The following is a 117231-nucleotide window of genomic DNA, read 5'->3' on the forward strand; positions in this document are numbered from 1 at the left end:
GACCAAAAATAATCCGGATTGGGATCATTTGTTTCTCTCTTCTTTCTTTTCTTGTCTAATAAAAACCCTTCATTCAAACATTCTCGTTTTCTGGTATGTCTATTTTTGTTTGTACAAACGGTATGTGACGTTGCTAACCATACCTTCGCGATCAAACGCACTTTTGCGGAAAAATTCACTTTAACGTATTAAGGCATCAAACTTTAACGTATTCGATTGAATAACCCAGACCATCGCACTTTAGTGTATCAAACCATCGCACTTTAGCGTATCAAACCATCGCACTCTAGCATAGACCATCGCATTTTAGCATGACCATCGCGTTTTAGCGTCCCTGTCGCACTTTAGAGTACTACATGAGTATATCAGAATGTTTTCAATTGAAATTCTGTCGCAAAAGTATATTTCAGTTTATGAACAAATGTTTTACATCTTCCCTCCGCTCCCCTAGTGGATTCATCACGTATATTTCTTTTCTTTTCGCAAAGCATATGACATAAAAGTTTTAAAGTAATATGTGGTTTAGGAAAATATAGATACATGTCTTTGTATTGAAACAATATGTATTCATAACAATCATAAGCCAGACGAAACAAGTTTTTAATAAAGTAACACGCCTTGCGTCACTGAAGGAATAGGAACGTTCAACAATTCCGGAGCATCTGGGTTTACTCCCGCTTTTTTGGTGTGGTTAGTTTTGTGGAATCTTTAATTGTTTCTATAGTATTTTGTTGACTTGTGGATTCTGTTGTCTTTCCATCGTTTCTTCCATGGTATTGTCTTTTTTCTTCGACCTTTGGTTATTGTTTACCTCATTGGTATCTTCTCTCTTTTTTCAATCTCACAAAAAATTTAAATGTTATCCATCGTAAATGTTATATTAAACTGTTGTAATACAGTAATGCTCAACGAAAATGGAAAAAAGACGCCTGATCTATGATAAACAAACCTTGTACGATAATAAACACCGTTTACGTTCTTGGGGATTGCTTTTTAAATGACAGCTTCTAAATTCTCAAAGAATAATGTATTTAAAAGTTGCTTGCTTTATTCCATTTTTTAAAACTGAACTAAGTATAATGTAAAAAATGAAAAACTATGTATTGAAATTATGAAAAATGACTTCTTTATATTTTGTTGGCATGAGTAATATATAAAACCTGTTCTTTGTTCAATTTAATTTCATGTCTCGTGAGCCAATTTAATACTACTAACGTGAATCGGTACATCAATTTCTGGCCATGTTAGTTTTTTAGACAAATCATTAGGGTTATTCCATATTATAATAACTTTGCTCAAGAATGGGAGACTTTTAAAACTTGCGATATTTTCCAACATGATATCCATTCTGTCATACACAAGCATTACAACTGAAATTTAAAAAAAATGTATAAATAAATGAATGAATAAATAAATTAATTAATTATTTTTAATTAATTAATAAACAAGCTCTAGCTATTACTGAAAGAAGTCGTAACTTGAAATACTAAGAACATAACTGTTTTTTAAATCAAATTGTCTGTACAATGATCTATAAACATTCAGTTCTCAAATGGCTTTTTGTTTTCACTTAAGACAATTATTTTCATTCATCTGCATTTATTTTTCAGGTTGAAATACTTATCAACCAGATGTATGGGCAACTTAAGGAAATATTATATTTAGTTATTACTTTTTACTAGTCTTTAAGTGGACATATTTTGATAATAGAAAACTATCTACTCTTAGGGCGGTGTGAATCAGATGTGGATGTTACACAGTTCCGACCTATTAGATTACATACAATCTAAGTGGCTTTCCCCTCTCAATAATATAAAAACATTTGTCATCTATACCTTTACCCTAGTGTTCATCATTTTAAAAATATAGACAGATTGAAGGAATAAGACCAACTGTGTTTCATAAAAAAAAGAATGGGTAACGTAAGATACACATATCTTGTTTAGGATTGGATAAATCCTACTTTGTAAAAACAATCTATGGACAGCATATATGTTATGTTTGGAGGACGCGTTTTTCCACAAACAATCTGCATTTCTATAAGAACCAACTGTGCTCCTCTTCTTGTCGATTTGTTCCTTTATTTCAGCTGCAAAGATAAGTCCTGTCACTAAATAATTCAAATAAAATTTGGTGACTTTGTTGAACTTACTCATCTAATTGAATTTGAAATAAAGGATACAGATACAGTTAAATCGGGAAACTGACAATGGGGGTCTGTTGAGAACAAAAGAGATAGCTTCAGCTTTCCACTTGTGAACTATCCATTTCTATATTAAACATTCTAGCAGCGCCTACAAATGGAGTATATATTTTTAAATTCCTACGATATTCCAGAACGTGCGTTTCCTATCATGATGCCCTTGAAAGAGGGTTGCTGCTTCCAAGGAAGCTTTTGAAACAAGGGTTCTTAGATGCAAAATTAAAGTCATCCCTTCGAAGGTTTGTCATCATGAGTTGGTTGACCAGTATAATATATATGTGTCAGACATGAACACGGATACGACCTAGTTGTCTTGTCTAAGCCATTCTTCCTTCCTATTTTCCTCCATCGCAGTAGCAGGTTATGTTTACCCTTTCGGATAATCTGGAATTTATGCCATGTTTTTGGTTTTGTTCCTGTTGAAAACTTGGCTATTTCAATCCTGCAGGATGGTCAAGTTCACATAGACACAAAAGCCATAATGGATAATCCTCCCCTTTTCAAAGTATTCGTATTTCCCCTAATCTAGTAAAAATACATCAAATTGTTAGTAATATAGATTAGTTTGTTAAATACTGCTTTCAACAATAGTAACATCTTACTTGTAAACTGTTCATAAGATCGGTCTTCTGCATACTGTGTAATATTGTAAAGTCCAGATTCTTTGTCTGTAAAAATGAAGACTGATTATTAACAGACTATGATTTTCAAATAATCATCAAAGAGAGGTTGATAAAACCATGTAAGACTAGCATTACTGAAGAAAAAAAGAAAGTGTAGGAAATCAATTACGAAGGTGAAGTGACTTGCAAATAAAAACATTTTAAAATAGTTTTGCAAAATCTAGGCCTATTGTTTAGAATTATTTTAACATTTTATGAATATCAAATTTTAAGAAAGGGATTCTTATTTCAGAATAACAGTTTAAAGGATTTTTATGAAGAACCCTTTGAAATTGACGCACATCTGATTTATTAAAAAAAGGAAATATGTATAGTATATAAGAATGGATACCTCAAGGACTTTCATAATTTTTCCCGTTCCCCAAAAATCTTAAAAATTTTTGACTTCCATAAATATCTATTGTTATGATCTGGATCGTACTTCAAGTACATACGAAGTTCGGGGTCGTAAGTTTCTGAAGAACTAATTTACCAATTCAAATAATCATATAAGGTATTTTTCCCGAAATGCAAAATCTACTTACATAGATGCTTCCGATATGAGTATAATCTATGAAGAGTTTATTCCCACTTACAACTTTCCTAATCTTGAATTTACCTTGGGGTTTGTTATTTTAGTAAATACTCTTTTACAAACAACATTGCTCCTTCCCCCGTCTATAATTTCCAAAGACCAGCATATTGATGTTCGTATGCCTGGCCTGACAGCTGTTTCCCTCTTCAGGTTTACCGTGGGATGGTTATCTTACCTATTACTAGAGGGTATGCCGTATAACCACAAGTAATAATACAAGGCAAACTGAATAACATTACTTGAAAAAAGTATTACCTTATTATGTAAGAAATATTTGGTGTCAAAACTGTGTTTTTGTTATTGCTTAAGATTGCTTCATGTAGCATATCTGTGACTCAAATTTACAGTGTCGAGATCACGGACTGTTTTTTAGATATCATTTTTTATTCGCGTATACTTTGCTTGTTTTTTATATGATTTGATTCTGGCTTTGGTGGTTCCGTTTCCGATGGTGTAAGAATTCTTGCCGCGATTCACTTGCCTTCAAGGTTTAATGACAAATAATGGCGACAGCAGTATACCGCTGTACAAACCTGGTATCATGCAAATAAGTTCCCACAAGATAAATAAAGAGTTAAAATAAAAAAAAAAAAAAACACGATAAGAACAGAATGAAATAAATAAGTTGAATTGATCTTCAAGTCTGTATTTAGCACAAAAAAATAAAAATAAAAGACACTTAGTATCGATCTTAGAATACTCTGAAATACTGAACGCTATTTCAAAGCCCAATTTCAACTTATCAGTCATGCATGTGCTTCCTGATTTCCTGATATAGCAATGGAACATAATTTACATTAGAGGTATGTTAGGGATTGTTCCGGTGAACGTGATTTTCAAATTTGAATCATATTGTATCGGACATGATAAATGCATTATACTTTTAACGTCAAAGTTAAATATAAATATGTATAAGTCTATTACTAGTATATAAGTTACTGATATATTTGCACAACTGACAAATTAACATGAACCCTTTGATAAAAGCATAAAAAGGAAGCGAGTAGAGACCGACACAATCATGACAAAAAAGAATACACGACGAGAAGACAGAAGCCAAAAACGAAAAACGAATGTAAAAGACAAACAACAGTCTGTATAACGCTACAAAAAAACAAGAAACTGAGCAACGCAAACCACATTAAAACTTGTTTGATTGCAGATGTTTCGGAAGTGTGCGCAGATTCTGCTTCACCAGTGTCACCTTGCGTTTGTATGCGTTTGTATGGTTAATACAAATTCGGTGATGAGACTCATTAATTGATGTCCCAATTTGAGGATAAAGAATATTTTGTCAATTTATATTGTCAAAGTTTTACCTACTGCCCCTTTAAGATGAACGTCCTGTTTTTGTATCTAAATTGGAATACTATTTATATATGCATAAATCATTCTAAGTTTATAGATTAAGATTATCATGCATAGTACATGAAAAGAAATACATAAACCAGGAATTTCCAAAAAAAAAAAAAAGAGAAGAAAATTATAGGAAATTTCAATGAAAAAAAACAGGAATCATTTTAGTGTAGCTTTTAACTATGAAAGAACTATTTGAAGATTATTTCAATATGAAGACACAGGTTTGTTTTTACATAATGACAGTATCATTATAACTTATCGTAAATAAAGGGTTGAAAATCCTAAACACCTGAGTTTTGTACATAATATTAAAATTAAAATTATGTTGCGAATTTCAACTTTTAACGAAATTCATGCACAATCAAACTCTATATGTAGAAAAAAATGTAAATATTCCAAAGAAGCACGAACATATCGAAACGAATGAAAAATGTGCCTTTCCCAACATTGCCCAACAAGGAACCAAAAGAACAAACATGGAAAAGACAACAATAATAATAAAGGAACAGTGCTCCCAACAGTGCTCTCCTTTTTTTTTCTAGTTTCGTTTTCAATAAACTCGCGAAATATTCCATATTATTAAACTTTTGTATATTTTCTTCCATATCTTATCTTAAATTCTAATCTCAAAATTTACCTTTCTTTTTCGGATCGATGTTTTCCAATGGTGTAAAAAAGTGGTTCATTAACGGGTTTCCAAATAAATTCAATTTCTGATCGAGAAATTCAAAATTGTTAGTACTAATAAGCTTCGAAATATTAATGTTCTCTCCTTGATTGTTGTTTATAATTACACTATTTGACTTCACATCAATTGAAGAAGGCGGAAAACTGAGTCTGTGTTTAAGAACCTTAAATATGAGACTTAAGGTATAAGTCTTATCAGAAAATGCTTGATACAAAAGCCTTCCTGCATGTTGCATTGCAACTATTGTGTTAACTGTGTATTTCTTGAGTATAAGATGAATGTCCTGTATCTGAGGCATTGGTATAACAATAGCAGCATTTCTCCAGTCAAATATCTCTATAAAAGGAAGTACTAAATCATCACCAAAAATAACTGGAATTGCACCAAATTTTAATGCTTCGGTAATTCGAAATTGCATGATTTCTGTAGATTTACGACTTATGTTAAAAGATGGAAGTATGAGAGAAAACGATGAACGTTTCAACACGTCCATTCTCTCACTATCATTCATACAAACGAGAAACTCATCATGAATGGCACCTGAATTGAAAAATTTGCAAGTAGTTTTTATGTATATGTTGTTGCCTAATTTTAATTGAATATTGTTAAAATATTTAACAACATCGTTCACATTGAAAAGGTCATGGTTGTGCAGGTTTCCAGAGAAAAATCCTAAAAACGAAAATAAAAAAAATCGTTTAATAGGCTTGATCGTTTTTATTCTCCTCCATGTTTCTTCCGTTTGTATTTTTGACATTTCAGGAATAACTATGTCATATCCCGGTCGAAATTTTGTTTCTACAAAATTTGATTGTGCTAAAATTGTCCGTGCAGCAGTGAAGTGTCGAAACTTATCGACATTTCCGTCTTTAGCTTCTAAATTAATCAATATGTGATTCGTGCCATTCATATTCCATGTAGACATATTCAAAATTTGTGCATTGATGTTTTTGTTGTTATTACAATCAACCAATGTCGACGTGTCGATGACAAATAAACAAGCGTCTGATGGATCAGATGTTATATAGATATTTCCTGTGTGAAATAGGTTCAAGGCAGTAAATGTGCTGCTAAACGCACTATCCAAGCAATAAAAATATACACCCAGTCCTTTTGCTACAGAACATTTGGTAAAATTAAAACAATCAATCATTGTACATTCAGTTGCATCACTATTTAAATCCAGGACTGCCATCTAAAATACGAGAAAAATTAATCACAATAACCTCATTATCCTCCCTTTGAACAGAAAATCAAATGACAATACAAATCAAAATCTGAATGAATAATAATCAAATAACAATAAAGCCTATTAAAACAGACAAAAAACATCCGCACGGACAAAGTATGGTGGCGTACAGTTGATAATATCTACGTCATTTGGTCTCTGGTGTATAGTAGTCTCATTAACAATCAAAACCGCCTCAGTTGATTCGTGGTAGCGGATTCGCCTCGAGTGCGGGAGGTCGTGGGTTTGAAACCCGGCCGGGTCAAACCAAAGACTTTAAAATTAGTATTTGCTGCTTCTCCGCTAAGCACGCGGCATTAAGGAGTAAGAGCAAAGGTTGGTCGGCTAGGAGTCAGAATGATGTGTTCGGGTGAGGTGACATGTCTTCCTGATGACTGTTACCTTGTGAACTAGCACGTTAAAAATCCGGCTCAGCTTGTCGATCTAGTACAAAGCAGGGTTTATATTCATATTACATCAACATGTTCTCGTCCTGAATATGCATATTTATTTGCCGCTGGACGTTAAGCAGCCATCCATTATCATCATCATCATTTGCAATCATACCAGATCTTCTTGGTTTTATATAGCGATGTACCTCCGTATTAGGCATTATAATTAGAAACAGCCTCGGCCTATTTTAAGTATATTTTGGTGAAAACAATTTCAAAGCGAAATCATTGCCCCATTAAATTTTGACAATTTACAACAAACCCGTGCATTTCAAACTGCATCAAAAGATCGAGGAAATCAACTATCATTGCCAAGGGACAGAAAGACAAAAGGAAAGGAAAAGCAGTCCTGTTTGGTTTTAAATTTGTTTTCAAAATTACCAAGAAAATTAGATAACCAGGGTATAAATAAACTCATCAAATATACTAGACATAATTTTGTACACTAGACGCGTCATTTCGTCTCCAAAAGACGCGTCAGTGTGGCTTTAATTAGAATAGTTGGTAGGCCAAGTCAGTGAGGAAGATGAAAAGCATTTAAACAAGGAAATGTAAGAGATTTCACAGAATCTGGCTTAGCTCTCTATTCTTTGAGACAGAAAAACCTTAATATTTCGAATTGTTTTAAAGTTTAAAATGAACATCAAACTAACAAAAAATAACAGCCTCACTAGTGCTGTTAAATAAAGGCAACAGTAGTATACCGCTGTCCAATAGTCATAAATCGATTAAGCAAAAACAAATTCGGGTAACAAACTCAAACCGAGGGAAACATATCAACTATAAGAGGAAAACAACGGAACAACAGAAACGCTAAACTAAAACAAAGGCTAACGCCCACATACATAGAAACGGACTGTCTGATAACAACTGCCATATTCCTGATTTGGAACAGGACATTTTAAAAAAAAATGGTGGGTTGAACCTGTTTTTATGGCTAGCCAAACCTCCAGCCTATATAACAATGTTAAAAATACCGCTAAAATAACAACACTACTTGACAGGAATACAGTACACACAAACGCAAGAACACACAGCTCAGAGAAATACATAAATAAATAATGTAATAGTACATTACAACATGTAAACCGCAGAATAACAACGGACACCTCCCATGAATTTAAGACAGCACACCATGACACCACAAACGAAATATAAACTGCGCGTCACATGAATGGATCAACGTCACAAAAAGTGACGTAAGAGACATTGATTGTCGATATGTGCATCTGGTGCAGAAAAATTGGTACCGTTTATGTAATTACTACCACTGGATCGATGCCTCTGTTGGTTGACTGATAGTCCCCGAAGGCATCACCAGCCCAGTAGCCAGTACTTCGGTACTGGCATGAAAATACGGATTTTGTGTTATTAAAATTTGCTGTTACAACATTTTTGAAATTATTTAAAATTAAGGAATGTATCTCCCTCATGCAAAGCTCTGATTCCTTGTCCGGCTTTGGCTATACCTTTTTGTCCTTTTTAGTTTATAGCTCTTCGTCTTTTTAATAAGCTTTGGATTTTCAAATAGTTTGGCCTCGAGCATCACTGAAGAGACATTGATTGTCGAAATGCGCATCTGGTGCAGAAAAATGGGTACCGTTTATGTTATTATATTATCACAGGTAAATTTCTTAAAATAAAAAAGATTTGTTTTATTTATAAACACGTACAAGAATATTAAATTGGGATTGTGTTTGTAATGTTGTTATTATTTGTATTTTCTAACCATGTTGGTTTTTCTTCTGAATCAAAGTTGTGTATAAACAAAAAAATCCTGTGCATATAGTTGCTCTTCGTATAGCAATGCGAATTCACACTGAGTGTGGGCAAAACAGTCATATTCGGGAACAGGTCAAGTTCGGTACTAAGCAGACCAGACGGCGTAGATGGTAAACCACAATCTAATACGTGGTAAAAATGTCGTTGATATTTTAGACACAGTCACATCGTATAGATCAACCAATTCGAGATGGTGTATATAAAATTTACGGAGTGTCATTTTTAATCTTTCCTCCTCATAACTCTGTTGGAGCAGTTTCTGCATAAGGTGCACACTCCTGTATATGAAGTCCATATAGTGTGAACATGCACAAACATAACGTATCAATTGAGATATGTAAACATCATACGACGGGGCAGAGGTTGATAATTAGGAAGCTGAAATAATCCAGTGTGTCATAGATTTTAGTCTGAAGTCGTCCATCTGTGTCAATATTGAGGAAAAGATCAAGGTATCCTCCTAGTATCAGTAGTATCCTTAAGACATAAGGGGTGATTTTTTTAAAGAGAGTTTCACAAAAAATAAATTTGATTTGTATATTAAGAATATAGTATATTGTTAAGATAGAAATATGGTCTACATGGCGAAAAAAAAAACAGTTATCAATACTTACTTAAGGGGTTGACATTGAGATCAAATACAATGTTAATTTATAAATATCCAGTTTATATTCCAGGTTTTAAACAGAACGTTAAGACTAAAGGCTGTAACGGTTTGTGTATTTGATCTTTATAATGGTAAGTGAACACACAAAAACAAAACAATCACCGCTTAAATCAGTAAAGAATATTAATTTGTAAGTTGTCAATATTCATCAGTTTCAGGAAAAGTCGAAAATTTAAAAAATATACATACGTGTGTCCATATAAGATAAACCGCCTTGTGTATGCAGTGAAGTATTAGATACAAACACAAAAGATATTAATGATTGAATTGACGTCATGAATAAATCGCAAAAAATGTTTAGCGTAAGATATTGTTTTGACATCAAATGTTGATTTCAAGATGATGGATTGTTGTTTGTGTAACATCTATGGCAGATTTTCATGCATATTCAATACGAGATTGAATTACCAATTTACAGTATGTATGATCTGTATATTTTATACATTCGTACAGGCTTTAGTTTAACTTAAATATGTTTACATAATCGTTGAGGAATATTTGTGTTACGTTTAAACTTAATATACACTAAACAACTGAAAATCATCTGAACATTTTCCTGGTGGTCAGCTAAAACATTTCATAGTTGTTAAGATCCAAATGGCCGTTTTAGTACTAAATGAACTTACATTTAATTTGACCTGTTGATACAATTTGTAATGTATTTGTGTTATTTAATGTTTACTTTTTCAGTGTTATATCTAGTCTCACTATTTTTAATACATACCACATTTGATAAGTGTTTAGTGCGACGATAAATTTTCTCGTACTAGGAACAACAAAATTATTCGTTTTGTGAGGATTATTTCCGTGCTCCATGTGTACCTTACGACAAAACTAATTTTGTTTGCCTGTGTGCGTTGTTTTATTTGGCGGCATTTTGTCCGGGGTTGTGGTTGTCTTTCTGATATTGTTAAACACCTGATTCCCTTGTTTTATTAATTTTGTTTTTACATTGTGTCATAAATCAAATTTGTTCGTTCGGTGTATGTTCACTGTTTCTGTTGGTGTGTCTTTTGATTGAGTTAAGCCATTTAAATTGATTTCAATTGATATTTTATAGTGTGTCTTTCTCTGTTGTGATTTTGCACTATTGTTTCAGGTAGGGTGAAGGTTGGTGCCTATTAAAACGTTTAAACCCGATGCATTTGTTTACACCTGTCCTAAGTCAGGAACATGATGTTCAGTGGTTGTCCTTTGTTGATGTGGTTCATAAGTGTTTCTCGTTTCTCGTTTTTTATATAGATTAGACCGTTGGTTTTCCTATTTGAATGGTTTTACACTAGTCATTTTTGGGGCCCTTTATAGCTTGCTGTTCGGTGTGAGCCAAGGCTCCGTGTTGAAGGCCGTACTTTGACCTATGATGGTTTACTTTGACAAATTATTACTTGGATGGAGAGTTGTCTCATTGGCACTCATACCACATCTTCTTATATCTATTTACAAGTGAAAGAAACTAGCATTTAACTATAATTTCTCTTTAAGCCACATTGTATAAAGCTAGTGTCATCTCGCTGAATAATTCAATGTTTGGTGTCAGTTGAGATAACATCTATCACATCGAAATATTATAAAAGGTTACAGCACATTGACTTGACTGTGTAGGTAAAGATAGTATCTTTGGTTAGTTTGCTTGCTAGCTGCCCATGAAATCATTATTAGCTAAGGTCCGACCTTCATTTGGGCGGAGTCAACAGTTAAGCAGAGAACCAATCAAAAGTAGGGACAGTATATAAAATCAGTTTAAAAAAAAATTGTTTTTCAATCTAAATTTAAAATCATGTTGTAGGTGTGTTTCATTTCAATTCATTACCTTTGGTAAACAGGAAAACACGGATATGTTGCACTTGTCGAAGACACAATACCGTCTTAATTATCGTTTATTTCAATATCAAATACCAGATTTACCATGATCAATATTACTAGTACTGATAGTTCAGCAGGAACAAGTTTCCATTCCGAAAGTTTTTGAACATTATATGTTTGTTTGCTCGTCTTTTTTCCATGGTGTTGTTTGTATACTCTTATTGCTTTTTATTTCCCCCTTGTCATCTTCTCCCTTTTTTAGCTCACCTGGCCCAAAGGGCCAAGTGAGCTTTTCTCATCACTTGGCGTCCGTCGTCCGTCGTCGTCCGTCGTCGTCCGTCGTCGTTAACTTTTACAAAAATCTTCTCCTCTGAAACTACTTGGCTAAATTAAACCAAACTTGGCCACAATCATCATTGGGGTATCTAGTTTAAAAATGTGTCCGGTGACCCGGCCAACCAACCAAGATGGCCGCCATGGCTAAAAATAGAACAATGGGGTAAAATGTAGATTTTGGCTTATATCTCTGAAACCAACATTTAGAGCAAATCTGACGGGATAAAATTGTTTATCAGGTCAAGATCTATCTGCCCTGAAATTTTCAGATGAATCGGACAACCCGTTGTTGGGTTGCTGCCCCTGAATTTATAATTTTAAGGACATTTTGCCGTTTTTGTTTATTATCTTGAATATGATAATAGATAGAGATAAACTGTAAACAGCAATAATATTCAGCAAAGTAAGATCTACAAATAAGTCAACTTGACCAAAATGGTCAGTTGACCCCTTAAGGAGTTATTGCCCTTTATGGTCAATTTTTAACCATTTTTCGTAAATTTTTGTAATCTTTTACAAAAATCTTTTCCTCTGAAACTACTAAGACAAATTTAACCAAACTTGTCCACAATCATCATTGGGGTATCTTGTTTAAAAAATGTGTCCGATGACTCCGCCCGCGAACCAAGATGGCCGACATGGCTAAAAAATAGTACATAGGGTAAAATACAGTTTTTGGCTCATATCTCTGAAACCAAAGCATTTAGAGCAAATCTGACAGGGATAAAATTGTTCATTATGTCAAGATCTATCTGCCCTGAAATTTTCAGATCAATCAGGCAACACGTTGTTGGGTTGCTGCCCCTGAATTGGTAATTTTAAGAAAATTTTGCAGCTTTTGGTTATAATCTTGAATATTATTATAGATAGAGATAAACTGTAAACAGCAATAATGTACAGCAAAGTAAGATCTACAAATAAGTCAAAATGACCAAAATTGTCAATTGACCCCTTAAGGAGTTATTGCCCTTTATAGTCAATTTTTTACAATTTTCATAAATTTTGTAAATTTTTGTAAATTTTTACAAAATATTTTCCACTGTAACTACTGGGCCAAGTTCATTATAGATAGAGATAATTGTAAGCAGCAAGAATGTTCAGTAAAGTAAGATCTACAAACACATCACCATCACCAAAACACAATTTTGTCATGAATCCATCTGTGTCCTTTGTTTAATATGCACATAGACCAAGGTGAGCGACACAGGCTCTTTAGAGCCTCTAGTTTACCAAACTGGCCTTTAAACGACTAATCATTATCGAACAACTTTAGTATGGTCTTCTTACCACATTTTAGTCTGTTTTTTATATTATGCAATATATGTGTATGGTGTATGTATCACGTTACGCTCGTGCATTTTAACACTATACAGACTTAACAGGGTGTGCTTCTTTAATAAAAACTGTTCCAAAATAGTTATCAAGATGAAAGACTGAAGTCGACACTACGTAAATTTCATGGTTACCATCACGAATTATTTGATTGATACGATGTGTCAGTCTGTGTTTAAACCTACAACCGACATGTTTTCGGGGTCTTATATCATTAGATACAAGAAAAGTAATCTGATCTGTAAATCTACCGATTGTGTCATATCCCTGATTGTGACATTTTAGAATGTGGATTTGTATGGCGACCGATACATATGCATAGCAGAAGACGCTTACCATGAGACGCTACATGTCGTGTTCTAGTTGAAGTGCATGCGATTCTCCTAGCTTTTTGTTTTTACCTGGATATGCATCTTATGAATTAATGAAATTTGAACACCGGTGAACAATTTCAGCCTCGGAATTTATCACCTTTGATAAAGTATACGTTATAATTTTACCTTCTTTGTCTTGGCCTGAAACATTCCTGGTTGCAATTTTATCAAAACAGTTCCAGGATATAATAAAAATAATAGCATATGTAGAAGGCATACACTAAAAACTATTATTATCCATTTTCGATTTATGCTTTTCAGAAAATCTATGAAAGGTTTACTTCGAAATAAAGACATTTTCTATTAGTAAAAGAATCGCAGTGTATTTACTTCTGCTGTACAGTTTAACAAAAACATTATGCCTTCTAACACCTCGAAAGATTTGATTGATATATCTACTTTTCAACTAAACATTTTTTCAACTTTAACAAATCATGTAGCAAATGGTTATCTAATGGCACATTATCCTTTTTACTTTTAAATTTCATTTTGATAATTGATCATAAAACATCAAAGCGAACATATGAAACAGCTTTCTGCTACTGAAAATATATCAAAATGATGAAAGCAAAAGATCTGTATTATTTCTTTGATAGTTAGAGTCAAAACATTTTATAGAAAATATATATTATAATATGTAAATATAAATAAGAAGATGTGGTATGAGTGCCAATGAGACAACTCTCCCATCCCACAATGTATAAAAAGTTAACAATTATAGGTCAAAGTACGGTCTTCAGCACGGAGCCTTGGCTCACACCGAACAGCAAGTTATAAAGTGCCTCAAAACGACTAGTGTAAAACAGGAAAATCAACGGTCTAATCTACATGAAAAAAGAGAAACGAGAAACACCTATGGACCACACCAACAAACGACAACCACTGAACAACAGGCTCCTGAATTAGGACAGGTGCATAAAAATGCACATTGATTATGAGCTATGAACATTAAGTAGTTCATGCATTTTCTGAGTAGGTTTGGAATTTTGTTTAATACTTTACTGTTGGTTAGCTTTCTTTAGCAGCAACCTTTCCTATAAATGTAGAACTGTTGTTTGTATTAGTTAGTGTCATAGCAGGTGGGTCTTGAATGCAGTGTTAATTTATTCGTAACCCGGCTTTGGCTATACTTTTTGTCCATGTAGGTTTATATGCTCTTTATATTTTTTAATAAGATTTGGATTTTCAAATATTTCGGTCACGAGCATCACTAAATAGACATTTATTGTCGACATGCTCATCTGGTGCAGAAAAATTGGTACCGTTTATGTTATTAATGTGTCATTTTTAATTAAGAGTGACATCCCTTTGAACTATGTTGCAATACTTACAAGTCTGACAAAAAGATCAATTAGTGTCTCACTTGAACAATATAAAGATAAAGAGATTTGGTATGATTTCCAATGACACAACTATCCACCAAAGTTCAAATGAAGTGGATGTAAGCATTTATTGGCAACCGTACGTCTTTCAACAGTTGAATTGATCCTGCTACTAATACATACATTTTTTCTGAATTGTGTATACAACAGTGTCAGAATTCATGCAAATGCAGCAGAAAGAGTGTCTTAAATGACTTGCCTAACATGTATGTTATGTGTCCCCATCCCCACATCCTTCCCGACACACAAACACATACACACATAGACATGTAAAAAAAGAAGATCACTTTCTTCCAGAAACTTTAACTTCATGTCCAATGTTATAGTGAGAAATTTGGAATAAATCCTACATTAAGCATTTGAATTTTTTTAAACAAGAATATATATGAAAGCCAAATTTGATTATCTCGCCATAGTTATAAAATGTTGAAAAAATGATAAGAGTTATCTTACATTAATCACAAACAGTGGCTAAAACACAGTTTTTATCATGGGGCAAAATTGCCACATGTGGAGCAGGATATAATAACGTTTCCGGAGCACCTGGGATCACACCCGGGTTTAAGTGGGGTTTGTGTTGCTCATTCTTTGTGATGTGTTTTGTGTCATTAACTTTTTACCCTAAGTATTAGTTAAATATGAAGAAAAAAATCCAATTTAAACAGTTTGACCTCATGTCAACAGTTCGACAAATTTAGACAGAATGGTCCCAAAACGCCAGTATACAGAACACAACATAGAAAATTAAAGACTGAGCAACGTTAACACGAACCCAACCAAAAAAACGGGGTAATATCCTCCAATGCTCCAGAAGGGTAACCAGATCCTGTTCCATATGTGGCACCCGTTGTGTTGCTCATGTAAGTACATACTCGGTAATAAGTCTAATTTGGTTATGTCACGAGGATAAGAGGACGGCATTGTGATTACGAAATTGGAACATATCCGTCGTCATCTGTGAAACAGATATTCCAAAATGCTCAACCAACTCGTGATGGCGTCCATATGGAATGTTTCTACACAGAAATGGATAATTCATAATTAGGAAGCTGAAATCATATCTTTTGTCGTAAAGGTTTGTTCTAAACCGCTCAACATTGTTAATTTTTAATTATAAGTCAAGATATGAGGCAGATTTAACTGTATCTATTGTAGCCTTATTTAAAAATTGATGGGATAGATACGTTCAACATAGTCACAAAACTTTGAATTATTAAGAGAGAGGACATCAACTATAGCGGGTAATGAAGTTAAAGGATAATACTAGCTTCGTTTTATTCTTCAAGCTTCTATATGAAGTCTGCTACATACAAATAAAGGAATAAAGCGGCAAAAAGGGGTGGACAGTTGGTTTCGAAATACAATTTTAGAGTTTCAATAATTTTGATTTAAAATAGAAGTCAATTTCTAAAATTGTTATAGCTTTGTCCGACTCAGAATTTCTATGTTTGTAAACTATAATAATTTATAGTATTTTCTTAACTTTTATTTTATTCACACAATTCCTTACTCTTGAACATGTTTGATAATTTTATCAATATCATAAAGCAATGCTCTCGAGAGTATTTGAAAGTTTTACATACAACTGATTTTATATGCCCTCTTTTTCTATTTGAAATTATTTCTGGAAGACATTAGGTTATAAAAATACCAGTATCTTAGATTATTATTAAATGAATCTTTCCGGCTTATTTGACTGGGAAGGGAGTTAAGAACTTTCTTTTATTTATGAAAATAATCGTTTTACCATATTTGTTTTATCATTTTCCTTTTGTTTTGTTTTGGTTTTTTTTTTAATTTCTGTTAGTTTTTATCGTTTTACAAGACTCGTCCGCTATATCATAAAACAATAAATTTAGATCTTTTTTAGCTCGTTTGCTCTTCTTTGATTTAAATAAAAAGACTTATTTTCAAAATCAATACTTTTGTTTGCACTTTTTCACTAGAGTGTGCATCAATAATTCTGAAGTGTCATTTTTTTTTTTTTTTTTTTGTGTTTTTAAAAACCATTACGACTGTCTGAATTCATGTCCGTTCATGTGATTGGTGACGTCATATCCGGGTTCAGGGGTGGCCTCTTATGACGTGGTGGATGACGTCACTTCCTCTAAAAGGTCATATGGTTGCTATGACGTCACTTACTGTTATTATAAAAATTCGTAAAAACAAAGTTAACTCCCTTTGCAGATGTCTGCAGGTCGAAAATATCTCTGGAGCAGTCATGAGCATATCGAAAAAAAAATATGGATCATGCGTGAGCAGGTCCACTGTAAGATGTCTTGGAATCATGGAAATGTGCCGTTTTGAAAAACGAAGTTTCCTTCTTGGTGAAGTGCTGAAGGGATTCGCACCAATACATGAAAATTAAGATGAAGACAACTAAGACAATATTCCTTTTTTTTCCAATAAATTATATAATCGTAAGAATTCGAACTTTTTATTTGTTTATTCCAGGTTGACTATTACCTGATGAACCCTCATACCCCTTCCTATTAATTCCCGACCAAACCCCAACCTCACTGCCACTTCACACTACTTATTGTTTCACGTAAAAAAACAAAAAACAAACAACAACACATAAGAAGCAGCAGCAATACCAAACCCTCGAGCATACGCAGCTGCAAAAAGACAAACCATTAGTGTAAAATGAGCATGGTTATAGCTACAAGAACAACAATACCAAATCCTCAAGCAGTAGCAGCAGCAATACCCCACCTATAAGTAGCAGCAGCAGCAAAACACCCTCAAAACATAACAAACTATTTTAAAAACGAATTAAAAAAATCAAATGCTCCGAGGGGTACTCAAGTCCTACAACACAGTAGTACCTGCCGGTGTGTGTTTTAAAAATTGAAGTTATTTTGCCTTTGATTTTATTGTAATATACCAGTTAGGACAGCCTAATCTTATTTTGATATTATTTAAGGTGTATTTTGATATAACCCACACTGTCCTAAAAGATCAAAGTCAAGAAGAATTTCAATTATTAATAAGTATTTTATCTTTATGAATTAAGTTATCTTGCTAACGTGACATAATTTTATCATTAGATTAATAAGAATTAAGGATGATTAAGTTCTTGGAAAGATAGTATTGTCATGCGATCTTGACTATGTTATCTTCTAATGTATTTGCTAAGGCAAACATATATAAACTAGTTTCTTGCAAAAAAAATAGGGTCGGTAGGTATAGGTAAAATGCTTTTATCTTTTTATATTTTACATGGAGTCTAACAGGGATATGTTTTGGACGGTGTATTGCCAAAAATAAAATGTCGATCGAATGTCTAACGGTAGATATAAAAATAGAGGTTAATTAGGGAGGCATGAAATACAACAATAATTTCGGCCTAAGCTGATTTTAAGTTTATAACTATAGATGTAGTTGTTCAAAAGTTTCAGATATTAACGATGAAATGATTGAAAATACATGGAAGAAGTTTATGAATAACACTTTCCTTATGAAATAATATCCAATTATTATAGAATCTGCGTTCTTAATGTGAGATTTTTAGGCTTTTTCAAACATTGTATAACAAGGCATACACTCTAAATGACTGCTTGTTGGCGACAGAAATTCATATGCAAGATAAGATGCTCCAAAACTACTATCGTACTTCTCGTTAACCGGATAGCCTAAACGTTGAGCAAATAAAAACGAACACGTATGCCTATTAAGCAATAAACCCTTGGCTATTGTTCTTAAAAGGCATATATTTTAATATCATCATTTCAACTTCTAATACTAAGTTGGAGTCCGAAACCATCATTTGCCTCATATATTTATCAACATAAAAAATTTTAGTTTTTCCTTTGTTTGTTCATTTATATTCTGTTAAAATATACGTAAGAATGAATTTATTTCATATTATTTATATTCTAAGAAAATGAATTACGGTAATTTAACAAAAAAGAAGAATCTGAAAGGGGAAACAACAAAAAATAAAAAGTCAAGGAGACACCAACAATTAATCAAATGATGGAAAGACAAACACACAAAGCATGTGATTGATTTCAATACCGGAACCTCAACAAAGGGTGAACTCATGTGATCAGGAAGAGTAACCAGTTAAAATGTAACATTTCTAAAACACATATGTGTAAGACTTTCATTTAAACATGGAAACAAGAAAAGCTAAAGAGAGTGTTAAATTGCATGAAAATCAAGTCTGCTAAGTGAATTAATTTATTACAAAACTAAAAAACCGCCTCATTTACATTAATATGTAGCTGTAGAACAGTTGCAAAATGCAGATTTTTTTTTTATAAATCGGAGGGGTAACCATTAAACTTATGACTTATCGCTTGTACTGCTATTTCAACCAAAAGGAGAGGCGAGAGATACCAATGGGGACATTCAGACTCATGAGTCGAAAATTAACTGTCAACGCCATGGGAAAAAAAAGAAAAGGAACAAACGACAAACAACAGTATACAAAACACAACATAGAAAACTAAAGACCGAGCAACAGGAACCCAACCAAAAACCGGGAGTGATTTCAGGTGTCAAATTGTAATTGCGGTAATGTCCTTGATATGAGTCAAAAGTCCTAGTAATTTGCAGCAACAGACACGATAGTACGTGATGTCTGCTTTTCTTTCCAATAATAGGTTATATATTCAGACTTTGAGCAATGTTTATCAGGAAATAAGGTATATATAAACATTCACTATCATATCATATATTCCCACAGAAACTTTCTTCACGTAAGTACAATGTTAATATGACTTTTAAGATTTAAGCATTTGTTTTGTTTTATGAAAACCAGAAACGATACTAGGATTTCGTACCGGTAACTAGTGCTTTCACATCTTAATTAACATTTATAAAATGGAAACATCACAATGATGGTGAAGGATTTAAGGCATTATAAATCCAAGACCGAAGAAACAGAATTAAAAAGAAAATTTGGTTTTGAAAAATTTCCGAAATGTAGAAGTTTCAAAGTATTCCGTAAATTTAGTTGATCGAGGCATTCCAAAAGATGTATTTTATTTCCGTATTAAATGTAACATATAGGTGTCAGACCACCAATTCAAAATCCCTATATATTCATCCATTTTTGTCTATTTTCACAGCTTTCAAAATATTTTACCTAAAGTTTAACTTCATAGAAACCAGGTGTATCCTGAATTGTAAATGTATCACCTTTTCGTTCCAATTTTCAATCAATGTTTATGGTCTTGTAGTGAAGTACAACCGTTCGGAAGGCAACGAAAAACTGTGGTTTAATGCAAACTCATGGACACGTAAATTTTAACTCAAAATGGTTGAAATCTATTTATCTTTCATCAAAAGTTTCATTTCTGCAAATGTGTTGGTTAGTTATAATAAAAATGACATCAAAATCACTATTTTTTGTCAGGGAAGGGCTACTTTTATATAAATTATGTTCTAAATTGGAGTGAGTGCATTGGTGGTCTGACACCTATATGACTGCACGTTCCATTCTTTATACTAAAAATTTTCGTTCGCTCAACGCTTTTACAAACTATAAAATTACAAAAAGAAACATTCAATTCTTTATTGAAATGGAGACAACTGATCGCATGATAACTTTTTCGAAACGTAAATCTTAGTTTTATTATTGCGACATACCAGTTAAGTAAATCGTGCCTTGCTGCAATACACCAAGAGAATTTCTTTAAATGAGAAAAAAAAACAATGCTTTTAAAAAATTCTCTAGCCGATAATTATTTTGTTCACAATTATCCCAATATATTTTTTTTATACCCCCGCTTTCTAAAGCTAGTGTTTTTAGTGATAGAGGAGTCTGTCTGTTCGTCCTCTTTTCCGACTTTTGTTTCTGCAGCTACTCCTGAACTGTTTGACACAATTTTGTGAAACTTTCACAGAATCTTAGTCACATGATGTTATTTTGCACCTCCTATTTTATTTTTATCTGAATGACTTTTGGGCTTTACTTTTAGGTGACATTTTCTTCGTCAAATCTGCACACTATAGTTCACATTTGTATAATTTCTCCTCCTAAACCCTTAATCGTAATTTGATGAACAATTTTCAGAATCTTTACCATATAATGCCATTGTGTTCTTCCAACTTTGGTTTTCGTCCGAATTATTCTGAAGGTTTCCCTCAGCAAATCAGCTTTTGCAAGGGGCTTGGGTATCAGTTTGTGTCACAGAAAAATTTACAATGAAATGCATGCATATATATATATATTGGTAAAGCTATAGTAAGACATATCTTTCATTACTGCCAGATATACTTTAGATATGAAGGCCGTATACCAATCTGAGTGCATTGTGTGTTAAGGTATATAGACAAAAGTTGCAGTTAGAAAAGTCAAAATGTTCTTTCTCATAAAACAGTTAGTACAGCAATGGGAACTACAGGCGATCAAAAGGATAGTTTCTGTAATCTCATCATCAACGTATCGGTTCGAAGTCATTGCTAAATTCTGTAAATTCCATCTTCTATACCCCGATAAAAGAAAAATCGTGTGTACTCTCGATACCATAAGTAATGTTTGCTGCTTAAGGAGTCATCCAATTGTTTGGTCATATTGGCATTTGTGTATGGTTGGTCATTTCTGCTTTCAAAGTCTCTACCTTTCTAATATAGTTTTCCAACTAGTTGACAATTATAAAAATTAGTCAATAAATGTTTTTAAGATTAGTAACTCATACAAGGAATCATCCAAGGTTTCACTTATATGGCATTTTTGTATATCTTGTATAGCTGATCATTGTTGTAGTTTATAGCTTCTACCTATCTACGTCTGATATCTGAAGTTTACATAAGAACCAATTCGGAATTTGATCATTTGGTCCACAAGTGGATGTTAATAATACATCTTATTCCAGTATAACAACCATGCTTAACCCTGCCACATTAATTCTGTATGTGCCTGTCCAAAATCAGGAGCCTGCAATTTTGTAATTGTTGTTGGTTTTAACTTCTGCTCCAACGATTGGCGTTTACACATCTCAGTTAATACGTTACGCTCGTGCATGTTCACACTATAAGGACCTCTGTGTATGGGAAGTACTCCACAAAAATTGCTCCTTTAGAGTTGTGAGGAAAAACAACTGAAATCGACATTACATAAATTTTTTCAGTCACCATCACAAATTGGTTGACCGATAAGGTGTGTCAGAGTATCAACTCACTAGCGACATGTTTTCGTAGTCTTAGATCTTTAGAATCCAGTATAGTGGTCTGACCTTTAATTGTACAGATTGTGACATTTTCAATTAATAAGAATTCGTATGACGGGTGATGCAAGCATAGCAGGGGACGCTGTCTTGTTTGACGCAACCGCTCAAATTGAAGTTTTTGTGAATCCCTTATTTCTTGCCTGTTGCCTTGATTTGTTTCTTGTTAGTCGATCGATTTACGAGAATGGAACATTGGTTTACAATTGTTGCCTTAATTTGTTCAGGTTTAACATAAGGTAAGTTTTTAATGTGTAATTGTCTTAATGTTGTCTATATGTGTTTAGCTTGTAATCCTGAAATGTTTTACTATCACGAAAACCATTATTTATCCAATAATTCAAATATCTCTCATTAAATTTGGTATGAATTGCATACAATAAGCGCCTTTGCGAAAAAAAAATTGATTTTCCCAAACATTATAAAAATTAAATATAGCAAGTAAATAATCAATCTTTCTTGCAAACCCATTGGGTAATGGTAGTCTTGAATTATAAACATCTCAAAAGTAAACAATTATCGGATTATATCACTTGCAACAATAAAACAATCGACAATTTTCTGAAACAATGTATAAACTTATTTTTGTAAGTTTCTTATCCGACTACTTAAAAATTATAAAATTGCGAATGGAAATGAGGAATATGTCAAAGAGACAACAACCCGGCCAAAGAGCAGATAACAGCCGAAGGCATAACATGGCTTTGTCAAGGTTTAACTACTGCAATACAATTAAACTTATGCAGGCATATGTATAAGCTATTGCCAGTTTCAGAAACCAGAAGTAAATGTTAGCTTATAAAATACAAGCTATATCAGTAACATTTAGCTTGATGGTACAAAGTCTACAAAAAAAGAATTATGACCACACCAATTAGAGTTATTGCCCTTAATATATTTGTATTATCTGATGTCACTCTGAGGAGAGGGTTTCACAAAGGTATTTATAACTGAATTATAGAGCATGTACATGAAATATCACAAATGAATTCAACAATGATTCCAATGATATCACTCTCACCTCAATTTAATTTTTTTTAAATAGCTTACAAAAGAAGAAACTATTTCACTAATTTCAGAAAGTAATTGTTCTCTAACTGCGTTTTAGTCTTGTACATTTCATTGTGAAATGAAATTAATCTTTTTCTCTTGAAAGAGGCAGTATCAATGATAACATTTATTTTACAGATATTACAATGTCTTTCAAGAAATATTTTATGTGTCTGTATCTCTTGTTGTCTCTTCACACAAGTCATTCATTTCCCGTGGAGGATAGCCCTAAAAACTCGTCGTCAAAGGGGTATGAACCGGTTAGTTTAGCATTGGCCAAACGCAAAGTAGATACTGCGACTTCACAACAGCAAACTCATCTGTTAGATAATGAGTTTAAACAAAAATACTTGAGCTGGAAACAACAAAAGCTCAAACAAAGAGAGCGTGTGTTGCTTAATTCCGATGAGTGTCATTTTAACTTTAACCTATCAGATACTCAAAGTGCCGAGAGATATGTTGCAACTGAGCTCTTAAAACCAGATGATGTCTTCGCTTTTTACATTTATTTAAACGCAAAGAATTCAAATAAAAGATCGAAAGAATATTTTGACGATATAAATAAGCTTAATAGCCTTCAAGAGTGGATCTGGCTGGAAAGTTCGATGACATTTAATGTTTTGAAATCGCCTATCGATATCGGTGCAATCACGTTCACTATTTCAAAATATGGCACTCGGAATGTGTGGCTCGAATGGACACTACCAGACACGTGTGGTCCTAACAATCCAATCGGTTATTACAACGAATCACACAGGCTTATATTATATATCTTGGAAAACCTTATTGAAAACAATACGTTGAAAGACTCTTATCTTTGTCATCGAAATTTCGATTGCGACACTTCATTTATAGAATGGTGTTGGTGGATTACAACTGTGTGGATTGGCTATGATTATAATTGTTATCCAATAAACACCTTGCATACAGGCAATTTTGGTTCAATTTTGATTTCAAAAACCGATTTATCAAAACTTTTAACTTTTGTTGTTGGATTGATAGGATATATGCATCCATTTCTATGGCATATTCTGGAATCCGTCCAGTTACCATGGTTACCGAAAACTAAGAAAAGAAGAGAATTAAGAAAATATTACAAAGATACTTACAAAATAGAAAAGCCTTACGGATATGTGAGGGTACTCCAAAAAATATTTTTCCGTTACAATAAAGAACTCTGTCCAATAATATCCTTTTTTGCTTTTTCAACTGTTGTGTTATTTGTATTTAACCTGTACAAGTTGTTAAACATTCGTAACGAAATGTTCAAAGAGGACGGTTACGATAATTTTCCAAATGTTTACCGGTTTGGAGTGCCAGAATATACATCAATGAATCGTTCGTATACATTTCCTATTTCAATTGTTGCATACTTTGTATGCAATATTTGGATTTATGTAAGATATAATGAAAACAACATGAACAAGGAGTTTATCATATGTATACCAAACACTATTCTGGGAAGAAGCTGGCGTGTGGTACCAGGATTTCCTGAAAGTACTAAAACATTAATTGCGAGTGAAAAACTGGTTTACCGATTCAAATTCCTCTTCAGCAAGAAATTCTGGCTTTTAATTTGGTGTAGAAGCTTTGAAACACCAATGTGTATGAAAAATTCATTGAAACTATCAAATTTAAAAATTCTCTACGTATTTGTATTCTTTCCAATGATAATTTTGATATTTATCATTAACATCATACTAAATATTGTACTTTGTACTCTACCGGCTCTTTGGTTTGTCTTTTTAATGCCATACATTTTATATGACAAATACATCTCTAGAACAGATTCACATGACGATAAGCAACCAGCAATCGAACAATCAAGATCAGATTCTCGAAGTTCGCCAAACAGTAATACACATACAAATGAGAATACCACTGTAAACTCGAACTCACAAAGCATACAATCAAATAGCATAAACAGTACTCAAAATGAGGAAACGCCTCTACCTCAAATTTCAGCAAAAATACTACTAACCAGCATAGGTGAACTGTTTCTGTTTTTACTTTACCTTTTAACTCTGAGAGAACAAATAGGTCTCTGTATATTTATATTAAGATCATTGTGTTATACAATAATCTTCGGATTTATAGCACCTGGTTTTGTAATGCGTTGCTTTATCCTTGTAATTGCATCACTTGGATACTTTTTATCATATTTTTTAAGTTATATTGATTTATACAGCACTTTGTTGAAGTTAGTTTTTACCGTTCAGGAAGAAACCAAAAAAAAGAAAAATAAAGGAAATGAGAAAGTTGAGAGCGGAACCAACGCAATCGAACATATTTGTGCGGCAAATCGTAATGCTGAGAGCGGTAGAAACAAAAACGAACAAAATGTAGACGAAATAACCGAAGACTTATTCAACTATGTTGTTGATAATTGTAGTACTGTTAAGAGAAGTTCATTCCTTTTGATAGTGAAAACATTTATGACTATTATTTTCCTAACTGTCACTTTACTGATACTTAGAGACACCGGCAAACTTCAGGACCTAAACTTAAATGAAATCGTACCATTTCTATTGGTCTTAATTTCTCCGAAAGTAGTTTCTATCTTTACAGCATACAAGACGGAAGACGAAATTAAACGGCACAAAGGAGATATTGAAAAGTTGATTAAGGATTTTAATACAAACGGAAAAACGAACAAAGTGCATGATATACACGTCTTAAATGCATATGTTTTTTGTATCTAAATGAATTATGAATGGAATTAATACCCGTGAAAGAATTCAGATTTTGAAATGTCATACAGAATAATGTACATGTGATTTAGAATAAATAATATTTTAGATTGTGCAAGTTATATTAATTCAACGCTAGTTTTAAAAAATTGTGTATAAAGTATATTGCTAAAAGAAGATACAAACGGGAAATTATGATCCATTAGTTGAAGAAATACAAACAACACTGTGTCAAACATAACAGATGAAAAGAGAATTAAACAACTTACTCTTAAAAAGGTTATCAATTTAACACTGTAGTAAGATATATAAATATTGTCTTTATCGATACTTAATTCAACACTGTAGTAAGATATATAAATATTGTCTTTATCGATACTTAATTCAACACTGTAGTAAGATATATAAATATCGTCTTTATCGATACTTATATTGATTTTGTTATTAATAAATTAAAACATAGCTAAATATAGATTGCATTTTAGATCCTAGTTCGAGACTTACATTTTGGCACTGTATAAGGTCAGGCTTTTCTCGGACTGCATGCGTTCTATAAATAGCAAGTTTAGTCTGCGAATACATAATTTATTTATTAGATGTCATTAGCTTTTAGTGATAACTGTCCACAAATGTGAGTCCTCTGCGGCTTTTGCCTTTTTGTAAGTTAGTGTGTGTGCTTTGTGCAGATCTGATGAGTCAAGCCAATTTCGTCTGATGTTTACAGTTTGTTCGCATTTTGTGCTGTTACACCACTGTACTATGTAATGGGAGGATTGAGCGCTCACAGACATGTTTAATCCCGCCACACTAGTTCTGTATGAACCTGTCCCAAAGTCAGAAGCGTGTACTACAATAGTTTTGTTGCTGTATGACATATTTGATTTCCAGTTATTGTTTTAGCTAGAAAACGCCGGTTTTTTTTGTCTTTTGAATACATGTTGTTTCAAATTTTGTAATGTTGGGGCCTTTCATATAGGTCATGGAACGACCGTTCATCTCTGAGGGGAGGTAAAGTTTTAGGTTGCAATCAACTAAGTCACCAAACCATTAATTAATTGAGAGGATATATATATAAGTTCGTATAGTTATATAAAATCTCACCGTCCATAGAGTATGTAGTTTCTCAGTATATCAAAATTAAACCGTCATTAGTTTCTGATAATGAAGATATTACATCTTAATTTGTATTTGATGTGAAAATTGATCAAAATTTCGTTTGATGTGTTTGAGGTTTTGATTTTGCCAATTGTAAAAGAACTTTCCGTTTTGAATTTTATTTGGAGTTCGGTATTTTTGTTGTTTTACTTTTTTGTATAAGGTTTCGTGGATCATTTTAGAAGATTCGGCAGTATATAGTATTAAAGTGTAGAGTGTAAGTAGATTCAATTGTCATACTTTGGATGAAATTTCAAGCACAGATCAGTACATAGACAGACCTATGAATGTTTAGAGCATCGTCTTTAATGATTGCCGTTTTAGGTACATTTTTGGGTTAATTAATTAAGTTAATTACCAATTTCCAATTCACTTTTTAAGAAGTTTAGTATGCATTGTAATAGATTGTTTCTTCCCGTTGTTGTATGAAGTCTACTATGTAAGTACTGTGGTTTATGCATTGAGACTTTTAAAAAGAATTCACCAACGCAATATACTGTTAAACCTTTGTTTGAGCATTAATACATGTAAGAGCCCACTAGTGAATGTTGTTGCAACTTGTATGGTTCGTGGCAACTTTTGTTCATCAAATATAACAAGCGTCTCTAAAGAAACACTATCACCTCTAACTGTGTGTCATTGTAATGCTCCTCAGAAAGAACACATAATAAACGTTGTCATTTAGTGAAATGTTCCTCTGGAGAACACACAGCTCAATGTGCCTTTGGGGAACGGTTTATCAAAAATTACAATTAAGTGGGATTTCCCTCTAGGGAACACATAATTAAAGTTACAAATTTATGAAACGTTTCTCCGGGGAACACATAATAAAAGTTACCATTTTGTGTAATGTTCCTCTGGAAGAACTCAAGATAAACGTTTGGTGAAATGTTCCTCTGGGGAACAGTCATATCAAATAGTACCATTTAGTGAATTGTTCCTCTGGGGAACACATAATAAAAGTTACCATTCAGTCGAAAGTTATAAATGACTCAATTATTTTTCTTCTGCAGCATTCTCCCTAGAAATTAATAAGTTTTGAGTTAGGACTACTAGGAGTGATATAATCTTTATCATTTAGTATTTAATAACTTTCGACTAAATAATAATTCTTATATGTGTTCCTCAGAATGAGGGACATTTCCACTGGTAACTTTTGATGTGTGTTTCCAAGAGAATCTTTGCACTTAAAGGTAAATTTTTATTTGTGTTCCCCGGCGGCACATTGAGCTGTGTGTTCCCCACGTGAATATTTCCCTAAATGCTAACTTTTAATATTTAATACCCAGAGGAACATTACAATGTTCCCCGGGGAACAATTCACTACATGGTTATCTATCATTTGGCATGACAATGCACTTCTTTCCGGTCTCTGATTTTCACCTAGGATGTCAACGTGCACAAATTCCTTCATAGGCCTTTACCAAATGCAACTTGTTATGGTAATACTGACCACCAAACTTTCTAAGAAGTGTTATCTTGACAATCAAAATTGTTTAATCCTTATATAACTAATCCTTCTGACCTAGAAAGAATCTCTTATCAGAATAGCTACCACTACATGGCTAAATTTGATTCGTCAAACATGAAAACCGATTAGTTTGCCCTTTAATGTGGCAAACAAGAAAAAACACCACCTCAAATTTCACAACTTAAAACTGTCTATCATAGTTTTCAAAATACAAGGTAAAAACGCTATCGGTCATAATATCTATTGCCATATCTCAATTTGCTGATATTTTTTTTTAACTATTTACAGTTTCTCTTTATCTCCATACGTTTTTATCAATTTTTAATGGAAACTGAAAAGAAAGCTTTATGGATTCAACTAAAGCTTTTGGTGATGCTTATCTTGTCTAGCTGACCATTTTTGCTGTTAAAAGTGTGTTAATAAGTCTTTAATAGTTTTAAATAAATAGCTATTGTAAACAAGAGTGCACACGCTGAAATGTCTCGACTTCTTTCCTAATCATTGATATTATGTTGATAGTTCGAAATATAAAGCTTTACTCTAACTATCACATAAACTTTACATGATCCAAGAAAATGAGGTCAAGGTCATATAAACCAAACAAGAAATACATGTACACCTTACAATCATTCAATGCATTAAATATAGTTGACCTATTGCTTTTAGTTTCTAAGATACAGACTTAACCAAGAAAACTAAACATTGACTAATGAACCATGAAAATCAGGTCAAGGTCAGATGAACCATGCCAGGCATGTACAGCTTACAATCCTTCCTTACAACAAATATAGTTGACCTATTGCTTATAGTAATAGAAAAACAGACCAAAAAACAAAAACTTAACACTGAGCTATGAACCGTGAAATGAGGTCAAGGTCAAATAAAACAGGCCAGACTGACATGTACATCATAAAATATTTCCATACACCAAATATAGTTGACCTATTGCATATAGTATTAGAAAAAAAGACCAAAACTCAAAAATTTAACATTGACCACTAAACCATGAAAATGAGTTCAAGATCAGAAGACACCTGCCATCTAGACATGTACACCTTACAATCATTCCATACACCAAAAATAGTAGACCATAAGAAAAACAGACCAAAACACAAAAACTTAACTATAACCACTGAACCATGAAAATGAGGTCAAGGTCAGATGACACCTGCTCGACAAAAATCGAAAAAAAAATGGTAAAAATCGTCTTTTAAGAGCAAAAACTCCTGACAATTTTGGTACAGATTAACAGTTAGTAGGTTGCTTTGACCTGTAATTGTTAACTTTTTATACATTGTGACTTGGATGGAGAGTTGTCTCATTGGCACTCGTACTACATCTTCTTATTTATTTTGACATTCTGATAACTTTTTTGTTATAGTTAATGAACAACAGATGCAAATGTGCAAATGTAATTGTACTCACATACTAGTAACATGGATAAAGTGTCAAATATACTTAACATTGTTTCACACCACTCAAGAACCAATATCTGACTATAAATAGATTTATAGCTGCAGCAATTTCAGTCAAATTGCTGGTAGGATCAAACAAATGATTTGCATTCTTAAATTAGTTTTACATTCTAAAAAGAAAGCAGTAAAAATATGAAGAAGCATTGTGTGATTAGAACCTTTTCATCTAAGCAATATTCTTGGTTTAATAGCAACTGGAGTATTTCACTAAGACTCTTTACTTATTGTGATTCATCACTGTGACTTACACTATGGGTGCAACTAATGGACCAGAAACTCATTATCCCTCATGAGGTCTTATCTGGCCATTAGTAGAAGAATGTTGCTTTTGCTATAGTTTAATGTGTTGCTTTATTTATGTTTTTCAATTTTCGATGTCTGTCATTTTAATTTCTCATGAACGCGTCTATACTTTGACAGTTTTTATACTTATGGTTTGCTCTTTCATTTAAAATTTAAAGTTTTACACCCACAAACAAAATATAAGTTTGACATTGTCAAAAGGATTACATAAAAGAAACAAGAGACTCCTGAGAGTCAGACTCGCTCACCTGGAATTTCTGTGTGTAGATTTTGCATCAATGATTATGCTGCTGTTTAATGTATACTAATGCATGTTTTTAAAGATTCTCACTATCTATCATAGTTTCTGAAACAACTAAAATGATTGGTAAACATCATCTTAATAGATATCAATTGATGATTTCAATCATGGTGAATCATTTGCAAGCCAATACTTTGCTGAACATTTTTGCCAAAGTTTCTCTCTATAATCTATCATAGTTTCTGCGAAAAACTAATAAATTCATAAAAATCATCTTTCAAGGGCAATAACTCCTTCAAGGTTTTAATTGACAATTTTGGTCACGATGACTTATTTGTAAGTCTTACTTTGCTGAACATCTTTGCCTTCAAAGTTTCTGTTTATCTTAACAACTTAATAAAAATAGGCTTTTAAGGGCAATTACTCCTATAGGGATCAATTGAAGAAATCAGTCCTACATCTGGTAGATCTTACTTTGCTGAACATTTTTGCTGTTTAAAATTTCTTATTATCTATACTAGTTTTCAAGATAATAACAAAAAACTGAGACATTTCATAATAAATTGCTTCGCCAAGCGCAGCTGGATACGACAGCAGAGGTCCAACCCTGAACAGTTGGGGCAAAAATGGACACAATATTCGTGCTTGATACAGCTCTGAATTTGGATTGTAATTCAATATTTGACACATAATAGGTTTCTGACACAGAATAACTGTAGTCAAAGAACTTAGAATTGGTTATATGATTTGAATTTATAGTCAATTTTTTGCTTTTGTGCAATACACTATGCTGTTGCGAATTGACTCCCCCCCCCCCCCCTTTTTTTCTCAAAAAAAAAAAATGAAGGATTATCTTTTTGATTTCTGAAATCTTGAGGAGAAAAATTGTCCCCCACCACCAATTTTTTTTTACCCCCCCCCCCCTCCAATTTTTTTAACCTCCCCCCCCCCCCCCCTTTTTCCAAGAAAAATTCTTTACCTCAGTCATGGTCATGATTTCAATTCAAATTTCCAATGGAGTTTGCAACCATATTAACCCATTTAAATACATCATAAAAGTCTTAAAATAGAAAATGGCATACATAATCATATCTAAAATTAATTTACCTTAATCAGCATTTTTTAAATTATTAAAATAGTAACTTCATTAATTGACAGCTAATCACCTCAAGACAATACAAAAATTCTTTATACATAATTTAAAAGCAGTGTAAGGGAGGTAATTCAAAGTTGTGTTTGAATTACCTCCCTTACACTGTAATTTGTACTTTTAAAAGTAATTGTCCATTAACCAGGATACCCTTGTTTTTCTCACTTTTTTGCCCCTAATTCCTAAACGGTCAGAGCCATAATCCCCCAAAGCCAATCCTAACCATCCCTTTGTGGTATGGAAACTTGTGGTATAATTTCAGAGAGATCCATACACTGTTCCACAAGTTATTGTCATGAAACTAGAAAAATGCTTATTTGGGCCCCTTTTTGGCCCCTAATTCCTAAACTGTTGGGACCATAACCCCCAAAATCAATCCCAACCTTCCTTTTGTGGTTATAAACCTTATGTTTAAATTTCATAGATTTCTATTAACTAATACTAAAGTTATTGTCCGGAAACCAAATTCTTCGGACGACGACGTGATACCAATATACGACCGCAAAATTATTTGCGGTCGTATAAAAATAAGTATTTAAGGGGCATAAACTCCATATTGGGATGTCTGATTTGTCTGCACATTTTCTAATAAATAGATCCTCAACTGCTGATCACTTTAAACTATGTCAGTTTTGCTCTAACTGCTTTACTTTTTGAGATATAAACCAAAAACTGCATTTTACCCCTATGTTCTAGTTTTAGCTATTGCTACCATGTTTGTTGGAAGACTGGAATTAATATTCATACTAGATACCAAAAGGGTCATTCACCCCAAGTTTGGTTGAAATTGGTTCAAGTTTCAATGGAGAAGATCTTTGAAAAAGTTTGTGACAACGACAGATTACTGATGACAACAAAGGATGCCAATAGCTCACATGGACCTTTGGGCCAGGTGAGCTAAAAAGGAAGAAGATACCAAGAGAGCATGCCAAAATACACAATTTTAGAAAGACAGACAACACCACTTAACACCATGAAAAAGAACAAGAGAAAAAAAGATTAAAAAACTTAACTAAAGTCCACAAAACACTGTTGAAGTTCAAAACATTACCTAAGTTCAGTAATTAATAAGAAATTGCAACATAAATAATCAATATAACAGGTAGAATTTATTTTAACAATAATTATATAACAAACAGGATTAATCACAGTTTTGCTCCTCCTTTACACCAACTACCCTCTCTTTAACATCTAGTTTGTCCTCTTTCACATTAATTTTCTCTTGCTTAATATCCATTCCATTTTCTATTGTAGCAATATTTTCCTCTTTTATATCAATGTCCTCCTCTTTGATATCGATGTCCTCCTCTTCAATATCAACTTCCTCCTCCAAAAGATCAACATCTTCATCAGAACTTTCATACTCCGAGTCCTCATCCTCTTCGTGAGTTTCCATATGCGCTTCTAGACCATATTTCCTAGTATATCCACGTTTACATATAGGACACACATGTGATTTAGATTTACTGTGTGTTCTCATATGTCTAGTTAGGTGTTCTTTACGTCCAAAATTTTTGTCACACACAGAACATGTAAATCTTATATCACCTGTATGAATTTGAATATGTCTCCTCAGGTGGTCATACCGTACAAATTCCTTGTCACATACTTGACATTTGTAATCACGTTCTTTCTCTGTAATGTACATATTGTCATCATCCATTTTAACCACTTTTTGCACATGTGTATCTAGATGACGTTTTAGATTAGAACTAGAAATAAATGCCTTCTCACACACTTCACATTTGTATGGTCTTTCACCTGATGAAAAAATAGACATAAAAGTTATTTATTTCTTTTAAATATATTTTTTTAAATGTTAGTAAATATGAAATAAATTTATATCAAACATTGAATAAAAAATGATATAACTACATATGTATATGCAGTTGTCTGTTAAACATAAAGTGTCAAATCAAATAATCTTTCCATTAATGTTAAACGATAGCTTTGAGATTCGGTATGATTGCCAATGAGACGGCTATCCACCAAAGATCAAATGAAGTGGATGTAAGCAATAAATAATTACCTGTGTGTACTCTGATGTGTTGTTGTAAGTGATGACTCAAGGTGAATTTTTTATGACATTTAACACAACTAAAAGATTTCTCAGGTATATGAACTTTCATGTGGGTCTGAAATAGACATACATACAAAATAAGACAGCACCTGCATATATAAAGACTATAGCATGCAAGGGCAATAACTTTTTCATAGTGAATAGAATGCCTCAACAGTATTGAATTTTAAATATCTTTTGATTATCGCAAGATTGTGAGGAAACAACCAATTATTTTTTATTTCATTTTTTAGGGAGGGATGAGATCAACTTTTGTTTCACTTAACTTGAAAACTACTTTTCATTTATGTCTGAAACCAAAATAATGAATGTCCTATTACTTATAGAAACTAAAAGGAAATCTAATCAATAGAACTCAATATAGCTCAATAATCCTTGAACACACTGTTGAAAATAAGGTCATGGTCAACCAAACCTTGCAACACAAACCTAACAATGATTGTATAGACTTAAATATATTTGACCTATTTACTAAAAGTAACTGACAAGATTAAGATTGCACAATCATAACAATTACAAAAGCTTAATTAACATTCATTTTTTGTGTGTTTTGGAAACATCAAAAGGAGGTCAAGGTTAACATAAACCTTACAAGACAGAAAACATCAAACCATCTTTATGTTTCATCTATCCCTTAAAAGTGAAAATTTGGCTCAAGGTGTCATACATATGCCTCATTATCATTTGATTCATTAACCAATTTGCTTTTTACCTGTAAATGGTGTTTCATCTGGAAAATTTTCCCACATTCTCCACATTTAAATATTGGCTTTTCTGTTGGTTGTCTCCCCTTTTTAGTGTAATCTATTAAAGTGGTGACATCAATAAATGATGCTAAGTTTTCTTCTAATGTCTGTGTGAACTGACTGATACAGATTTCTATATCTTTACTTATTGCATCATCTGTATTCTCTGAAAAATAAAGAGTACTACATTATACACTTGTGAGAAAAATATGTGCCTCAACTAACAATGACTAATGGTCTTAAATGTAATTGCAAATATAAATGTAAAAAAGCTTCATATTAGTCAACCAAACTTTTAAGAGGATCCATATGTTCCAGAATTATATGGTGCAATATAATTGTATATTTACAAATGCACCAAACTATTTATAAATATTTACCTTTTCAAATTTGAGATACATGTATCTGTTATGATATTATAAAACTGCATTCTTGTAAATGTGGAAAACTCAAAGTTACTTAGTATAGACAAGCCAAATACTGTTGATTGGTTTGTACATTATAAAATACAACACTCAATGAGAATTAAACAAGCATCCATTCTAATCACTGTAAAGTTTGATAATATTTTTGACAAACCAGATAATATTGAACAGGTAGGGGGTTATCTCCAAAATGGTTTATAATATCCTTTTTTTGGATATAATACCCTAAATGGGATTTTAGTTTACTGTGCAAAAAAATATTGCAAAGTGTAAATAATTACATAAAAGGCAACAACTTTTTGTAAGCAAATTTTCTGAATACTGGATTGTTTCTGAGTTTTATCCCTTGAAAGAAGCTGATTTTCAGAGGGATCAATCTAACAACTTATCTATTTTTTGGAAAAGGCACTAACCAAAAGTTGCTACTACTGACCTAAATATGCTAAACAAACGCTCTTACTTTGCTGAACATTTTTGCTGTTTACAGTTGATCTTTATCTTCAATAATATTCAAGATAATAACCAAAAACTGCAAAATTTCCTTAAAACAACCAATTTAGTGGCAGCAAACCAACAACAGGTTGTTCCGTGTGTCTGAAAATTTCAGGGCTGATAGATCTTGACCTTTTGAACAATTTCACCTCATGTCAGATTTGCTCTAAATGCTTTAGTTTCTGAGATATAAGCCAAAAACTGCATTTCACCCCTATGTTCTATTTTTAGCCATGGCGGCCATGTTTGTTGATGGATCAAAATTTGGGATACAATTCATAAACTAGATTCCTAAAGGAACATTCATTCAAAGTTAAGAAGTATTAGGCACAATAGTTTCAGAAGAGAAGATTTTTAAATGTTAGCAAACTTGATGAACACATTGCATAAAATTGTCTTTAAAGGGCAATAACTCCTTAAGGGGTCAATTGACAAATTTGGTCATTTAACTTTTATGTAGATCTTACTTTGCTGAACATTATTGCTGTTTACAGTTTATATCTATCTATAATAATATTCAAGACAATAACAAAAAACTGCAAAATTTCCTCAAAACTACCAATTCAGTGGCAGCAACCCAACAATGGATTGTTCGATTTGTCTGAAAATTTCAGGGCTGATAGATCTTGACCAATTGAACAATTTTACCCCATGTCAGATTTGCTCTAAAAGCTTTACATGTTTGTCGATGGATTAAAACTTCGGATATAATTTATAAACTAGATATCCTAAGGAACATTTAGATGAAGTTTGAAGGTATTTAGCCCAGTAGTTTCAGAGGAGAAGATTTTTAAATGTTAGCAAACTTGATGAACAAATTGTGTAAAATTGTCTTTAAAGGGCTATAACTCCTTAAGGGGTCAATTGACTAACCAAAAGTTGCTACTACTGACCTAAATATGCTAAACAAACGCTCTTTTCAATATTTCAGGGAAATACAAAAATTAAGATATTTTACATTGAAAATTTATATCCAATTTGGCCTATAATATCCTTTCTGGGGTGCCTATAAACTACAAAATGAAATAGAAACAAAACAAAAATTAAAAAAACAAAAATGAAACTAACAGAAACAAAACGAAAACAAACAAAATCAATCAAAAAAACATAACCAATCGAAAAGAAATACAAGAGGCTCTCAAGAGCCTGAATCGCTCACCTGTTATTTTTTTTGCTTAAATCTTTCATCAATGATTATTTTTGCTTTTTACCCATATGTTCCATTTTAGCCATAGTGTCTATGTTTCTTGACGTACAAGGAAATGAAATACAAAATTTATACTAGATTCATTTGAGAAGATTTTAAAAGTTAAAAAACATAAAACAACTTGTGTAAAATTGTCCTTAAAGGGCAATAACTCCTTAAGGGGTAAATTGACAATTTTGGTCATATAAACTTTTTTGTAGATCTTACTTTGCTGAACATTATTGCTGTTTACAGTTTATATCTATCTGTAATAATATTCAAGATAATAACAAAAAACTGCAAAATTTCCTTAAAACTACCAATTTAGTGGCAGCAACCCAACAATGAGTTGTTCGATTCGTCTGAAAATTTCAGGGCTGATAGATCTTGACCAATTGAACAATTTTACCCCATGTCAGATTTGCTCTAAAAGCTTTAGTTTTTGGGATATAAGCAAAAAACTGCATTTGACCCCTATGTTCTATTTTTAGCCATGGCGGCCATGTTTGTCGATGGATCAAAACTTCGGATACAATTTATAAACTAGATACCCTAAGGAACATTTAGTTAAAGTTTGAAAGTATTTGGCCCAGTAGTTTTAGAGGAGAAGATTTTTTAAATAGTTTACGACGACAGACGACGACGACGGACGCCAAGTGATGGCATAAGCTCACATGTGGCCCTTCGTGCCCCTGGTGAGCTATAAAGGAAACAAACTAAAAATTATTGAATATATCATAACAACTTCTCTCATATTTGCATTTATAGCCTTAGAATGTATTGTTAATAAGCATGATTAAAAGCATTTGGATGATAGTGATGAATTAGACTTTAACATCCAGTGACAAATTTTACATAAATATCGGAACAAGTACACGGTATGGTGTTTATGGTGTAAAATTAATTTTATTCATATTTCATACATAAGGGTTCAATGGTACCCTTCCAAATTTTATCAGCTTATCTGGCCATAAGGGCCATTTGAGCTTTTGCCAAATGTTTTTCATCCATTCAGATAAATTTTACACATTTTCATCTCTGGAAACTTGGACCAAAATATAGCCAAACTCACAAGAATTCCTTATCATGCTTATCGTTCATGGAATGCCCTTAACAAACATTTTTCAATTACAATGTATCTAAGAACTTTTAAAACATGGCCTTGTTGACAGATGCATTCTTTGATTCTAATTGACAAATCACCCTCTGAAACTACACAGCCGATTTTTATTGAACCGAATTTCATCGAAATTAATAACAGACTTTTACTAAACAGCATACTTTTTTATCTTAATAAGACAGCAAGAAGGAATACATTTAATTAAAGTTATTTGTTATGGAATATCTCTTTCACAGATGACAACAGATATGTTCAAATTATCTTTACCATAATTCCGTTCTCTTTCCCTTGAACATGACATCACCAAATGAGTCTTATCACTCACAGAATTTGTACTTGCATAAGCAACACGAAGGGTGCCACATGTTGAGCGAGATCTGCTTATCCTTCCAGAGTCTTTGAGATTACCCATGTTTTGGTACATTGGTTCACATCAAGTTTAAATTGCTCAGTGTTGAGTTTTGAATTTTGTGTTTTAAAGACTGCTGTTGTCTTTTCATCATCTTGCATTTGCATTTTTTGCCATGGCGTTGTCAGTTTGTCTTCCGTGACTTATGAGTTTTAACATTCCTTTGGTGTCTTCCGCCTCTCTTAATAAGATAATAATTTGCCATCAAACTATGGTTCTAACTGCTTGAGTGGTCACATGGTGGTGTGCTCGCCTCCATTGCAGGATTGATGTCACCATTTCAATTTCTGGACATGCCGTAGTCAAACATGTCAAACCGGAACTTAAAACTCGTTATTTTCTGCTTCCCACTATAAGATAAGCAGTATTAAGGACATGAACATGATGAAGAAGAAAGAGCAACAACGTTGTCTGCTCTGACTGGGAATAATGTGTCCTGGTTAGATGAAGTTTCATCTTGCAGGCTGTTTCCTGGTGCAGTAACACGTGTTAAAAACGATCTAGACACCTATTTAGAAAACTAGTGAAAAATTACTTTTGTCGTTGGGTTGCTGTCTCATATATCATATTCCGACGATTACGTTGTATTTGGACATCATGGGAAGATTAGGCTAAAGTCAAACTTTGAGGTCAAATATTATTGGGTCTTACCTTTGATGTCTGACTGATTTATTTCTTCAAGACTGACAATGTCCATTTTTTGGACCTGCCAAATTTAAAACCGGAAGTCCAAAAATATTATAAAATAGAACTAGTGTGGAGAGATCCTGTTGATATTACGGAAAAGATATTTTATCGAAAATTTTCGCAATTTCAAAATTTATCTAATTTTTGAAAAATATCGGTTTTACCATTTTTGTAAATTTAAGTATTAATGATTTTTTATTTTACAGAAATTTCTATTAATTGTTGTCAAATTAGTCCGTTGTAGTGGATCATATTTCTCAACTTTTAATTGGTATGCAGATGTTACATTATTTTTACCAATGAAAATCTAGCAAATATTCCACTCCTGACCAATTGTCAACTTCCTTTTCACGTGTGTGCCAGATTTTGCAACAGCACTCAAAATGTCACACTACAATTTTAAGAAAATCACTGTGGTTCCACCATCAAAAGTAATATCAATTGACATAGTATTTGAAAGAAACACTAGCTTCTTATTCAGACTTCATGTTCTATTGTAGAAATTGTATGACATAATTTATAACCATACCTTCAAGTTCATATGATATCAAACATAATAAATGGTGTTAGATTGGTTGATCGTTGTTGGCTATACATTTTATCAACTAACAAAGTTGCACATACAATTTTATTATGAGTAAGATGAAAAGTATAACCATGATAAACAATAGAAACATGCACAAATTTTCTTCGGGAGCTCATCAGGTAGCACCTGCAGGTGCGAGGCAACTTGGACCATCAATAAGTTAACTTGGACGATCTATAATTACAACTCAGCATATTAGTATAAAATTATTGTTTTGACGAAATAAATGATATAATGAAAAAGACTGTCTGAAGACAAATCTTTGATAAAGTTTTTATGTGATTTTGAGGCCTTAATTACTTTTTTAACAAACTATAATGAGCTTGTGTAATTTGATTATCATTTTCTTGGTCATTTAATTAGAATAATTGAATTTACATTATTGATTGTTGATTTAATTTAATCTTTATGACGAAAGAACGAATTTAATATAAAGATTAATTTTAAAAGTTGGTTTAATGAATTATGAAGATTTTATTCTAAATATATAATCATCATGATGAAGTAGAAATATAAATCTACACTATAGGATACTTTGATGCAAAATATAACATGTTATCATTTAAATAGCACACGATGTTTATATTCTGTTGGCACTATAGACAGGGAGTTGATCATGTTGATTTTAAATAATAAATAATTCAACATATTAATAAAACCAATTTAACCCATTAAAATAAGAATATGTGGTATAATTGCCAATGAGACAACTCTCCACTTATGTTTTGTTTGCCCCAATTAGATTTTATAATAAGTTGATAATTAAAGATAAGTAAAAATTTGAATTCACATAATACAATTTTTTTTTTTTTTTTTGCAAATTCAGCAAAATGCAAACGATATTGTCAAGTAAAACTTAACATTTATTAATTTATTATCATTTATATAGTTCAAATCCTCTATTGTCTTGAGTTGTCTTTATAGACAGTTCGAGTTGTCTTTATAGACAGTCCGAGTTGTCTTCATAGACACCAAGACAGTCTGAGTTGACTTATTAGTCAGTATGATTTGACTAGGTCTGACTTGTCTCTGGGCTGAGTTGTCCCACATTAGCACCTGCCTATATTGATTTGTTTTGGATATAATATCCTAAACAGGTTGGGCAGTGTTTCCCCTGGATCAATTTTCTTTTTCGCCACCTCTTTCACGAAAACAATATATTTCTCACCACTCTCAATTTTTTTTCACAAACTAACAACTGACGTTAACATATTTTCTTTAAAATTTTCCTTATTTCCAACAAATAAAAATCAGTTTGCCCCATTATTGTCTGATAATTCTACTTATCTTTTTTTTTTTTAATCTACTTTGTAATGAATAAACACTAAACATTTACTGTTCAAAAGATACTGTAAAATTGCAATATAGATCATGAAATCATAATTTCTGACTTTGGGGAACACATGATTCATCTTCAATAAGTTTATCTGATATATATTTTAATCCTTTAGGTGACATGTGACACCATTTAACCACATCATTTCAAATAACCTTTCAAATACATTTGTTTCAAGGATCCTTTGAGATTTCATTTTCAGGGTTAAGTCCTTTGTAACTATTGATTTGAAGACAGTAGGTTGACCTACAGATGACTTTTGCATTTATTTTTTATGTGTTTAGTTTCTGTATCATATACACTGGTGAATTTTTCAAATGACAGTTGATCTAACGTTATTTTGACATAAGGGAGGATTTACATCTGTTAGATATACAGTGATATATGTCATGTGGCATTAAACTCATATTCATCTGCAGCGGTCTAGTTAGTTGAAGTTCTTTATTACATGTATATCCAAAATTATACATGTCGGACACTTAAGCAATCATTCTATTCTAAATAAGAAGATGTGGTATGAGTGCCAATGAGACAACTCTCCATCCAAGTCACAATGTATAAAAAAGTTAACAATTATAGGTCGGCCTTCAACACGGAGCCTTGGCTCATACTGAACAGAAAGCTGTAAACGCTCCTAAAAGATTAGTGTTAACCAATTCAAACAGGAAAACCAACGGTCTAATCTATATGAAAAACGAGAAACACCTATGAACTACACCAATAAACGACAACCACTGCACAACAGGCTCCTGACTATATTGGGGTGGGTTGGGGTGAGGAATCTCATTATAAAGACGATGTAGGTATCTTAATGGTTTAATTGGACCTTTAGGAATTCATGTATTGCAGCAGGCAATAATTTCTAGTACAAAATGTAGTATGTCAAATCTGGAAAATAAAGAAAAAACTTGTGCTTTGTCTCACAAATTGTATGTAAAAATTGTATGAAAGAAAACTGGAAGTCAAGTTTGAAATAATGAAAGTAAAAAAAAATTAGAGGCAATCATAATCTAATGTTTTTTTTAATAATTTACAGGATTTTATTGACATAGTGCTGTCCAAAACACAGAGGAAGACACCAACTGTAGTACACAAACAATATCGTATTGGCAGAATCCGTCATTTTTACATGCGTAAAGTCAAGTTTGCCCAACAAACATTTCATGATAAACTGACACAGATCTTAACAGATTTTCCCAAACTTGAGGTAGGTATTTGTGATATGTGTATGTCTCAGAGTTATCATTAGAACTACATTTGTATCTGTATTTTGTCAAATTGTTAATGAATTATACATTTGTTTTGAAAACGACTTCATTTAAAAAACTTTTGTCACTATGACTTTGAGCAATAAACTTCATTCTAGGAGGCTAATGTAGATTTTAATTTAAGGCAAAATTACTTGAATGAAGGTATGAATCTTTGATTTTTTAAACATTTTTGATATATTTCAGGAAGTTCATCCATTTTATGCAGATTTGATGAATGTATTGTACGATAAAGACCATTATAAGTTAGCTCTTGGTCAGATTAATACTGCCAGGCATTTAGTTGACAAGTAAGTTTTAGCAGACCATTAATAGTATAGTAAAGCCCAAGCCAGCTTTAGTAGAACAACATATAGGTTAATTCATGGTCTGATTGATATTGCCTGGCTTTCATGTCATTGCACATTTCAATTATGAATCAAACAAATGTTGAGTTAGTCTTATTGAGGTTAGAGTTAACCGTTTTGCTTCAATGAAAACAGGAGGACTCGAGTGGTCTAAGTAGCCCAATTACTGTTTCACTAGTCTGTCAATGCTGAGGTTATGAGATCGAATCCCACATGGGGCAGGTGCACTGGACTCCCAATCTTTATTGACTAGGATTGTCAGTTTTCCTGCCAAAGGTCAGTTGTTCTCTCTGGGCACTCCAGCTCCCTCCACCAATAAAAACTGACCGCCATGAAATAGCCAAGATTGCTGAAAGTGGCATTAAACACCAATGCAATCAATCAATGAAAACATGACAAATTTTGCCCAAAATTAACAGAGGTAATGAAAAATACCCCAAAACATTATTGAACTGTAATATATTGTAACTGCTAAGACATATCGACAATGTTAACATACATGTACTGTAGCATAACGCTGAAATTTGACTTAACTTGTATGAAAAGGACTGAATATTTTATGTTGGTTTTTTATCAGTGTTGCTAAAGACTATTCCAGACTCTTGAAGTATGGAGATTCATTATACAGGTGTAAACAGCTGAAAAAAGCAGCTCTTGGAAGGTAAGATAAACAAATTACTTACAAAAATTAAAGTGATATATTTATATGTATACATACACACACACTCTGACAGCATTTGCTGATCTTAAGTTGACATTAATATAAATTGTCACAAAAAAAGATGATGGATGGTTGTACAACATCAAGTTTCAAATGTAATGCATATTCAGGATGAGAACATTCTTAATTTGATATCAATATGAATCCTGCTTTGTACTAGACTGACAAGCTGAACAGGATTTGCTAATGTGCTAGATGACAATTATGACTTAGTAAGGAAACATGGTCAAAGCAGTTAAAGACCAGCCCTAATTTATTTGTACAATTAAATAGATGAACATGATATCAGCTTGGGTGTCAAAAACACTGTAAATTAACTTCTTCCACTTCACTATAATCAAATATATTGAAATAAATTTTGTGTACTGACAATTATTGTTATAGTTCAATTATAAATTTTTATTTAGCTGTAAAACATTTTTGCCCATGGTTTAATGAACACATTAATCATGTTAATAAACAAAGGAATAAATTTTTATAAATTGACATTATAGAATATGTACCATTTTGATATGACATTATATGTATGTTATAGAATATGTACCATTTTGATATGACATTATATGTATGTTTTAGAATGTGTACTATTTTAATGTGACATTATATGTATGTTTTAGAATGTGTACCATTTTGATATGACATTATGTGTATGTTGTAGAATGTGTACCATTTTGATGTGACATTATGTGTATGTTGTAGAATGTGTACCATTTTGATATGACATTATGTGTATGTTGTAGAATGTGTACCATTTTGATATGACATTATATGTATGTTTTAGAATATGTACCATTTTGATATGACATTATATGTATGTTTTAGAATGTGTACTATTTTGATATGACATTATATGTATGTTTTAGAATGTGTACTATTTTAATGTGACATTATGTGTATGTTGTAGAATGTGTACCATTTTGATATGACATTATGTGTATGTTGTAGAATGTGTACCATTTTGATATGACATTATGTGTATGTTGTAGAATGTGTACCATTTTGATATGACATTATGTGTATGTTGTAGAATGTGTACTATTATGAAGAGACAGAAACAGAGCTTGGAATACCTTGAACAAGTCAGACAACATTTATCAAGGTTACCATCGATAGATCCAAATACCAGAACATTACTCATATGTGGATTCCCTAATGTCGGCAAATCTAGTTTTATAAATAAGGTATTAAGTACTGGGTAATAGTAAATTTCTGTAAAGGTGATCCTGTGAATTCAGTCATTAATAGTAATAAAAAGATAAAGATAAAAAAAAAAATGAATTTGTGTATAGATTCATTTAAAATTTAAGTAAATTATTTTTATTCCCAGAGCAAACTTAACATTTCCTACTATCTTATGAAAAAGAAAGGATATGGTATATGAATACATCTAAAATTTACAGTGACTCATGCTTTTACTTGGAACAAATGCTCATCTGCTTTTCACGTACACCCTTTGCATATAAAATTATTTAAGGGCTATTCCATTAAAATGTATGTCGGAGGGTGGGAAGGGACTTTCAAAATATCCCTACAACCAAGAACCATTTTTGAGATAATTTTGCATAATGGTAATAGATGCATACTGAAAAAAGACCCATGACCCACATTCAATAATTATACTTCCCTTCCTACCCTCCCACATACATTTTAATGGAATGGCCCTAAGGAGATTTTGGAAGGATTGCCAACGAGACAAATATCAACCAAAGGCAAAAAGATGAGGATATAAACATCTACAGGTTACTGTATGGTCTTCAACAATGGGCAAAAACCATATCCTATAGTTAGTGTTAAAAGCCAGGGATTGCAAAATATTTATCAATTCAAAAGAGAAAACCAATGTATATATATTTCATTTTATACTTATGTTATTCAATTAATGTGATATATGAGTATTTTTAATTTTCAGATTACCAGAGCTGATGTAGAAGTACAACCGTATGCCTTTACAACAAAGTCATTATATGTAGGACACACAGACTATAAATATCTCAGGTGGCAGGTCTGTCTTATTACCAACTTCTTTATTCAGTACATACATCATTCCAATTAACTATTTTCATTACTTTTTGCTCTGGAGTATATCATTTTTCGACAGGTCACCAACATTGTGGTAAGATATTCTGGTAACTCAGTCAAACCTGTAAGAGCAACAAAAAGAAGTAGAATCAAGCTAACAATAGTTCAATTTGAGAATAAAATTAACTGTTTTCAAATTATTGTGTATATTTCATGTATAGAAAACAAATAACAGTTATTTTTATACCCCCGCCGAAGTGGAGGGGGCTTTAAGGTTTACCCTTGTCCATCCGTACGTCCCACAATTGGTTTCCGTTCTCTAACTTAAGTTTGCCTCATCCAAATGTTATGAAACTTATACACAATGCTTATTACCACAATACACAGATCATGTATGAATTTTGGGGGCGTCACTTTTACTGTTCTAGAGTTATACCCCTTTACAAATGGAAGAATTGCTAAATTTTCCTATTTTTTTCCAAAAATATCAATGTCATTATTCAAGTAATTTTTAAAATTGGAGTTATCTTCCTTTGTCCATGATTATAGTTAAATCAACTACAATCAATGCTTTATACAATGCAATGTTTAATTTTGCCTTCCACTGATAAAACACAGATCAAGTTGAATTTGGGTAGTGTCACCTTAACCATTTTTGAGTTATGCCCCTTTATAAATAAAAAAATTGCAAAATGTTTTGTTTCCATTCTGTAACTTGAGTTTGCCCCAACCAAACATTATGAAACCTATACACAATACTCATTACCACAAAACTAAGATCAAGTACAAATATTGTTTCCGTTCTCTAACTTTAGTTTGCCTCAACCAAATGTTATGAAACTTATACACAATGCTTATTACTACATAATACAGATTAAGTACGAAATTCGGTGGCGTCACTTTTACCATTCTTGAGTTATGTCCCTTTATAAACATAAAAAATTGCTGAATTTTTCGTTTCCGTTCTCTAACTTTAGTTTGTCTCAACCAAATGTTATAAAACTTATACACAACCATTCTAGAGTTATGCGTGTTTACAAATATAAAAATTGCTGAATTTTTAGTTTCTGTTCTGTTCTCTTCTTAAGTTAACCTCAACCAAATGTTATGAGACTTACACAGAATGCTTATTACCACAAAACTCAGCTCAAGTTCAAATTTGGGTAGCGTCACTTTTACCGTTCTTTATTTATGTCCCTTTATAACTATATGATATGCAAGCGGGGCATCATCTGTGTCCACATGTGGACACAATCCACAATTATTTCCCTTAAATTGCACCATTTGTAAACTTGATTTTACTTCTTTTAGTTGCTTTTACCTGACCTAGTGCCAGAATGTCCCTAGGTAACCTGTTAAAAAATTACATACTCATGAGTCAAAAGTTTACAAAATAGATTAGTGTTCAGAAATTTCTTAGCAAGGAGTTATTTGTAATTGAATTAACATCTGCATAATGTACTTGTTAAATAGATACAAGTCTTTTTCTTTTTTCTTTATTTATCTTAAGATTTTGCCATCATGGTTGATATAATCAGAACAATTTTATACAACACATTGCATTCATTTCTAATGTTATAAGTGAGTGAAATAGAAATATTTTTACAAATGAATATTATATATATGAAATATGTGTATGAATGAATTAAACTTTGTTTAAATAATTAATAATTGTATGAATGAATTAATATGTGTGTGAACATGATGACTGAATTGATATGTGTTCAAATGAATTTGTATGGAATCAAAAAGATAAGCAGCTAAAATTGGAGTTAAACGTCTGCTAACTTTGATTGTTTTACTAACAGGTAGTGGATACACCAGGTATTTTAGATCACAGTTTAGAGGACAGAAACACAATAGAAATGCAGGCTATTACAGCTCTAGCCCATCTTAGAGCTGCTGTGCTGTATGTAATGGATGTATCAGAACAGTGTGGACATTCACTAGAACAACAGGTACTTACCTCTTCAGATTGTTCTTGAAAGGTAACAATTTGAAAAGTAACTGTGATCCCTCTAATCACTTGATTTGATAATTTTTCCAAGATTTGAATAATTAAAATCGTGATTTGTAATTGATTTACCATTACTATTACCAGAATATATACAGAATAATTTTTAAAAATATTTTATAGTATCTTTATTGAAGTGCACACATTGTATTGAGTTTAAGCTTAAGTTAATAGATATTTTTGTATGGATTTAGTTTTGCTCTTTAAAATAATAAATACTTATTGAAGCATGCTATATTTTTTCATACATTATGATTCTATTACAGTTAGAATTGTTCAACAATATAAAGCCATTGTTCGCCAACAAACCTTTAATGGTATGTGTTAACAAAATAGATGTTCTCAAGTTGGATGAACTCTCACAAGATAAACAGGTAAGAACATGTTATATCATTAGTTTCACCTGGCTAAATGTGTTGCTTATATTTAACACAATAAACTGTAAACCTACTAATTTTCACGATCTTTACAAGATGAAAAATTATATGAATATATTATGTTTCAAAAATAAATCTTCATGAAACTTATACACAATGCTTATTACCACAAAACTCAGATCAAGTGGGTAGCGTCACTTTTATCATTCTTGAGCTATGTCCCTTTATAACGTTATATGCAAGCAGGGGCATCATCTGTGTCCCATGGACACAATTCCCATTTATTTATTTTGATTATAATGTAAAAAAAGAGTCATTGTTAGTCAGGGGTATTACTTGTACAGGTTATTTTTATTTAATTTGAAGAAGTTAATAATATTATACATATATCATGTATATAAGTAAATTTTTATATTCATATTTTTTAATAAGGTTTGAATAATCTCCCCTTAATTTTCTAAAAAAAATTTACTTGAATAAGTTAATTTTTCTTACAATCCATAAAATTCTCAAGTTTTGGGATGTAAAAACATGCCTTAAACAATTGTTCTCTGGTTAGCTCATAAATTTTTATTAGAGTTCAATGTTTCATCTCATTAATTCAACAATGAAACTAGTTGTGCAAAGATCGTAAGTAATTGTGCAAGCCCTTCAAAAATTGCCCCTTTGGGGCTTGTAAATGAGCAATGTTTTGAAAATAACAGACAAATGAGATTTTCATTGTCCATGAAATTACACTTAAATGATTAGTAAAGACATCTGCAAAGGACAGACAATTAAACACTATTAGAGCAAAAAAGTCCTGAGAAATTCAAGAAAAGAAGATAGTATGACTTTTTTACTTTTATAAGTAAAAAAATCTGAATGTCTAAGCCATTAAAATAATTTACCTATACAAGTAAATGAAATACACTTGAATAAGTATCTTGCAAATTTTCTTTTATAAGTATATTAATATTTACTTCTTCAAGTAAATAAAAATAACATGTGCAAGAAGTACCCCTGACTGATTGTGGTTTGTTCAAATGTAAACTTTTAAGAAATAAGTATAATAAGAAATGACATATATATAATATTTAATTATAGCAAATATTTGAGGAGTTTAAATCAGAAGATATACCAGTATTACAGATGAGTACTCTGACAGAAGAAGGAGTTTTTGAAGTCAAGTCTCAGGTATAATAATAAATATACTGTAAAGTAAGTTACAGTTATTCCATGAGATGCATCATAATTTGATAGTTGTATCCTTAAAGCAGTTGGTTATTCACAATGCAAATTGAAGCCAATCTTTACCTGTAGTATTCACAAACAGTTTTGTTTTGTTAATCCTTGAAAACAGATTAGAACCTAATGCAGATAAACTTTTATATGAATATGCAAAAATTATTTTCTATAGAATTTAAGTAAAAAAACATTTTGTAATGATGAAAGTTTAAATTTTTCTAAAACAGTTGGCTTTGTGGTAATTTCCTGGCTAATATCTTTAGATTTATTATATTAGAAAGGGATTTCACAATTGTTTCTTTTAAGGAAGCTTTGTTTTAGTTTGCCATTAAACCTTTTTTTGTCATTCATTATTATGAAATTTTAATTATTTTTACTTCTGAAAACTGTTGCATGCTGTTTACAATATATTCCTGTCTTGCAAATTACAAAATTGAAAAAGAAATCATACTTATTTCGGATTTGTTTAGCTATAGTATAGAACATACACAAAATCAAATAGGCTTGTTATCTCACCTGTAAATGAAACCTCTATTTCAGGCTTGTGAAAGACTGTTAGCTTACAGAATAGAAACAAAAATGAAATCTAAGAAAGTTAATGATATTCTGAACAGATTACATGTAGCTGTTCCTTCTAAAAGAGATGCTAAAGTAAGTATGATCAAAATATGTTAAACCTTTCCTTATAAGAATACTAAGATGTGGTATGATTTGACAATTAGACAACTGTCCACCAGAGTCTAAATGAAGTGGATGTAAGCAACTATTGATTACTGTACAGCCTTCAACAAAGAGCAAAACTCATACCTTATAGTAAGCTATAAAAAAAACCTGACATGACAAAGTGTAAAACAATAGGTTTGTTGATTTATAATATTTGCTGGTAGATTATATTATTAAACATTACTTTAATTTATTTTTATACGACCACAAAAATTAAAAAATTTTTGGTCGTATATTGGTATGACGTTGGCGGCGTCGTCGTCGTCGTCGTCCGAAGACACATTGGTTTTCGCACTCTAACTTTAGTTTAAGTGAATGGATCTCCATGAAATTTTACCATAAGGTTCAATACCACGAAAGGAAGGTGGGGATTGATTTTGGGGGTTATGGTACCAACAGTTAAGGAATAAGGGGCCAAAAATAAGCATTTTTGTAACTTCCAGACAATAACTTGTGTGTAAGTGTATGGATCTCTCTGACATTGTACCACAAGGTTCCATATCACAAAGGGAAGGCTGTAATTGATTTTGGGGGTAATTGCCTCAAAATTTTAGGAATTAGGGGCCAAAAAAGGGGCAAAAAACAAGCATTTTTCTAGTTTCATGACAATAACTTGTGTGTAAGTGTTTGGATATTTCTGAAATTGTACTACAATTTTCCATATCACAAAGGGAAAGCTGGAATTGAGTTTGGGGGTAATTGCCCGAAACGTTTAGGAATTGGGGGCCAAAAAGGGGCCAAAAATAAGCATTTTTCTAGTTTCCAGACAATAACTTGTGTTCAAGTGTATGGATCTCTCTGAAATTGTAATGCAAGGTACCATACCACAAAGGGAAGTCTGGGATTGAGTTTGAGGGTGATGAATCATAAGGGGGTTCAAAGAATTTGGGGGGGGGGGGGGGGGATTTTTTTTTTTTCTTTTTTTTTCTTTTTTTTCCTTTTTTTTTCTTTTAAAATTTTCCATTTTAAGTTGGTTATTTCTGATTTATATTTAAAAGCATATTATAATGATATGGTAGGAGATACACACCAAACAGGATGTGTAAATTATTATATAATAAGTATTGTGCAATAGCAAGAAATTTTCAATTGCACAGTATTGCACAATAGCGTGAAATCTTCAATTGCACAGTATTGCGCAATAGCAAGAAATCTTCAATTGCACAGTATTGCGCAATAGCAAGAAATATCCAATAGCACAATATTGCGCAATAGCAAGAAATTGTCAATTGTACAGTATTGCGCAATAGCAAGAAATATTCAATTGCACAGTATTGTGCAAAAGAAGATACTTCGTATAAATTGCTTATTTCTTGATCAGTTTCAATGGGGTTTAATTCTTGAAATCTTGGGGTCTTTAATATGCTGAATCTAACCATGTATTAAGTTTTTGGATTTTGGGCCCCGTTTTTAAATTGGTCCACATTGAGGTCCAAAGGGTCCAAAATTTAACTTTGTTTGATTTCATCAAAAATTGAATTATTGGGGTTCTTTGATATGCCGAATCTAACAGTGTATTTAGATTCTTAATTTTTGGTTCCGTTTTCAAATTGGTCTACATTAAGGTCCAAAGGGTCCAAAATTAAACTTAGTTTGATTTTAACAAAAATTGAATTTTTAGGGTTCTTTGATATGCTGAATCTAAACATGTATTTAGATTTTTGATTATGGGCCCAGTTTTCAAGTTGGTCCAAGTTGGGGTCCAAAATTAAACTTTGTTTGATTTCAACAAAAATTGAATATATGGGGTTCTTTGATATGCTGAATCTAACCATGTATTTAGATTTTTGATTTTTGGGCCCCGTTATCAACTTTGTCCACATTGAGGTCAAAAGGGTCCAAAATTAAACTTTGTTTGATTTCATAAAAAATTGAATTCTTGGGGTTCTTTGATATGCTGAATCTAACCATGTATTTAGATTTTGGATATTGGACCATAATAGGTGAATGTCCAATTTAAAATTTTTAAGTTCTTAGACCACATTCATTCTGTGTCAGAAACCTATGCTGTGTCAAATATTTAATCACAATCCAAATTCAGAGCTGTATCAAGCTTGAATGTTGTGTCCATACTTGCCCCAACTGTTCAGGGTTCGACCTCTGCGGTCGTATCAAGCTGCGCCCTGCAGAGCATTTTATTTTGTTTGTTATGGATTTCTACAAATAAATGGGTTTTTATACGACCGCAAACAATTTTTTGGGATCGTATAATGGTATGATGTTGTAGTCGTCCGAAGACACATTGGTTTCTGGACAATAACTTTAGTTTAAGTGAATGGATCTCTATGAAAGTTTTTAAGAAGGTTCAATACCACAAAAGGAAGGTTAGGATTGATTTTGGGGATGATGGTTCCAACCGTTTAGGAATTATTTTTTAAAGAAATTATTAGTGAGTAATATTATCAGTTTTATTGAATAAAAGATACATGTAAAAGAAATTGTATGGAAATTATTAATGTGTAATATTTTAACTAGAAGTGGAATGAACAGTGTATATGTTCTGTTTCATATCAGATTATCAAAATTAGTTACACATATCTTGAATCTCCAACATCGGATGAAATAAAATGATCCTGTTATTTTTAAGCCTCACACTAGAAAACTTTTGTTTTCACAGACCAAAAGTGATTGATGTGCAAGTGTCATATAAAGGCCATATATTCAAAATTAGGAGCTTAGTAGTTAAGTTAAGCAACTGGGAATTTATGTATATATATTTATATTGTAAGCTGAATGAAACAACATCTTTAATAGATGTGAGTCTAAAATTATCTGACTTTATTTTTTTATTCAATGCAGAAACATCCTTCTGTCCATTTATATTGATCTGGTCTCAGAGCAAACTGACAGCCTCTTATATAAAAAAAAAAACAAAAAAATAAGCATGCTAAACATAACAGGAAAACAAATTAAAATTTATTGGTCATTTATATGACTACCAGTATCTTAGAAATGGTATCATTGTAGAGATGTTTTTAATCAAGTTGACTATTTTAGGCTAGGCCACCATGTATACCTCAGGCAATTTTGGATAAAAGAAAGGCCATGGAAACGGATAAACCCAAGAAAAAACTGGTAAATATATGTAAAACTAGAATATATTGTAATATTGTATAGTACTGTTCAAAATGTGTTATCTTATGTGTAAAGTAATAGTGTTACAGTGGCAAACATAATTACTTATACATTAGTACATATATCTAAAAAACATTAACGAAGAATAATTATTTTATCATGTTTTATTCATATTCATGTCAAGCTATTTTAATACATATTATGGTTCTCAATAAGTCGGTGTTCAGTTTTGAGCAAGGGAATCTGATAAAAGAAAATATGTATCAGTTAAAAGAAGGTTGTAAGTTTGGTTGAAAAAATTATATTATTTTAAAGATTGAAAAAATGAGTGATTCCATGTTTTTTAATAATATTTGTTGCATTCATATATAGATAGAATAAAACCAATGACACCTCAGCACCTTAGCATTATATTTGTTTTATTTGGTGCTCCTACATTTCAGGAGAGAGATTTAGAAGTAGAAATGGGTGATGAGTATTATCTGGATCTTAGAAGTAAGCTTAGAAATAATGTAATATATATATACCCTGTGATAGTCAAGGTCACAAGCTCTGCCAGTCTACATGTTATATGTATTATTCTATCATGTTGAATAATAATTCACAATGAAACTTGAACGAAAGTATAAAAAGTTATGTTTAATCCCATCAAACAGAAAAATTCCAATTGCTTTGTAAATATTTTAAGAATGTAATTTGTAGATATATCGACAATCTACATGGATAAAAAATATCTATAATTAAATAATGGAACATAGTACAGTATGTAGAGGTGTAGTAGTCAATGAGGCTGTCACTCACAAATGATCAATACAGTCAGTATGTAGAGGTGTAGTAGTCAATGAGGCTGTCACTCACAAATGATCAATACAGTCAGTATGTAGAGGTGTAGTAGTCAATGAGGCTGTCACTCACAAATGATCAATACAGTCAGTATGTAGAGGTGTAAACGTCAATGAGGCTGTCACACACAAATGATCAATACAGTCAGTATGTAGAGGTGTATACGTTAATGAGGCTGTCACTCACAAATGATCAATACAGTCAGTATGTAGAGGTGTAGACGTCAATGAGGCTGTCACACACAAATGATCAATACAGTCTGTATGTAGAGGTGTAGAAGTCAATGAGGCTGTTACTCACAAATGATCAATACAGTCAAACATGCTTACGGGACCACCTGTATTAAGCAAATACCTGTGTTATAAGACCATTAATTTTAGGTCTCTGTAGTGCATTTCATATAGATTGATCCTGTATTTAAAGACCACCTGATGAGACCACTTTTTTGCTCTTTAAGTGGTCTCTTGTTTGTTTAACCTCAAATGACAAGTATTTCAAGCATATTTATTGTGAGAACAAATATAACAGTTAATCCAATAAGTAGGTTTTGCAAAGTTGTTCGACTGGGATGGAGCGTGGGAATTTGGAAAACAACTAAAATTTAGGGTATATTGTACAGAGACAGTCTCCCACAAAAAAAAGTAAATGAAAGCCGGTCACCATAAGCATGATAAGAATTACATTAGGTTTTTTATGCCCCCGCCGTAGCGGAGGGGGCATTAAGTTTTACCCTTGTCCGTCCTTCTGTAAGTCCATATGACCCAAAATTGGTTTTCGTTCTCTAACTTTAGTTTGCCTCAACCAAATATTATGAAACTTATACACAATGCTTATTACCACAAAACACAGATCAAGATTAAATTTTGGTGGTGTCACTTTTACTGTTCTAGAGTTATGCCCCTTTACAAATGGAAAAATTGCTGAAATTTTCATTTCTGTTCTCTAACTTAAGTATGCCTCAACCAAAGGTTATGAAACTTATACTTAATGCTTATTACCACAAAACACAGATCAAGTTTGAATTTTGGTGGCGTCACTTGTACTGTTCTAGAGTTGTGCCCCTTTACAAATGGAAAAATTGCTGAATTTTTCGTTTCCACTCTCTAACTTTAGTTTGCCTCACAAATGTTATGAAACTTATACACAATGCTTATTACCACGAAACTCAGATCAAGTACGAATTTGTGTAGACTTTTACTGTTCTTGAGTTATGTGCCTTTATAATGTTATCTGCAAGTGGGAATCATCTGTGTCCCATGGACACATTCCCCATTTATTTGATTAACAGTCACACTGAGTATATATTTGTTTCAGAACATTGGGATTTACTTAAGGAGGGAGAAAAGTATGACAAAATACCAGAAATTTGGCAAGGACACAATGTTGCAGATTTCATTGACCCAGAAATTATGGAGGTACATTTTTCTGTTTAATGATTTGCAAATTAGACAATGCTAAGACAAAAATTTATAAATCAATTATTCTAATTTATTGCTATTTTTTTTTTTTTTTTTTTTAATCTTTGATTTTAATGTATGATAACTTTCTGTATAAAGCTATTTGTCTGATATGGGTTTTTCTCAGTTTTATAAAGTGAGTTTGTATAAATGGTATCATTGACATTGTCTAGAAAAATGGTGATAACTTGAAGTTTTTTGGTTACTTCTCATCTCAGGGCTATCTCCTTTTGATGTAATTAAAGCAGAGAGAGACCCTCTTGTTTTCAAAACCTGGTTAATCTATAATTTCAGACTTAGTAAGATAGAATAATTACAAGTATGCATGCAAAATCAAAATGTGTGCTATTTGCACGAAAAGATGGCTTATACATACATTTTCCCCCAAAAGACATATATCCTATCGAGTTGTTGTTTAAAATATGGTACATTATGGTATCAGTCAATATGTCCTTATTTAAAATTTTAGCTGGAAATAGGGGCCATTTAAGGGCCTTATTGAACCTACCTAATTGTTAAAACCTAATTATGTATAGTGCCATATTGATTAAATGACTATCATAATTCAGATATCACAGCAAATCTTGACAAAAGCCCAAGAAATGATCAAAGTTATTTATTTGAATAATAATGTTATTATGATAATTTATATTGATTTTGTTGTGTAGAAATTAGATGCACTTGAGAAGGAAGAAGAACTGAGAGAGCAAGCTGGATATTATAATAATGAAGAGAGCGAGGAAGATGAAGAAATGCAGGAGATTAGAGCAACTGCTGGAAGGTAGGTCATGTCTTTGTTTTGTACAATGAACATAACATTCCACCATTGGTAGTATGATAATGTTGTAGGATGCTGTTAACCAATCATAAGGTTTTGGTGTAACTTTTTGGAAATATTACCCAGAATGCATTATTCTGCAATGGTCAATTCTTCAAACATTTTTTCAAAGATATTTGTTTGTTTAATGAAACAGCGATTTGAATCAGGTTTTTGTCAAGCCTGCGACTTCTGTCACAGAAAGCGAGACATATGGATAGTGATCCAGCTGATATAGATGCCTTATGTTATGAAGTTTCCGTCTGTCATTTATCCATTGTCCTTGACCTCATTTTCATGGTTCAGTGACTACTTGAAAAAAAAGTTAAGATTTTTTGTCTCGCCTTGACGGAGTCAAAAAGCGAGACATAGGTATGCTGTTTCGGGCGTCGGCAACAGCGCCAACAATGTATTAGTTTGTGATTAGGTCTAGTTCATGGTGAACCACTAGTGGTAGGTCAATGATATATGGTATGCAGTTGTATTAGCGTTGGCACATCTCATTACCATGGAGAATATTTGGCCCCGCCCCCTCAGTCATGGTCTATTTACTTTGAAACTTTTGCTTAGTTTGCATGTATTAGTTTGTGATTAGATCAGTTTAAGATGAACTGCTAATGTTAAGTCAATGATATTTGGTATGCAAATTTATTGGCATTTGCAATTATCGTTTCCATAGAGATTATATAGCCCCACCCCTGATCATGGTTCATTGACTTTGAAACTTTTACATAGTTTACAAGTTAGTTTGTGTTTAGGTTTGTTTAAAGGGAACTACTTATAATAAGTCAATGGTATTTGGTATGCCATTGTATTAGCATTGGCACATCTCATTCCATGGAGATTGTTTAGCCATGTACCTTCAGTCATGGTTCATCGACTTTGAATATTTGCATAACTTACATGTTAAATATTGCTATTTTAATTTCAACATTTGCATTATCAAAATTACAAAAAGGCGAGACATATCTCTGTGATAACAGTTTATTGTAATGTTAATTTCTCTCTCATTATGAGTAAAAGGATAACTATATTTAGTATGTGCGTACCTTGCAAGGTCCTAATGCCTGTCAGACAGTTTTCACCTGACCTCGACCTCATTTCATGGATCGGTGAACAAGGTAAAGTTTTCGCAGTCAAGTCCATATTTCAGATACTATAAGCAATAGGTCTACTGTATTTGGTGTATGGAATGATTGTAAGATGTACATGTCCAACTGGCAGGTGTCATCTGACCTTGACCTCATTTTCATTGTTCAGTAGTTAAAGTTAAGTTTTTGTGTTTTGGTCTTTTTTCCGAATACTATATGCAACAGGTCAACAATATTTAGTGTATTGAAATATTTTAGGATGAACATGTCAGTCTGGCAGGTTTTATTTGACCTTGACCTCATTTTCATGGTTCATTGGTCAATGTTAAGTTTTCCTGGTTAAGTTTGTTTCTTAGAAAATATAAGCAATAGGTCAACTAGTACTGTATTTGGTGTATGGAATGATTGTAAGGTGTACATGAATTTTCAGTCTGGTTTATCTGACCTTGACCTCATTTTCTTGGATCATGTTAAGTTTATGTGATACTTGTAGTAAAGCTTTATATTTAGGACTATCAACATAACATCAAAGGTCAGCAAAGCAGGCGAGACATGTCAGCGTGTGCACTCATGTTAATAAGATACTGTAAATATAATATATTAGTTTCATTGTGCATAAATGTATAAAGAATCTGTGATTGTAAGGACTTGATATTTATTTTATTAGTGGATATTTGATTTATTTTGTAGAATAAGAGAGAAAAGAAAATTGATTGTTTTGGAGTCCAGAGAAAAAAGAACTATTGAAAAACCAAGATTGCCGAGAACTGCCAAAAAATTAGACACAAAGAGAATGGCATCAGAAATGGGAGAACTTGGTGTTGATGTGGATGTTGATGATAAAGAAGTAAGTTCAGTAAACCGCCAGGTACCAACACTTATTGTCAGATATAACCATACACTGTCTTCAATGTTAATTTATTTACTCTTCCATGTAAAAGTATGGACCAAACCACACTTTGTTACTGACCTTCATACTGAATAAGTACTTGCATTGATGTTAATTCTTTTACGTTCCAAATATAACACTTAAAAAAACATTCATTTCTTTCATATAAGAATAGAAATTGAGGTTTTAATTTAATTGTTTTGTTCGTAAACTTTTCTTTAAAAATCTTATTCTCTGAAACCACTCAATGGATTGAAACCAAAGTTTGTCTGCTTCATCTAAAGGATGTCAACTATAAAGTTTGTTATTTTAGTCCAGGTTGATAAACCAACATGGCCACCTTGTCAAAAATAGAACACAGGGGTCAAACTACAGTTTTGGCTAACATTTCTAAAACTATACCAATTAGAGAAAAATGGACAAAAGGTAAAAAAAGTCAGGCGCAACAAGTTCTATCTTAATCGTAAATTTTCAAAAATCTGCCTATCTGAATTATTTTCAAATTTTGATTTTTTTACTTTTTATGTAAAACCAATCTACCTGACAAGATGTATCTACCCTAAAATCTGTTGACCTGTTATGGAGTTATTGCCCCTGAAACATTCATGTTTTATCTTGAAAACTATAGGACTTAGGTTAAAAATGTAAACTTCAAAAATGATCAGCATAACAATCATGACCCTGAAATTTTGATGTTTATTGTTTTTTGCAGTTTTAGCTGTTATTTAAAAGAAAACTGTAGGAGCTAGGTTAAACATGTAAATTGAAAAAATGATCAGTTACACAAGAGTAACTATATATTGTATGTGAATATAAAAGTCCTAATTAGCAAACTGTTTTTTTTTCACAAGGTGAATGATACAGACACAGGCGTTCCTCTTGTTTAATAATCCATAATATTAGAATATCTGAATGAAGTTATTCAATTGTTGTTATCGTTAGTCTTATGTAGATAATATGTATTTTTAGACACATCTAGGAAGGGCTAGATCCCGCAGTGTCACCAAAAAATCTCTGAAACGAAAGAGAGAACAGTCCATGGAAGTGGATACCAACAGATCAAGGAGTAGATCAAGAACAGTACCTAGAGACCAGTCTGGTGTCAGAGATCCTGTGGTAAGTTAGCACAAATGTTTTATAAATAAGTTAACTATTGTCTATTTTTAAGTGTCATGTATTTTTAAAGGCAAAATAGCATGTATCATGTACTCCAGATATTATCATAAATGTTTGCCATTAAACATATGCTAACGAAAATAGAATTAGCACATCTAAACTTAGAACCATCTTTCCAGCATAAAATTACATTACAAATAAGAGTTGGTTAAAAACTTACTAGGAATTGAGCATGGTTAAAAGAAAAGACAAGAAATTGAGTATGGTTTTGAAGAAACGGTGGATCATCACAAACCATTCCCAGCAGAACATAAATGAACCATTGAAACTACCACTGACAGCTGTTATTATCAACTGTACTAAGAGCATAAATAAATGAACCAATGATATTAACCCCTGACAGCTGTAATAAGCACCTGTACTAAGAGCATAAATAAATGAACCAATGATATTAACCCCTGACAGCTGTAATAAGCACCTGTACTAAGAGCATAAATAAATGAACCAATGATATTAACCCCTGACAGCTGTAATAAGCACCTGTACTAAGAGCATAAATGGACGATAATATTAACCCCTGACAGCTATAATTATCACCTGTACTAAGAGCATGAATGGACAATGATATTAACCCCTGTAAGCTATAATTATCATCTGTACTTTGCTATAAATGATGATTGATTTCTATTCCACAGATGGCTAAGAAAGTAAAGAAGATTGCCATGAATGCACAGAAAGCCAGAAATCATCAAGCTCGTAAGGGTGAAGGAGACAGAGTAATTCTGGACATGAAACCTAAACATCTCTATGCTGGAAAACGAAAGCAGGGCAAAACAGATAGACGTTAAACAATATGGGAAAATATCATTTTTAGCAATGGATGGAAGCTTCAAACTTGCTGTCTACAAAATGATTAATTGGAAAGTTGGTGTTTTTTTAAAGACCTGAGTTAACTGTTTATATATATTATATATAATGAAGAACAATAGCCATGTTAAATTTCTTACTATGTTAAGTCGATATAATTGTTCTGAAATATTTCATATTGTTAAAGGATACATTATGGATGTTATTGTTAATGATCAGATGAAGATACTTATTAAACAAATTCCACAGTGCAATTTTAAAAATGATGAAGTTTATTGCCACATTATCAATAGATTGTTTTATATGTGCTTAAAATTGTTATCCAATTATCATAATCATGACTCTAATAATGCTATTCATTTACCAAAGGATATTTAAGGACGACAAGCATTTTTAGCTCACCTGGGCCAAAGAGCCTGTGTGAGCTTTTCCAATCACTTTACAAATACCCTTCTCTGAAACAACTGGGCCACTTAGAACCAAACTTGGCCACAATCATCTTTGGAGTATCTAGTTAAAAAATGTGAATTGAAATAGAACAATGGGGTTATATGCAAGTTTTTGTCTATTATCTTTAAAACAGCCAAAGATTGAGTAAATCTGACAGCGACAAAAATGAAATTGACAAGACGACTTCTGATAGGTTTATTGCCTTTAAGTGACAACTTTTTTACCATTTTTTTTTAATTTTTGAACATTATCTAGTAAACTATAATAGATAGACAGATAACAGCAAACACAATCAGCAAGGCAATATACAAATAAGTGTCAGTTGAATCCTTGTTGAAGTTATTGCCCTTAAACATGTTAAATGATATTTTTTACCAATATTTTGTGTTTTTGTCAATTTTCTTGAAAATTTAAATAGATAGATAGAATCTTTATATAGCAAAAAAAACCAGCAAGACAAGATCTACAAATAAGTCAACATGGCTGAAATTGTAAGTCTACCCCTTATTGGAGTTAGTATTGCACTTAAATGACGATTTTTACCAATTTTTTTTTGCTTTTATGCTTATCTTAAAAATTACAATAGATAGATTGAAACTTTTAAAAGCAGAAATGATCAGCAAAACAAGATCTGAAATTTGGTAAGCATTGATGAAATTGTTAGTTGTCTTCTTGTAGGATTTATAACCCTAAAATGACAAGTTTTCCCTTTTTTAGCTAACCTGGCCCAAAGAGAGATTCCACTCAGTTACCCAAGGTTGTTAAATGACACAGATTTTCATCTCTTGAAAGGTTTTTACCTGTGTCACAAATAGTGAAATTAGGTCTTTTAATTGCTTGACTTCATCCATCCATCTGTCTGTCCATCTATAAGACCTTTTGAAGAAAACTTTCATCAAACTTTTTTTTTGTTTCTATGAAAGGGGAATATTTTATACTGGTTGCTGATAGTTTAAATTTAAATCAATTATACCCAACAACACAAGTCCAGACCCAGTATTTGTCAAATTATTAAAATACAAAAAGAGACAAGAGACTACTTACAGTATTCCAGTAAAAACTCACATAATTATATTACTAGCACTACGCCCAAAAAAATCACTGACATGTGAATTGGATTTTTATGACTATTTTCAAAATTTCATTGTCAGCTGACTCATAAAGAACATGTAGTAATGTCCAATGTTTTTGTCAAGTTAAGTTTCATTATTCCATCTCTCATGGGCACAATTTTGTTAGTCTTAGACCAATTTAATATTTATTTAAGAATGTTGTGGTTGGTTGTTTAATTTTTGATTACCAGTAGTTTTTAGTCCAATCTTGTTTCATTTATGTGTGTTGTGGTGCCTTGTTTTTGGTCAGTTGAATAAAGTCCAAAACTGGTTTATGGTATGATGATGTAAGGTGGGCAGGGAAAAGTATGAACCTAATTTGTGCAATCCCCTCCAACAGTTTTCAACCCAGATCACTGAAACTTTACTGCACATATGTTAAAGTTTTGCACCTGCTATTATGTAAGGTGTGATGATTTTTATGCCCCCGCCATGGTGGAGGGGGCATTAAGTGTTACCCTTGTCCGTCCGTACAAATGTCCTAAAATTAATTGCTTCAACCAAATGTGATGTACTTATACACAATGCTTATTACCACAAAACACGGATCAAGTTTGAATTTGGGTGGTGTCACTTTTACTGTTCTTGAGTTATGCCCCTTTATTAATGGAAATATGGCTAAATCTGTCCTTCCTGATCTCAAAGTTTAGTTTGCTTCAACCAAATGTTATGAAACTTATACACAATGCTTATTACCACAAAACACAGATCAAGTTTTAATTTGGGTTGCATCACTTTTACTGTTCTTGAGTGATGCCCCTTTATAAATGGAAAAGTTGCTGAAATTTTCATTTCTATTCTACAACTTCAGTTTTCTTCAACCAAATGTTATGAAACTTATACACAATGCTTATTACCATAAAACACAGATCAAGTTTGAATTTGGGTGATGTCACTTTTTACAGTTCTCTTGTTATGTCCCTTTATAACGTTATATGCAAGAGGGGGCATCATCTGTGTCCCATGGACACATTCTCTATTTATTTTCATTTTTCAGGCCTTGGGAACTAAGTCATTCTTCAAATATTTAGATATTCAATTTTTATGCCCCCGCTGTAGGCAATGTGGGCATTAAGTGTTAACCTTGACCGTTTATCCGTACTTCAGTCCATCCCTTTTTCGTCTCCACACTCTAAACAGTTTTTCTCGTCCAAATTTTATGAAACTGTTACACAATGCCAAGAACCAGAATTTGGGCAGTCTGTCATTTACCGTTCTAGAATTATGCCCCTTTTTAACTTGGAAAATTGTTAATTTTTCCATTTCCGAATTATAACTTAAGTTTGTCTTATCCTAATTTTATAAAACTCATACACAATGCTAAGAACCACAACACACAGACAAATACGAATTTGGGCAGTGAGTCATTTACTGTTCTAGATTTATGCCCCTTTTAAACTTGGAAAATTGCAAAGCCTGAGCGAGGCATTCATGTCCTCTGACACATTCTTCTTTTATTTGTTATATCTCTACTCTGGGAAAAAGACATATTGACATAAATCCAAATTAGATGGTGGAAAGACATTCAGAAATGATTTTTATTCCAAACTCTTTTCTCTGATCTGAATCTAATAGGATTGCCAGTTAAAAAACAGAAGGTTAATGGTTCTCTATGGTTACTCCTGATTCCTACCCAGTAAAAACTCGCCACTATGATATTGTATAGCCAAGACTGCTGAAAATGGGGTTAAACTCCAACAATCAATCAAGCCAAACTATTTGTCAGATAAACTAAATAATGAAAAATGAGGATAACAAACTACAATGTTCATTCTTCCTTCAGGACATTGAGCGAAACGAATTATTTTAATCTGATAGTTTTTAGAAACGACACACTAAAACAGGCTGCTACCCCTCATTTAAAACAAATTTTTGATTACTTGCAACTTAAAACTAGAGGCCTAATGCATCATGAAGTTGTGAAAGAATAAGTCTTTTAATCCATATTAATATCAAATGTAAGTTTCTTTTCTAGAATTCTTATTTTAATGAATCTCAGGTTGGATGTCAGCTTAAAATTATTGATAATATAATATTCCTTTTTACATCCAATTCAATTTCAAGTTTTATTTTAAAAATAAAAAAAAAAAAACATCACTAGTTTATTTTGTTGTACAACCAAAATAATCAATGAATGATTGGTTTTTCAATGAACTCTACAGATAACAACAGCTATTGTATTTATTCAATGGGAAAGTTTATGTTGCAAAAATTTAAATGACCATATAAACCGACACTGATTCTGGGGAAAGGTTTTGTTTCCATTGCTCCATTGGAAAAAAGAGTAGAACGTCAGATCACAGAAAATTCAAGATTTAGCAACATGAAATCTCCCAAAAACCAGGGTGGACTCGGATGTACCAGAGGGGTCAGCAGTTCATGCTTCAGTAGTGACATCTGTTGTGTATCTCCTGTTTAAATACGTCAATGAAACATATCCGGTAATCGTTGAATTAAAAAAAGTCAACTATATATGTAGAACAACGAGGCTTCTGGGAGCCTGTATCACTCCTCTGACATATTGGAAATAATGTTGTCTAATGTTTGCCAAATTTCATGAAGAAAATGATGTATTCGGTAAGTAGAAGGGCTTAACAATTTAGGAGAACCTGTTGGAAAAGAAAAAAGAATTGGTCGGGAGGACATTTATTTAAAAAAAAAACAACATCCAAACAACCAATTTTAGGTATGAAAACTATCATTTCCAACCTAAAAAATTGAAGAAAAAACGTTCTTGATCTGTTCAGAAAAAAACCCACAGGGTCCCATACTTAATTTTCTGTCTGCATTAATTGGTGTTGTGTTTTTTTAAGGGGTGTGTAAATAATATTGCTTTAACATGTAACCGTTGAATTAAATGTTACTTGCAATCATTTTATCTGCCAAAAATTCTATACTTTTTTTTTTTGGAATCCGATTCAGAAAGATCCCTGAACCCAGCCAAATCTGTAATAAGGCAAAATGCTGGTCAACCATACTAGACTTATAGTTGCTTACTTCTACGACATTTGGTCTTTGGTGGAGAATTGTACCAAGTCTTCATATTTTTATATTATAATGGATCTGAAACTAATCACTGCCCAATACAACTTGCAAAACAAATAGATCTATATCTGGTAAAAATGGAAAAGTAGGTCAACGAAGTTCTTGTTTCGGCCTGTTTTATCTCTATTTGTAATGCCTGTAGATGTGGATTTTGAAATGAATAACTTGGCCTGGTAAGAACTGAAAATAAATGACTTTGCACAGAATGAAAATGAATATTCTGCAACATAAAATGTAGGATAATTGAGGATACAAGTGAATACGAAAAAAATGAGCATTTGTAGCAACAGTTGAAAATTAATGATTAATCCGGATAAAATCATCCTGAAATAAGAAAAGTAATATTATTTTGCAAAGAATAACCATTTCAAAATGTCTCTGAATGCATGAAATATTTACTATGATATATAAATAAGGAGATGTGGTATGATTGCCAATGAGACAACTCTCTAACAGAGACCAACTGATGTAGAATTAAACTATAGGTCACCATACTATCTTGAGAGAAATCCATACCGCATAGTACGCTATAAAAGGCCCCGAAATTACCTATGTAAAACATTTCAAACGAAACAATTTCTGATTTATGAACAAAAAAATAAACGAAAAACAATTATGATATACAGCAACAAACGACAACCACTGGATAACAGGCTCCTGACTTGGAACTGGGACACACAGATTGTTGCGGGGTTAAACATGTTTGCTGGCGCCAAACCCTCTCCCTAACCCGGGACACTGATGTAACAGTACAACGTAAGAGCAAACTAACAAAATTAGTTGAATAGGGCTAAACTCATCAGATCGATACAAAGTCACATCTAACATCCAATGGATTTAGTGTAAAGTAAGTCGACCGTAAGATGGTGCCAAAGGACCATCATCGTCCAAAAAAGGAAAATTATTAATAGGGAACGAAAAATCGTCACTTTTGTCGTAAACTTTTGTATAGCGTTTCCCGTGTAAAACTGAAATATGTAAATCTAGGAAAGGACAGATATTGCTGTTCAGTAAAAGCATTTTGGTAAATTTCGGCAGTACTACTACGAATGGTATTGATTGACTGTCTACTTGTGATAATCACTTTACATTCTTTCATTTGGCAGTTTTATTTACTTTTTAAAAGTTGGTAAACGCTTTAGAATGGTTTCAAGGAACGAGTGTCATCGTATCCGTCATTCTTGGAGAAAATATTATTTTTTTTCTTAGTTTTGCAGGACATAATTAAGCAAGAATGGTCTTCAATTTAAAGAAATACAGAGGGAAAACTTAAAAGAATATTGACTTTACAGTGGCGTAGCTAGGCCATTTTTAAGTGTATGCCCGAACCTCGGCCAGGTGTCCGAATGCCCAAGCGGGTTCAGAGCAGTGGACCTCCTGGTAGGGGTTCAACGGGGCAAATTCGTCAGGAAGCTCACGCTTTATCGAGAAAGAGATACCATTTCTGACATTTAAAACTCATCAATAGCAAATATACTTTGGAGTCTAATATGTTTATTTTTTATGTTTAGTTTATTCGTTGTTATAAAAAGAATGTGGTATGATTGCCAGTGAGACAACTATCCACCAAATTAAAATGAAGTAGTATGAAGCAACTATAGGCTACCCTACGTCCTTCAACAGTGAGAAAAAACACATACCGTATATAGTCGGCTGTAAAATGCCGCGACATACAAAAATGTAAAACAATTCAAACAAGTAAACTAACGGTCTAATTCATAACAAAACAGTTTACGAAAAACAAATATGACAGACATGAACCAACAACAACCATTGCACTTCAGGCTCATGACTTGGGACAGACACATAAAGAATGTAGCGGATTAAACATGTTTGTAAGCGCCCAACCCTCCCCTAACCTTGGACAGTGGTGTCACAGCACAACATAAGAACAAACTGAAAAAAATAATTGCAATTGTATCAACTCAAAACATCGGTACGAGACACAATAAACTGTTGACACAGAGATATGTCTCGCCTGTCGGCATAAAATTCAGAAAAAGACAATCTGATGGACAGCAACATTGCTTATCATGTCGTTGGACCATGATCTTGTGGGCAGGGACTAGAAATGGTCGACAAACTGAGATGTACAGACAGTAATGTAACTCTATAGAAAATATCGTCTAATGTAAGTAGTTCCTATCAATCTAACTTATGCAGGAAACTTAACATTGAAAATTTCTACTTAATTCAAAGTGACTGGACCATGTCCTAAGGGGAAGGGCCTCAAAATAGTCGTCAAACAGATATGTACTGATAGTAATGCAACTTTCTATTAAATATCAATGATCTACTACAAGTAGTTCCTATCAAATTAACTTAAGCAGAAAAACTTAACAATTGTTGACGCCGTCGCCATCACAATCGCCGGAAAAGCAATCCCTATGTCTCGCTTTCCGCGACTTTCGTCGCAGGCGAGACAAAAACCACTAACATAAAAACAATGAACACAATTAATTAAAGCACCGATATAAGAGTTCTCTCAGTTATTGAAAGCTAGTTCAAAGCGAATTACAACAAATTGTCGATTTAGAATCTAATGGTCACTGGTTTTAGAGAAAAATGTCCAAATCCAGTTACTGTAAAATAAGATTAAAACGAAATGTTGGGTAAAACCACCAATCGACCAAAAATTCAAAACTTTAGAGATAGTATAGTTTTGACGCACGGTAAACGTAACCATGCGCCTTCTTTATATGACACGTTTTTTTTTAAATATGAGAGTTAAAACCCATATAAATTAAGACCCTTTTTAAAATAATTGAATATCCCTGAAAATGTTTTACGAATTTTAGTAGATTTTAGTAGTAGCTGTTGACTGAATAAAGAGATATAGAGATGCACGTACGTCAATGAAATAACCAGCGAACGATACAACTATCCCAAGATATCTAGGTCCTAGTGCCTAGTAGTGGTGAACCTAGAAGTAAAATTGATACTATTGTAATTTAATTTTGGATGTAACACATCTTCTGATTGACTGAATTTTTTGTCTATCAGCTCGTAGACATAACTTTATCATGTGACCAAGACGTCATCAATTAAAAATGGAATTTAGAATTAAATTATAAGGAATGACTGTAATATTTTTTTCTGTCTATTTTAAATAACCTCAAAAATGTGGTGCACACTTTTAAATAAATTTCAGTGTGCACCATATTTTTGCTGTTATTTCTTCATAGACAGAAAAAATATATGTCATTTCTTAATTGATAAATGCAGGAACGTCAAATTGGTTAAAATTTCGTGATTCGTCAAAATATCCTTATTTTGATGGCCAGAGGTCTAAATAATTATCCGTTACCGTTTTTTTTTTTTTTTTTTTTTTGAAAGAAATCTAACGTGGTTCATCAAAATCAGTCAATTTTTTTTTATTGTCATAAAGAAAATGTACATTTTATCGTCATGCACCAAAAAATACCGTAAACATCATTTGGGAAGTTTTTTTTACCGTTATTGGGGATGAAGGTACTCCCATTATGACCCTCATTGCTGAATAGACGTATTTACTTGTATGCAAATTTGTCCGCCATTAATTAAAATCACACAAATTGCGGTTCCCGTCAAATTTGACATTACAATTAAAAAATTTGACGTCATAATTAAAAAGTGATTGTTGCTTGACGTCAGAAAGTTATACGGAGACAGATCTAAGGTTGTTCGGAGACAAAATTCAGGTAAATACCAAAATTGTAAATACGTTTAATAAAGGGAAAAGGACACAGCTTGATTATTTACAACAAAATAGACTCTTTTTTGAAATATTTGGGTGGCCCTGAAAAGGGCCTTTGGTTTGTGTCGTTATTTCTGCTAATCAGGTTTATTTTTTTGACTTCTTGGCGGCCTTCTTCTTTGGCGACTTTCTTGCCTTTGTTGGTTTCTTGGCAGCCTTCTTTGCTGGTTTCTTGGCAGCCTTCTTTTTCTTCGGCGACTTTGGCTTTTTGGCCTTAGACTTCGATGACTTTTTAACTGCAGCTTTCTTCTTTCTGGGTGACCTCTTAGCCTTAGCATTGTTAGATTTATTCTTTGATTTCTTTGAACTCTTCTTTTTCGGTGACTTGGCTTTCTTTGCCTTCTTTTTTGGAGAAGCAGGTGCTTTTCCAACTCTGAAGCTACCAGTTGCACCAGAAGCACCAGCGGAAGTTTTGGGTCGGACTAAAACACCAGATTTCAATCCCTTTGCGAAAGCCAATTTCATTGCAGATCCAAGGTGTGATGTGTTGATTCCTTTGTTGTTAGCAAGGATGTATTTCCTAATGGCTTGGACTGAGGACCCTTTTCTGTTCTTCATTGCTTGGATGGCTGCAACAATCATGGATAAAGTAGATGGCTTCTTGGCTCCACCCTTTGCTCTTGGTTTTTTTGGAGTCTTTCTTGCCTTCTTTGCTGGACTTCTCTTTGGAGATTTGCTCCTGCTCCTGGACCTAGATCGGGACTTTGAACGTCTAGTTGGGCTTGGCATATTTGTTACTTGCTATTACTACGTCAAAATATGAGAATGACACACACGACTACAGGTGCTTCCTTTATGTTAATAACGCGGACGTGATAGAGATCACCCATGAAAATTGGATTTGAAAACCGGGAAATATGGCGGACATGAAAATGTGTGCTTCCTAGTTCATTTCAATTGCAGAAAATGTACAGGTAACTGTGTGAAACCTAAAATTATAAATGTAGAAATAATTGATAAGATCGACTCTTCGAATTCCATTAAAAATAACGCACATTATAAAATATTGTCATCATAAAAGCATACGTCGAACTTCTAATTGTTGGTTTCTAAAATGTTTGCTCAGTCAAAGTGACACTAAAATGGGAAGAAACTGGCGTAACTGGGTATGAAATTGGTTTTCAATGGCCAATTAATGATGTGTGTACAAAACCTAATTATTTTTAGTATAACTAATGAATGCAATATTAAAATATTTGAAGAACCAAAATAGGTTTCCAGATACATCAACGCATGTCCGCCATTTTTTCTTTGGAAATGTATATTTTCCGCTCACCTGTTGCTTCTTCAAATATTTGTACATTGCATTTATTCAAAGCTTTACTAAAAATATTCATATTGTAAATAAAATATCTTCTCTTTTTTGAGATAGACTTCTATGAAATGGCAATTTCCAAAGATTTCATGAAAGCTAAAAAAAAATGTCGAATTTTCAGTACAACATGCAAGGATTTGTACATAGTAAAACTTATATACTATACAAATCCTTAGTACACCTATGCTAAAATGTGTATTTTTAATGAAAAATGCAGTTGTAAGTGTTTAAATGAAAGTTTGTAGGATTTATCAGTCTTTACATCTATAATAAACACGATTTAGATTTATTTTGATGAGATTATAATATATTTAAGCCAGATTTTTGCGTATTTTATGTGCGTAAATTGTCAGGGTAACAAACTTCAAATGATTTGTTTCTCTTTTCTGATTGCCTTGAAAACTGCAAAATGAGCTGCTTTACAATGTTTATGATAACTCGTACAGAAAATCAGTTTCTTATATCTATGTAATATTTTCTACGAACTAGATGATTCAATCGGCGTACTACATACAATGCATGTACATTGTAAAACCTCTAATGAGTAGTAAAGAGCTAGTCAGACTACCTCAAAGCAGTTTTCACGATAAACTTTTGAATCTACAGACCCGAAGCTGAATTTTACAAAAGATTTAGTTATATTCCATTTGCCTGAAGAGATGATTGAGGGTGTGGATGGGGGTTTACAGAGTAGAGAATAATGGGCAAAAAAATAAAGAATAGAGAATAATGAGGTGCTAAAATATATAGAATAGAGAATAATGGGCTAACAATATAAAAAATAGAGAAAAATGGCATAAACAATTAAAGAATACAGAAATGAAGGACCCCAATCCAAACCCTCATGATTTTTACAGGCCCAACATCATGTTTACAAGCCTGGGCTGGTGGCCCTGTGGTTGAGGGTGAAGACTGCCTCAAAGAACAAACATTATCATGTCCTCTATGAAGTATTTGGACCATTTGGTCACAGCTGAACATATTTTGGCACATGATTTACTTAAAGCATTGAACTTGGAAAGAAAACCCTTGGATTATTAATATTGTTTCATGTCTACAAAATCTTGGATTCCCCTTTTAGCCCAGATTTCAAATTTAAAGTTCTCTGAAACCACTTTATAACAAATTACATCAGCGCATTATAGATCATCATCAAAACTTACAAGGGCAAAATTCTAAACTTTTGGATTCGGAAAAATTATATTATACTTTATGTCACTTCCTGGGAAATCTATTATTGCAAAATTGAGACTGAGCACTCATCATAACAGCGAGATATAATAAAATTGATAGAAATCAAAAGCGTGTATGCAAACCAAAATTTTAGACTAACACCACTTCATGTGGCATTGTCAATACTATAAAAGGGAACGAGAAACACTTGAGGCAAAAATATCTAAAATTTATTTAAATTTTAAAACTATTAACAATGATAATGCTAAATCAAAATTATTCATGAACAGTGGGTCTTTAAATCTACTAAAGACGTGTTCTTCTTATATTTCTGAATTGCCTAAAGTTAGAAATGATGTATTACAAAAATAATAATAACATAACATGCATATAACTTGTATATAACCTGTTTTTATCATAGCTGCCAATCATATATTTTATGTATTATTATGCAATGTACTTTGTATTGAGCCTTTACCAATTTGTGTGCTAATATTTTATATTGTCTATTGTCTATTGCATGATGAATAAGGAACTATTCAGTGATGATTTCAAAAGCACACAGCATTCTTAAAACTCCTATTCATCAGTTACAGAAAACCATCAAAATAATGATGATCACTGATGTTTACTTTCCGGCGAAAGGCTGGTAATATGATTGCTAATGAGACAAGTATCTACCATAGTCCAAATGACGCGTATTTTAGTCATTATATGATCTTATGGGTCGTCGTTCGGCCTTCAACAATGAGTAAAAATTCCGCTGTGTTGTAAACTTGTTATTAAAATACAAGATTTGATACATATTCAGAAATTTTGTTTATAAACATGTACCTGCAAATTAGAGATGATTGCTTTTGACGTGATTCATTGATCGCTGTATACCGGGTGCTTTTTGGAAAGTGACATTGATCGGTGTATACCGGATGCCTTTTGAAGTGATTCGTTGATCGGTGTATAATACCGGGTACCTTTTGGAGTGTGACATTACTTAGTATATAGATGCTTTTGGATTAATGCATTTCTCAGTGTAGGAATGCTTTTGTGTATGGCATTGATCGGTGTATGGATTCTTATGATTGGATGGATTCTTTTGGGTGTGGCCTTGATCGCTATATGGCCAATGATTCTTTTTGGTGTGGCATTGATTGGTGTATGGATGCTTTTAGGTGTAGTATCGCTCGGTATATGGATCCTTTTGGGATGTGGCATTGCTCTGTTTTTGGATGCCTTGGTTTGTGCCTTTGCTCAATGTATGAATATTTTGGTGGTGACCTTGCTCATTGTATGAAATATTTTTGGGTGTGGCATTGCTCGATATATAGATGTTTTTGCTAAAGATTCTAAATTTATAAAAAATGGAAATTTCATCAAATCTAATTCACAGCCAGGGATCTACTTCATCCCGATTATTCCATCAATGACAAACCTCAATGAAACAAACTTTGTTAATAAGGGATCTGTTTGAAATAACCGCTTGTAATTTCATAAAGTTCCGACTTATAAATATAAATAATGATTCTTGTAAATCTGACGAACCAGGGGGAATGTAAAAAAAAACGTGTCTGACATAACTATTTTTAACTTCGTACATTAAGAAACTAGTAAGTAATTTTTCAAGTTGTTTTGTTTTTATTTTGTCTGCTACACATTTAGCCCTAAGAGAGCCTAATTTATGTCACCATACAGAAACACATGTAAGGTGAAGTAAAGTGTATGTTAATATGAACCGATAATAATTATAATTGAAATATTAACGACAACAACAAGCATAACAAAAAATACCTCTCGCTAATGAAAGGCGGATTTATCTAAAAGGTTCGAACCTAAAACCTTTGAGTGACTAGAAAAATGAAGATCAGTAATTAACACGCGTAATTTGAACATTTTACAATGTAGTTTCATATCGGGCGCATTGCATTTGCGCCAATTTAAAAAAAAATACAACATTTCATTTGCTACACAATATTCTATTTCATTTGCACCAAAAAGTAAATACTGCTGTGTGCCATTTTACATGTAACATATGACGAAAAAGTTTGAAAAAATGAAATGCCGATTGGCGCAAAAGCAAAGCACATAGTTCATATAATCCAGAGACATATATATATGTCTCTGTATAATCTAAGTCAACATTGTATCATTATTAAGATGATTTTTACATATGTGGTCTCGTGAAATAAGATCCGGTCTTGAACTTGAGGTCCAGTATAAACTCTTGTGAGAATTTTGACATTGTTAAATGAAATGTCGGGAAAATGTTTAAATATATATGTAAGACGCCAATGCACTTATATATACTCGGAATGTCATTTTTATTTATTTTCATAGACGGAAATCACATGATTTATTTTTTACTTTGTCGCAATGTGTTTCATTTTTTTTATTATTATTTCTGATAACACAATTCATCTTAAGTTGTTTTGATGCGTACAATGGACCAAACGTAAAGTAGTTTTTTATGTTTTCTTATGACAATTAAAATGTGTTTTTGTCCAAGATACATTATTTAAGCTGACCTAGTGATTTTAACTGGACTTCCTATTAATGGACCAATTTATAATATGTGGGTGGAGCACTAATTGCTCAAATGTATTGCCAGAATTCCCTATTAATCAAATAAGGGACAGTTATCAAAAATGTCAGACTGTCATGTTTTGTTACTAGTCGTATCTAGATTCTACATTTAATCGCTTTGTCCAAAAATAAAGGAGGTATTTCTATAAAAAGGAACTATTCCTGTGTGAAAAAACAGACTCGTCTTAACTTTAAATACGTGACTGTATCAGTATAAGCAGATTCGTCTTAAAAGAAGCCTGAAAGGCACAAGATGAACAAACAATTATTGCTTGGAGTATTGGTTGTTGCTTTACTGTTGCAGTTTGTACAAGGTAAGATATAAGTAGTTATGTCACAATTAAGTAAACAAATTTACTAGGGGAATACAATTTAGATAAAAAAAAATAATAACCACTAAAAAGACATAAAAAAAATATTTGATAAACTTTTATTATTAATATTATTATTTTTAATTCATAGGACCAAAGAAGTGGCCTTGCCATGCAAACTCTAATCTTTCCTTAAATCGTTCGTAGAGATTGCTAAAAACTATAAATAAATTCATTCGATAGACTTAAACATGCATTATTTATCGTCCATAACTTATTATTTAATATTAATAAGTCACTCTGTTGTAGGCGTGCCATATGGTGAAAGACCGCTATTTGAAATTGGTAAGTATATATATATATATTTTCGTTCGAAAATCACGTTCATGGTACGTTTTGTATCTACCCTCTATATGTTCGGAATTTGAATTACACAGGCATGAAAATAACATTAGATATAATTATAATAACAACCATAAGAATAGGGCTAAGCAATATATATAGCAACTGTATTTACATACGCCAGCAAGAAAACGACAACTCGACAGTTCACCTTTACAGAATAAAAGTGCATATTGTTACAACGTAATATGTGCATCGTGGGCTTGTCTGAACGTGTGAAATGGGTCAAACGCCCTCAGTTCTTAAGTATGTTAAATGAATACTTAAATATGGCACACAACTTCAGGGATGTGCTAAGAATATATAGAAGTTTTTTTTATCCTAAAACGATTGCATATTATTTCTCAGATAACCAAATAAAAATTATCTGAACAAATGAATAATTATCATAATTGAAATCGAATAAATGAAGACTCTTGTTCTCTATGGATGTTCATGCACCAAATTACTTCATTACCTAGGAAACCATAAAAAAGAATGTTTTCCAATTTGTTTCGGTAAAATGACAACCAGGAGAACCCACATCTAGCTATACCAGTGATAAATCCGTAAAAAAAAGTACATATTTGAAGAGTTCAAGTTGCCATGTACAATTGTGGTTTTGATGGTCGCGGCGATGTTGCGCAAAAACCACAAAAAAAAACTTTTTTGGTTCATAAAAACCAACGGATCCAGAAAAGAACATCTTACATGAGCGGTGACGTTAATTGCATAGGAGGGGAGGGACAATACGTACCTTACTTTAAGGTGACTAAATTCAGGGAATAAGACTAACATTTTCATTGCTATCACACGATTGATAGCGTTCGAAGAATGCATGTTATGACATTGATAAACTTGCAAATTTGAATGTATTGATAAAGGATCTGTTTTTTCATTGCAGATGGCCGACTTTTTGGGTGTGCCGACACCTTAGGGAGAGGGGATGGGCTTGGTAGTAGCAGTGACGACACCAGTGATTTCTTCAGTGATAGCTGGAGCAATGAATGTTTAGACTAGATTATATTGTTATTCGTTCAGTGATAGCTGGAGCAATGAATGTTTAGACTAGATTATTATTGAACTTTTTCAATTCATTATTCAAATAAAAGTTTGATAAGTGCATTCATTGCTCATGCAAAATATTTTCTGATGTTTATTATTATTGTTTCTGATCCCAGGAGTCGTTACTCTTCGTATTTTGTGCGAAAAAAAGAAAATATTAATAGAGTCTTTGCCTTTAGAGCCTTTGTCGCTCACCTGGGTATGCCAACGGCAACAACGGCCGTTCTCCAACCTGTCTGAATCTGTTCAATCTTCTTAAGTTGGGCACTGAGAAACTAGCGATGATTTACTTCAATTTTTTTGTAGTACATGTATTATGAATTTAATCAGAATTAAGAATGACTTAGAGACCGTCTTTGGAGTGAAAGCCGTGTTTTCAAACCGAACGGATTAAAGAGAAGAATATTTATAATCGAGAATAAATTTATTCCTGTTAGTATGAATAATGAGGTAATGTGGTTTGATTTTCAATGAGACAACTATAGTCCAAAGACCAAAGGACAAGGATCATAGTTCAGTTAACCGATTGGCCAGGCTTCTGAAATTTCAAATAAGCCTCAATTGGAATCTATATGTGGCATTATTTACGTCAGTATGTTGCAAATAAACATGCATTAATAAGAATATAAGGCATTGCAAATTTTGAAAGGATTTAACTCTTTATATTTTTATAGTAAGAGAAATTTGAATAATTATCAATCTGATAAATATTTACTTCTGGTGGCCATGTTTTCATAGGATCAGATTGGTTATTATATAGTTTTACAGAAAACCATGCAAATGGGATTTGCCATTGGGTTCAAAGGGATTTATAAAATGAGGATTCTTTATAGAGGGCTCCCATTCAACATTTCTATGAATTTCCAATTTGAAACGGTGTGACTATAGTTTTAGATAAGAAGAAATATGAAAATTTACCAGAATGAATCAAGATTTGCCTCTATTATGGCCATGTTTTTCACCTGATCGGAACAAAATTAATGGTTTGTTCAAAAGGCTGTTTAGTGTTCTGAGCGTTTGGTTCTGACTTTTCATATGCTGTCAAGAAAATGGGAACCTGTATGATGCCATAGTCATCCAACACGAAATGGGTAGCTCAGTATTTAGTTTTTTCTATTTAATGTTATGACTGTTTTTGGATTTGTTCTTTTGTTATTTTCTTGCATGGTTTTGTATGTCTCCTCCGACTTTTGAGCTTTTATTGTCCCGTTGGTGTCTTTAGCCTCTTCTTTTTTTCCTGCACCCAAGCGCCTGTGTAATAAGCTAATGACTTCTCACGTTGTGTTAAATTATATCAAAGGTCTCCAAGGCATTCCACGAATTTTAAGTAAAAGAAGGTTTGAAATCTACAGGAGTATTTCATAAGATTTTTTTTTTATAATTTTCATATATAAAACGAAGCACGTTCTTGTATTTTTGTCGATATTTCTTTTATTTGTTCCCCAGAGATCAGGTCGATCAATGGGTAATAACTGATTCTATCAAAAGCTTAGACAAGTCCATAAGAATAGCTGCAAGATATTTTAAATTGGTTTAAGCCTAATTTCCAAACTCCGATAACTCTTAATAAAGTTAAGTTAAAGTTAAACGCCTGATCTTAAAGCTGCCAACAATGTATTGAAGATATCAAAATACGGCAGCATGCATGTGTACTTTAATAGCGTTTAGGACGATGTACAGATTTCGAGACGTGTCGGTCATATATCGTTTTAGCCATCGGTTCGGCCTTACTTGTTTTGTTCCTATATTTCATATTGTGGTAATTTTCAGGTGTGTCAAATTTTATAAAAAGAACTTCAAGGTTACTATTTGTTCAATATGCAAAAATATTTTTAAATCGTCACCCGAGATATATCAGGAACTAGAAACAATAATTTTAACATTTCCAAAAACAAGGGAAATCCATCATTCAATATGGTTTTCACAAATGAATATTAAAACTTTTAATATGAAACAGAAAAAAAAATAGGATATGAAATAGAAACTTATAAACATATTACACTCCATTACCAGAATGTCCCTAACGACTACAAAGATATTTCTTAAATCAATTGTCTTCCAAACTGATTGACTGCAATTTTAAGTAACAGATTGAAACAAAAATAGAATTTATGGCAACTCAGTTATTCTCAGTTTGGTGTCAGAAAAAACCCATCGCACATCTGGTTTAGCATACGTTAATCAATTCTTTATTTAATTAATATATACATAAAAAAGAAGAGGTGTTATATACATGTATTTTTGACCTGTTCAGAGCTCTGAAAATTTATGAAACAATCTAAGATATGTTTCAAAAAACAATTTGATGGTTGTTCGTCCAAACCCGAATATGATGAAAAAATGTTTTGCATACAGATCTACAATTCTATGGAATAGCAGACCGTGGCAAAACAAACATATTTCCTTGAAGCCGTTTACTTATCAAGGATATGTATAATAATACATTTTACATTAAGAGAGCGAGAGCGACAGACGAAAATCGATAAAATTCCACCATTATATCGAACGGGAAAACATGTTATTCGATGTAGATATAGATATCATAAATATAAGCTGAGACTACTATAATTGAGTTATACTAGTGTTCTCAGATATACAGTAAACCATGAAGATGAACAGTTAGCTCGAAGATTACAGGTACTGAAAAAAATGCAGATTGAACAAATTGATATCACTCCTTTAAAAAGTTTGGATTTTCAGTCCTCATTACAAGGCACAAGTTATACTAGTGTTCTCAGATATAAGAAGTAGATCCATCTTTTAAAATATTTGATGCGTTACTATATCTTAACTTCACTACTGTATTGTATTATTTCTATGCAATATTCGAAAACTTACATTGTTTACAACAGAGACATGTTTTATACTATTAACAGAAAATCTGTGCATAGTTTAAATAGTCTAAATTCACTGAAAATTTGAAACTGTATTTATAACACAACACAAACTCGGCTGTAATTTATTGAACTTTTGTATATTTTTTTTTCAATAGTATATAAACTATTTAAACACTAAATTTGTTTTGTCGCTAAAAGTAAAATGCTTGTTCTTAATCCAAATTAGTGAAGCCCGATATAAATAATCGCGGGAAAAGTTGTTATCTCCCTTAAAATAATCCGTTCGAGTTACTGTTCTTAGTAAATGGCGGATGTCCAAAAAATGTTTACATTGACGACCTTGAAAGAAAGTGCTTATATTTTTATTTGACTAATTGTTGGATATGTTGCATGCAGACCATAACATTGCATAAAGTATATTTATGACAAAATATGAAAATTCATTCATAACACATTGTGTGTCACCAATCAATATGGTTCACTTATAATTTTTGCGCACCTGAATATTTATAAATATTGTGAAAATACATGGATGGTACCAGCGCGATTCGATCCCTCAATCTCGACATCTAAGCCCTAAGGCAAAGCTCTAACTGATTGAGCAAAACAAGATATTTCCTAATTCAAACAGTTTGACTACCTGTATATCTCCATTTCTACAACACTCTTCCCCCTTTTCTTTTTTTTTTTGCTCTGGGTACCATCCATCCAAGCAGCTCACAGATCCACTACTGGACAACCCCAGAGTCTAGCCTGGCATCCTGGTCAAAATACCTCCACATCAGTACGACCAGGCGAAATACAATCCATGTGACCTCTTTTCACCGCTGAACAGGACTGAATACACCTTATCGCTATATTCCCGCTTGACCACAACAATCACTTTTCCTTTTTCTATTATGATGTCAAAATTTTACAGGAACTTTTGTGATGTCCAATAATGGCGGACAAATAGCGATAAGGTGTATTAGTGAATATCTGTGCATGTTCTGTAAACAATCAATAGAGTTTGTATTATAATTTCTGTATTGTGTTGGAATTTGCATTTGCTATGAATTTAGAAATAATTTTCAATAAATTTGTGGCAATAATGAATATAAATATTTCCCACCATGTGTCAAGAAAGGATGCTATCCCACGGTGCATCATTCTGACATCAAGATTCCTTTAAAAGAATACATAACGTTGTATTCCATCGGCCTTTACTGTCCAGTAGTTAGTCAGGATCTCAGGCTACCCCAGAGTCTTTCACTCAGAAACCCTCTGACTTTACCACAACGTCTGTGATGCACAGTAATGGCAAACAAATAGCAATAATATAGTCAACACATTCAATTTCAGGGAGCAGCACACTCCAGATGTTTTCAGCATCTTAACCTAATTAATATGATATATCTATACACATGCACAATGCACATAATTAGTTTATTAATCACACAAATATCAATTTTGCACACTATGTTAAAATATGAGGCAGGGGTTACTTTTAGTCAGGGTTGGCTCTGACTCTGATGGCCTTTTTTAACATTTGCTGTGGTATGTCAGAGCATAGTCTTTATAGAAAACATGGAAATCTTCAACGCAGAAATGGGGTGGCTCATTTCTGTTTTTAAATAGTTATATATCTATTTTCAATAGATAATTCATACACTGTTTGATTCCTCATTCATTGAATCCACTGCAAATAAGGTACATACATGTACTTGCTCATATGTGGTATTTACATGTACATGGTGATCTTATTCCATAATGCTGTTTATAGTTAGGTTGCTGTCTCAGTAATATTTATCCTTATTTTACTTGAAGGTTTTTTTAACCAATGGCAAGTGGAGGCTCTAACAACCGACCCTATAGTTTATCAAAAGATGAGGCCCTAGCTCGAATGTTACAAGAGGAAGAATATAATGCAGTAAACCATGAAGATGAACAGTTAGCTCGAAGATTACAGGTACTGAAAAAAATGCAGATTGAACAAATTGATATCACTCCTTTAAAAAGTTTGGATTTTCAGTCCTCATTACAAGGCCAAACAATTTTTACTTTGCAAAAGGCTTTCAAAAGTGGGATAAAAAGTATTGTACAAAATGTATCTCAATAAAATATTCAATCATTTGTAGTTATGAATTTTTTTTATTCCACAAAATCCTTATGACATGTGTATGTTTTTTACAGGGATCCAAATTAGCAGTAGGCCAGTGGCCCATTGATCCTAGATAAAATCTGGGCTACAAAAAAAAAACAAAGTGGTAGACTAAGGCGACTTCCAGAAATTTGCTGTGTTATTTAGCACTAGGTTCCAACTGAGACTACTATATAGTAGTTATTTATGGTTTTTAATTATTGAACTTTATAGATATACATGTACATACAAATAACGAAGTCAAGGGAAGGAATTTCCATCAGTAAACATGCAGTTATCCTCCTTTTAGCTTAGACATTTGGGGTATAGTGATAAGACTAAAGAATGTATTGAAAAAATTTGTTTGAAATATAGTTAGCTAACATGCCCTTGTAAAAACTCTTTGACAGTTCCATACGTGGCATTTTGCTAATGTGGACACTGAAAACTACATGTAAATAGAAAAAAAAATAGAAGAAAAAACTTTCAGCACTGAGAAAAATGCAATATACAAATACATGTTATATGATACAATTTGGTAGAATAAATCCATTCTTTCAGTTTAGGAACTAGAGTTATGTTTATTGTGCTCTTTGTTTCAGGGAAATATGATGTTTGGCCCAGATGCAGACTCTCCAAGTGCCATAGCAGGGAATGGAAGACCTCCTATGAGAGCCATGACTCCAATAACACAGTTATTTTCTACTTTGGTTAATGCCAGCTTACAACACCATCCTAGGCAAGCTAGACGATCTCTAGGTTTACTTCAGGTAAGATAAAACAAAGTGGGTTTTACAATCAACAAACCAAACCATGTTGAATTTTATGACAGTTGTCTGAATTTCATTCAAAGAATGCATACATTCTTGTTTAAATTTTCAAAAGCTAGCATGACTACATGTACATATGTACGATTGTATCTCAGAGGTGGCAGCTACTTGCATGCATTTTTGATATGGTTTCTGCAATTGCTCTTGCCAAAATAGACCCTGTTCATTACAATTTTTTAAATAATACAATATAAGTATCCTGATCATGAAACACAAAAAAATGTAGTAACAATTAATAGGATGAACTGCAATATTTTACCTTTTATTTCCAACTTGAAATTCAGATAGAATAGAGAATTGAAACGGGTAATGTGTCATAAGACAACAACCCGACTTAAATGCAGAAAACACCCCAAGGACACCAATGGGTCTTTAAAGCATATATTTTCTAATATTTGACAAATTTAAGCCCCGTTATAGACAGATCACATGTATCATGACTGTGTATGTTCAAAGGAAAATGTACCCCAAATAAAAAGATTTTGTAATCTGTTCCTAGTGGCATCAGCAGACTCTTCTGGTTTTGAAATGTGACATTAAAAAATACCTTAGATATAAATTAAAAACAAAATTTATTAAAATTAGTTGATATATGATCACAAATCATGCACATTGGATATATAACCAATACCTGACTATATCTCCACTAGTACTGAACATTTTGTTAAAATTTGACAAGTGCTCTTTTTACACAAGACAGACTAAATTACTAAAAAATCTTCACAATATGTCCTGAAACAAGAGTTGAGAAATTAATAGATTCCTAGTTTATGTTTTGCTTAGTCCTTTTTCTCTGTACTGGAAATTACTAACATGAATTATGATAGACAGCGTTAATATGAGTCTGACAAAGGGATTTACGTAGAAATATGGAAAACGATACATATTATTATATTTCTAAAATTACTGCAGATGTAAGAATTAAATCAGACATTGATACTACCATTACCAATTTTGTAATTCAGTTTTCACAACATTCTACTTATTCATTCTCAAACAAGGAATAAATTATTAGTCAGATAAAACCAAGAGACAATAAAAAATATTGACCTTAATTTAAGGAAATTTCTAACTTGAAATTCACTTACACAAATAGATCACATAACTGATAAAGGGAGATAATCGTTACTTTGTAAGTTAACTTAAATAAATTTTGAAAATAACAATACCCTTTATGTCATACATGTATGAATTGATAAAGCTTGTGAGAGTTGTTTCCATTAGGAGGGACATAGACTTTTATCGACAAAGAAAAGCTAGTTGATAGAGCAAATTTATTTGTGTTAATGTGTACAATCTTTTTAAGTTTTTCAGATCTTTTAATTACATTTAATCTCTTAATAAGCTAAAAGCTTTTAATATCAATAGTTATTTTTCATTTGAAAATGTTTAATAGCTACATATCACTTTCAACTTCTCATGCTTTGAATGGACAGCAGCCAATTTGTCCTGCTTAGACCAGTTTATAATTGGCAAAGGGGGAAAACTTGTGTAAATATAGTGTTAAATTGAAGAAGAATCTGTAATTGTTAAATAGACTATTGATCATTTTAACAAATATCAGATTTTATGAAAAGATTAAATTATGAAAACAAAATGAATAGCTCATCTATAGCTGTATTTTTTTGTAGTTATCTTCAGATGAAGAAGACCATAATGATTCTGATTCAGATTCTACTGTAGAAGATGAACAAGGAATGAGCACATCAAGAACTGGTGTCTCATCCTCTAGTAATGTTGTTGGCAGGGGTGCTTTAAGGGGAGGACCTAGAGGTGGGCGGGGGCGTATTGGATTTCGGCCCTCAGAGACTTTAGTTAATGTATCTTCAGAAAACACACCATCAGATACTGCAAGGTCAATGTTTTCTGTGGGTTCAGATAACCAATCGTCAAGATCAACAACATCAGTAAGAGGGAGGCCACCGAGGGGTACAGGAATAAGAGGAACAAGGAGGGGAACTACAACGAGAAGAGCTCCCACCACTGGAACAAATAATTCAGAAACAGGCGAGCCTCGTTCTAATGCTGCAACTAGTCAGACAAGAACCATTGGGCGGACTGCTCCACCAAGAAATATGGAACCTTCAGGTATATACTTCTTATGAATTGATTAAGTTTCTAATAAACAAGTAGTTGATGTTTGACAAATCTTTATCTTTTAATAAATTAATAAACATGTTCTGACTATATTTTTAGTCCCCCCTCTTTCTTTGGCAATCAATCGGCCAGAGTTACCTGATGGTGAAGTAGAACCAGAAATATTAATATTAGACAGAGGAGGAACAGGGAGTGATGCTAGATTCTTACATATAATGGTATGTTTAAAATTGTAATATGTAGCAAAATCATTTTTTTTCTTTCTTTTTTTAATTTAAATACAGGTAATGGCATGAATAGTATAATATGTTAGTAATTTTAGGATGAAAACTTGGTTTTCCTTTGTTTAACTGTTAATTAATGAAATTAGCTTACAAATTATTTGGAGCAAGACTTGAATTGTCATAATAGGAAAAAAACTTAAATTTTTTCTTAATGAATGTTTTGTACAAAAAAAATACAATCTGTTGTGTAGGGGAGGTCACTCTTGATATCCATTGATCAAGTTTATTGTAGCATGTAATATTTTGCATATGTCATCCAAACAATATCACAGAGAAAGTGTAATATATGGTATTACCTATATAGACATATTTAAGCCTTTTTTTATAGATATTTGTAAACAGCAACTCGCAGCACATTTTGATTTTGATTGATAGAACATACTTATGTCTATGTCATTTGGTCTCTGGTGGAGTCTCAGTTGTCTCATTGGCAATCATACCACATCTTATTTATATATTAACTTAGTACATGCATAACTAAATTGTACAATGTAGTTAATGTTTTATTTATTTCAGAGAGACCCAATGCTACTGCTGCTATTTTTAATGGGTAGAACACCACACCTCCTTGTACCAGATGACATAGATCCTACCGATTATGAGGTTTGTTTTACACACATTTCCCTTGTATTATACTTTTTTCTTTTTTAATAGGTAGAACAGAGCACATCCTTGATAGTGATAAGAAATATCCTACTGATAATGTGGTTTTTCCAAAAAGTACATTTTGCCAATATTAAACCTGTGTCTTTTTAATGAATAGAATTCAACAAGATCTGGTACCTGACATACAGATCCTAACGATTTTGAGGATCTTTACCTTAAAATCCATATTTTCCCCTTGCCATGAATTTGAATTGGTTGAACACTAGTACTTGACCTGCTGGTTCAAGGTGACACTGAGACAACTGATCAAGAGGTTGTTGGTATTTTGTCTGATGAATAGGGATTACAATCCTGCAGCAGTGCCATAAACTATTTGTATTAAGCTTTAGATTTCAGAGGGAAGAGGAGCATTATGTTACATAGTTTCCGTCTGTCATATCTCCCTTGTCCTTGACCTCATTTCATGGTTCACTAACTGCTTGAAAAGTAGGTTTTTAGTCATGTGAATTTCTCACTTATTTTGAGTAATAGGATAACTACAATGTATATGTGGTATATGTCCATCAGACAGATTTCACCTGACCTTGACCTCATTTCATGGATCAGTGATCAAGGTTATCAAAGTTACGTGTTTAAGTCTGTTTATCAAAAACTAAGCAGTAGGTCAACTATATTTGGTGTATGGAATTATGGTAAGGTGTATATGTCAGTCGACAGGTTTCTTCTAACCTTGACATCATTGTCATGGTTCATTGGTCAATATTAAGTTTTTATACGACTGCAAAAATAAAATGATGTCGTCGTCGTCCGAAGACACATTGGTTTTCTCACAATATCTTTAGTTTAAGTGTATGGATCTCTATGAAATTTTACCATAAGGTTAAATACCACAAAAGGAAGGTTGGGATTGATTTTGGGGGTTATGGCTCAAACCATTTAGGAATTAAGGGCAAAAAAGGGAAAAAAATAAGGGAGGTAATCCAAAAACAAAATTGTACAATGTTGGACTACCTACCTTACACTGCTTTTAAATTATCTATTTAAGACTTTTATGATGTATTTAAATTGGTAATTATGGTTGCAAACTCCATTGGAAATTTAAATTGAGATTATGACCATATCTTGAGGGAAAGAATTTTTTTTTTTGGAAAAAGGGGGTCGGAGGGGGGTAAAAAAGAAATTGTAGGGGGCTTTTTTTTTTCTTCATTTCAGATTTCAGAAATTAAAAAGAAAATTTCTTCAAATATTTTTTTTTTTTTTGCAAATAAGGGGGGGGGGTCAATACGCAACAGCATAGTGTATTGCACAAAAGCAAAAAATTGAATATAAATTCAAATCATATAACCAATTCTAAGTTCTTTGACTACATTTATTCGAAGTCAGAAACCTATTATGTGTCAAATATTTAATTACAATCCAAATTCAGACCTGTATCAAGCATGAATATTGTGTCCATTTTCGCCCCAACTGTTCAGGGTTGGACTTCTACGGTCGTATCCAGCTGCGCTCAGTGAAGCATTTTATTGTGTTTTAATCTGTTTTTCTAATACTACATTTTTAAGCAATAAGTCAACTGTATTTTGTGTAAGGATGATTACTAGGTGTAAATGTCTGTCTGGCAGGTATTATCTGACCTTGACCTTATTTTCATGTATCATTGATGATGTTAAGTTTATGTGATACTTGTAGTAAAACTTTATCTTTAGGACTATCAACATGAAATAAATCATGGTAAATAATGCAGGCAAGACATTTCAGTGTGTGCAATCTTGTTGGCTTTGGTTTCTTTTGTCTCCTTTTTTTGGCCCAAATTTAGAGGTTTTAAAGCATTCCATTTAAGTGTTGACACTCACTTCTCAATTGCTGATGACTACACAGCAAATTGTTTCAATTTTCTTGTCTCTCCTTGACGAAGTCAAAAAAGCAAGATTTAATAGGTGTGTTTGTCTGCAGTGTCAACACTATATTAGTTAGTTATAAGTCAGTCTAAGGGAAACCACTAGTTGTAGGTCAATGATATTTGGTGTGCAGCTGTATTAGAATTGACACATCTTATTTCCATGGAGATTATATGGCCCCACCCTCTCATCATGGTTCATCTTCTTTAAAACTTTTGCATAGTTTATATGTTAAAGTTTGAGTTTGGGTCAGTTCAAAGGGAACCACTTATGATAAGTCAATGGTATTTGGTATACAGTTTTTGTCTCGCCTGCAACGAAAGTTGAGGAAAGCAAGACATAGGGATTGCTTTTCCAGCGACGACGTCAACAATTGTTAAGTTTTCTGCTTAAGTTAGATTGATTATAGGAACTACTTGTGATAGATAATTGATATTTAATATTAAGTTGCATTACTATCAGTAAATATCAGTTTGACAACTATTTCGAGTCCCTGCCTCCTAGGTCACGGTCCATCGACTTTGAATTCACTAATATTAAGTTTTCTGCTTTAATTAGTTTGATAGGAACTACTTGTGATAGATCATTGATATTTAATATAAATAAAGTACATATCAGTTTGACAAATATTTCTAAGCCCTGCTCCCTAGGTAATGGTCCAATGACCTTGAATTAATTAGCAACTTTCAATGTTAAGTTTTCTGCTTAAGATAGTTTGATAGGATCTACTTGTGATAGATCAATGATATTTTGTATGAAGTCTCATTTCTATCTGTACACATCAGTTTGACAACTTTTTTGAGGCCCTGCCCCTAGGACATATGCATGGTCCAGTGACTTTGAATTAATTAGAATTTTTCAATGTTAAGTTTTCTGCTTAAGTTAGTTTGAAAGGATCTAATTGTGATAGATCAATGATATTTTGTATGAAGTTGCATTACTATCAGTTCATATCAGTTTGTCGACTATTTCAAGACCCTGCCACCTAGGTCATGGTCCAGTAACTTAGAATTAATTAGCAATTTTCAATGTTAATTTTCTGCTTAAGTCAGTTTGACAAGAACTACTTGTGATAGATCAATGATATTTTGTATAAAGTTGCATTGCTATCAGTACATATCAGTTTGAAGATTATTTTCAAGCCCTGTCCACTAGATAATTGGTCCAGCAACTGAAATGATAAACCATAATGGTGTCTATCAGATTGTCTTTTTCTGAATTTTATGACGATAGGCAAGACATATATCTGTGTCAACAGTTTATTTAGCATTGGCATTTCTTATTTCCACAGAGGTTATTTGGTCTTGCACCTTCACTCAATGTTCATTGACTTTGAATATTTTGCATAGTTTGCAGTAGCGGATCCAGAAATTTTCATAAGGGGGGCCCACTGACTACCTAAGAGGGGGCCCGCTCCAGTCATGATTCAGTGATTCCCTAAATAATCAATCAATTTTTCCCACAAAAGGGGGGGCCCGGGCCCCCTGGAAAACCCTCTAAATCCGCCTCTGGTTTGCATGTTCAAATTTTGCCATTTTGTTTGCAATAAATGCATTATAAAATCAAAATCACATAATGGTGAGACATATCTCTGTGTCAACGTTTTATCTGTAATTTTTTATGCCTAATTCTTAAAATCACATCTTCCATTCACTCATTTCTATTATATTTATTATGTTTGTCATATTTTCAGGCATTATGGGATTTAGCAGAAAGAATTGGAGAGGTAAAAACCCGAGGACTAAGTGAGAAGGATTTGGAATCATTGTCAACAAAGAAATTCAAAGGAAAAACAAAATTTAATCAGGAAGGACCTCAGTGCCAAGTTTGTTTATCAGAGTATAAGACAGGAGATGCCTTAGTAAATCTTCCGTGTAAACATGAATATCATGATAAGTGCATCAAAGAATGGCTAAAGGTCAGTAACTTTTATTACTTTAAATTCACAATTTTTGCATGCATTTGTTATTGCTGTTGTTGAGTAATGGTCAAAAATGCAAAGTTAATTATTGGGATTTATGAAAAGGCTGTATAAAAATAATGCAGTTAAGGTGGCCTCCATCTTGGATTTTGAAGTAGCAGATTAAACAATTGGTCTAGATCTTTAATGATATGTGCAAATTTTGAGAGTAGTATGTAATTCATGTGTAAGACTTTTCATGTTAATATAGAAAATTATGTGTTTTATCATATTTACGGCTATTTTTTCTAAAAAACACATTATTTTGTTTGATTCATTTTTTTTCAACTTTGCTCGATAAGGGGAGATAACTCAGATAAAGTAATTTTTATAATAGAAAGTGTTATGAATTTACCTATTTTAATATGTGTAAAACTGAAATATCTTATCTAAAATCTAATGTCTGTCTGGCAGGGACCATATGACGTTGACCTCATTTTCATGTATCATTGATAATGTTAAGTTTATGTGATACCTTTAGTATGGGGTAAAACCAGCAGCTCATTCCATAAAAAATCTTATGAGAAAAATACTTTTAAGTCATGAACATTTCAGTATAACTTATGATCAATTTTAGTTGTAAAGATTCCATCATGATCAGTTAGGTAGGTCAGACTTTTCAGTGTGTGCACTCTCGTTATATTCTAGCAGTGTACTTGAAATTTGAAAATGTAATATGGTGAATATGATGCCCACAAACCAAAATTAAATTAAATACATACGTTTAGTTAGAAAAATTTAATGTTGCAAGTATCCTGGCTAATCATTGTAAAGTTCTCAATAATAAAAAAAACACATTTAACACACCTCGGAATGTTAAATTCAGTATAATATTCTATTATGTTTATATTAAAGGTTAAATACATGTTTATTCAGTATATATATATTTTTCAATTGCAGAGAAATGCTTCCTGTCCAATCTGTCGTCATGAAATAAAATCCAACAGTTCATGAATATGAAGACTTATAAACACACTCAAAGGAAGAGTTATTGTAAAGAACACGGTTATTTCTGGTGATTTGATATCGTCTTTATATCTTTCAGATTATAAAAAGTAGACAAAGGTTAACTTAAGACATTTTTATGCCAGCTTACGCTGAATTTGAAATTGAATATACCCCCACTTTCCCAATTTGTATAGCTATTAGGGTACATGTTTTTTATGGAACCTAAACAACATTAAAGAAGAATAAACTGGTGCACAATTATGTTGCAAAGAAAACTTGGAATGAAGTTTTATTAACAACCAGTCAGTGATTGAAGACATCTTATTCCTATTATAGTATTATTGAAAAGTCCATATCTTACAATGAGAAACCCCAATAACCCTTTGTATAACAAAAAAAAAAATATATTCAAAGGTGCACAATGTCATTTAGGGTTTTCAGATTTTCTGGTTGTTTTGTTAAATTGCAGTCTTTGGTTTAAAAAGATTTTCACATACAAAGTGTGGATGGACAAACAAAGATGAAAAGTTCAAAATTATGAACAAACAAATAAGATGATTACTTTTCGAAAACAGTGTTTCTCCACTTCAATAAGGTTAATATGAAAAATATTTGAATAATTAAGTCTTAATACCTTACAAGAAATAATGAATTGAAAATACGGTATATGTTGAAAATATTGTTTGAGAAAAATACTTGAATTTTTTATTTCTTTTGATAGACAAAGTTCTATGTTTCTAGAATTATAGAACAAATAAGGTATTCTTCCTTAAGGGAAATTTTATCACAGACATTCCAATTCATGAAATGCCATAAAAATAAATTCTTTATTATTGTTCTTATTTATCTGTCACACAAGAACCCATTCCATTACACAAGATCAGATTAAGGTCTGTAAGAGTTTTTCATTTGTGCCAAATTCGATCCAACATTTTAACACCCATCATCCATCAAAAATGAGTTCCCTGATACCATATCCAGTATTTCCTTTCAAGTAAGGAAGATTTAAATCATGATTATTGATATACAAAATGTAATCATGAAATCATGTGACTTTTCACCTTCAAAATCATTAACTATTTTTATAAATCATGGTATCCAAAGGGTAGAGACTAGCACATTCAAATAGACAATTGCCTGTCCAGGATTCATGTAGACATAGGCTGGCTAAATATTTTTGCTTACAGTGTTGGTTTAATTTAATGTTATATAATATTTTTTCTTAGAAGAAGAAAGCTACTGATTTTTACAGATAAGTCAGTCCAGTTCGGCAGTTGATATAACTGTGTTAAATGTCAGTTTATTTGTATTTACATTTTTATGCCCCTGCCATAGTGGAGGGGGCAATAAGTACCATTGTCTGTCCGTATGTTCGTCTGTATGTACATTCCAAAATTGGTTTCCATTCTCTAACTATAGTTTGCCTCAGCCAAATGTTATGAAACTTATACACAATGCTTATTATCATAAAACACAGATCAAGTTCGAATTTGGGTGGTGTCACTTTTACTGTCTCTAGTTATGTCCCTTTATAGCATTATGTGCAAGCAGCTAGAGGCATCATCTGTGTCCCATGGACACATTCTCAATTTATTTTTATAATTTTATTTCTATTATAATCTACAAGATGCTCTTTATGTATTTGGTTGGATTACCTAATCATGCATCCCGATGTTACTTGGAGAAACTTATCTTCCTTTCTTACCTGACTGCATCAGGGAGAAAAGTTCCTTGTACAAAAAAAATTAGAATCACCAATCTCGTTATGAAATTTATGCTTCTTCAACTTCATCAGATTTCTGTATGTTGTCTAAGACTTCAGTCACTCCAAAGGTCTATTGGCTGTTAAAAGGAAATCCAGCTAAATTGGTTCAGTCCAGTGAGAAGAGGTTCTTCACTGGACCAATTTTCAAGTATTATTCAGAAAGATTTATTAAAGCCTTGTATCCTTAGAGACTAATGTTAGTATATATCAAAGTGCTGCATTTCTAAGAAAAGGGTCAATGATCTGGATCACATATTCTGACAGGAAATTTTCCATATTTTCTATCCATAATTTCAGGTCATGCTTAGATCATTTTATTTAAAGGGAACAAAAATACATTATGTAATTATGAAACATGTTTTAAATTTGTGTTGTTACATTCTGTATGAAACCTATATCAGTATTTTGATATGCTAGATGTACTGTTAATTCATTTATTTTCGTCGGTACCGATTTTTCTAGGATTGGGGGAAAATGGTATTTTTCTTGAATATTTGATATCATGGTTCTTCAAAGTTTGTATACATGTCTTTAGACAATTTATACTTTGTTGAACATTTAAATTCATGGCTTCCATATACTCGTGAAATAAAAAAAAAAGGGTAACCTGAATCCACAGTATACTGTCATTTCTTGTGGTTTTATAAAATTTTCATTTCAGCAAATTATATTTCAATCTTGATCATTGAATTTTGACCATATGTGTGATGTTTTGGATACATTATATTGTATTTCATATTAAATTTCTATTTATAGTCATACTTCACGTACATGTGGATTGTGAAGGTATCTCATACTGTAAACCAACTTATTATCGTGGATACTTTATTTCACATTTAGCCCTTTCAAGCCCACTTCACAAAAATTTATTTTCACGATTTTGAAATTTACTTGATATAGTTGAATAAGAAAGATGAAATTTTACATATTCACGACGATTTATTTTCACATTATTTTTCTACTTGCGAAAATCTCCAAATTAAATCGCACACGAAAATTAGTTGGCTTACAGTATTTGTTTGCATTGAGCACTAGATAAAAATGATAAGATAAGGCTGTTGAAAGTTGACATGTGTAGTCTTTATATTTTTTCTTAATCCCCACAAATGCCTTCATTGGCTCAGATAAGGTACATGTAATTGCCTGGAGTGAGTCAGGTGGTAGTACAACCTCTGGTTGGGTCAATCCAAAGACGTTAAAGGTTTGTAATGTTTCACTTTTAAGCTAGCTGTATAAGAGCAAAGACGGCTTAAAGTCAGAGTAATATTTTCTGCATGTAGGTAACATGTTCCTGTGGTCTGTTTTTTGTGAACCAGTACAGTAAAAACTCTCGACTCAGTATGTCAATCAAGTTCTACTTTGTGAACAAGCACAGTGAAACCCCAACTTAGCAAGTCTGTTAACTTCTAACCAATGTATCTTCATATGACATTAAGAATATAAGACAGGTGCTACCTGGGAAAGAGGACAAATAAGTCATTAACCAAAAAATCAATAAACTCCTACAGGTTTATACCTATATATATGATAAGTACATCTGAATTAGATTTCATGCCAGGAAGAGTTTTTTTTTTTGGACTTCAGAAAAGGTGACATTATATTTCACAAAACTTTAATTTAAAATCATAAGACAAATAGATTTATCTATAATTAGACATCTCTCCACTCTATGGTTAAATTAAAGAATTTGAATGTTTTACTTTTTTGAGTAAAGAATTGTCTGTATTTCAGTTTATTTGTTTAAGAATTATATTTCTATGTTTACTGGTTATGTATTGTTGTTTACATCTTTTTGTTTGTTTTACTGGATATTTTTTTTTAGTTTTTACTCAGTATTGTTTATATATAACTACTCAAACTATTATGTCAATTATATATACATTTTTTTTTCCTTTTTATATCTTATCTGTTTCTGGTATTAAAGTGTAGAAAAAACAAATTTAATAAAAAGAAATATGTAATGGAAAATACAACCTTCCCATCAATAAAAATTAAAAAAAATATAAAGGTCTCACAAAAGAACACAATTTTTTCCATGACCTTGCCAGTGAGAGGAAACCTCACCCCTCATGCTAGTTAATTTTCATCCACCAATTCAACATAACTTTGTATCAGTAATTCTTCCTTAAACAAGAGGAAGCCTAACCTCTCATACTAGTAAATTTTTCATCTTCCAAGTCAACATAATTTTGTAATTCTTCAGTTAGAGAATACCTGACGTCTTAAGCGTCACTTTGTATATGTAATTCTCCTTGTTGAGTCAAAAAGCTATTTCTCACCTGTATATAGAGTTTTGCAGAGATTAAAATGCATCTAAACAGAAATCGGATTTAGTGACTTGGATGTTCATACAACTTAGTGTTACTGTTTGGAGATAAATATATTTACAATCATGTAGCCACCTCATTTTTCAGTGTTAAAAATATAGTCAGTAAGGATAAGGAAAGTAAAGAACTTTAGTTGAATGTGAAGAAGGAATATTTAGATAAGTGTAGAAATAATCTGATTTACTTTGCCCACACTTTGCTTAAAAGTATCTCACAACACTCTGTACTACTCTTTGGTTATTATTAATTCAGCCAATGAAATTTCTGCTTCCAAATTTTTGAAAGTGTATGGTTATGACAAAGCAAGATGATCCCGAAAGGTCTTTGAAACAGAAAGTAGAAATGAACAAATGTTAGATCCTAAATGTACCAGTAAGCGAAGGATGGAGACAGAATCTGTATTTCGATCAGATAACTGTAGAAATCATTTAGATTTTTTGTGATGATATAATTATGTCTGTGATACATTTTATTTTACATGTATTATGAATCTTTTCTGAGAAATGTCATATTTAATGACCATGTTTTTCTTTATTTTTATATCATTTTATAATTTTATCAAAGTTTTCAGTGTCCAAAATCATTCCTTATATATATATGTACCTAAATTAAAGATAATTTTGCACTGTTTTAAAGAAAGTTTATTATGTATTAATGATTACAGGAACTATTAAAGATTTAACCTTTTACTTGTAATCTTGTCAGCACATTTATATGTATGACTGTTTTATATCTAGTAAGTTTTGCTAGTCAAAGTTAACTGATATCACAAAAGTAATAAACTGTTTTGTTGTTTAATCTATTCTTAGCATTGTTTTGTTTGCCCAGACCTTGTAGATCAATATATTGAAACCCAAGCTTAGCTTCTCAAAAATGACTGATTAATTAAAAGTACATGTAGTTCCAATTTTATCATATCCATGGAGGTGTAAACCTTTGGATATGTTCCGGACCGTATGAGTATTTGGACCATACGCGTATGGTCATGACCATATGCATATACCCATATGGTCTGACCATACGTGTCATATGAGTATTATACTTGTTTGGTTATTAACGGGCCGGACCATATGAGTATTTAGACCATATAGGTATTTCATTATTTATCTTGTCGACCTTTTCATCTGCAGGTGAAACCACAGGCATTTTTGGCATGGACCTTTTTGACTTTTTGTCCAATGCATAACGCGTTGCGGAGGACATGGAAATACTGGGTGTCCAGTCTTGTTAGCGCTCTCACAGGTACAATTCTTGCCAGATTTTTATAAAACTTATACTAAAGATTAATATCAGCAATATCTCGAACAAGTCTATAATGGTGGCTAATCGACTTTTTTTAAAAGAGTTATGCCCTTGGAAATATTAAAATTTGATTAATGGAAAATTGCCTCAATAGTGCTCTCACAGGTACAATTCCTGCCAGATTCTAAAAAAAACTTATACTATAGGTTAGTATCAGCAATATCTCAGACAAGTTCTATAATGGTGGCCGATCGACTATTTTAAAAAGAGTTATGCCCCTTGGAAATATTAAATTTATGGAAAATGGCCTTGTTAGCGCTCTCACGGTTACAATTCTTGCCAGATTTTTATAAAAGTTATAATATAGGTTAATATCAGCAATATCTTAGACAAGTTCTATAATGGTGGACGATCGACTTTTTTTAAAAGAGTAATGCCCCTTGGAAATATTGAATTTATGGAAAATGGCCTTGTTAGCACTCTCAAGGTGTACAATTCTTGCCAGATTTTTATAAAACTTATACTATAGGCTAATATCAGCAATATCTCGGACAATTTCTATAATGGTGGACTATCGACTTTTTTAAAAAGAGTTATGCCCCTTGGAAATATAAAATATGTGCTACACGGGGGAAATTGGAACTCTGTTTTTTATTTCTTATTGTTTAAATTATTATTTCTGAAACAAAATTTCTTCTAATCTCAATTTATTTTCGTTTAATAATTGTGTTCTTTCTCCTATTCATACGATTTATCTGTTATTGTAAGTTTGTATAAATATGAGCAAGAGCACATTGAATAACTAAAAACAATTTGAAATATTTAAGAAATTTTAATTCAATAAAGACACCAAAATAAATTTAAAAAAAAAAAAAGAAAAAAAAGGGTTCAATTCAGTTAAGCAATTGACTTCTTGTTTAACAGTTCATTTAACCAGACCATACGTAAACGTGTATGAGTATATACCCATATGGTCATGACCATACGTGTATGGTCCAAATACTCATATGGTTCGGAACAGATACATTGGTTGATCAGCTTACATTAAAAGCACAGTGTTGAGATAATTGATTCTTATTTTATCACATTAGATAAAACATATAATTGCTTATCATGAGTTAACAAAATTTACAAATAATAAAAACACCCAAAACAGTTATTTTATCAATAAAAAATCAATCAAATATTGAATAAACATGCATTTTGTGAGTTAGTACAAATTATAAGCTGTCAAATATTGTATATCTTACATAATTATTGGTGATTCAACAATATTGGTAAGATGTCTGACTCATTGATCATCTTGTTTCAGTGATAACAGTTCATTGATAGGAATTCCAAGTGATTTGTAATTGATGTTCAAAACACTTACAATTGTTAGGATATATTTGTTATGTATATGTAAGAAAATTTTAGGGCCTGTTCAATATTTCCTAAAAATGATGATTTGAAAAAAAAAATGCATATAGAATTAAAACTAGAGGCCATCTAAAGAGCTTGTGCTCACCTAGGCCTATGTGCATCTTCAACAACTGACAATCTCCAACATTGTGGACTAGAATAGAATTCATGTTAAAAATCTCTTAGTTGTTGATCTTGTATTGCTGATAGTTTTTTTCTTTTTTCAGTTTCTCTCTATCCTCTTTAGAGTTTGCCCAAAAACACAAAAAGGATTAAACTATAGTGATTTAAGCGCAATCATTCCTATAAAGAGTCGACTGACGATTTCGGCGATGCTCTCTTATCTGTAGATATTGTCTTGTTGATCATTTTTGCTTTTTAAAGTGTCTATCTATTATAGTTCTCAAGATAATAGGCACAAACACTAGAAATTGGTAAAAATCTTCTTTTTAGAGCAATAGCACCAATAAGGAGTTGAGTGACCATTTCGACCATGTTGACACTGCTTGATTTGTAATGTTCCTAACTATAGTAACACAGTTCATGATCTCCACTGTAACAGTGACTCAGTTCAAAGTTGAAGTGATTTATCAAACTGCTCAGAAGCAGATACTAATTCTAAGAGAAAACCACTTCACATATCTAAACCCATAAGAAAACAACCAAAAAGGAAAACATGCAGTCTTTTACGTATTCTAAATATAAACTTGTCAGTCTATTAAACAAAAACTATGTAGATTAGAAAGTCATTTAATTGAGAGAATAAAACCAGAAAAAAATAATCTGCACTAAAACATGTCTAGATTCGAATGTCAAATCTTGAGATGTTTTGAATCATTAATCTCAAAAGTAAGTAACATACCAAATTCTAAAATTATTATTGATGAAGACATGAATTTCCTAGGTTGGGACTGGAAGAGCAACACTTTAAAAGAAGGAACTCAATAAGCATCCCTACATCAATCATTTAAAGATTTAATCTATTACCATCATCTTATACAATCATTTGAAGAAAATACATGTAAAGAAAATAACCTAGATCTCATTCTAACAAATACATCAAGTCTAGTTCAGACAGTAGATGTCCTCCCTGGAATATCAGAAGTCTAGTTCAGAGGGTAGATGTCCACCCTGGAATATCAGAAGTCTAGTTCAGAGGGTAGATGTCCACCCTGGAATATCAGAAGTCTAGTTCAGAGGATAGATGTCCTCCCTGGATTATCAGAAGTCTAGTTCAGAGGATAGTTGTCCTCCCTGGAATATCAGAAGTCTAGTTCAGAGAGTAGATGTCCTCCCTGGAATATCAGAAGTCTAGTTCAGAGGGTAGATGTCTTCCCTGGATTATCAGAAGTATAGTTCAGAGGGGAGATGTCCTCCTGAAATATCAGAAGTCTAGTTCAGAGGGGAGATGTCCTCCTGGAATATCAGAAGTCTAGTTCAGAGGATAGTTGTCCTCCCTGGAATATCAGAAGTGTCTTTCCTGGAATATCAGAAGTCTAGTTTAGAGGGTAGATGTCTTCCCTGGAATATTAGAAGTCTAGTTCAGAGGGGAGATGTCTTTCCTGGAATATCAGAAGTCTAGTTTAGAGGGTAGATGTCTTCCCTGGAATATCAGAAGTCTAGTTCAGAGGGTAGATGTCTTTCCTGGAATATCAGAAGTCTAGTTCAGAGGGGAGATGTCCTCCCTGGAATATCAGATCATAATATAGGTGTTACAGAGTATGACATGAATACCATCAAAATTTAAGGAACAAGAAAGACTCATACCACAATATAAGAGAGCAAATTGGGAATGTTTCAAAGATGACCTTAAATCACTTCATAAACAGCTGAGTCAAATGTATTGATCTAAAATCTAAAATGCAAATGGCATCTGGGTAAGAATAAAGACTGTTCTACAGAAAGGAATAAGATCTTATTTCTTATGCAGCAAAAATACTGCAATCTGATTGGTTAATTACCCCAGTGCAAATAACACCCACCCTTGTTCACCCCGGGATAAATAAAATTTGGCCAAAAAAAATTTAAAAATAAAATTTTGCCAAAATAAAGAAGAAAAAAAAAAAAATAAAATAAAAATAAATAAATTTGAGGAAAAAAATTGAAAAAAAAAATATTTAAAATTTTTTTCCCCCGAAAATTCAAAAGAACACAAAATTTTTCTGAATTTTCCCAAAAATAAAGAAAAAAAGTATTTGACAATGCGCAGCAACATCGACGTTGAAATAATGTTACACTGGAAATTTTTTATTACCATTTTTCAATTTTACATCCTGGTTTAAAAATGAGTAAAGGAATTGTTCATAAGAAATATATATGTATGAATTTTCAACAACGGTGTAAAATTCTGTACACCCCTGATTACACCAAGATAACTAATAATATACCACACAAAAAATACAAGAAGAAAAATTTACACTCATGGATAAAAGGAACTCTAAAAAAGCTTACAAAAAAGGAAACAACGACTCTACCAATGAATGAAGAAAACCCAGGATCCTAAATTAAAGGAAGAATATAATGCCTGAAAGAGGTGCAAAGAAAACAACGAAATGCATACTGGCAATACATCGAAGATATCATTACTCCTCAAAACGACGTAAAAGCATTTGAGAGATCCAAAAAAAATCTGGACTTTTGTCAAACATAAAAGGAAAGAAAAGATTGGTATAACATCACTGATCAAGGAAGGAAACCTGTTCACTAAACCAGGTAATAAGGCGAAAATCCTTAATGCACAATTTAAATTTGCATTCTCTGAAAAGGTACATTCACACACGGCCAATTTATATCCTTTAAGCAAAAGAATACGATACTAACTATGAAAAACTTAACCATAACTGCAGAAGGCATAGACAAACTACTAAGAAACCTGAACCCAAACAAATCACCGGGGCTGGATAAAATATCACCAAGAATCCTCATAGAATTACACAATGAGACAGCACTCATTAATCAGTTAGAAACTGGAGATGTCCCAAACGACTGGCGGTCGGCAAATGTGTCTGCGGTCTTCAAGAAGGGTCAAAAGTAACGGTATACTGCAGCAAACTACAGGCCCGTCTGTATCATTAAGTATGACTCATGGTGAAAACAACAACATTCTTTACAAGTTACAACATTGCTTCAAGAAAGGCAGATCCTGTGAAACTCAACTCATAGAATTTATTGATGATCTAGCGTACAACATGAACATGGAATAACAATAATGGATTTTGCCAAGGCCTTTGATAAGGTACACCATAGTTACTTGTGAACAAATTACAAGCTTATGGAATTAGAGGCAGCACAAATACTTGGATAAAGAACTGGTTGAATGGAAGAACACAAACTGTCGTATTAGAAGGATGCAATTCAGCATTCAGGAGTTCCCAAGGGCTCAGTCCTTGGACAAGCCTATTTTTCTGTTATATCAATGGAGAAATATACATTCAAATGCATACCAAGTACCATACTCAAGTATTGATACACATTAGATGTCATACTTACCACAGGCCATAAGGGACTGGAACGCCTTACCACCGGAGGACATACCACAGGCAGATGCACTAGGTGCCTTCAAGGCTCTAGGGTCAATCCTCTAGAGACTTGGAGGCTCCTTCTGTTTTTAACCAGTTTTCAAGCTTAAATGTTAAGTTTCACATGTATAAAGTTATTTACAGTGGATCACAGCACAAATGTTTCTGTTTTCTCCTGCAAACGGAACTTGTCAGAAAAAAACAAAAAAATCTTATATAGCAGAATCTTCAATTTGTTGAAGGAAGCTATCACACGACGGAAACAGAAACAGAATTATTTGTAGATCTTATCTTACTTATCATTTTCGCTGTTTAAAGTTTCCAGCTATATATTCTAGTTTGGAAGATAATCGGCAAAAAAGTTATTAACAATCACCAGGAAAGAACAATAACTGATAATAAACAAGAATGTCTATACCATATGGCAAAGTCTAAATAGCCAGAGGTAAGAAGTTAAGAGAGAGATCTGCTATCAACTTCAAATTCTTGAAAGACAGATTCCTGGTTTGGGACAGCCACGAAAATGTTGCGGGATTATACTATTTTTTGCCAGACATAGATGCTAATAATGTCGATTATATTTGGTGAATAGAATGATTGTAAGGTGAGTGCGCGTCTGGTACTGTGATCATCTGACCTTGACCTCGTTTTCAATTTTTATTGATAATTGTAAGTGTATGTGATACACATAATAGTAAGACCTCGATCTTGAATAATTTCACCAAAAATCGTTCATGGTCAGTAACGCAGATCGAGACATTTCAGTGTGTGCACTATTGTTTAAATACTATACTCTCCCAAAAAGTACGATATCACAAACTTGTCAAAACTTTTACTAAACTTTATCATCGCTAAAAGGACACAATTTGTAAATATAAATCAACGTGCAGACATCTTATACGTTCAGGTATTTCACATTCCATCTTTTATGGTAATATTCTATACAGGCACAAAAATGTCGTCATTCACCTCAATAGCTAACCAAACCTTTAAACAGACTTATTCACAAAGGATATAGTTTCGATACTGTTGTCAAGTCATCAAAGATGGCATTTTTTAGAATTAATATTGATTCACTCATAGGGTCTTTGCATCGGAAATAAACATATTTATTCTTAAACCAACCAGTTGTTGGCATGATACGGGTTATGTTCTTCTCGTCTAATTTATGATGGCATGATACCAAAAGTTTAACAGGAGGGATTGTGGTTGATTTTCCTATCAGTGGCGGATCCAGAAATTTTCATAAGTGGGGACCCACTGACTGCCTAAGAGGGGGCCCGCTCCGGTCATGCTTCAGTGATTCTCTATATAATCAACCAAATTTTTCCCAGAGAAGGGGGGCCCGGGCCCCCTGCCCACCCCCCCTAAATCCGCCTCTGCCTATAATGAAGACATAATCTTTCAATCACTTTAATTGAGGTTTGGAGCTGGCATGTCAGTAACTGCTAGTAGTCCTTTGTTAATGTATGTTTATCATTGTCATTTTGCTTAGTTTCTTCTGTTACCTATTCTAACATCGGACTCGAACTTCTTTTGAACTTAGTTTTACTTTGCGTTTTGTTGTGTTTTTTGTTTATTCCAAATTGGTTAATAGAGGTATTGGGGGGAGGAGGGGGAGATATCACAGAACATGTTAATTAACCCCGTCTGTCCCAAGTCAAGAACTCCTAGCTTTTGGTAGTCTTGTGTTTTTGGTTTTTTTTTATTTGGTTTATTTATGTTTCGGAGTTTAGTGTGGCGTCCATTTCGCTGACTTAGTATATACTATTGTTTAGGACCATCTAAAGCCCGCCTCCTGGTGCGGAATTTCATCGCTGCGTTGAAGACCCATTGGAAGCTTTGAGCTGTTTTCTACTCTTTGGTCGGGCATTTGTCATTTTGACACATTCCCCATTTCCATTCTCTATCCCGAAAAAAAGGTGGGGAGGGGGCGTAATTGCATAGATATGAATAAAATGTTTGGGCGATTTTATGCTATAAAAAGACATATTTTCCAATCAAAAGGGGGGTCAGGTGATACCCTCTACCCCCTCCCCCACCCCACTGAATCCGCCACTGACAACTACAGATAATATCGTTTCAAAGAATACTTGTAGTTACTAGAATCAAGCTAAAAATGCTTATTTATTATATTTTTTATGTACTAGAAACAATGCCTTCTTATACTCTGATATTGCCCGCTGTACCTCCAAATAGAAAAAAAAAAACACGAACTTATTATCATTAACACTTGCAAAGAGTTCCATTTGTCAGTATTTGCACATTTGTTTAAATTTTCCGAAGAAGTGATGCGAAAGATCAACTGAAAGATACAAAATGTACTGGTTTTCCAAATTAAACATTTTACCGTTTTAAAATTACTGATCAAAAGTTACCTGATATATAATTTATGTCTTGTATCGTAAACTTTTATGTTGCATGTACTGGTAATAAACATTGGCTGCAGTTACACGAGTTACATCCTGTCAAGTCTGACATTTGATCTGTTATATCAAAGCGGACGTGATTATTTGTGTTTAGGTGTTTAACAAGACCTTATCTGAGGGACAGACTTCCGGAAATTATTTCAAAGCCAAACTTTGACAGTTTTTTTAAACTTTGACAGTTTTTATTCATGGAATACATTAGTTTTAGCATTTTTATTGAAATTTATCAAGTTTCCTATGATGTATGTTGCCTTTACCCTTAAACACAAGAATTATAAAAAAAAACACGTCAATTGTGTACTTTTATATAAAAAAAGTAATAAATTGTGTATTTTATTACCGTCTTCTTCAATTTTTTCTGTACGATCGTATAAGAAGGCATTATGTTACATCGTAGTCCGTCTGTCTGTACTCCCATTCATCCAGAAAAACGTCTACGCGCCTCATAAAAGTAAGGTCCCGTCCAATGTCCACATGCTATTACCCGGCAGACTTAATTTGATTTGTTTTACCTGTTGCATATGTCAAACCGATAGAGGATCGATCTCCCTAAAAGAAATTTGTGAAAACTATAGGTGAATTTAATTTCCTATATTTATAGCACAATTAAACGTGTTTTTCAATATTTGATACATTTGAAATCGACTTTCTTCTATAAAATTTAAAAACATTATGCACAAATACAAATACATATTCTCACAAGCAAACATAATTAATGGGCTATGTAATACCTGGGAACAGTATATATATGTTCCTGGTAATACATATATTTCTTAATTACACCTTATGTAAGAATCCTGGGTTTTGATTGGTTGATAGCCAGTGTATTTTTCACCAATTTACTTTTATCAAATGAATATCGTTCATTTTTAAACAGCGCCGGGGTATATGCAAAAAAGATATGCCTTTTTTACCCTCTCTGCCGTGGTATTTGCCAAAAAATACTCTATCCGACTGGACGCTTGTAATGTCACGATCATCAATGCGTTTTGTACGTTAACATTCGGTGTAATTAAACAGATATAGCATGTTCTTGAGGGGTATTTGCGAAAAATACCAGTCTTGAGAATGAATTTCCCTCGCCTTACGGCTCGCGAAATTTAACATTCTCTCGACTGGTATTTTTCGCAAATACCCCTCCTTAACATGATATATCTGTTCAGTATTATATTGATGTTTTCTGAGTTTAAAACACAAACACACATATATCAAATAATTTAGGTTTTCTTGTATGATAAGGGCCCATTAGGTTAGGGATTAAGATTAACATTATATTAGGGCTGTACAATTTACATATAAAAATTGCTTATGAATTTGTTAATGCCTAAACGAGTTGCACATCTGACATCTAACCATTCACTATTGCATGATGTTTGTCATTGTTTATCACTCATTAACTTGTTTTAACTTGGATCACGACGGGTGTCACCAGTGGGGCAGAATATGCTTACCATTCCGAAGCAGCTGACTCCTCTTCCCAAAATTTGGTCGGGTTCGTGTTGCCAAATGTTTGGTTTTTGTATAGTATTTGTTAATTAATTTGTTTCTTTTTAGCCAAAGTGTTGTCTGTCCCGCTCGACATACATGGGTGCAACAGATGTAAACACATCCAGAACACATACATGGGTGCAATAGATGTAAACACATCCAGACACGAACTAAAAATCTTTTACGATATCTTTTAGGCATGATGAGTTATGTAATATTGGCATTACGGGTGATGCATACATAGCACGAGGCGTGTATCCTGTCGACGAACCTGATCTTGGTTAACTTGGAATTATGTTTTTACTCTGCATGTTCATATTTGTACCTAAACATGGGAAGATTACACCAGTCATAGTCTTGACCAGGGGCTATTACACTGGCCCTAGTCCAAAATTGTAAGATTCGAAGTAGCTTTGATTTACTACCTTCATACTCGACCTACTTCATGTAATATAATCATATTGGTATGATTTCCTACTATTACTATAGTATTGTATACCTAACTTTAAGTATATGTGCCATTGTTAATTCAAAAATCGTATACTATATCCTCCTTATATATAAAGGTCGTGTAGATGGGAATCTCGTAATATTTGTTGATTTATTTCTCATACTGTGTAAAAAAAATCAGATATTGAAGAAGAAAAAAGCTATGATAGAAACGTGACAACTTAAAACGGATAAATACATTAAAGTAAAACACGGCGTCTAGTGACAAATGTTTCCACACAAAAGAAAATAGACGATTAAATCAATAAGGGGACTTTTGGTTGTCACCGATGTCGTTTTTACATATTGCTGAGTTTTTTTTTAAGTTTGCAGTATGTGTTTTCGAGAACAAACTAACCACAATGTCTTGTTTCGAAAAATAAGATACTTAAATGCAACCAAGAGGGGCAACCAACGGGAAATTTAAAGATATATGTAGTCTGTTGTCAAGTGGAATATACATAATGAAATAAAGATTTAATTTAAAGCTATATATATGAAATATAAATGATGCAGGTTCTAATTTCAGTGTGTCGATTACTGTTCGCAAATGTTTAATGTTGTTTTTTCATCAAGGTACCCTTAATGGCACCTCCGATGACGATGACTAGCTATAAATCCAAAATTGAATCTACAAGATTTTATATATTAAGATAAAATAACAACACATTATCAAAGAATAACATGACCGTGGATGTTTATATTGTCAATCAAAAGGGATTTTTTATATGATGTAACTTATATTAAAATTTATAGATGTAAAGCTAATTTATGTTTGAAATCCATTCTTGTGAATATGAGGGGACTGCATACACTGTTGGTGGTAAGAAAAGCTCGATATTAACACAATGGTAGAAAATTATTATAAAATTATATTCACTATAATTGTACTATACTTATCTACTTTGTTTCATTTGATAATTTAATAATGAACAATATTCATTTTATTTACCATCCTAATCATTGGGTTTTATATAGTATATTTTTTATATATTTCAGCGGTATATTTTTAAAAACATAGTTTTAAAACATTCTAATGTTGTAAAGAATTCAAATACAATGGTAATTAAACAACTTACATATTTTGTCATGCTGTCAGAAAAGAAAACATATGCAGGGCAGATGAAATAAAAAAAAATTGCTAAAATCGCAGAACAGTAATAAAACGGGTTATACATGACAACCTTGACGCATATCTCAATATGTTTACGTATATTAGGGTTTTGTCTTAAAAATGGCCAAATGGAGAAAACAAATTATGCGTTTATTATTCAGAACATTACTCAGAATTGTCGAGGTGTAAGATCATTAATCTATATGATATACGGTTGAAATACGATCAATCTCCGATAAACAAAATTAAAAAAAGGAGTGGCATAAAATGCATTGAAAAAGTATGGGTAAACTAATACGGACTTTGATAAAAAAAAAAAAAAGTGACCACAGTTACATTGTAAATACAGGCTGTTTAAATGTAACACAAAACAATATATGATGAAATAATTACAAACGAGACATTGTTTTCTATTGATGCACCATGTGTGGGTTTCAAAAAACTCGTCGGTTGTGCTCAAAACAAAAGTTGAGAAAATTTGCAAAAATAATTAAAAAGCAAAAAGCAATCATGTGAAAAGAAATTAAGAAAACATAAGTGTCTGACAAAGTAACGTCTACTTGCCTCGATGGATTACTTACACTTTTTATGTGTTCGATTTCATCGGGTTGAAAAATGGTATAATCATACATATATCTTGTTTAATTCTCAGCTTCTGTCTGTCTGGAAAGCCACATTCTCACAACAAACGACAAGATACAGAAATCCATGGGTGGAACTGGTTCGACAGATTGCATGCAGGGTAACTAAAATATTGGCATTTGTGCAAAATGAGAAATAACCAACTTAATGAGTTTTTTTTATTCTGAACACTACTCTTAAATGTCGCGCCATTCATCCATTTTTGTCGAGCCTGCGACATTTATGTTGCAAAAGCGAGACACAGCAATCCTAGATTCCGTCGTCGGCGGCGACGGCGTCAACATTTATGTTCAGTCTGTGGTTAAAGTTTTTTTAGACATCAATAACTTTGTTAAACCTTCATGGAATTTTATGAAATTTGGACAGAAGCTTGTTGATGACCAAAATTCAGTATCCAGAGAAAATTTTGAAAATATGGATTTTCATTTTCCGTATTTTTCTGATAAATGGACTTAGGTTGTTTTACAGTTAACAAGTAGATACAGTCTGGGGTTAAAGTTTGTTACACATCAATTACTTTGTCAAACCTTCATAGAATTTTATGAAACTTTGTCAGAAGCAATTTTATGATAAAGAGATAATGATTCAGAGGTTAAAGTTTTTCAGTCATCAATAACTTTGTCAAACCTTCATGGAATTTTATGAAATTTGGACAGAAGCTTGTTGATGACCAAAATTTAGTATCCAGAGAAAATTTTGAAAATATGGATTTTCATTTTCCGTATTTTTCTGATAAATGGACTTAGGTTGTTTTACAGTTAACAAGTAGATACAGTCTGGGGTTAAAGTTTGTTACACATCAATTACTTTGTCAAACCTTCATAGAATTTTATGAAACTTTGGCAGAAGCTTTTTTATGACAAAGAGATAATGATTCAGAGGTTAAAGTTTTTCAGTCATCAATAACTTTGTCAAACCTTCATGGAATTTTATGAAATTTGGACAGAAGCTTGTTGATGGCCAAAATTCAGTATCCAGAGAAACTTTAGAAAATATTTTTTGATTTTCAGTATTTTTCTGATAGATGAACTTAGTTTTTACAGTTAACATTTACAGGCAGTCTGGGATTAAATTTTTTTTGACATGATACATTTGTAAACCTTCATGGATTGTTATGAAACTTGGACAGAAGATAATCTTCAAGACCAAGAAATAGCATTTAAAGAAAAAGTTTGATTTTTTTTGGTAAATTCTGTATTTTACTGATAAATGGACTCACGTTTCAAGTCAACATGTCACTTTGATACTGACAGCAGCAATCGTAGGCGAGACACAGGGTTCCGCGGAACCGTTTACGAATTTTTTATGTAGTCCTTGATAATTATTGATCGTTGGTAGTTTTCGCCACTTTCAGCACTTTTGGCTATATCGTGGCGATCAGTTTTTGTAATAATGCTGATGAAAATAAGTAGTTCATGGTCAGGAGCTTAGATTATGAAATAATTTACCAGGTATAAAATCAAGTGCATTATGTTTCAGAGTGTGACCTGTAACTTCGAGGAGACATGTGATCTGCAGGTAGTCTGTACACCTTTTGGAGACTGTGGACAGCGTGCCACGTGTTTACAAATCCCCTTTCCAAGGAACAGAGTATGCCCCGATCCATTTACTAATGCAGGTCCTCCATATACTGTAGAATGTTTTGACGACGGAGGCTGTCGAGAACCTATGGTATGCTGCCATAGCTATGCCAAAAGTTACTGCCATATGCCGCCGTTCTCAGGTGCAGGCGGAAATGCCAACCCACCAGTAACCCCAGTTGTTGTCCAAGCAGTTACAGAATCAGCTCTTATGAATAGTGGCGCCAATGGAGCTTCTGGTAACACAAACAACGTTGCAGGTAGTGATGGAAACACAAATGGAAATCCAATTGGAAACAATGGAGGTGCCGATACTAGGACCGCAAATAGAGGAGGCAGAAGTGTTGTTGTAGCCAGATCCGACTTCTTTGATCCACAGGGTTTCCGACGACAACAGAGAGTCAATTGGCAAGATTCCTTAGGACGTCGCCGAAGACAACAGTTGAACAGTCTCAGTGCATCAATTAGACTGAATGGCGACAGAAGATCTGATAATGAAGTCGTGAGGCTTCCTGGAGAATCAGATGATCGACTAAGATTGCCCATCAGACGCCCTGGAGAACCAGAGGACCGATCAAGAACCAGCATCAGACGCAATCTAAACGGAGGCAGACTAACTGTTGAAATATCTGGTCAACCTGGTAATAGAGCACCGGTAGTTGATTTAAACGGTATCAGAATAGCAGGAAATAACGGTAGATCTATTCAGGATGGTGCAAATGGAAACGACGCAAGAATGGATGAAAATGGTGGTGCGCGAAGAAATGGTCCTATGGCAGACGAGCCTCGACAGGATATTCTTAGAAATGATGGAAGACCTGGTGCTCGTGCTAATGGACCAGGCGCACCCGGAGCTCCTGGAAATAGCAATCCCAGTGTCGCCCCAGATACAAATGGTAATGATGGTCGTCGAACGCAAGGTGCACAAGGCGGTCAACCTTCAAGACGGCAATCCGACAGAGACCGACCCACTTCACTTATCGGTACTGATGACTCTTTTGTTAGAGTCAATTTGCATGGTGGCCCACCTGAAGCACGCCCTTTCATTAGGAAAGTTGACCTTTTTAACGGCCATGGATTTTATGGAGCCAGAAGGCGGATTCTGGGCGATATCCAACGTGATGGTTTACCTGGGCTTCCTGGACTTCCAAACCGATTTCTGTAAAGTCATCTTCTTACTTATCGTATTCTGGTGGTTTAGGTTACATTTAATGTTCGAGATACAAAAAAAAACATCAACAAAGATAAGTCGTATGTGTCTTAAACTCAAACTTATTAAATTTTCTATATTTAAGTATATGCGACCTAATTTTTTTGTGATAATACAATAATTTTGAAGTTATAAAGTCTATATACGAAACGATATAATTATTGTTCAACTATTGAATGCTCTATCTTATCATAACAACAAATTGAAAATTGTGAAAATAAATGATTTTTATTGATAAAGAACAACCCTCCTGAATTATTTTTTGAATAAGTTTAGGCCATATGTGCCCTATATTACAGATGTTGGGAAAATCAAAACCTTATGTATAAAAACATTAATTTAACTCTTATTAAGTAAGCATTACTAATCAATGCTAAACATTGAACCTGTATGTCAGTAATATGTATCTGTTGATGCCATACTCTTAGCTTGTGTGACAATCACGAGTTTGAGTGACCATTGTGTAATATATTGATCAAAAATGGGTTGCTAAATTGACGATGGACGCGTTTTGAAAATAAGCACTATGGCTTGATAACTGTTTAACTTATTTATCAACAATAAACAATAAGTTTGCCAAAAAAGGTTTAGAAAATCAAAATTCATAAGTCGAAAATAGATCGACAAAATCATGGCAAAACACGAAAAACGACGAAAAGACATTCAACAGTCTACAAAACATTACAGAAAAAAACATGGACTCCAACAAAAACCAGGGGTGACCTCGTGTGCTCCGGAAGGGTTAGCAGATCCTACTCAACATATTTCACCCGTCATTTTACTTCTATAAAATATTTTGATAAGTTATATTAAGTGATTAGGCATCACGTAATAGCGGATTTGTAATTGCAGGACTCATTTCTAACCATCGTATCGATCATGTAATTTACACATCCTATTCTTGTTTACACTTAGCACTGAAGACCTTTCTATGGTAATCTTTATTTTTATTTTGCCCTTTCCGTATAAGATTTCGGTTCACTGAACAAGGTATTGCTATATATTGTTTCTTTTTTGTACTTAGTAGATTGATCCAGCTTTAAATTTTATTATTCATTTGTTTACTGACGTAGATTCTCTTTCCAAATGGACGAAGGCTATTAGGTCTTGATGTATTACATCTTTCTCCCAAAACCCAAATGTTGTAGAACACCTGTACTACATTCTTGTCAAATATGTCGTTGTCCATGCAGACAAAGCCCCGAACAATATTTCTTTTTATTTGTTAATCACATTACATGTGTTTGATAAAAAATAAGGTATTGACCTTTAATTTGAATACCAAACATACAAATTCCACGACTTCTGCGGAAGAGAAATCCTCAACAGTCATAGGTCTGTGTTATGTTCTTTTTTTAACTTCAACCATCATTCGCTGTATATATATAAGTATAAAACTCATCATAGATACCGGAATAAAAAAACTTTACGCAAGACTTCGTCTACAAAAGACTCATAATGATGAAGTGACACTCGAATATAAAAAATAAAACTTAATGCCATATTAAGTCCAAAATTGAAGAGCATTGAGGAAAGGGTTTGCCAAAATACAGCTAACTTAATCTATTTCTGTGGTAGAAAATCCTTAGTATTTCCAAAAAACATATTTATTAAAACAGTTAATTCATAATTATGACCATATCAGTGATAATTCGTGTCAAGTGCTGACTACTATGATACCCAAATTACATAAGTTTCATTACAAACAACATTATATTGTCAAATGCTCCACGAAACATGCCAAATTCTCAACATGTGTTTGTCAGAAACCAAAACCGAGCTGTAGAACTACTGTGAAACTGCCTACTCGAGGGTTGGTGTGGATGATGTGGATACCAAAATATTCGGCCAAAGATCTGTTAGAGCACATACAATATGAATCTCTATCATCGTGAAAAAGTAAACACCTGGCCTCTCTTTCCTTTACACACGACATAATTCTTCATTGTAATCTTAAAGTCAGATTGAAAAAAAGAGTTTGAGAAAGGGATAAATCATATGTCGTAGACCTCACCGTTTCAAACAAAAAGATCTCTAAAACTCGCTAAACTACAAAAGATAGAAACTGTCAACAGAAAAAAATATCAGCAATACAAGATCAACACAACAAGATTTAAGTCATGATTATATTCTAGTCTTTAATTTTGGAGATCTACATAGACTTATGTGAGCAACACATGCTCTTTAGAACCTCTAGTTTAATAACGGTTGTTAAACCTGCCACATTCATTATGTGTTTGTTCCAAGCCAAAAGCCTGTAATCTAGGTGTAGTTGGTTGTTTTTTTATTATTGTTAAAGTATAAATCAGGCCGTTGGTTCTCTCTTTTTGATTGTTTTATATTTTGTCATTCCAAAGGTCTTTCTAGCATACTATACTATGGGGTTTGCTCATAGTTGAGGGCTGTACAGTGACCTGTTCTTCACAATTGTCCCAAATTTCAATATTTTTATATTTTATAAAATGTTTGCACTGCATTTTTTGTTGATTTTTCATTTTCTTTTATTTTGGAAGTATTAAAAATAACATTAAATCGTTCAAAATTGTCCACTTCTCCTCACTTATATATTTCATAAAAGTCTGCACTAGATTTGTTGTTTTGTTTGCATTTGGAAGTTTCAAATGGGTCTTTCCTTCACATAACATTAAAATCACAGATATACAATTAACAGATCACTTAATATAGTCTTCATTTGTTTGTCAACTAGAGTTGGCATATTTCTAAGTGTTTATATTACTACTAACCTATTAACACAAATGACTGTATTTCCATTACCAGGCAGAAACCCAAATTTTCGCTTTCTTCAACTGTAAACAAAAGGCTCTAAAGAGCAGGTGTTGCTCACCTAGGTCTATGTGCATCTTCAACAATGGACACTCTCCAACATTGAGTACTAGAATAGAATTCATAACAAAAATCTCTTTTTTGTTGATCTTGTATTGCTGATCATTTTTTCTGTTTACAGTTTCTCTCTATCTTTTTTACTGTTTTCCCAAAACAAAAATTGGTAAAAAAAATCACTCCTATAAAGAGTCAATAAATGATTTCTATCTTGTCTTGTTGATCATTTTTTGCTATTTAAAGTGGCTAACTATCTATAATAGTTCAAGGCTTAACACTAAAACTTGGATCCTCGTTAAAAGAGAGGCGAAGGATACCAAAGGGACATTCAAACTCATAAGTCGAAAATAAACTGACAACACCATGGCTAAAAAAGAAAAACAGACAAACAACAGTATACAAAACATAGAAAACTAAAGACTGAGCAATTAATTCCGAGCAGGAGTAGACTGACAATTTTGAACCATACACTTATTTGCAGATCTTGTCTTGCTGATCATTTTTGCTTAATATTTCAGTTTCTATCCATCTATTATAGTTTTTCAGATATTAGGCAAAAACACGAAATTGATAAAATCGTCATTAATTTTTGCATTTAAAGGGAAACAATGCCAATAAGGAGTTGTCCTACGATTTCAACCATATGACTTATTTGAAGATCATGTCTTGCTGATCCATTTTGCTGATTTAAGTTTCTTTTTATCTATTATAGTTTTTCAGATATAAGGCAAAAAAGGTAAATATGATAAAATCGTCATTCAAGTGCAATAATTCTAATAAGGAGTGGAATGACGATTTCAGCCAGTAGACTTATTTGTAGGTCTATGCATGCTGATCATTTTTGCTAAATTAAGTTTCTATCTATCTAATATAGTTTTTCAGATTTTAGGCAAAAATGCAAAAAAAAAAATGAAAAAAATCTTCTTTAAAGGGCAATTACTCCTATAAGGAGTCATCTGACGATTTCCACCATTCAGACTCAATTGTAGATCTTGTCTTGCTGATCATATTTGCTACTTAAAGTTTCTCTCTATCTATTATAATTCAGGATTTTAGGTTAGGGAGGGGGCAAACTTAAATTTTCGCCAAGCGGAGCGAGACAAAATTTTTTTTTGAGGTAAAATTATCAAAACATTCTTTATTAAGCTGAGGACAACCCATGCTTTGCAAATTTTAGGGGGGCGCATGCCAACCACGCCCCCGCCTGAATCCGCCCCCGAGTCGTCTGACTGTTTTTGTGTAAATATATAACAGGAAGATCTCATCATTCTGCACATTCTGAACATTTCTGCCTCTGTCAGATTTTCTCTATTTATAGCAGTTTTCAAGATAAAAGAAAAAACTTGCATTTTACCCCTATGTTCTATTTTTTTCAATGTTAGCCATGTTGGTTGGCAAGCTGGGTCATCATACGCATTTTTTAAATTACATACCCTAATGATGATTGTGGCCAAGTTTGGTTAATTTTGGCCTCAGAGGAGATGATCTTTGTAAAAGTTTAAGGACAACGAATGAAGATGAACAACAAACTACAAAGGACACCAAGTGATAGGAAAAGCTCACATAGCCCTCTGAATGAAAAAGAAAAGCTGACAAAATTGGCCAAAAAATAAACTTCTATGCCTTGTTTATATCCATAGTATAACTAATTGATTAATTCAAATATAGTAAAATATTCAATGAGTGATCGAACAACACATCAATTCATGAATGCACGTAGCGCATGAGTTAATTATCAGTGTTGATCGGTCGTGAGTTGAAATATTTTTCGATTTTTGAATTCTTGATTAGTTTTTTATTACATTGACAATGGGCTTTTTAATGGAATTAAAGTAAAAAATGTAAGGAACTATATCTTTTTCTACGCATTCACAATTTGATTTGATGCGACGTCATCGAAAAACGTCTTGACATCACCTATTGTTGTACGATGTCAGAAGAGTAAAATAACCGCGTTTATTTCACATGTGAAATTATTGGTTTTTATTTCACTGGGAAATCACGGTAATTCATTGCAACCGATGTAATAATGTGTTTTATTAGCTTTTTGTTTGGTTTCCTGGTCAAATTTTAACAAAGTATTCCACTTGATGTAACATTGAATAAATCAATAAACAAGTAACAGATCAACAAGTTTATTTCAATGATAACTTATTACAATTACTATCAGTAACAACATGAACAATATTTGTAACTTTTCAGAAGGTTTTCTCACAACAGTGCATGCTTGGTTTTTATTTCTATCTAAATCTCTTGAGCTTAATTTTGACATTTTATGTCTACAGACATATAAAATAAATGTTTAACTTCTCTGGCCAATTTCTAAAACAAAAAACAAATAATATATTTTTTTCATTTTCCACAATTTAATAGACATTTATGCAAAAAATGACTTTTTTCACCTGGATAACATCTTAAGTGATACTCACGTTAAAAATATTTTTGTAACTTAAACAAATCACTGAAAAATCTAAAAAAAACTAAAGGGACAATAAAAGTAGAGCCTTATCTGACTTAAAAGGTATCACAGGTAAACATCAGACAAGTGAACATTTATAGGCAAATGACCAGCCGATTCTTTGAGGAGTTGTTATCCAAATAAGAATGGTCCATAAGATAGATGCTCAAGAAAATAAACATCTTTTTTTTAATACTTTTTTTAGCAAACATTTTCAATTGTTAAACCTGCATAAATTTCACCCTCAAAACTATTAAATAAAACACTGTATAAAAGTATTGTAACAGTGAATAAACTGTGTTAAATAAAAGTACAGTGAAATAAGTTAAAACATGTACATAATATAAAAGCTAAATCTGTATCTAGTAATATCGAGCTACTCCAGCCTAAAGAAATTTCGATATGCTTAAAATCCTTCAATGATTTATGTCAATAAAAATAACAGATTTTTTTTATATACACATGTGTATATTAACAAATAAAGCTCTTTACACCAAGATATTTCCGATCTGCCTTAAGGTGATGAGATCAGCAGATGATAACACATACTCATTACTGCAAGTATATGGAAGTATAGATAGTTTAAATCACTTTAAAGGCTTACCTGACCATAAAACTGATCAATGGAATTACCCGTAGTTCAGTCAAGGGTGACTGTAAAAACTAGCCCTTAGATTTTCAATATTTGAAAATCTGAAAACATGTCTCTCTTTTGCAAGGAGGATCAATAGTCTATTACAATACAAAAATAAAAAGATATTATCCAGAATCTAGACTGTGAAATAAAATTTCCAATGTTTTGTATTTTGACCATTATTTGGATTTTTGTGGATCTTTTCCAAACTGAAAGTTAGACCTGATTATAAAAATAAGAAGATGTCTTATGATTGTCACTGAGACAACTATCCACCAGTAGTTAATTGATGTGGACTTTATGTTACTGTATGGCCTTAAACAATGAGCAAAACCCATAACAAACAAGTTCTTTTAAGACAAAATTAATAACAAACATAAGCATTTAAAAAATGTAAAAAAGTCAAAGTCAGTAAAGCTTGAAACTGAAATAAAGGGGTGCTTTTTCAAGAGAACAAAGCCCCATATTAATACTTTTGATAGATGACATCTATCGATGCTTCGGAAACAGTATATTTAAAATCAATGGTCTCCTTTAAGTGCTTCTTTATAAACACAACTAATCATAAAATTTAACAAAGTAAAACCTTAGTCACTGAAACATGACTAATGGACCTCAAATTCTTCCAGAAACTAAGGTGTATGGGATTCTAATACAACAGCCAGACTAAATGATATATCATAAATAAATCTTCATAAACCAACCTAATCAGAAACTTAACATTTGACTTTTGGAGTCACTAGAGCATGACTGAGAGTAAGGGGCATCATAGATGCTCAAATGCTAATGTAACAGGATGTGGTTATCAATGAATTTTCATAAGTACTAATTCTGAAATGGATCTTATCAGAAAACTTAACATAACGAGTTAAAGAAAGTGTTGGCAATAAAAGGAACAGCTATATCTTAAATATTCCTTGATGATTCTTTACAATAGTTGTTGAAGTTTAAATAGAAGGGACAAAGAAATTTCCATATAAAAAAAAACTAAAGAAACATTAAAGTCAATACCAAATGATCTATTAACCCATTTCTTATCTTGTAGCAAAATATTCTTACCACAATGGTATGGTGTAGAATTTAACAAGTAAGAGGGCTTTTCCAGGAACAAATGTTGACAGATTTAGAACCATCAACCATGCAAATTTAATACAAACTTTAAGCCTCAAATTTTCAGAAATACAAATTAACCCATAAATTGTCTATTATACCAATATTCACAGAATTGTTACTAGCATTGATTAATTCAAAATTAATCTCAAGATGAAGACTAAATGAAATGTTAATGGATGACAAACACCAGGTGATGTTGAAAGATCTAAAATGACTAAAGCCCTTTTCCCAAAATAAATAACAAAAAGGTGATGATGTACACAATGTGTTTGATTATTGCTGGTAAGATACTATAAAGACATGGATTAAACATTAAATTAAAGCTTAATATTATACATTCTTGCAGACATTAACATGTAAGCTACAGCAATCAGATGGACAACATCTTCAAATAAGGAATTTGATGCAATTGAACTAACGTTTACTGCCATGGCTTTTTATCTTAAAATATAAATAAGTAACCAAACTGATGTTCAATTTCCTAAACACACTGTAAGCAAATCATGTGTAATATTAATTCAACAAGTCCAACAGATATCTACTTTTCACAATTTTCAAAGAATTTTTTACATTTAAAAAAAAAATATTTTAGGAGATATATCTAAGCTTGATTGATTGGTGTTTAACGCTACTTTCAACACTATTGTGCTATTTCGTGGCGGTCAGTTTTTATTGGTGGAGGAAGCCAGAGTGCCCAGAGAGAACCACCGACCTTCGGTAGGAAATCCTAGTCAATTAAGATTGGAGTCTAATGCACCTGCCCCATGCAGGGTTCGAACTCACAACCTCAGTGTTGACTGGCTAGTGATGCAGTAGTTGGACTACTTAGACCACTGGGCCATTGAGGCCCCTGATATATCTAAGAAATCATGCATTGATATCTTATAACTTTTTGTACATCTATACAAATGATTTTTTCAAAAGAATATATTTAGTACAATGTACTTGAAAATGATTTGTTCAGATTCCAAATATTCATTTGTTTGATTTCTATTCATAAATATTCGTTTAAAATACTCCTGACATGTGTTCATCATTATCCTATGAATTTTTTTTTATTCTTTTCATTAAAAAAATACTTAGCACTACATATATTACATATGCTTTATATTCAGTTTTGGGAGAAATTCTGAAAATCTGATAGACTGGTCTTAATCACTTTAAAGTTTACAATTTTTTTTTTCTGCATGATAAAATACAATGTGATTTGATCTTAAAAACAATTAAGTAGTAACATGATATAAATACAAAAAAAAAATCAGTGAAAGTCAACCAATCTGCTTAAAAAAATGTTAATACACAATATCTGACATGTCCACTCTCCAGGCATTCTACAGGTGGAATTTTAACTGGTGCAAAAAATAAATTACTGAACAAAACTCCAAATAAATATTTTAAAGATGACATATATATAATTATAGAAATCAATTCATTAAAATAAAGTTTTCAGCTGAGCCATTTCAATTATTTCTTGGTTTATAATCATTCTCAATAAAAATTTCTTTAAGATTATTTATAAAAACTTCCTCATTTTAGAAGGATATTCTATAACTGAATGATACTAATGATCACAGTCTTCACAATATTATGCCAGACTGTCAGACAAATAGGACAATTATGCTGTAGGTTAGACAAATTTTGCCCATTCATGTGAACTGTTTGACCTCAAATTTCGTGCCAAAATGAACACGAAATAATGATCAAGCACTTGCTAATTACCAGATACATTTAAAATGTAAATATGAAAAAAAAAATATTTCACACATTTGCTTAATTCCTGATACAGAAGGTGAATCCAAAACCAACTTTCAGGAAAACCAGTAATTCCCCTCTCCCACAAAAACTATTGGTCCAACTTTTTTTTGGTCTGTAAGATGAAGCATTGCCATTTTTTCTGACCAAATGTTCCGACAGTCCTTTTATCAATTTCATGTAGTCTGGAATAACGACTTTCCTATCCCAAATTGCTGATATTCTATGTAAAATTATAATTTTATATAATTCAACATAAATCATTTCAATGTTTACTTCAATGTTACACTATGAATGTAACATTTCTAATGAGCAGTTTAGACATTTAAAACAAATTTACACATGACAAAAATATTTACATTAACATGGCATAGACATACATAATAATGGTTTGATTGCAATTGAACCATTTTTACAAAGCAAAGGTTTCCCACAAAGGTTTTTTGGCTATGTTATCATTAAGGTTGTAATTAACACATTTGTTTTGAGTCCTGTTGTTGCTTGAAAAATTACAAGCATCCTTATGATGTTATGAATTAATATAGCTATTCTGCATTCATGTACACTGTTTTAATAGGAAAAGTAAGTTATATTTTGATATATAATGTTTGAGACTCTATATTAAAAAAAAAAAACAATTAAATTCTCTACCTTTCAGAACTGTTTGTTTTCCTGAAATATATTTATTGATGAACTTGAGCAAATCATTTTAATAAAATACTTTTTTCTTTGCTCACTGTTGTTACCATTTCCATATTTTTGCAAAATTCATCATTTACATGTTTGGCGTAGACATACACAATATGGTTCATTTGTAAACATTATACACTAACATGAAAATTTAATAGCATCTTGCCATTGGTTGAATATTCTTGGATTTAGACTATCCAACCAATCACAATGGTTTTTAGTAATATGCATTTCAAAATATTACTTGGGATATTTTAGATTCTTCAATGGGGAATTGACGAATACCTTACAAATACACTG

General features: G+C 32.5%; 4 protein-coding genes and 1 long non-coding RNA gene across 5 annotated transcripts; 3 read left to right on the top strand and 2 right to left on the bottom strand.

The window, feature by feature from the left end:
- Positions 1–32659: 32659 nt before the first annotated feature.
- Positions 32660–38762, bottom strand: LOC127729121 (gastrula zinc finger protein XlCGF8.2DB-like). The gene is made up of 4 exons (XM_052236778.1): positions 38686–38762; positions 34369–34568; positions 33606–33711; positions 32660–33337 (listed from the first exon to the last, which is right to left on the bottom strand). The coding sequence occupies exons 1-4, from the start codon at positions 38729–38731 to the stop codon at positions 32718–32720; spliced, it is 972 nt and encodes a 323-aa protein (XP_052092738.1). The 5' UTR covers positions 38732–38762; the 3' UTR covers positions 32660–32717.
- A 271-nt stretch (positions 38763–39033) lies between these two features.
- Positions 39034–59748, top strand: LOC127729116 (GTP-binding protein 4-like). Its single transcript, XM_052236772.1, has 17 exons — positions 39034–39152; positions 41680–41850; positions 42098–42201; positions 42836–42919; positions 44007–44160; positions 44889–44981; positions 46807–46956; positions 47279–47386; positions 48476–48565; positions 49157–49267; positions 52337–52414; positions 52858–52909; positions 54572–54672; positions 55383–55495; positions 57313–57469; positions 58481–58627; positions 59323–59748. Exons 1-17 carry the CDS (start codon positions 39105–39107, stop codon positions 59473–59475), a joined length of 1914 nt encoding a protein of 637 aa, XP_052092732.1. The 5' UTR covers positions 39034–39104; the 3' UTR covers positions 59476–59748.
- An 8176-nt stretch (positions 59749–67924) lies between these two features.
- LOC127729125 (sperm-specific protein PHI-2B-like) lies at positions 67925–68566 on the bottom strand. The gene has a single exon (XM_052236783.1). The coding sequence runs from the start codon at positions 68564–68566 to the stop codon at positions 67925–67927; it is 642 nt and encodes a 213-aa protein (XP_052092743.1).
- Positions 68567–72984: 4418 nt separating this feature from the next.
- Positions 72985–74642, top strand: LOC127729131 (uncharacterized). Its single transcript, XR_007994528.1, has 3 exons — positions 72985–73216; positions 73523–73558; positions 74499–74642. It is a non-coding gene; the product is annotated as an uncharacterized LOC127729131 (long non-coding RNA).
- Positions 74643–77787: 3145 nt separating this feature from the next.
- Positions 77788–93128, top strand: LOC127729118 (E3 ubiquitin-protein ligase RNF12-like). Its single transcript, XM_052236774.1, has 8 exons — positions 77788–77910; positions 79303–79444; positions 80218–80385; positions 82077–82533; positions 82642–82760; positions 83343–83429; positions 87024–87248; positions 88191–93128. The coding sequence occupies exons 2-8, from the start codon at positions 79316–79318 to the stop codon at positions 88242–88244; spliced, it is 1239 nt and encodes a 412-aa protein (XP_052092734.1). The 5' UTR covers positions 77788–77910; positions 79303–79315; the 3' UTR covers positions 88245–93128.
- The last annotated feature ends 24103 nt before the right edge of the window (positions 93129–117231 follow it).

This window comes from Mytilus californianus, unplaced genomic scaffold (genome assembly GCF_021869535.1).
Source record: "Mytilus californianus isolate M0D057914Y unplaced genomic scaffold, xbMytCali1.0.p SCAF_2, whole genome shotgun sequence".
Lineage (NCBI taxonomy): Eukaryota > Metazoa > Mollusca > Bivalvia > Mytilida > Mytilidae > Mytilus > Mytilus californianus.

Excerpts from the sequence above, each read along its gene's own strand:
- LOC127729121 (XM_052236778.1), bottom strand. The coding sequence starts at position 38,731 with ATGGACATTGTCAGTCTTGAAGAAATAAATCAGTCAGACATCAAAG. Across the intron at positions 34,569-38,685 it reads AAATCAGTCAGACATCAAAG|AGAATACAGATGATGCAATA; the intron begins GTAAGACCCAAT and ends TTTATTTTTCAG. Across the intron at positions 33,338-33,605 it reads ACACATCAGAGTACACACAG|GTGAAAGACCATACAAATGT; the intron begins GTAATTATTTAT and ends TTTTTTCATCAG.
- LOC127729118 (XM_052236774.1), top strand. The coding sequence starts at position 79,316 with ATGGCAAGTGGAGGCTCTAACAACCGACCCTATAGTTTATCAAAAGAT. Across the intron at positions 82,534-82,641 it reads AAGAAATATGGAACCTTCAG|TCCCCCCTCTTTCTTTGGCA; the intron begins GTATATACTTCT and ends CTATATTTTTAG. Across the intron at positions 83,430-87,023 it reads TAGATCCTACCGATTATGAG|GCATTATGGGATTTAGCAGA; the intron begins GTTTGTTTTACA and ends TCATATTTTCAG.
- LOC127729116 (XM_052236772.1), top strand. The coding sequence starts at position 39,105 with ATGTCACACTACAATTTTAAGAAAATCACTGTGGTTCCACCATCAAAA. Across the intron at positions 52,415-52,857 it reads ATAAACCCAAGAAAAAACTG|GAGAGAGATTTAGAAGTAGA; the intron begins GTAAATATATGT and ends CCTACATTTCAG. Across the intron at positions 55,496-57,312 it reads ATTAGAGCAACTGCTGGAAG|AATAAGAGAGAAAAGAAAAT; the intron begins GTAGGTCATGTC and ends TTTATTTTGTAG.
- LOC127729125 (XM_052236783.1), bottom strand. The coding sequence starts at position 68,566 with ATGCCAAGCCCAACTAGACGTTCAAAGTCCCGATCTAGGTCCAGGAGC.